Source organism: Nothobranchius furzeri, chromosome 11 (genome assembly GCF_043380555.1).
Source record: "Nothobranchius furzeri strain GRZ-AD chromosome 11, NfurGRZ-RIMD1, whole genome shotgun sequence".
Lineage (NCBI taxonomy): Eukaryota > Metazoa > Chordata > Actinopteri > Cyprinodontiformes > Nothobranchiidae > Nothobranchius > Nothobranchius furzeri.
Genome location: NC_091751.1, coordinates 47409830 through 47537440, shown reverse-complemented (window position 1 = coordinate 47537440; position 127611 = coordinate 47409830). Strand labels below are relative to the sequence as shown.

The window sequence follows — 127611 nt, the reverse complement described above, 5'->3', positions numbered from 1 at the left end:
GCTCAACCAAACGGTTGAGTTATCAATTGATGGTAAGGTTAGCAACACTAAGCTAATGTTTAGAATTTTTGTTTTGACATGTTAAATTGACTATTTTCCATGAAATAAAATGGTTTAACGATCTATACATTTAAGTATTAAGTGTTTTAATTGTTTTACAGGACAAAGTAAAAAAGATTTACTCTGTCATTGTTTTCAAAATGTTGTTTTAAATGATAGGTAAAAAAAAACATAAAACCATTGCAGTTATTTGAATTTTACAAAACCATCTACAACACCTACAATTTCCTTTTCTTTTACATTTAATAGATGGATTGCAAATCCTTTTATGGAACAAGGCAACGCACTTCTCTGGCCCTTGTACCTGAAAATTCTCAGGACTCTGATGATGAACTGAGTGATGATGACCCTAGAGGATCCAGATTTTCAACCCAATTTTGCAGATGATAGTAATGAAAGCTGTTTTGATGTTTCCATGGAAGAAGATGCTCCTTCAACAGGCAGATCAACACAATTGTCTCATAAAAAGAGCAAAAAAAACAGAAACACATCCTAAAAACTGTTCCCTTGGAAGAAACAGAGGATACATTATACCCATATTCCTTCTCAGTCCCCAAAAAAGATGCAAGAAGAATCTGGAAGTATGAAGACATTGAAGAATTGCAAGTTCCAGCAGCAAGTTTTGAGCCCCCTGAGGCTCTACAGTCCCCATTCCAGTACTTCAAAATGCTCTTCACTGATGAAATGATTGATCATAATGCTTATCATACCAATCTGTATTCTGCTCAAGAATTGGAAGACACAATCAAGACTAGCCCTAAGGAAATAGAAGATTTTCTGTCAATCCTCCTATTTATGGGTGTTTTCAACTTTCCATCGCTGGAAGATTACTGGCACCATGAGTCACGTTTCAGTGTGATAGCCGATATCATGCCAAAGAAGAGATTCCAGCTGTTGCGCCGGTTCATTCATTTCAACGATAATCAGCAGTGTAATCACAGTGGAGACCGATTTAACAAAATCAGACCTCTCTTTGATATGCTTCATGAGCAATGCCTCCAGATACCATCAACATATAAGCACAGCGTGGATGAGGTCATGGTAGCCTATAAAGGTACAAGGGCTGGCAATCTCCGTCAGTATATTGCCAACAAGCCACACAAGTGGGGCTTTAAATTGTTTTGCCGAGCCAGTTGATCTGGCATCATTCATGACCTGCTGCTTTATCAGGGAGCTTCCACATTCTTCAACACTACCCTCAGTAAAGAGGAGCAGATGTTACCTTTGGGAGCCAAGGTGGTGACAACACTTTGTAAAACCATAACACAGCCAAGGCTTTCTGTTGTGTTTTGTGACAACTATTTTACCAGTTTTAAACTGGTGGAGTACCTGGACACCTCGTTGGGTGTCAAGTGCATTGGCACCGTTCGACCAAATCGCACAGGTGGAGCAAGCCCCCACAATGCCGCTCAGAAAATGGTCCCAACCCGGAAGTAAGAAAAATTGCAGTTCCACCCTCATCCGCTGGGGGCTGGTACCAGAAGCGAGCAAATCCTCATTGACTCCCATGTTAAAAATGCCATTTTCACAGCAGAAATAAACATGTTTACAGCCTGGTTCAAAAAATGGTTTTTTGTCTAAATTATCTAGTTTATACTCATGACAACTCTGAGGGGGGTGAATTTTTTTCTCACTCTTCTGTTTAAGTGTATTGAAAGCCTAAAATTCTGTATAATTAATGAGCATCCAACACACGTGACCGCCGCCTCAGACCCACGTGACCACAGAGCTAGCTCCGTGGAAAGGCCTCAGTACAGCCTCGGTCTCTCCTGGAAACTGTGTCGGGATTTTGAGTCTCTGTGCTTGTGAATTCTGTTTTGGATAATATTGGTGCAATTGTTGGACAAAATGACTTGCAGTGGTATTAATTGCACTAATAGAGCGTCCAAGGAGTCTCCACTTCATTTTTTTCGGTAAGTTAAAATCTATATTTGTATTTTATGTCACTGCTGCCTTTAAACTAGCTGAGTTTACCGAAGTAGCTAGCTAACTATCAGTTTAACATGTAGCATGTACTGTTTAACCATGAAATTTAAATGTAAAATACGGTAAAATAATTAATAGGGCATATTTAAATGGGTAATAGGGTAAAACCCAGTGCATTTAAGATAAAAATGGGTTGAAATATGACGGGGCGCGCCGCTTGGGGGGACACTTCTGTGCTCTATTCTTTCATCCGGTAATCCCCAGCGGTCAGGCCGGGCAGGCTGATCGATGCGGCGCCTCGCTGCTGCGGGCTGACCGCTCGTGGAACTCGGAGACAGATCTGACCGGAGAAATACTGCAGCTCGTTGAGAAGTCTATAGGGCATACAGCGTTTCCCTTAAATCCCACTGCCACGCCGACAAGATCCCAAGTTTCTTTGTTTTTGTTGGCGCTGTTTACCGAAGAAGCAGCGGGAATACCAGCAACTTTCATCAGACTCATAAAGTTAGTTTTTGCAGGGGACCCCCTGTATTTTACTGCTCCCTCCTGCAGTCTTCCCCTATTAAAATTTAAAATGTGTAACTTCATGTATTGGGATGAATGACTAATATTCATGTTAACTAAAACGTTAGGTATTTAGGGGGAAAAAACAAAATAATAAACATTATACAGATGTCAAATAAATCCAACTGTAATTAAACTATATATTTTCAAAGTCTAGATTCTGGATAAAATCCAACAACATATGCTTTATAAATAAACACTACGCATGGCTTTTACACACACACACACACACACACACGTTACATTGTGATTTCTTAGTAAATATTCTATTTGGCGAGAGATAAACTTTATTGTATTTATCCTAGTGAATCTATAATTAAACGGGTAAACTAGCAGTAGTACATCCAACATCAAAGAAAGTAAAATGTTATTATCAGGAGAGGGAGAATGATTAAGTGGTTAGCAGCAGTGTGCTAGACGATGGCCCCCTCCATGAGGCCACCACAGCTCAGCAAAGCATCATTGTTGCTTCTTCTGGGGAGAAAAACACTTACAGAAAAAATAAAGTTAACAGCTGAAATAGCAGGAAATAATACAGTTAAAGAGCAGATTGTAGAAGAAAGAAACCCCTGGGTTAAACTGGTCTGTCTACTGCATAATGCTGAACTCTAACATGTGTCCTCAGGGAAGGACCTGATTGGTGTCCAGAACCTGCTGAAGAAGCACCAGGCTCTGCAGGCTGAGATCACAGGTCATGAACCTCGCATCAAGGCTGTCACCCAGAAAGGAGAGACCATAATGGAGGAAGGTAGAGCAGGTCTGGTCCTGACATGTTTCTGAGGTGTCTGCAGGTTCTGGCTCACTTTGTTTGGGTCCAGGTCACTTCGCTGGTTCAGAACCCTCGGCCCGTCAGAACATTCTTATCCACCACGTTCTAACACCAGACCTGTTAACCCGACAGCAACAAGTGGCTCCAACTGACGATGAGACCGGGAAGGAGCTGGTTCTGGCTCTGTACGACTACCAGGAGAAGAGTCCTGGAGAGGTCACCATGAAGAAGGGCGACATCCTCACGCTGCTCAACAGCACCAACAAGGTTCGTGTGCCCTTCACAGCCGAGGAACGACCTCCAGCTCAGAGCGAACATCTCCACACCTGCTTTGTGTTTGTGTGACTTTAGGTTGTTGTACTTGAACTCGCGTCTTTAGCTGAATGAGGATGGAGAGACGGGTCGGACCTGGAGCAGGTCGAGGTCTTGCAGAAGAAGTTTGACGACTTCCAGAAGGTCGGACTTTTCCTCCTCTCTGTCTTCCAGCAGCAGCTGTCAGATCAGCTCAGGTGATAATCAGCAGGTGCTTTTGTCCTGCAGGACCTGAAGGCCAACGAGTCCCGCCTGAGGGACATCAACAAGGTGGCATCTGAACTGGAGTCAGAAGGTCTGATGGCTGAGGAGGCTCCTATGGTTCAGGCTCAGGTGAGCGTCACCTGTCTGCAGCAGCTGGTCCCTCTCACTTCCTGGTTTGTTAACTCTGCTCGTCTCTGTTTGTAGCAACAAGAACATCTGGGTTCTGCTCCTGGAAAGGTGCGTGTTGTCCTCCGCCTCCACCAGAACCAGACGTGGTGTTTTTGTTACCACTCATTTGTTTGTTTACAGGATGAAGCAGACTCTAACCCCGGCTTTCCACAGGAGTCGTCAGCAGCACGTTTACTGCAGCAGCACGTCATAGCTGCTGATAGGAACCGCTGTGGTCAACAGAACCTTTTCCACCGGAGCCGTCAGCAGCGCGAGTCGGCCGCGTCTCAGGAGCAGCATGTCGCGGCCTTTACGCGCCGGTTCTATTTTCTACGCGCGACGCCTCTGAAACGGGTCAAGTTCGACATTTTTGGGGAAGGAAAGACAGGAAATCGGACGCGGAAATTGAGAGAAGCTACCGAGATTTTCAGAATAAAGAACGTACTGCCTTCCGGTTGCTTTACTTTTAAAAAAGGTTACTAACTGAGCTGCCCCGTGAGAAGTTATCACCTAGTTAGCGGTCTCCTTTGTTTTTCAGGTCCGTATTGGCGATTATAAAACGGACAGAACATAAAACACAAACCATGTTGTAGTTTTCTCCTGCTTGTTGTTGTGTTTACTGACGAAGTCACTCGAGTGACTTCGTGCTCGGTCGGTGACAGCTGCTCCCCTGCTGCTTCGCGTCTCGTGGGAAGGGCCAAGCAGCAGCTTACGCGAGCAAGACGTGCTGCTGCAGTAACGTGCTGCTGACGGCTCCCGTGGAAACCCGGGGTAACACGGCGTCACCCTAGAAGGTGAGTTCATTCAGCTGATCAGAGGTCACCTCTGATGGCCGCAGTCACGGCCGACCGTGCTGACATCACATAGGAATTCAGGTGACCCGGCAGGCACCAGGTGCTGGTGAAAGTGGGGACATGTCAGCTGGTTGCCATGGCTACAGTTATCTTTATGCATCTGTATGACTGCTGACTGGTGTGTGTTTCCTGTGACCTTTGACCTCAGACCGTACGGTTGGGCGTTCAGACGACGGCTAACTTTAATTCCATCAAGGTAAGAGGAAGCTCTTCCCTTCCTGTCTGAGCGATCCGTCTCCAGGTTTCCTCGTCCGGCGTCCAGCCCGCTGGCGTCCACCTTCATCTCACTGGGTTTGGTTTCTCTCCAGGAGCTGAACAACCGCTGGCGCTCGCTGCAACATGCTGGGCAGCGCCCATGAGGTGCAGCGCTTCCACAGGTACCCCACACACTTATGCGCCGCTTACGGGTCAGTAGAGTTTGGACCCACACTCAGACGGAGTTCTGATGTCTTCTCAGAGACGCTGATGAGACCAAAGAGTGGATCGAGGAGAAGAACCAGGCCCTGAACACAGACAACTACGGCCACCACCTGGCCAGCGTTCAGGCTCTGCAGCGTGAACATGAAGGCTTTGAGCGTGACCTGGCAGCTCTGGGTGATAAGGTCCGCATTCCTGATCGGTACCAGGACCCGAGTTGTCTCTGGAGACACGTTCTTCATGGTTCTGGTGACTCCACCCCAGCCGTTCCTGATCAGCGATCAGCGGGGTGCTTTCCTATTTAAGGTGGATGGAGGACACAATTTGACGCCAGAAGATTGCCTCAGTTTTGGTAGTAACCAGCCACTCGTGTTACCTCTAGTGTTCCTAGGATTAATGTTATTTCGTAGTGTTTTTGCTCTTATATTGGATTTACCATTCTTCAGGATTCCTGTCGACCTCATTGGATACTGACCTCTACTCCAGGATTTGGATATTCAACACACGGACCTTATCACCACCCTCCATAACCCACCTCTCATCTCACCCAGTGCCCCATCCACCAGGACGCCCCGCTTCTCTCCACCTCTGCTCCCTCTCCTGCGCTTCCTCTCTACCTCTCTCTCCTCCAGCCAACACGTACACCCACCACTGTAAGTCTGCTGAACACCTCTGCCTGCCTACAATGGATTTTGAAACCAGAACCTAAGCTCACCTGTGTTCTCCCTCCTCCAGATGCTGAGCTGTTGTTGCAGTTCCAACCACAGACTTATCTGTGCACCTTAAGTTCCTCCTTATAAATAAATCATTTTTTTCCATCAGTTTTTGGTCAGTGTTGTATTCTGCATGTCTTGGGTTAAGTACCTTCCTCCAAACATGACACTCCTCCTCAAAGAGCAAATCTGTTCAGCACATTCTGACAGACAGACCACCATTCTTCTGTCATGATGCTGTACAGGACATTTTTAGAGTTTTCCTTTTTAAAGATAAATAGGATTACATTTAAATAGCAATACTTTCACATTATCATTTTCCCACACTTCTGTATAACTGTATTTTGTTGTTTTTCAATAAAGAATGACAAACTAAGTTTGGTTTTTGTTGCACACAAATATATATCTGTAAAAAATATCTACAAAGCTAATGTTTACATAACAAGTATGATTGGGTTTTGCAATACGGCACTCAAGTTTATTTTAGTAAGATTTTTAAACCAAGTAAAGTTAGTAAAGAACACATTTCTATTGTCTGCTAAGAAACTGTTGGGATTTAAAATGGGCCTGTTGTACAAATAACTTGTAAATGATTATTCCTCACTTTTGTCTTAACCAAAGAAATTCCAGTAATTGAGCAAAAACATTTATTTTTAACACTACATTTTATAAAACAGGGCGCAAAGTGTCGGCACATGTATGTATGTATGTCGATGGTCCGCCCCAACCGAACCAGGAGACACAGACGTCAGGGAGGCCAAGGTTGTCTCTGCAGCTCTCTGGGCACCACGCCTCACTCAGCTGTCTCCAATGATCCAAATGGCTATGGAGAAAAAAATAACAGGTTTGTCATAATTGTTTAAAGTACAAAACCATACATGAAGTGGTGAGACAGGTATGTGGAACTTACACTTGCTTTGTGTAGCTGATGTTGGAGACACACAGGCTGCCATGGTGACATTTAAACAGATCTAACAAAAAAATAAAAATGAAAATTAAAAACTCCCAGACCTCATGTCATATTTACTAATCAGCTATGGCTGATTTATTGTTTGGATCACAGTGAGTTACACTAATTCTAATATGTTTTTATTTCTATTATACATACATACTTTTTAACTGTTATTTTCACGACTGTTATCAGGCTCTCTTGTTCTGGTTCTGATGATAATTCCGTGTCTTCCAGTAAGTTATCTTGTGCTTACTTCATCTGTAGAATGTCTCTTTACTTTTGGTAAATTGTACTGAGTCCAGAATAAAGACTAGTTGGCTGTACAAGATACAAACAAGTATCACATTTTGGAAATATATGAAATGTATTTAGGCTGCTAATTTAGCTCGAATACTAATAACTGCAATATTTTCCGGACTATAACTCGCACTTTTTTACATATTCTGGCTGGTCCTGCTACTTATACTCCAGAGCAACTTATATAACAAAATATGTAGGCTACACCGCGCTGCTGCGGGCCGACTCCGACCCACACAAGAATGAGTTCCCCTGTCCCGCTGGGAGGGTTTCAAACACCGCCAGCATCTGTTAGAGCCTGTGGCGGGGTGCTGAGGGCCGGCTCCAGCCCAGGAATGAGCTGTCCTCGCCGGCCGGGAGGGTTTGAAACACCGCCATCCTCTCCTCTGCTGGCTGTTGTTCATTCTGTTATGGTTACCGGTGCTTGTGTTGCTATGTGAAACGCTTGGTCTCAGATTTTGTAAGAAAGATAATAAAATGTCCCCCCAAAATACGACTTAAATATATTTTCTCTTATTCATGATACATTTAATGGCTGGTGCGACTCAGGAGTGATAGCGCCGAAAAAAACTGTACTGAAAACTTGCTCAAAGCAAAATGTTTTCATTACGGAAATAAATTATAAACTTACCGATTTAAAACTTTTTTAATACTGGTACTTCTCACGAACAGGCGCAGAAAACCTCCACCTAAACTCCGTGTAAGGTTCAGGTCGATGGGTGTTCCAGTTAGCTCCGGTTGGGTTGAAGCTAGGTGGCTACATCCGTTAGCTCGGCTCCCACCTCCGCTTTAGCTTTGGGTTAGCCAGGGTTAGCTTCAGGTTAGCTCGTAGCTAGTTCGCCTGGGTGTCGTCACTCGAGCCCAGCCTTACAGCCACACCCTCAGCGCCTCCTCTCTTCCCTTTTATGGAATTGTCTGGGCTGGACGGAACCTGTGACACGGTCAAAATGGCGGTGGTGGACACCTCCCATTATGGACAGATAACGTGTTATTGAAGCCTATGGAATCGAATTGTCCAGTATATGTACAGTCTATGAGGTGGAGCCACTTTGATGACAGACAAAGAGCTGACAAAGAAAGGGTGTGGAGCTTTTGACTACAAGGCTGCTGAAGGGGTGATCGCAGTAAAATGGTTCGACAACAAATGTGTGAATCTGCTGAGTAATGCCGTTGGGGTCATGCCATTGTCAACTGTCAAACGCTGGAGCAAAGAGTCCAAGACAAAGATTTCCATCCCATGCCCATCACTCATCCATGCCTACAACGAGCATATGGGAGGGATTGATCTCTCTTGACATGCTGGTACACCTGTACAAGACCCCAGCCAAGTCTCCAAGATGGTACCTACCACTCTTTGGGTACGTGCTTCATCTATGCATTACAAATTCCTGGCTGGTCTACAAAAGGGAGTGTGGACAATAGGGATGCACCGATGGATCGGCATTTGATCGTAATCTGCCGATAGCGCCCCTATCAGTTTTGATCAGAATTTTCAAAATAGATCAAAGCAGACTGATCAGGTGGGGTTGTCACGGTAACCGGTGTAGCGGTAAACCCCGGTAAAAAATAGTTGACAATAATAATAACCATCTTGTTTTTAAAAAAAACTATATTATCTCGGTGGATTACCGTGGCTGCGGTGTAGGCTTGGTGACCCTTATCAGCCACCGTATCATCGGCTGAAGTTGCCGGCGGCACATGCACGCTTTGTTGTTTACGACCAAAACTTTCTTGAAGCTAAAGCTGAAATAATGGCCAAAGGAGGAGACGGCAGCGCTCAGGAGGACATTTATTATCCCTCAAAGAAGACAAAGTGGTAAGTACGGGCATATTTTAGATATTTGAAGAATGCCGAGGGACAGTTTATAGAAGACGGCTGTCCTGTTTGCAGCACGTGCAGAAAAAGTGTCTGTGAAAGGCAGCAACGCTTCAAATCTCATGACACATCTGCGTGACCATTACCCACAACTCTACAGTCAACGCAAGGCAAGTTAGCGTTAGCGTTTTAGCTAAAATGTGTGTTCCGAGGATTTGGGTTGAGGGAGAATGCAACGAGTCGCTATATAAAGCAGCCGCAGCGCCGCTACCTGCATACAAACAGTGTCGCGGACACCGCCATGTTGAAATGACGCTATGCATTACGGCAGGGGCGGATTTAGGACTGAAGAAGATCCGGGGCTTAACACACACGCGCGCGCACACACACGCGCGCGCACGCGCACACACACGCATGCGCGCACACACGTGACACGCACTAGTCAACATCATATATATATATATATATATCTTGTACCACATAATGTTTAATCTGAAGCTACATATTCAGCATATTCAGGGCAGAGTATTGTTCCTGTTAGTGTTTAGTGTGAGATGATAGTGAATATTCCCTTTCTTTCTCCAACAACTTTACCTGATAGTAAGCTAACTTTAGGCAAACCAGCAGCACAACAAATATTTTCAAATAAGACTCACAAACCTGAGTCAACACCAGTCTCATCAGAGCTGGGGTTCTGTCGTTGTACTTTTGGTCTAAAAAAACGTCCTTATATCCATCTTCACTCATGCGTTTCAGACAGAGACTGCAGAAGTCAGCTGCTGAAGGGCTTCTCTTCAGTCTCAGGTAAACTGTATACTGACTAGGTAGCCTAGTGGTAGAGTGTCTGCCCTGAGATCGGGAGATCAGGGGTTCGACTCCTGGTCGGGTCATACCAAAGATTTTGAGAAAAATGGGACCCAATGCCTCCCTGCTTGACACTCAGCATTGGATTGGGGTTGGATTGGGGGGTTAAACCACCAAATAGTTCCCGAGCGCGGCGTGTCTGCAACTCAGGGGATGGGTCAAAATCGGAGAATAAATTTCACCACACACCTGTGTGTGTGACGACTAAATGGGACTTTACAAACTACTGCCAGCTGCGCCCTGTCTGTGTGACTTTGGTACTGCATGTTACTTCCGCGATTTAGATCCGGGGCTTATCATGAAAGATCCGGGGCTTCAGCCCAAGTAGCCGGGCCTAACGCCGCCCCTGCATTACGGTGCTCCCAGGGGCAGATAAGAGTTGGTCTCTCTCTGAGAATAATTATGAATTTAACAATGATTACTGCCTGATGACATTTCCCCAAATCTGCAAAGCTCACTGGAAGGACACAAACCGAGGACAATATTTTCCTGATATAGGGTTTATTACTCAAGTAAGGGTAAAAAAAGTATCTGATTAGAAGGCTACTTGAGTACTGAGTATCATCTGATCTAATATTTTTAAATGATGACATAAAACAGACATAAAATAAGAAGTTATGGGCAAATATTGGTATTTTAAAGACTAAAGGGAAAAATGTAAACAAATAAACAACATAATTACAAAATAACACATTTAGGCAAAATTTAGACACAAACTGAGGACAATATTTCCTGACATACAGGGTTTATTTAATTCAGTGAAAATGTAGCATGTTTAAAAAAAAGACTGCGATAATACCGAAAACCGTGGTAATTTTGGTCACAATAACCGTGAGGTTAAATTTTCACAACGTGACAACCCTAATACAGACCATTTTAGATTAGGTTACATTTCCTTTATTCCCAGATTATGTAGTTTGTACCACTCATTATAATGTTGTAGAAAATTTCTGGCCAATCCACGTGATCGGTATCGGTGATCGGTATCTGTGATCAGCATTCTTTGATATCGGTATCGGTGATTGGCAGCAAAAAACCTGATCGGTGCATCCCTAGTGGACAACTGAATCAGAAACCAATCTCCTTGAAAAGATTCCACCTTGCAGTTGCCCATAGCTTGAAACAAGTCAACAAGCCAGCATCCAAAGTTGGCCGACCATCATCCAGCTCTCCACCCCCATCAAAGAAACGCCACATCACAAGACCCTCACAACCACAACCAGATGTGCGATACGACAGCTGTGGGCATTGGCCACTTCACTGTGAAAAGCGAGGCCGATGCAGTTATTGTCCAAAGGGTGTGTCAAGATGGAAATGCCAGAAACGCAATGTTTTTCTGTGCTTGAATGCAAATCAGGAATGCTTTGCAGTGTACCACCAGAGGTTCTAATGATCAGGAGGTATTGGTGCAGTTGCATCATAAATGAGAAAAGAAAAGAACCAGAAAAATTCAGTGTGTTCTCTAATTTCCAGTGCAAAGTGGAAATGGTGAATAGGATACTTTCGGAATCTTATGGAAAATAAAAAATGTTTATGTTTATGTTATGTTTATGTTTCAACACTACGATGAAAGGTCAGAAGTAAACTTGCATGTTCTGAGCATCTTTTACAGTATTTATATAAAATCTTTCTGATCATTATTTGTGTTTTTTTTTTACACTTTGTTAGAATAACTTCCAAAGTTGAAATGGAATCTGTTTGGTGTCTTACTACCAAAATAAAGTGGGTAAAAATTTTGAGTAGTTATTTTTTTTTTCAAAATGAGTATAATGCTGACTTTTTTTCCCTCGTTGTTATGTCTATTTTACTTTATTTACTTTTACCATAGAGACACATCTCAACTATTTGGTAGAAGGTAGTAATTAAAAAACTATGAAGTGTGTATAAAAATATATATATTGATTGTGATCATTATTCACTAGAGGGAATAGAAAATACAAACAAAAATTTTTTTCACTAGGTTTTTCTTGGTGGGGCAGTCAAAGGGTTTTAAAAACACTGTTCATTTATTGGTCGGATAAAATATGCAAATTTTTTGAGATAGGAATTTTGGGTTTTCATGAGCTGTATGCCAAAATCATCAATATTAGAAACAATGAAAGGCTTGAGCTACTTCAGTTGTGTGTAATGAATCTAATATATATGAAAGTCTAATGTGTATCAGTACATTACAGACAATAATGAATTTTATCACAATATGCAAATTTTTTCAGAAGGACCTGTATTTTGAGGTGTAGTTCTAATTAATTAATTATAGTTAGAATCTATGAAATGAAAGGTTTTATCGCACTTTGTTAAATTAGCTTATTTTTGAGTGAATAATAGCTGTTAGTTGTTATTATCACATGAGGAGATACCCCGTTTAGACACCGTGTAGATTTTCATAGGTGCATTTAAAGTTAATTGGCATTCAAGCAAAATCTCTCAGTAGTTAACTCACACCTCAAAATCATTTTGGATCACACAGTTTTGGTATTCAAGCTGTGAAAGTCTGTTTTGTCGTTCCAGACCACCTGTTTGGATGATTAAAAGTCTTTGTGTCGCTTTCATCCCAAATGCTATTGGTATGCTTTACGGCGCTCAGCTTTCTGAATGAGTTTCTTGCAGTAAACTGGCACATTTGCAGCTTGCATATTTTCACCTGGCATGAATGTTCCATTCCTCTACTCTGTAATTGTGATTTATTTCCTTTTCTCAGGTGTAACATTCTTCCTGTGGGTCGGTGTTGGCCTCCTGACTGCAGAACATTGTAAATGTCAGCGTAGACAGAGTAGAAGCATATAGACAAATGATTTGCATTTTCTTTTTCAGAGCGGCCTTGCTGGGATAAAAAAGTGACTTTTAGAAACTTTAGATTGAGTTGATCCAAACCCAAGCAGATCAGAAACAACTGTGACTCATTCCTACAGGAAAGTTCTCAAAGTTTTGCACAAAGAATAAAATCCTCTCATCTAAAAACGTCATTGTGAAAAGCTCTCAGGATGAGTCGCTGAAAGGCCATCACCTGTTTCTGAGCAGCTCTCCTGCAGAGTTTTTATTTCCCTTTTACATTATTTCAGATCCATACTTTTGTGACCAGCTGGCATATATTTTTTTAAAATCCTCCTGGACCAGAAAATGCTTTTTTACTGCTGCTGGCATCTATAATGGAGCGCGGATGAGAGATATGCTCAGAGCTTAGAGACGGAAATTAAATCAATCAGTTCTTTGGGTGCACTGATGAAGCTGTCAGCTGTCATTATAAAAATGTCTACATTGTTTACTCATCTGTTTGTCAAGGTGCAAGCGAACTAGCGAGCTCTTAAAGGTTCTGTAGAAGATTCTTGTTTTGATTGCGAGAAAATCAAAGGAAACGCACTCACCTACAAATCCAAAGAGATCAATGGTGGGGAAATATTTGTGCCGTGATGATGTGTTTTATTAACCAGAGTGAAAACCCTCTTACTAATTTTCAGCTGATTAGCTTGTCCCTTTGTGGAGAACAGTGACATCGGTGACTGTCACACTGATGAACAAAATGTTGTCCAGATTATCTGCAGACTTTGTCCCAAAAGGTGAGTTGTTTTTCAGTCACGTGGAGTTTTTCTTTGAATAAATCACAATGACAAAGCATCCGTGGCATAATGGAGGAGGAAAAAAACAGGACTAGGCTGGAGAATAGAAATGGCTTCAAATCAGGTTGGTTTCCAAGGTTGCAGAAATACAAACATAATATCCTACTCCGTCAAACGTACCTTCCTCACGATCTGATTAACAAACATACTTTTTTGTATTCTTTTTTTCAACAAAGTCTTCAGTATGTTTTAATTACATTTCCTCTGATTTTATGTTTTATTTTCTTTGCAGCATTAGCAGGAAAACGTACCAACTTACTTACCTGTAGTTTAGAGCTGCATACCTTTATGATGACATAAATATTACAAAAACACCAATCTGGTCCTGTTGCAAAGTAACAATTATTCTAAAATGATTTTATTATTTGTATTTTTACATAAATAGATAATTAGATATTTGTTCTTCAACATACTTAATTGCAACGTTCACATTTTAAACGGTTGGCCCTGATTGTTAAAGAAGGGGTTTTGAATTTTATTGTTTTTGATAATTAGTGAAAAGATCAATCTACCTATAAATATTAAATGTGGATTGTTGGTGTGTTACCAACTGCAGCCCTGGTTATTAAAGGTGTGGAACACTAAAAATCCATTTTTAATGGTAATTTTGGATTATAATCGGTCACACTGAGTTTTTCATGCACATGAAAATAGTCTCCTACACCTATCTGCTGCATTAGCTTTGGATAGAAAATAGACAGTTAGACATTAGGATTTGAAAATCCTGACATATCTACGCCACACTTAACATTTGTGGACTCACCCATCTTGTGTCCATGAATGTTTGCACTGAACTGGGCAAAAGTTTGTTCACTCTGCGTCTTTTGCATGGAACAGGCTGCAGGAAATCTGGAAATTAACCGAGTTGATCTCCTTGAATACATTTAAAACCAGACTGGGAGTCCTTGGAATAAATACTCTGAGTTTTAACTGCCTTCTGTAATTTTGTACATACCATGTCTGTGTAACTGAAAAATTGTAACTGTAACTTTTGCTGCCACTTGACCAGGACTCCCTTGAAAATGAGGTTGTTAGATAGGTCCACAGCTACAGTGGTCTGGTCCAGTCCTTTTCTTCAATGGTAGTCTGCAACCCTTATGCAGGCAGCCTGGAAATTGACTTTTTTTTTCTTTTCAGAACTTTATTGAACAAACTAACAGTGTACAAAAATCACAAAATGGATACAAAGTTAAACACAAAACATGTGCAGGGGTACAAAAATATCAAATACGTTATATGTAGTACAAATATGAATTGTTTTTAAAGCCTTTTTGTTAAAAGATCCATTAATCAATGTTGTATAAGGCTTGAGTGGGAACTGAGAAACTGACTGTTGTTTAGTTTCTGCTTTCACTTTTCTCTCTTCAAACCTCCAACACACACACACACACACACACACACACACACACACACACACACACACACACACACACACTGGTGAAGTGGGTGGGGAAAATTTATTTTCATAATGAGCCTTTTTATGCATGTTTTAGTTAACCATTTCTTGGGGCTCCTGGACATTTTAAGCTCCATATGCTTTATAGAGCCTCAAATATCAGTTTTAGATTACTGATTAACTGCATTCTAGGTCCTCTATAAAAGTCTCTCATGATCATTTTATGACAGTCTACATTAAAGTAGACTCCATTTGCTGGGTAATGCATCATTGTGACTTTTTATGTGATTCACGTTACATGGTAAACATACAAGTTGTCACACATGGACCAAAAACCTTTATCACTCTTTCTCACATTTTTACACTTTTAATAGTAAAAGCAAAATCCAGATGTGTTATCTCTGTTAGAACATTTTATTTTAAACTTGGAACCAAAACAACTCCGAGCATTTTATTTGTTTCGTTATTTTAGAACAATTTCTCTTCTGCAAAACCTGCACTGTCATCATTCTGGCTTTTAGTTTTATTCTCAGTTTCTTGTTGACATTTATGTCTGGGTTCTGGCCATTTTATCTGTGTTTCACATTTGTCTTTTGCACTCGCCAAAGCTACCTTTTGCTGCAGGTTGCTGATATTTTCACGAAACCACCTTGTTGAATTTGTGCAGGTCTCCATGGGCACCCACCAATATGGCAAATTGAATTGTTTGAACATGGATTGTGTTTGGTGAAAGAAAGGGTGCTCTGCATTAAGCTGAAAGAGAACTACATTAAAATTCTGGAAGGAAAACACAGAGGGATCGCCTTGAATGGAGTTGTGCAGATGCACACGAACCTTATTCAGAAGACAAATTAAAACTCAAGGTAGAATCAAAACTTTCTTACCTCAAGTGCATGGAGAATGTTGCAGAAGATTGGTAATTTAAATTCCAAGGGGGGAAAAACAAACAAATACAAACTGGTAACAGGATATATTTATAATGAAAACAAAATTCTAAGAAGAATTTTTACTTTCAGTATGTAATGTTTGGTTGTTTAAATGAATCAAATGCATCAATGTTCAAATAAAGCATCAGAGGTTTAGCAGAGGTTTATTTACCACAGAAACTGTATTATAAAATAGGACTCAGTACAATAAATCTGGGGGGTGATGTGTTGTAAATTATGTAATCCGTCACTGTTGATGTGCATGAAAGGAGCCAGATTATTCCAGATTAGAGCGTTGATTTTAATGGCTGCTCCTCTGTAGAGGAGGACCAACAAAGACGTGATAAATTATGTCTGATGGGACAAAAGGTTTCCTCTGAGCCGTGCACTACCTCTGCTCACCACTAGAGGTCAGTAGCGTATCACGTCTCTTATTGGTCACGTCCGCTCCCACGAGCCAATCACAGCCTTTTGCGTAAGAACAGTTGCTTCCGGGTGACTAAATCCTTTTTTATTTGATGCTTTCTGTATAATTAACGGAAAGTTGTGAGCTCTGAGGCGTTAAAACGAGTAGAAAATGAACCGAATATTCGGACGTGGGAAGCCGAAAGCGCCTCCTCCGAACCTGTCGGACTGTATCGGCACTGTGAGTATGTTAGCCTGGGTTTTTGTTGTTAATCATGAGACCTAACGGTGCTATTACCAAGCTAACATGGCCACATAAATGTAGTCGTTGTTGTAATAAAGTTCACACATTATTGTTAATTATTAGCACTGAAAGCAGCCTCAAACAAGGCGTACCTCTAATGATGTAACGTATTTATCATTATTTGACAAGCTTCTACCTTTCTGTTTCATACACACACACACACACACACACACACACACACACACACACATACAATAACACCAACAGAATGTTGGAAATCATTCGCTGTAATTGATCTGCTTCTCTCTCAGGTAGATGCCAGGGCAGAGTCCATAGAGAAGAAAATAGGCAGGCTAGATGCTGAGCTTTTGAAGTATAAAGATCAGCTGAAAAAGATGAGAGATGGGCCCTCAAAGGTAAGAACAGGTCATGTTAGAAAAGCTCAAAAGTCAGAAGACTGATTCAGCCAGCATCATGTGTTTTGTTTTGAATGCAGAATACGGTGAAACAGAAGGCGATGAGAGTACTGAAGCAGAAAAGAATGTGAGTAGATCTCAACTCATTACTGAATGGCTGCATGGAAGATGTTATTATTTACCGCAGCTTTATTTTCCTAATATTGTCCAGATATGTGGGAACCGTTGAGTGGTTTTAGCAGCAGAATTGTCCTTAAGTGTAACTGCATAAATAACCATTTATGATAAAAACAGACTTTAATTCATAAAGTCACATCCAAAAACATCAAGTTTCTTGTTTTTCCATAATTGTGTTTGACAGTAAGCCAAATCTGCATGTCAGATAAAGTAATAGCAATTCAAAACAAAATTACACATCAAAATTATCTGATCTTGGACAGTGAGTACCACTGATCTTTAACCGTTTGGGCCCTAGGCCTTTTTTCTTTGGGCCCTGGCGCCTCCCAATCGGAGGCCTTTGGAGTTTCATGTCCCAAGTGTCAGTGATTGTATGCATTCCCCGAGCACAGCTACAGCTACAATCCAAACAGTTTAGATTGTAAACAAAGCAATTTTTGGTTTTTGATACATTAAGATAAAATAATACTTGAATTTTATTTTATAAGAGCAGCCCTGTGTGAAAGTGCTGACAGGATGGAGGCTGTGAGTTCAAATTCCATTTAGGAAATTTAGTCAGTTGTTTTATTTATTCCAGGGGTCCTCAACTAAATTTGTTCAAGAGGTTTTTTTTTTTTCCAGCAGGCATCAGTGAAGGCCAGATGCAATTCTAAAATAAAGTTAAAGTATCATTGTATCTTAATTTATTACAATTTAAAATGGCCTTGTTTCCCATCTGGGCTGTTTGATTGTGGTTTTAGTTGTGTTTGGAGAATGTGGACAGTTGTAGATGTTTGGGACATGAAACTGTAGAGGCCCCCAATTGGGGGGCGTTAGGGTTAAATGGGTTAAACAATTCATTATGTGTCTCTAAAAGCTTCTCCGATGTGTTTCACAGGTATGAGGGTCAGAGGGAGCAGCTGGCTCAACAGTCGTTCAACATGGAGCAGGCAAACTACACAATTCAGACCCTGAAGGACACCAAAACGACTGTAAGAACCACACTGCTTGGATAAGTGTTTGTTATATGCACTTTATAGATTATCACTCCCAGACATGAATAAAATCCAGGCTCTAAACCACAAAGATGGCATATTCAAGACGCCAGGTTATCTTGAATTTACCTGGTTTAGCAGATATTTCAGTGTAAATCCTCTAGGTGATGTTATTGTAGATATTGATAGATTCATTGATGTGGGCACCATCTGATCATGAAGCTAAAAATTCTGAATGTCTTATGAGAAGAAAAAATGAAAATGGTGCGCTCAAACAAATTATGGAGATTAGCAAAGATGCATCATCTTAAAATTAGGATTCTATTGACACATCTTGCTGTATTTTATTGTTTCTACGGGTGCTGAATTAACGTGTCGTGCTCTGATGTCATGAGCCTTTAAACTGCTTGCAAACAATTGTTTTCATCCATTTTGAGTTGCCTTGGTGATGTATCCAGCTGTGGTTTAAATCCCAAATGTAACGCTGACTGTCTGTCACAGCAAAGTTCTTGTCTCTGGAAAGTGAAATGACACTAGCAGTGACTTATTTCTTCTACCTGTTTACAGGTGGAGGCCATGAAGATCGGTGCAAAGGAGATGAAGAAGGCGTACAAAGACGTGAAAGTCGATCAGATTGACGTACGTTACTTTAAAACTGTTTCTTCTGTCCGTCACTATTAATACAGCCTTTTTGTGCTAAAATTAACAAATGTAAAAACTGGCTCGTTTTCTCCTTTTTCCACCACTGCAGAAAAAAAAGAAGTTAAAAGGGAAACAAAGTTCTGCATATTCATATTTCTCTGCTTTTTAGCTCCATTTTACATATTTTTATTAAATGGTCATTCTAAAGTAGGTTTTCAGTAACTCAGTCAGGAAGTCACACAGTTGGAGAGCTCAGCAAACAGACAATAGCAACCCAGCTAGCAGCCAAAATAGAAAACAGGTGGTTAAAAAAGTTGCTGTGTGTCGCTGCTTGAAGTTTGTTGTGTGTCTTTTGGTGTGTGTTTTTTTTTTTTTTTTTTTTTTTTTTTTTTGCATCACAGTGATTAGATGTTTCTTCTTGTCACATAATTTCATTCATTAAACTTTTGGGTTTGAACTTACAGGATTTGCAGGATCAGCTGGAGGACATGATGGAAGACGCCAACGAGGTTCAGGAATCCCTGAGTCGCAGCTACGGCACTCCAGACATCGACGAGGAGGATCTTGAAGCAGGTAAAGCTGTCTCCTTGTAGACTTCATCACTTATTTCTCAAGTTCTCTAAGATCAATGCAGGGATGAGGGTTTCATTCACTTTTGAATGAAAATCCTAGGGCAGCCCACTCAAGTTGATTGGTCCCAGTCACGTGACCCGATGCTGTGCTTGAAACATTCAAAAAACACTCAGATTAATACCTACACGGAGTAAATATCTGCTTCTCAAATTCTTGCCACTTTTTACATTAATAATTGTATCATGACTGTTTTATTAGTTCTTATATTTGCTTATCTCTTAATTAACTTTTTTTCTATCTTACCTTCTGCACCAAAATACCGCAGCAATTTCCTAATGTTGTGACTTGGCACACATATGGCAATAAAAACTTCTGATTCGGATTCGGATTGTTAATCACAGTTAATTACTAAAAAGTTTCAGCAGGCAGATTACACGGCTAGTTTTATTGTCATGGCCAATGAAAAAAGAGATTCAGAGCATCAATCGTGTTTGAATTATCAGTAATGTTATCCATCAGACATATTTTGCCAAGTGACAGTGTGACTGTTTCAGAGTTGGATGCACTGGGTGATGAGCTGCTGCTGGACGATGACAGCTCCTACTTGGATGAAGCCTCAGCTGCACCGTCGATCCCTGAAGGAATCCCCAGTGACAGCAAGACGAACAAGGTAGCAATTGGTTCACAGATCAGATCTGAGTTTCCTCTAGATCTTATTCTGTGTTTTCCTTTTTCCTCTCAGGATGGTGTTTTGGTGGACGAGTTCGGCCTGCCGCAGATCCCCGCCACATAAACAAGAACAAACATAAACAACTGCACTTTTTCTACATAGAGTAACATTTATACCATTTGACCTGAAAACACTAAAACTTTTGAAGCTGTCTTGGTGTTGTTACTACTACCATGCTAGCATGTGGCCTTGTGACACTTCTTTTAAAACATCATTCACCCTAGCTGCTGCCCTCACCATCTCCTGTATGTGGTTCATCAGTGTTGATATTAATTTATTTTTTATTTATGTTTTATTAGTTTTTATGTGTTGTTTTGTCATTATTTTTGTTTCAAAGTGGAGCTCATTTCTACTAAACCTGTTTAAAATATCTGCAGGGAAACATGCAAAATAAATGATGTGTTCTAACTTTACCTTGACTTAATTATTTATTGATTACTATCATTTTCCCTGGTTTAGTTGTGGGTTATGTTTCTTCCACTCGAGTTGTGGCTCTCTGATGAGATCCAATTCTGTTCTCTCTCTCTCTCTCTCTCTCTCTCTCTCTCTCTCTCTCTCTCTCTATGTATATATATATATATATATATATATATATATATATATATATATATATTTTTTTTTTTTTTATATAGAACCAGTTAACAAAACAAGTCTTCTCAAAGAACAAAAAAAAAAGATCTGTTTCCATCATTCCTAAAGTCCATCCATCCATTTTCATCTGCCTATCTGGAGTCGGGTCAAGGGGACAGCAGCCTAAGCAGGGAGGCCCAGACTTCTCTCTCCCCAGCCACTTGGGTTAGCTCCTCTGGGGGAATCCCAAGGCGTTCCCTGGCCAGCCAGGAAACATAGTCTTTTCCAGCGTGTCCTGGGTCTTCCTTTGGGTCTCCTGTTTGGACATGCCCAGAAAACCTCACCAGGGAAGCATCCAGGAGGCATCCTAACCAGATGCCCGAGCCACCTCAGCTGGCTTCTCTCATTGTGGAGGAGCAACTGCCTCTCTAAGGGAGAGCCCAGAAACCGAGAAACCCGGCGCAGAAAACTCATCTCCTAAGGTCTCCAGGAAATTAAATTATTCTACCAGTTTTTATTCTAAATAACACTGATGTGGCAAAATCTGGTTTTCATTAGGTTTTAATATATTTAGAAAAGCTGTACATTTATATTATTGACCTATGTGATTATTAAACAGACTTTGACTTTAATAAGCCCAAATTGACCAGTAATAATATTAGTTAAAATAATTAAGAATGTGACATTGCGTTCAGACCAATCACAACTTCAGACACATTTTCATGAATTAGCTTCATGTATTTGTTCAGTAATTGCTGGATTGTTCATAATCGATATATAGAAATGGGTGGTGAGAAGAGCTTCGACACCATCGCAGACACTTGGAAGTACACAACTGCAGCTCAAAATTCCGACTCTGGTGGGACTCGAACCCACAACCTTTGAATCTCTTCTCTAGAGGTCAGCTAGAAGTCCAATGCGCTATCCATTGCGCCACAGAGCCAGTTAACAAATGGTCAGAATAAATACAAACAGTTCCTACAACCTGTTTTGGGGGGTTTAATTCAACGTTTAATGTAGATTAGAAATTATGCTTAAAATATTGAGAATGCTCATATTTAAATAGTTTAATAAAATAAATATTAGAAAAGTAATGTTTCCGGTTTGCACCGGAAGTAGTTAGCAGTCAGCAATAGATAGCTGGTTAGCTGCAACATTTAGGCTGTAAATTGAAACAAATCAAAAATGTCAGCTCAAACGATTACAGTGACCGTCGCTTACGGTAATAAAATGTTCACTTTATGTTTCGCGTTCATATAGCAGGAGGACTGTTAGTTTACTGACCGTAGGCTATAGCTGCTATATGTAATGCTCTGTTAATACGTAGCATGAACTAACTGCAATTCACACTTAAGCGTTGATGATGTACTTTTTCAGCGCACTAGTTTTTAAACCTAACGAGTACTTTCACAACCAAATGTACGACTGTTTTAACGCCTGCGTTTGTAAAATGGCCGTATTGTTTAGTATATAAGCGAAAATACTCCTTCTCCTCCCACAACATCGATTTTTTTTAAAGAAAAAAGTATTAGTGGTTGCAGAATTTTATTCACGAAACAACAATATAATAAACAAATCTGTTTTGTTACATGCTAAATGTTCAATCACACATGAAAGCTATTTTTATATAACTCACCTATTATTTCCTGTTTCCTCCCCAAGGATCAACTAAGCACAGCATCACAGTAACGAGCCAAGATGAGGGGAAAGGACTCACTGTTAAAGACCTTGCAGAAGCTCTTAATCAAGCCACTGGTGTTCCTCCTGCTTCACAAAAACTTATCTTCAAAGGTGGACAGTACATCTTTTATTTCTTGCTCAGGTGAGCTGGTTGTCTTCAGTCCATGTCTTAACATTTTGCTGTCCTTCCAGGAAAGTCCCTTAAAGACTTGGAGGAAAGTCTGTCGAGCTATGGAATAAAAGAAGGCTGCAAGCTCATGATGATTGGAAAGCGGGTAAGATGATGTATCTCGTAAACAAAAATATGCATACATACATTTATGTCATTGATAATGAACCTGAAACAGAACAGTCCAGAAGAAGAAGCTGAACTGAGGAAGCTGAAGGAGATTGAAAAATCTGTGGAGCAGATGGTGAAGAAGCTGGAGAATGTAGACGGGGAGTTAACCGGATTAAAGAACGTATGGAGTCGCTTATGTTAATGATTTGATTATCATATTTCCAAATGTGCTACATGGATAACCCCCTTATCTTTTATCTCTCAGGGCTTCCTGGCCAAAGACCTCCAAGCAGAGGCGTTGAGTAAACTGGACCACAGAGTAAAAATAGCAGCAGAGCAGTTCATGAAGATCCTGGAGCAGATCGATGCCATGGTGATCTACTTTGGATTTGTATTCATTTCATTCGTGTATCTTTTTGAAACTAAAACAGTTTCCATTTTAACAGAGTCTCCCAGAAAATTTTATCGATTGTAGAATGAAGAAAAAGGGACTTGTTAAAACAGTGCAGGTAAGACCGTTTTTCTTTTTCTTACAACAAAAAATGATGAAAACAGTAGAGAAAAATAAATGACATAATTTGTGTGTCCTTAGGACTTCCTTGCCCGGTGTGACAGGATCGAAGCCTGCATTTCAGACCACCTATCAAAGATTCAGACAAAAAACCTGGCCCTGGCATAACAGCTAACTCTCCCACACCGTGTGCCGTATGTTGCTCCGTGAGCGACCCCAAAGTGTACAGAGAGCTTCTACTGAGAAGCAGGTCCTGCTTTATTTATTGTGGGTGTGATGTGTAGGAGAGAATCATCATAACCAAGAATCTGGTGCAAACAATGTTGCTAGGTATAAAAACAAACCAATTCCCCTGGTGGAAGAGCGAGGGGCTCAGATTCGCTTTGAAATTCTGTTGATCCCATCAGAAACTCAACAAAATGTTCAAGAAAACTTCAGTCATGAAGATTTCACTTTTTAGTGTAGTTAAATTTTCATTGTATATTAACTGGTGTGTACCGTGTGGCTTATATGAACACCTCAGCATCACCCCCGTGTTCTGTAATTATTGTCTATACCAGCAGTTTACTTGTTTTTGATTTTTCTATCGGAAAATATAATAAGAGCCTCGACTAGTTTATCATATTCCATTATTGGCTGAAAATCTGGAAGTTAAGTGGATCAGGTCATGTGGGAGGAAACTACTATCCATCTAAAGTAGATTGTTTTATAAGCTTGGGGATTATTTTTATTTTTTTGTTAAGCAAACATTGTGAAATTTGTTGTCATGACTTCGAAATGGTTAAGAAAGCAGCTTAGGTCCATATTAAAACCTTCAGAAAATGCTGAAATATTAACCAGAATCAACAATTGACTGAAATAAATCTGGCTCCAAATCCATTTAGCTATTTCTGTGTTTACCAAAAATAAAAGGCTGCTTCTTCAGCAGTTGCATCTAGCGTCTTGTAACTGTCCCAATCAGGTTTTGAAACTTTGTGTGAAGTTATAGTATTCCAAGCAATCCCACAGACTCATATATCATATCCATTGGCTTTTGTTTGAAAATAAATGCTTTTGAAACAGAACGAGAATTTATGACTTCAGTTTCATCTCAAAACTTGACATTTTTCAAACAAAACATGATTCAATCAGACCAAAACCTCTTGTGTTGGTTTATTTCCAGCTTTATCAATGGGGTCTTCTCATGCCTTTACTTGCCAGGACAGACCCCGTAGTGATGTCATAAATGTGCAAATAAGCAAAAAAAAAAAAAAAAATTAAAAAACAAGTCTGGAGGAGGGAAGGGAGACCCAGAGGTCCACAGAGCAGCTTAAACAAATGACCTTCAAAAGGCTATAAACAACAGTGCTGCTTTTCAGAAGCCAAACTACAGAATATAGCTGATTCAGATGAAGTAGAAACGCATTAAAAGAAGCACATGAAGTATGAACAGAGCCTTGTGCAGCACATCACTAATCGTCCTTGTCCTTCGCACCGTGTTTTAGAATACGTGTGAATGCTACGTAGTTGAAGTTGCCTTTCTTGTCGATTGGTGCCTCTCGATAAAGCTCGTCCACGTCTTCGTCTGTGAAGCGGTCGCCCATGGTAGTGAGCAGCTCCCGCAGGTACTCCTCCTGAATCATACCTGGGGAGAAAATAGTTTTATCTTGAGAAAAAAGTGTGACTAAAACATTTATTATTACAGAAAGGCAAGGCATTATCTGTAAGTGGAAAGTTAACGCAAATTAATGTGAAGTCTAATGTTTTGGACAAAATGAAAGAGAATGTTTCCAAAGCAATGATGAACACACTGATGACAATTTAAAAAATGAGATGCGGTGGAGGATTTGATGGTTAAGATCATCACCTGTGCCCTCTTCATCAAAACACGCAAAAGCGTTACGGATCACATCCTCTGGATCGGTGCCATTTAGCTTTTCTCCAAACATGGTCAGAAACATGGTGAAGTTGATTGGGCCAGGAGCTTCATTCATCATAGCCTCCAGGTAGTCATCAGTGGGGTTTTTACCTGCAAAACACAAAATAGGTTCCAAGTTCTAACCTCATTGCCCAGGTTTCAGATCAGATTATGCAAAAACAATACCAGAAGATTTTTCATGTAGCCTTGAGGGGTTTGAATGACTGCTACTTGTTTATTGCTCCCACAGCCGTTACATATTATCAGAATGTAAAAGTCATACCTAGTGAGGCGAGCATATCATGAAGGTCTTCTTTGTCAATAAATCCATCTCTGTTTTGGTCAATCATATTGAACGCCTCTTTGAACTCCTGGATCTGGGACTGATCAAACATAGCAAACACATTGGAGGTAGCACGCTGGGGTCGCTTCTTGGTGTTCTTTCCCTTGGCCCTTTTACTTGACATTTTGCAGACTGGTAGGTTCCCTCTCCTAGAATCATGATGACATTGAGGATTTGTGATCAGCAGATGGAATAACCCGGAAGTAGTAAATAATTTACCTCAAAGGCAAATTTTTTATGTTTAAGCTGTGCTAATTTAACAATCTTGGGCGCATCATTATTTGTCCTTTCTTGATGCTATGATAATTTATTTTGTATGGAATCTAGTCTAAACTTAGGGAAGGACATATCTGACTGAAAAATTATGTACTGCGTATGTTAGGAGGCATTCAAGGCCGCTTGGAAATTTGACTATCATTTGCATAAATTACACTAGCTCATATATTGAAGAAGTATTTGTTCTACCCACCGTCTAAATGATCTTTAGAATTATTATTTCTGTATTTTGTTTGTTTGTTTTTTGATTTTGTCAGTAAATTTGCCAAAGGATAATTAAAACGCCGAACATGTATGTTATTGTTAATTACACATATATCTAGTAACGGTGACTTACTAAATCTAACAGGAATGTGGCGTACTATCCAGTTTACATTTCAGTTACAAATATATTATTATAATGCATGATTACCCTCTAATACACCATTTAACTCCATGGGAAGTGAATGTAATCATTATTTATCACCGACAGCTATCGCTACTGACCTACATAACGGGCTAGCTTTAGCACATTAGCTGAGACGAATTCAAATAAAATAAAATAAATATCTGGCACGTTTTTTAATTATATAGATTTATCATGTGTTGATTAAAATAAACAATAATCACGTACCTGAGAAAAAATGTAAAAGTTCTAACCAAAAAGGCGTTAAAGGAAGCTACCAAGACAACAGAATGACGAAGAAGAAACCGACCAATCGGAGTCGGAGAAGAACTGGAAGAAACCAACACAGTGGAATGTTCCATATACTGCAGGGGTTTTATAGCATTCGTATTGATTTTTTTCAATAGTTGATACAAATCTGTTTTTTATAATACACACTATACATTTTTCCTCTATGTTTTGTTTTATATTTAGGCGTTTGAAATTCTCAACCGAAAGTTGTAGTTTATGTTTTTAACCACGAGATGGCAGCAACAACGTAGGTTTATAGTAAGCATTTTCCAAAAATAGATCGTTTCGGTATATGAAACTCCATCTGAAAATTAAATTAGCCAAACTTTGTACTTCGATACAGTATAATTGCTTCATTTTAACTATACGGAATTAAGATGGAACACTTAGTTTAAAGTTGATTAATAGAATAGAACTGAGGTCACATGGTGCTGATTTTCACCTGTGGGTTTTGCCAGGATTTTAGTCGCTGCTTGAGCTCTCCTCTGCACAGCTGAGGGACAGGCCCAGCAGCTCCTGTGGCCCATCTCGTGTTCTAAATTTAAAACTGCCCTGGCCTTAAAAGGTCCTGACGGTGTCTTGTGCGTTCTGCCGAGTGGCAGCATTATTTTTGTTCTGTGGACTGCTGTCCTGTCCACTGCCCTCACCCTGCTGCTTTGCCTGAATCTAAACTTGCTTTAGCTACTTTTGGATTAACGCACCTTTTTTCCTTGTTGAGGATTGTTTAGTTCAAATTTGTGGTGAGTTATGCACGATGTAATTTTTAAAATCATCATAAATTAGGTTTGCCTTGTTAAATAATTTTAGATCTTTAATTAGGCTTATTCATCTTTTATTTATGTTTATTTGATATTTTTATGTTTATTTGATACTGTTCTTGTGGATCAAACTAGTCTATATATAAACTAATAATAATAATAATACTCATCAATTAATGTCTTACATAGAATTGGGGAAAAGGTTTTATTAACTAGATTGATCATTTTAGCTCATACTGATCAGTGGTTTGGTTGAATTTGCATTTCCTAACAGCTTAAACTGCTTGCAGCGGATGTTGAAGCATTTAACAAGCAGCATATTTGTCTCTTGTAAATTATTAGGCTACACATAGCAGCTAAACTTGCAAAACAATGTGGTTCTCTGCCCCTGAGACAGATGCACATTTTTCTGTCCTGTCTGTCATCACAGTATTATAGATTTACTGAATTACCGGTGATCAGAATTAGGACTAATTCAAATATATGTGTATTTTGCTGTAATTAAAGCCAGAAACATGGTCAACTCCATCTTTAGGGTGATGCATTGATTATTAGAAGCGTCAGGCCCTGGGACACAGATGTGTAAAAGGCTCAAGCACTTGTCCTCTTGTCCTACCGCCAGTAAAACCTTCGAATGAAAGAGACAGAAGAATTCTCTCTAACATCATTGCTTCTCTTTGTGTTTTTATAGTGTTTTGAATAGTTTGGTGGTTTACATATAACTCTGCAACTCTGCTCATGTGATTATTTCCCTGTTTAGTCATGTTTTTGTCAAATTTTTTTATCTTTTTTGTCAAATTTTTTATTATTTATGTATTTTGTGTTTTATGACATAGTATTTTTGTCCACTGTGTGTCATTTTTGATGTGTTCAAAGCATCTTTCTCCCTCATTTTCATCAGTTAGCATTTCATGTGGGCTTATATATTTTTTTTCTTTCTTCAATTACATTTTCCAATCAATATTAGTGTCTCTGTGATCATTTTTAACTTCTTTTTGGCAAGTAAGACAGACCAGTAGCCCTCTGAGACTTTTGACCCTTCTGGGCTTTTGGTTTTGTAGGCCCTTCAGGGATCTTTCTAAAATTTGGATCTGTTTCAGTTTTTGTATCATTACACCAAAAAAATACACATTTTTTTCTAATGAATTTCAATATTTTGCATTTAGTACTATTTTCATAGCTATTTAAATCCATATAATAATTTTAATAGCACAATATTTCAATAAAAATCCATATTTTTTATTTTTAAGAAGAAAAATAAAAGGTTTAGGTGTTTTTATTATTATTTATGTTTAGTGTTCTAATCCAAATGTTATCTGAATATCAATGACTTTCTATCACAAAATAAAAACCACTGCTGCCTCAAGTTACTCATCAGCTGCTGCTTAATTTTACACTGTAGAGGTAGAACTTAAGCAAAACTAATGCTTTATGAGCAAAAATAATAAAAACTAATAACAAGCAGAACTAAATAAAACAACATTTTAAGCAGTCACTAATTTTCTAAGCTATCCCTCCTAATATCTAATTTCCACCCGCTTCTTGCAACTAACCCACAATTAGGGAAATCCACCTGCTAATAACAGCGAGGTTGATTTACAGGGCTGGTAAGGCAGTCGCTTTAAAGTTGGCGGAGTGGCCCTCAGGATGTCAGGATCAGTGCAAGTGGAGCAGAAGCAGCAGCAGCTGTGTCAACTGCTGGAGAAGCAGGAGCTGCATCAACAGCTGGAGACGCAGCAGCACTTTGAGAGCAGCTATTATCTGAGCACCAGGTCATCTGCTAGCAGGCAGGCATTCTCCACCCACCAGACTCACAAGACCAGCAGCCATCGGTAAGGCAAGGTGTCAAAATGACGGCAGAAATTAATGAATAAATTCAAGATTTCATGTAAATGCAATTAAAATGTGTTGGATTTGACATTTTGGGTGAAAACATGAAGTTTGAAGAATATTTTTAGTAGACGTATAGGTACTTTGGTAGAATTTAGCCACTCTTGTCTTTCTCTGTTTCAGTTTCTTAAATTAATGTCATAAAATCTACATGTAGAAGGTCTTGTAATTAAACAGTCGTGTGATTTTGCTGAAATTTAAAATTGAATATCTATGGCAGCATGCTGATTGATTCTGCAGACTGAGATTTTACAAAAATGAATCAATAACATTCATGAGATATTCCAATGCTTTTGCACTGCAACAACTTCCAATTTTTGTAAAGGAATATTATGCAACATATTTTCAAATCATTTTCGTGAGCCAGTATGTGCTAAAATGACCCTTTACACGGTTAACAGAATGTGACTCAGAGCCCCAAACCCCCAGTGGCCAGAAAACCGCACTTGCAATTTCAGAGTTGGCGGGTGCTCCCTACTGTTGGGGGGACCTGTGGAGTGGAGTCCTCTTCCAGCACACTTCCTACCGTGAACTGAGATGATTTGTTTGATTTAGTGAACAACCGCTCCTCTAGAAACTCATGAAAGCTGGGGAGACATTTCAGCTGTTAGATTAAGTTGTTAAAAAGACGATTGCACAACGAGGAGATAAGTTTCCTTTTTGGTTTAACCACAGTGAATTAATAACGGACACCAGGGGGTGCTAAAACAAGCAACACTGCCTCGTATCCCTTTAAGATGTCAAATAAAATTTGATGATTAATAATTTGTTGCCAACATCTCTTTGTAATGATGAAAATTATAGTGAATATTCTACAATATTCCTCAATTTTTGTTGGCGTAGTTTCATTTAAGAGACAAACAACACAAAATCTAAAATTTTCATGCCTGATGGATTTTTCGACCAGTGTTTTTCTGATTACCCCATTAGGACTTGGGTTGAACATTTTTATTCCCATATTTAAAAAGTTCTGTACGTGTTCAGTAAATCAAGATATCTGTTTTTGCGTTCTCCTGGTTGTTCTTTTGTCAGTAATGAAGATGGATTTGAGATGTAGCTGTCAGGCATCACCTGAGATTCATTGAGAATTTTTTTAAAAGAGGTCCTTGACTCATATTTTTAAAACATTTGAAGTGATCTCTAGTAGGAATGAATGCCTTGTAAGTTGTTTTTTGGGGGAAAAAAGCTCCGGTACGTGCGCATGTTTGTAGTCCGCTGGAGGAGAGAGTAACGTCAGACGACAGGATTCTGAGTCCTATTTCCTGATATTTAGACATCTTGCCTTGTTTGCTTTGCAATGTTGATGTTTTGTCTCCTGACACACGCCTGAAGGAGTTCTGTTGTGTAAGGGAGTCGCTAATGCTAACGGTTAGCGTATGCTAGCCCAGTTGGTCTCTGCTGTTTCCTGGATGCTAAATAAACACCAGCCTTCCCCGTCGTGAGTCAAGATGGATGAGTCCATGAATGTTAAGTGACAGTGTGATGCAGATCTGTCTGGATTTTCGAATCTTAGCGTTTCGCTGTCTATTTCCCATCAGCTAATGCAGGAGATATGGGTAAGAGACCATTTTCATGTTCAGCCTGCATGAAAAACTCAGAATGACTTTGATTTAAAAAAATAACAATTAAAAATGTTTTTTCAGTGAAGGACCTCTTTAAACTGTTGGGTTTTGTGTACATGTTGGATGGACACAGTGGAAAGGCACAAGGCACTGCCTGTTATATTCACAGACAACATCACTATTTCTGCACACCTAACGTGAGACGTTTCTATTGCAACAACTAAATCTAGAAATCCTCTCTGGCTTCTATAACGAATCTTGAATCCGTTTCCAAACGAGAAGCAGGAGTGCACATCTGTTCTGCGGTAACGTCTTATATCTAAATTTGTGTGTGCATGAAAATATTCAGTCTGACTCACACATACAGGAACTCGTCTTTTTATTCTCCTGATGCACCTGGTGAGTCAGCAGGGGAAGTAACTTCTCAGCGGTGCAGAAACCTTTCAAGACAGCCTTCCTAAATTCATGTCTCTGCTGTGCACTGAGTCTGGACCCTGAAGCAGAGCTCACCAATGACATGATGTCCCACTTCTCCACCAGGCCACATAGACACGGAAGGGTGGCCTTGTTAAGTGAGAGCAGGGCTTTAAAATAAACTTTTCCCTGCACAGCCATGGATCCATGTTCCATATATAAACACTGGTGACAAACAGAAGGTTAGAGTGAGTCAGGGAGTAGTATCTGTCAGAGGTGGACTCGAATGCATCGTCGTCTGCTACAGAGTCAGATGAATATGGGTTTATGTAACTGGTGTTTATTTAAAGGGTCATGCTTTTAATGCTATTTTAGGAATGCACTGCAGCCTTGTTGTTTGAAAGTGATGTGAAGGTAGGAGTCTTCGCAGAAAAAAAAGTTGACTTCTTCAAATAGCTCATAGCTGGAGTACAGGGTGCCTTAAGTCTCCTCCTCATGGGTCTCCGGAACACCAAAAAAATGATTGCAAGTGATCGGAGCTACAGTATAAAAGCTTTTTTTCTAATCTGCCTTATGCCCTGAATCACACATATGTTGGAATTTAAACAAAAAGAAATCATGTGAGTTTTGACTATATCTGTCTAATACTTTGAGATTTCTTAGCTTGTAAAAATTCGTAAATGTCATGATTACAAATCAGATGCAGAATCTCACTTACCACATCGTGGCCAGATTGTTTACTTTGGTTTCCTCCATGTTTAATGCTCCTTCTGTCATCGTAGAAGAAAGATTCAAGGCTCGCTAAACTTACAGCCGTTTCGTTCTCCGTTTTTGATTGGCTGACACCATTATGGTGAGACGAGCATTTAGGGCTGGGCAAAAAATCTAAAATGTTATCGTGATCAAAATTTCTGACTCTTATCGTGATAAATTTTCCCTTGTAAATAAATTTGATAATACAAAAATGAAAAGATGTGTCTAGGTTGGCAACGTTCACGTCCCTTTAAGAAGCTGTACCACCTGGAGTCAGGTAAAAATGTTACTCAAGGTATTACACGTGACAGCCCCATCTAGTGGACAACTTTTGTTTCTGCACATACCTGTAGTTATCGTCCATTTATCGTTATCGAGGAGAAATCCTCGATATATTGTGATATTAATTGTAGGCCATATCGCCAAGCCCTTCGAGCGTTTGTTCTACACGTCTGTTTGCACAAAACCTAAAATAAAATTTGCCACTGTTCAAAACTAAGCGGTTTCTTGGCATCAGGATGCGTGTTTAAAATTCACGGACATCGATTGTGAAACCCATGGCACGTATCAAACAGCATTAGAAAATAGCTTATGCCCCATTCACTTACGTTTATTTTTTCTTATTTCCGGAGACCAGCGGTCTGGAAGAACATGGGCGTGAATTAGGCTCCCTTTTGAGTTTTTGGGGGGAATTTTTTTTTATTTTTTGCAGATATTGACAAACAATAAATAATAAAAAAGCAGATATTAAGACACAGAGAAACTTTTTGGTATATATTTTTTTATTTTTGAACCCGTTTTGGATTGAGCTGTTGGCTAAATGCATGAATGAAAGTGTTAATATCTGCACAGGTATGTTTTGGAACAACTTATTCTGACTTCTATGTTTTCTCTCAAAGCCTGAAGACCTCTGTGAAAACAAAGAAGGGTCAGGAGGTCAAACTGAGCCCGTTACCCAAAAGAGCCAAACGCACCTACCTGGCGATGGACAAGGATAAGGAAGTCATTGGCTACGTCGTTCCTGTATTCAGAGCCAAGTGAGTTTTTGTTTTTATTGATACTGAATGCATTTAGAGGATATTTATCATTTCTCACGTCATGTTGGTGTTGGTTTATTTAAGTCATGATGTGGTTCGGGGTCTGATGGAGACCCAAGAGGAAGATGCCACGGAGGAGGGGATTAACTATGTGGCCATGAGGAACCTGTTCGTCAGGGACGCCAAAGAGGCTCTGCAGGTCCGAGTGGAGAAGAAAACCAGGACAAAGCACGTCAGGGAATCTGCAGAACGCCTGCAGTTTGACAGGACGGTCAGTCCGCTTTTGTGAATTTGCAGTGACAAAAAACCTATTTTAGCAAAAAATTTACACTTATATCAAAAGTTGGGTTTGTTCTCATCCTCCAGATGGAGGAATGGATGGAGTTTCGTAAGAAAATGAACCCAGACAAGCTGACGCACCGTCCAGAGTTTATTGTCAAGCCTCGTGGACAGACTGTCTGGGAGGGGAGGACGGTCCGACTGCACTGCACCGTGGCCGGATGGCCCAAACCGAGGATCGCCTGGTGAGTCTCCTTTCAAGCTCATAGTCTGATGAGACTTTTGCACAAATTTATAAACAGTCTTTGTGCTTTTTTCAAGGTACAAAAACAATGTGCTCATTGATGCCAAGGCCCACCCTGAGAAGTACACAGTTGAAAGCAACTACAACATGCACTCCCTGGAGATCAAGAAGTAGGTAATCATTCACCTCACACATGTTGCCTGCATGGCCTCAGCTGGGATTGATCAGCGTTCAACCTTCTTCAGTGCAAAAAGGGGCAGCGACTTCTTATTTGTGCACGTTTTACTTGTAGCTGTGATTTCCTGGACACTGCTCAGTACTATGCCTCTGCCCTCAATGTGAAAGGAGAAGCGTCCTCAGCAGCCACTGTTGTTGTCAAAAGTAGGTATAGCTATTTTGCTTTTTTTTTCCACATAATTCAGCAGAAGTTTGTTTCTCCTTCAGCCAAAAAGCTAATTTAAGTGAAATAGTCATTTCATGTCATTAGGGTCCCACAGTTTTTTTCAGTCAAATGAACTGTTTATCATTTAGTATGTGCTCATCATTTACTGAAGGTCTTTGTGTCCAGTAAGATTGCTGACTGGAATATTTCTCCATAGGGTATAAGGAGGGCGAGGAAGAAGGGCTATTTGATCCTAAACCACGTGAGAATATGTATTTTAATATCATTTTTAATATGTTTTATTATCATTAGGCAAAAACAACAGCTAAATATCCTGTTTTGTAGCAACATTTAACATTCATAAAGGGCCACTCACTATGATCTTAAGTTATTTTATTTATATTTTGCTGTTTCTTTTTGTTAGAACATATTTTAAACCTGTAGTTAGTGCTAACAACAAGCTAACACCAACATGAACCAACTAATACTAAATCCACACTGTTGGACATAAAATATTATTACTTAAAAGTCTAGTAGCAACAAAGCCAGGTCACCATCAGTCCGTGATTTGTAGCCTCCTTTCACTTCTTCAAACTAGGCCCCATCAAGTTCACTCTGGTTTTAGCTCTTTGTTTTGCCTCCAAAAACATTACTCTCTTACTTTTATTTCTAGGCTCCACCATGATACCAACAAAAGCGCAAATGACTTATTTTTCTTCTTTTTGTGCTTTTTATTCATGATTGGCAAACTGAAAAGGCTAAGTGCTAGCATAACCATAGATATGTATATAAACACTAGATGCCTTGTCCCCGCTGTTCGCCAATGGGATGCGACGTAGGAACGTGGAGGCCATCTTACCTCAGACAGCTGCCCCCTGTCTTGACATTGGGGTGTATGGTGCATGTACTATTTAAATAACTCTAACTTGCTCAATTTACAACTGATTTTCAAAAGGTTTGATTTGTTATAAACACCAGAGATGCGTCTATGAAATAGGATGGGTTTGGCCCAGAAATTCCTGTTGTTTCACTCCACAAAGCATTTAATCTTTCATAGATAACACATTTAATTGTAAGCTATAGTAATTTAAAGTATGCATAGCCTATTATATTATATAGATATATCTATCTATCTATCTATCATCTATTATCTATCTATCTATCTATCTATCTATCTATCTATCTATCTATCTATCTATCTATCTATCTATCTATCTATCTATCTATCTATCTATCTATCTATCTATCTATCTATCTATCTATCTATCTATCTATCTATCTATCTATCTATCTATTTATTTATTTATTTATTTATTTATTCCTGGTTTGTGAAATAGGATTTGTGTAGAGATGAGATTTCAAGGTTCCTTTGAGGTAAAGCCCACATTAACAGAACACAGATACAAATTGTGCACCCCAACAAATAAGACAACTGACACCCAAATCACATCTGTCAGCCAGAACCGGCCCGCCAGCAATAAAATTTCACCCAGCAAATTATTTTGTATTTTCACTGTTTCTTAACTTTTGTTTTCTTATTTATTGACTTTCATTTATTAATTATAAGCTCTTTGGAAATGCTTTCTGAAAAAGTTAGGAAATAATCAAAAGATAGATTAGGTTAATAAACAAGATGGATTACAGTAATAAATAAGATAGATGGATAATGGATTTATCTTGTGAAGGAGATTTTCAACAATCATAAAACCAGATAAATGTATAGAAGGAGGTAGCAGCAGCTATGGAACAACAGTTTCAAATTATTTTATTGACATAAAAACAATGAACAGACTGAAAACTGTACAAGTATAGGTTTTCTTTGCAACAGTTACAGATGACAGGTGATCCCACGTTGTCTCAGTTTGTCACAGCGGCGGTTCAAGCATCCGTAGGCTGCACGAAAGTCAGGCATGTTGACCCTCGAGCTTCACAATTAATAAAAGTGTATTTCTGCAAACAGAAATCCAGAAACATCCTGTTTTAATAGATCTCAGTATAAGTTTTGTGTAACAAACCAAGATGCTTAAAAGTCACGGGCAATTTAGCATTGACTGATTTTAAATAAAACTAGCGACTCCCATTTAGGTAAATAGTCAACTTTGTTTTGCTAAGCAGTGCACCCACCGTAGCCTCGTCATCTATAAGCCAAGTTAGACACAAAATTGCTCATTGCTTTAATGACAACAGGTGAATAAACAACATGTTTAATGCTTATTCTTTAGTGTGGACCTTTGGCAAAGATTATAATAATTAAAGAGTCCAAAAGTTGACGTCTCTTTTCTGTGTGCAGATGGTTTCTGCCCTGAGCACGGTGTGACCTTTCAAACATCGATCATTGATCAATTTGAGGTGGCTTTTGGCCGCGAAGGGGAAACGTTGAGTCTGGGCTGCACCATCATCATCTTTCCCACTGTGAAGAAATACCAACCTGAAGTTGTGTGGTACAGAAACTGTAAGGAGAAAACCCAGAAAATAAGAAAAATGTAAATGTGATTCTGTACTTAAACCTGATTGTGATTTATATTCTCAGCGGTCCCTCTGAAGCCGTCTAAATGGGTGCACACCCACTGGTCCGGGGAGCGGGCCGTGCTCACCCTCACCCACCTCAACAAGGAGGACGAGGGCATGTACACCGTGCGCGTCAACACCAAATCAGGCTTTGACACCTACTCGGCCTACGTGTTTGTCAGAGGTAAAGTGCATAAAGTTAACGGTTCGTTTTTCTCCGAGTTGTTTTCTTATCTGTCTGCATTTAGTTAAAGCAACCGCCGAATGAGTTCAACCCTTTGAACTGTCTGGTTAGAGTTTAATGTAATCTAGCTACAGTGAGGCCAGCTGAAGCAGCACTTCTAAGTTCATGCATCTCCCTCTTCCTGTGCCAGATGCTGATGTGGAGGTGGAGGGGGTTCCTGTGGCCCCGCTGGATGTGCGTTGCCATGACGTTAATAAGGATTATGTGGTGGTAACCTGGAAGCAGCCAGCGGTGGAGGGCAGCAGTCCCATTCTGGGATACTACATTGATAGGTTAGTCAAGAAACAAACGTCACATTAAAAACTAATTCTGAAGCATCATCTAAGGGAGGTAAAATGTATTTTACGCTGACAGGTGTGAGGTGGGTGCCCATCACTGGACTCAATGTAACGATAACCCAGTGAAGTACGCCCGCTTCCCAGTAACGGGACTGGTGGAAGGACGTTCTTACGTCTTCAGGGTGAGGGCCTTGAACAAGGAGGGAGTGAGTCGTCCATCCCGCGTCTCTGAGGCTGTTGTTGCCATGGATCCATCTGACAGGGCCAGACTGAGAGGTTGGACCTGCAAAAGCAAACTCAATGAGAGACTTAAAAAAGGAAAAGCGTAAAACCTCTTATCTTTTTTTTTTTATCCAACAGCCGGGCCTTCAGCACCATGGACCGGGGTGATCAGGTTCACAGAGGAGGATCCCACCGGTTTGACAACTATTTTATTACAAATAATGGGCAAAAGGACTGAAATTATCTTGTCAGATCTCATGAAGTGGATCAAAATTAAATCTCTTAGCACTATTTTTCAGTCTGTTCATCTTTTTTTCCATGGTGCAGTCCCACTCGATTTGACACAGAGCAGCAGGAATTCCATCCTCTAAATTTGTCCTGTTTGATACATTTGAGGATCGAAGTGCTCTACCCCCTTACCAGTATTGGTACATTCCTCAAAAATCCAGAGTCTTGTATGTGTATTCTGACCTCTGGTGGACGATCTGTGCACTGCCGAAGACATGGGCCAGTTTTATTAAATGATTTCACTGTTTTGTAAAAATTTGAATGATTATTAAATTTACCGCTATATGTAAATGAGCTAATAATGGTTATTGAAAGGATCAGGCTTTGAATTAAGGGTTCAATCAGAATATTTTGACTGGTTTTCAAAGTTCCTGATTTTAAAATGTCAGTGGGTTTGTGTATTTTTGACTAGCTAGTTTACCTGAGGCTTTTGAAGAGTTTTCCTTTTGTTTTCTGGTCCTACAGTGGGAGTTGTTCCTGGAGAACCAACCGATGTCATTGTAACCGAGGCAACCAAGAGCTACGTGGTGCTTGCCTGGAAGCCCCCAGTGCAGAGGGGTCATGAGGGGGTCATGTATTACATTGAGAAGGTGAGGAGAATAGATTGGAAGTTTTCTCCCTCTCAGATCGCATCGCTGACAGATTCGTGGCTCCCTGTTTTCTTCAGTGTGTTTCCGGGTCAGACACCTGGCAGAGGGTTAACACCGGCATGCCGGTGAAGTCTCCTCGCTTTGCCCTTTTTGACCTGGCTGAGGGTAAATCCTACAGCTTTCGTGTGCGCTGCTGCAACTCCGCCGGCGTGGGCGAGCCCTCCGAATCCACGGGAGAAATCACAGTTGGAGATAAACTCGGTGAGCTGACAGAGCATACGGGTGCGTCAGCACGAGCTCTGCCCCCAGAGACTGCTGCTGCGTCTGTCTTAGGAGAGGATTTAAAAACAGCAGCATCTTTGTTTTTATCTGGATGATTTATCCTTTTCTGATCTTACTTTTACTTCCTGTTAGAGAGTTTTTGTTCTGTCTTGATTTTCCTGCAGATCAGCCCTCCGCTCCAGGCACTCCAGTACCCACCAGGAACACCGACACCTCTGTGGTGGTCTTCTGGGGAGCCTCTAAGGATGCCAAGCAGCTGGTTGGCTATTACATTGAATGCAGTGTGGTGGGCACTGATGTCTGGACGCCTTGCAACAATAAACCTGTAAAACAAACCAGGTGTGCATCAACAAAACAACAACTCATATTCTTTCAGTTATTATTGCATCACTGCTGCTCATTCACATGGTTTATAGTCAAAGAGTAAAATTATGATATGAAAAGTAAAAGCATCTTACAAAATCCTTTAAGAAATGATTAAAACATGGATGTTCATGGTGGAAAATGTTAATGCTACAGATAATCTCATTTGTGGGTTTTATTTTCGTCTCAAAATTAATAAAATCCAAGCGTATACCTAATTCATAATTTAATCTTCCAGCAACTTCTTCCTAGATGGTGCATCTTTTAATAAATCCCAACCAGCTGAAGTGTATTCCCTCCAGGTTTGTCTGTCACGGCCTCAACACGGGGCTGAACTACGTGTTCAGGGTGAAGGCGGTGAACGCTGCAGGATACAGCCAATGTTCCTCCACTTCTGATGCTGTGGTTGTACAAGCAGCCATCTGTGAGTGCATCCAATATTCAGTCCATGCTGCCTCCTGCTACTAAATCATGAAGTTTTTATCATGCTGCGAGTACACAGGCATGGAATATTTCAACACTAACAATGTGTTTAGACGTGTTTATTTTAACCATGCCAATGGGATATTTTCAAATGCTCTGAATCTGTATTGATTTGTCTTTAACTGGATTTAGCCTGAGTTGTGTTTTGCTGTTGTACAACTCCTCAGGAGAGCCTCTTGGTGCATGGCCTAGCTTAGAGAGCATGACCTTATGGAGAGTCTCGCCGGGCCTCAGCTTTTCTTAGCATGAAACTTGCCTGGGTGTAAGTATTGTTTTCCATTGAAAACATTTTTGAAAAGTGTGGTGCTTTAAAGGTGTGGAACACTAAAAATGATTTCTGATTATAATCAGTAACTGAGATTTCATCCAGACTGAACATGAAAATAGTCTCCTACACCCATCTCCTACATCAGCTTCTGATAGAAAACAGACGGTAAAACTCTAGGATTTGAAAATCCTCAGATCTACGTCACACTTAACATTCATGGACTCACCCATCTTGACTCACGACAGGGAAGGCTGTTTATTTAGCGTCCAGGAAACAGCAGAGAATGTTCTGACTAGTCAAAGCTAACCATTAGCGTTAGCACCTCACCACACGGCAGAAGATCCTCCAAGCTTGTGTTATTTGTGGAGAAAACTCGTCAACATTGCAAGTCCGTGATAAAGCTATTATCCAATCTGAGATAGACAAAGAGACGTACATACATCAGGAAAAAAGTCTCCTAAACCTGCCGTCTGAAGCTCGGCTGTGTTGTGAGTCACTACTAGTTCCTGGAAATTGTGCACCAGTTTATCCCCTCCTACCTCCGAGTACAGCTTACAAGGCATTTATTCCTACACACCTCTGCGAATGTATTGATTAAACAAATGAGCCACACCTTTAAGTACAATAACCACGAGAGAGAGAGAGAGAGAGAGAGAGAGAGAGAGAGAGAGAGAGAGAGAGAGAGAGAGAGAGAGAGAGAGAGAGAGAGAGAGAGAGAGAGAGAGAGAGAGAGAGAGAGAGAGAGAGAGAGAGAGAGAGAGAGAGAGAGAGAGAGAGAGATTTGTACGTCATCAAATGAAGCATTTTTGCTACATATAATGCTAATGAGGCTGTGTTCTCACTCCACAGCCGTACCTGGAGAGCCCACCGGTGTGACCCAGCTGGAGGCCGTCAATGACTACATGGTCATGTCTTGGACTCCACCCCTAAACAATGGTGGAGCTGAAATCAGGGGATATTTCATAGACTACAGGACTGTGAAGGGAGATCATTTTGGAAAATGGCACGAAATGAACGAACGGGCTCTTACCACAACCTCCTATAAGGTGGGAAGGCAAAATGTTTTAGATATTAGCTCTGAATTAGCTCAATGCTCTCCTCAGTCCTTGACCCTCTCTCACACCCTCGACCAGCGGAGGCTGAGGGCGTGCTGAAAAAGCTGCGAACTCTCGGTTGAAAAGGGGAAGCCTGCCCCTCCTATCCACCAGGCGTGGTTTATGTTGTAAACCACGCCTGATCCTGTGATGTTTTTAAATTTGCTGTATGTCAAATTTTGGACGAGTTGTTCTGAAACTGTAATTTTGTTGAAACTGACTCAATGAAAGTGAATCTGATTCTGAAGAGTAAACTAGCACAATATGATGATTTGTTTCATGATCTGCATTTGTTTCATTCAGGCTGAGAACCTGAAGGAAAATCTGTTCTACCAGTTCCGGGTGCGTGCGATGAACATGGCCGGTGTGAGTAAACCCTCTGTGCCCAGTAAAGCTCTGGAATGCAAAGAGTGGACCATCACCGTTCCAGGTATGAGTTAGGACAGAAAAGGCTGCCACAAAAACAGCGTTTGTAGATTTAATACAACAATATGAACAGTTAGTTGTTGGATTTGTCATGACTAACACTAACATATCACACATCTTTAACTCAACACTGGACTCCTGCAGGAGCTGAAGGTTTTCTCTGAGGTTGAATGTCAGCGATTATCCAGTTTGGTGAGAATGACAACCGGATGGTCCAGTAGTGGCTTTCAGTCCGAAAGGTCTAATCGGCAGAGGTTCTTAGACAAAATGCAAAAGAACCGCTTCATTAATTTAATTTTTTTATATCCACAAAGTATTTATAGCTATGCTGTGTTAGAACAATGTAAAGAGGCATGAAAAATGTTTTAAGCTAGCATATTTTACAGATTTGTCATTGAAGCTTTAACACTGTTCTTTCAGAGATCATTTACCAAGCTGTCTATGAATAAAATAGTCATAACATTAAAAGAAAAACAGAAATACGCAAAAAGTGACAAATCTATCTTCAATGGATTCCAAAGAAATAACTAGATTGAAGCATCAAGCTGGGGGGAAATGACAAGGTGCTCATTGTTTAGGTGATGTCTGACTGGTAATCGATATTATTTTGTCCTCCAAGGTGCTCCTGTTGGTCTCTATGTTCTGGAGGTCCGTGACACCTCCGCCGTGGTTCTATGGGAACCTCCTGTATTCGACGGTCGTAGTTCTGTCAACGGTTACTATCTGGATATCAAGGATGCTTCTGTTGGGGAGGAAGGTTGGAAGGCGGTTCATGAGAAGACCAACAAAAGCAAGTTCATGAAGGTAGAGAACGTTGATGCATGCGTGAAGGAAACTTAGGTGGTGTTTCCTACTCACCCACTTCTCTGCTTCTGACATGCTGATTCAGGTGACCGAGCTGAATGCTGGAACTTTTTACGTCTTCCGTGTCCGTGCTCAAAATATTGTCGGAGTTGGAAAACCTTCAGCTGTTTTAGGGCCAATCCTGGCCCAGACTCGTCCTGGTGGGTGACCCACGTGTTCCTGGAAAGTGTACGTAGGAAAACAATTGGACGTTCATCATCATGAAGTCTCATTGTCTACTTCCATTTTTTTTCAGGCACCAAAGAGATTTATGTGGATGTGGACGACGAGGGTGTGATTTCTATGTTCTTTGAGTGCTCTGAGATGAAAGCTGGCTCAGAGTTTGTTTGGTACAAGAATTACCAGGAAATAGTAGACACGTCTCGCCTGACTATTATCAACAAAGAGGGCAAGTAAGTATAGCTGTAATGGCTCCAAAAACATCCCGATTTGAATGAACCAAATCTTGCAAAAGACCTCCTCCTTCCCTTCAGATCCAGAGCCATCTTCAACAGTCCATCTCTGGAAGATCTGGGCACCTTCTCCTGTGTGGTCACCAACACCGATGGCATTTCCTCCAGCTACACTCTCACTGAGGAGGGTGAGTCGGCCCACTCTTCTTAATAAGGCGTCCGTTTTTCTGTTTGAACAGCTGGTTCACGTTATCTCAGTACACTTGGGTGTTGTTGACCCAAATCACTCAGCGCCAGTTATCAAGGTGCCAATCAAGGACATTCATCTGCTTTGTTTGCAAGTTGTGTCTTTTTGTTTTCGACAGGACTTCTGCGCCTTCTGGATCTTAGCCATGAGCACAAGTTTCCAGGTGACTACCTTTTGGAAATCGTCAATATGCTGAGTAGTTTCAAAGTTTCATGGTTTAAGTCTTTATCTAATAGTTACTTTGAGTCTCGTGGGCGTGGCAAAACTAAGAATTGTGTCTTTAGCTTCATAAGCTGAATAAATGTGGTGCTTTTCCAGTTATTCCCTTCAAGGGTGAAATGGCTATGGAGCTGCTTGAAAAGGGTCGTGTTCGATTCTGGACTCAGCTGGAGAAATTCACTCCCGCCTGCCAAGTGGAGTACGTCTTCAACGATGCCATCATAGAGGAAGGAAAGGTAGGAACCAAAAAAAAAAAAAACAATGGAAGAGATGTCCAAATTTATCGATCCACCATTAATAACTGCCAATAACTGTATTAAAATTTAATATTGGAAAATATCAGATTTCGGTCTTTTAATGACACAACCTTTACATACTATACACATATTATACATCAAACTCTTCAGCTACTTCCCCTCTATGACAGATCTGAACTAAAGTATTTGAGATATTTTAGTTTGTTTGGCACAACTTGTGAAACAGAAATTTGCCCTACGTAGTGAACGTATGCTGTCCTCACAGCACAGAGCTACGCGTAGCTAGCTAGCTAACAAATCATTCAAATAAAAACAAGAAATGTTCTCGTTAAAACGTGAAAAATTCTCATTACAACATGATTTAAATCTCATTTCAACGTGATATTGATCTCGTTTTAACCCTCTGGAGGCAGGCGTTGCAGATTTTCAACGTTAAAACCTGCCTACCTGGTTACTCCACATACGTACTTCATGAGCAATTTTTTACTCAGAAGTACCCCTGAAGGACTTAGTTGTTCGTCCTTTAATCAAAACTTATTTTGAGCCTGAGAGGGTTAAAGAAAGCTTCTCGAAATAACATGTTTCATAACTCAATGAGAAAGCTGTAAAAGGCGAAACCCCGACGTCTCGCGGATGCTTGAATCCCATCCAGAAGAAACAAAATGAGAAGATGGAGTCAGAAAGAGCTTCTTTGTGTCTTTTTAAGAAGTAATAAGTCAGAAGAACAAATCCCTCCTTATTTTGTCAGATCTTCCTCCACTTTGAAAACAACAGTGAAAACTGCCCTCACTTGGATATTTTGTCCAAGCAGAACTTGTAGTTGAGGTGCAGTTGTAAAAGTTGACTTCCTTTTTGTGATTTTTCACAATAAAAATGATGTCCTGATATTACACGAGCATATTCACTGTGGGAAATCTGTGGGTGTTTTTATGTTGTGTGCCTACAATTAAACGCGACCTCTCAGGATGAAGATCTGTAACTCTGTTGCCTTAGTAACGGGGTGTGCATGGCAGAGCCGGCAGAAAAGAGAGCGATCGTAATTTGTTGATTCAAGCACTGTTGTTTGGCGCGTTTACATCGGTTGTTGCGGCGCTGCTGCTGCTGTACCTCCTAAAGGTTTAACATCAAGAACTGGAATAGCTGCTTCATTCGTTCTGAGTAGAACGCTACGTAAAAGCCATTTTACCGTTACAACCCTTCTCATTATCACGAGTTATTAAACGCCATATTTTGAGAAACGTTCTTGTTAAAACGACTTTTATTTGCCGTTATTACGATAAAGTTTCTTGTTAAAATTAGATTCATATCTCATTAAAATGATAAACTTTCTCTTTATTACGAGATATCGACCCTTAATTTTTTCCCCACACTGACAGTAATACGCTGCCGTGCACTTTTCCATCACTTAATTAAATTGAAGTTGTCATTTTACACAAACAATGTTTCAAATGTAAGCATGCGTGATAGGAGATATGTAACGTTAGTAACCTACAATGTTACGTTTTTCTTATTTAATGAGGTATCGGTTTATACCGTATTGGAAATCAATAGTTCGACACTATCGGAATGTCAGTTTAAAAGCCAATATCCAGCATCCCTAAAAAAATGGAGCTTTAATTCTCCAATTTTTCTTTTGACCTTGCTTCCAATAGACGTGTGTTATTTTTTTCTGCTTCGTTACTTTCAGAAATACACAATGAAGTTTGATAAATCCACTGGCATCATCGAAATGTTCATGGACTCCCTAGAAGTCACAGACGAGGGAACGTTTACCTTTAACCTGGTGGATGGAAAAGCTAAGGGCACAACCAGTCTGGTGCTAATTGGAGAAGGTAAGATTAGATATTTTAAGAAACACCCGTTTGAAGACAGATGAGGAGTGAGCATCTGAACCAGATAAAGCTGCACTGCAGTTCAGTTAGATCCACTGAGGGGCAGAAGTAAACTTTTATTTTCCTGTCACATTTCTCAGTTTATTATTTTTCATGCACTTTGCAGAGATATAAATGTACGCTGCAATTGTCTTATTCTCTGGGGTAAATAAGCAGTTTGTCTTTTTTTCAGAATTCAGGGAGCTTCAAAGGAAATCCGAGTTCGAGCGTGCAGAATGGGTCAGGAAACAAGGCAAGGAGGCACCTCTTTTACATTAAATGCTAACAACATAAATAAGTGGCTCTGATAATGCTCTGATTGTTGTTCACAGGTCCTCACTTTGTCGAGTACCTTGACTTCACTGTGACTGAAGAATGTGATGTGCTGTTGAAATGCAAGGTAAAACAAACAGGACCGTAAATATTTCTTTAATCACATTCAGGCGACTCGACATAATCGGTTTCTTTTCTGATAGATCGGAAATGTCAAAGCCGAGACTGAGATCATTTGGTCCAAGGACTCCATTGAGATTGCAGAGGATGATGAAGATTCTAAGAAAATCGAAAGAAAGGACGGCGAGCTGACCTTTAACATTGGAAAGGTCAGTTTATTAGATGGAGGCCGCAATTTGTGAGGATGCTCCTGAATAAATTTGATTGTAATGCAGCTATTGTGAAGCTTGGTGAGACGTTTCCCTAACAACTAAAGATCTCTAACACAAAAAAATCATAAATTCTGACATGTTAAACTAAAAATATAGCAAAATACACCCTCCTGAGTTCAACAGAAATGCTGCTGGAGTGAGGATGTTTGTGTGTTGTATGCAGAAATTCAAATTTCATTATTTCTCTGTCATTTGTAAGCCCGTATATTGTTATTCAGCATGTTGAAATGTGAGATTAATTCATTCATTTCATCTCTAACTTTGTTTTGAATGTCTGCGTCGTTCCATGAGCTCCTGTCAGCTGCATTTCCAATAACCGGCTTATTTGTCTAATTCACAGTGGATTATTAAGCAAGAATTAAAAGAGAAAGGAAGGAAAAAACCATCTGCAAAGGACGTTCCCCTGCCACCAAGACCTAAAGTCTGGACATAATCTTTCTGCCATAAGTTGACGCCTTATGCCTCCATGTGTCCTCTTTGTCTTCCCTTTTCCATGTTCTCCACTTTTTCATGTTTTAACGCCTGCAGCATCACGGGCGGGAGAAAAGCTTGACTTTTCGGTTTAATTGGTCTCCGTTTGGCTATTCTGTTGTCTGTTGAATGATCTTGTGTCTTCGTCGTTTAATGAAGAGGGGAATTTATAATTTGCCTCAAGGATACTTATGTGACTTTTTGCTTTGCGCCCTAGATCTCCAAGCAAGACACGGGCATTTACGAGGTCTTCCTTAGAGACGAGAGAGGAAAAGATAAGAGCTCCTTCAGTCTGACTGACACGGGTAAAGTTTCATTTGTGGATTTCACGAGCAGAAAATTAGAAATAATTGGTGTTAAAACTACATTTGTTTTGTAAATATCACTATATTTGCTTTTATTCCTGTTCACAGGATACCAGGCTGTAATGAACGAGCTGTTCAGAGTTATTGGTGAGGAAAACACTAATTATTTTCATACTTTTTGGTGAAGTTTTACCAACTTTCCATCAATTATCCAAATATTTGTCCATATTATTGAACTTGATGCTTTCTAGCGATTGTACGCTAAAGCCTGTTGTTGTGTTTTTGTTACAGCCAACTCATCTACTCAAATCCAGGTTGTTAGTACTGAAAGTGGCATCATCCTTTACTCCATGGTCACATATTATGATGAAAACCTGCGTGTCGGCTGGCTTCACAAGTGTGTAAAACTCAAACCGCACATGTTTGTCTGACACAGTGAATACAGTTTTTGAATTTTGTGGTTATAAAATACTCTGCATTTTACTTTCAGATTATTTTTTGTTAGATTCAAATAACTTGAGTTGTCATTCAACAACATCACACAAAGATGCACCGTTTTCACAAACCAAATTTGTTCACATGTAGACTTTCAATATATTAGGGATGCACGATTTATCGACATCAATATCGGTATCGGGCGATGTCATTTGGTTGGTCATTTGACAGTGATAGTAATCATCTCAGAAGCTTAAATGTGTGTAGTGTGTGTGTGTGTCTATAATAATATAAAATACTTATATATAATTCTTAAATTTGGGGTGTTTATTGGCAAGAATCTGGCAATATATATATATATATATATATATATATATATATATATATATATATATATATATATATATATATATATATATATGTGTGTGTGTGTGTGTGTGTGTGTGTGTGTGTGTGTGTGTGTGTGTGTGTGTGTGTGTGTAATATGGGGAGATGATATATTTTGCAATACTAAAACAAAAACGGTATTTGTGATTTTTTTTTTTACTGAACTTAATTGAAAAACGTACACCAAATGCCTCCAAGTCTGTCAAATGTTATCGCAAGATTTTGTTGCTCTGTCAGAAGGCGGAAAACACTGCTGCCACCTACCAGTCCCGGTTTGAATTGCACCGCATAAAAGAAATTTAGTAAACATTTGTGTGAAAATTCTCAATAAAAAACTGATACAGTGCTTTTAAGTATCGATTCAGTATTGTTACACACACACAAAAAAATCACAATATTTCAGCTTATTGATATCTTCCAAGTAAGGTAATATTGGTAAATACTGGCCATTGGGTATAACAGCAATATTAGTATCTGATATCGATATCTGCTCATATTTTCTTATTGATGGATCCCCATTAAAAAGTTTCAAGTATCATCTGCAATCACTCCTCCTTATTGCAAACTTATTTTAAGATGGGAGTCAGATTCTCTGTGATTTATCTGTGATTTCTTCATCAGAGACGCTAAGCTTGCTGCTTCAGAGAGAGTTAAGTCCGGTGTCACCGGAGAGCAGCTTTGGCTTAAGATCAATGAACCCACCGAGAAGGACAAGGGCAAATACACCATGGATATCTTTGACGGCAAGGATGGTGTGAAGAGAGTCCTGGAACTGGGTGGCAAGAGTGAGTGAAAGTCTTTGCGTCAAAGACAAACCTTTAAAAATAATTAAATTCTCTGACCTTTGCGTAACTTAGCGCTTATTTACACAAACGATAATCAATGATTTGTTTTGTTTCAGTATGGGAGGAGGCCTTCGAAGAGTTCCAGAGGCTCAAGTAAGTAAACAAGCTTGCCTGGCTCTATTGTTCTTTTGCGTAATCCTGCGATTCTGTGTTAGAGGATGTTTGCACCAGATGTAGCAAGAGTTTTCAGAGAACTAAAATAAAACTTTATGTACTTTGGGAGGTCTCTCAGAAGCACTCAAGTTATGCTTCCTGGTATTGTACAACTTATAAATAACCGAGATACCGTTTTTAGATGCCTCTGACAATCTCTTGTCTTTTCTTTTCACAGAGCGGCAGCGATCGCAGAGAGAAGTAAGTGGTTATTTCAGAGTTTCCCCATGGAGGCGACGCTTTATTAAAACAATTGATATTTGCAGAGATCTGTTTATTCGAAGGGGTTTTAGTGGCTTTGAACAGGTCTAGATCTCTGTAAATAGGGAATAATTAATTACAGAAAAGAAATACAGCTACAGTATACACTCACCCTGTTAAAAGTGCCAGGTACGTGACAAGATAACACCCACAGCCTTGGCTCACCCATGTGTTTCTTACTTAGATCGTGCTCGTGTTGTTGGCGGCTTGCCAGATGTGGTTGCAATCCAAGAGGGCAAGGTAAATGGATGAGATGTTCCCCCGCCACTGAACCATGCAGATGTCTCCACCTCCACTGTTCTTGTCATCCTGGCTGTGTCTCATTTCTTTGAAGGCTGATACAATATTTGGGATGAATGTTTGTGTGACACACATCAACCACCTCTTCTCTAACCCCCCTCCAGTCCCTGAACCTGACCGGCAACGTGTGGGGTGAGCCTTTACCCGAGGTGTGCTGGGTAAAGAACGAAAAGGAGCTGACGTCCGACGATCACTACAAACTCAAGTTCGAGCACGGCAAATTCGCCAGCATCACGATCGCCACCGTCACCACGGCCGACTCCGGGAAGTACGCTCTCGTGGTTAAGAACAAGTACGGCACAGAGGCTGGAGAGTTCACCGTCAGCGTGTACAATCCGGAGGAAGAGGAAGGCAAAGAGAAGAAAGACTAAAACACGTGTAGATAAAGTAACCACTGAGTTATATCCGAATAGTTTCCCTCTGCAATAAAGGAGTTCAATAAATCTTAAATACAGGTGAATTCTCCTGCTTCTTTAATGCTAAATGACTTTTGTAATGTTTGATGAGGAAGCTAATAAGATGCTTGGCACATGTATGCAGTCTCTTGTGTCCTCTCAGTAGTTCATTTATGGGAGTTGAACATTCATCTTTGCTTGGTTAACAGCCTGAAGGCCAATAACTGCTCAATATCAGCTCCTCATCGCAATAAAGTATTATATTTAGCTAATGTTTGACTTTTGGACTGATTGCCACAAAAAAAGAATAAATAAATAGTATTAAAGAAAGAAAGGAATGCTGCATTCTGAATTTTTAAGAATACCTGAAATATCAGATATTTTCCAGGTTCAGTTCATTCCCTTTCAATTTTTCAAACGTGTTTGGATGTAATGCACTGAGGCTGTAAGCTGCGGCTGTCGTTTGTAAAAGACACACACGAGCGTTTTGAAAAGGAGGGGTAATGTAGCATGCAATGAGCGGAAAAATGGGGTTATTTAAGTTCTCCCAGCTAAAGCTGTTAGGAAAGTAGCATGACTCGAATTAGCGGGAGCCTTTCTTTTGTTCCTGTCCTGTGCTTCACTCCGAAATTTCCATTGAAAGAATGGAGAATGTTGTCTTTCAGGAATAATAAGGCTACACGTTATAATTTGCCCTAGAGCTTTTGGTTTTGGGTGTAGCAGAAATGAGCATGAAAACATATTTTCTTTTAAATTATCACTTTATATTAAACTGCAGGTGAGGGTTAGGGTTAGAGAGATTTAAAGTAAATATCCTTCCCTGAAAACAAACTATTAAAGGACAGTGTAAGAAAAAAAAACTTCCTTGCATCTCATTTACTGATACCTTCATTGCAGGTGTCATTTTTTTGCCATTCAAAGAAAAGACCTCAAAGGGGAATGAATCCATAGTTTTTCTGTAAAATATGTTTTTGGTACTGATTGTCTTTTACTTAAAGAGCAAGTCACTCCCCAAATAAACTTTTTTGCTCATAAACTATGTAAATGAGTGTCTGATCATGCTGTAGACTTGTGTAGTCAATAATTTGGCACTTAAGTGCATCTTAGTTAAAATTAAATTATTCTGCCTAAAATTATCAGAATTATTATTTAAATTATTATTTGAATTTAAATCTGCCATCGCCATTGGCTAAGAGGTACACTATGACATTAGCTGGTACATTATAATGTCACAGTGTCGTTGTGAGCCTGTGTGTGTGTGTGTATTTGTTAGCAGCTCTGTCCTCTTGGTCTGCCAGGCAACAGCATTTGTTGCATTTTTCAAACAGGAAATGGAAGTGGAGGAAGACTCTAGGGGGTGACTTGCTCTACTACTTGTGAACAATAAAATGTCACAAAATGGGATTTTGAAAATTTAAGACCTCAAAAGTAAAATAAAGACATATTTTACACTCAGAACTCTCCTGAAAGAGAATTATTAAACACCATGTACAAGATCAAGACACTGGGTATGAAGTTCATATTGGTAACAGGCTCAGCATTATTGTAAGTAGAAACTGCATGTTTGAGAAAAAACATTATGGTATGTATTGTCAAAAGAAATAAAACAAAATGTCATCCACGTCTGCAGTGATTTGGGCGTTGTACCAATGTGTCGTGGTGAAGAGAGAGCTGAGCCAGAAGGCAAAGCTCTCGATTTACCGGTTGATCTACGTTCCTACCCTCACCTATGGTCACGAGCTTTGGGCAGTGACCAAAATGAGTTTTCTCCGCAGGGTGGCTGGGCTCTCCCTTAGTGATAGGGTGAGAAGCTCATTCATCCGGGAGGAGATCAGAGTAGATCCGCTCCTCCTCCACATCGAGAGGAGCCAGTTCTCGGGCATCTGGTTAGGATGCATCCTGGACGCCTCCCTGGTGAAGTTTTCCGGGCAAGTCCAACCGGGAGGAGGCTTAAAGGCAGACCCAGGACATGTTGGAGGGACCATGTCTCTCATTTGGCCAGGGAATGCCTTGGGATTCCCTCGGAAGAGCTGGTCCAAATGGCTGGGGAGAGGGAAGTCTGGGCCTCTCAACTTAGGGTGCTGACCCCGCGACCTGACTCCGGATAAGCAGAAGAAAATGGATGGATGGATGGATGGATGGATGGATGGATATCTTAGGTGTGTTCTTGCTGTGTCTTGTTTCTAATCCCATGCTATCGTTCTTTTTTAAAACACAGAAACGGTTTCGTTACCTGTTTTTTCGCTATGTGTCGTCTGCGGCTGCAGACTTCCTCAGAGCTGATGCTGATGGTGGCGTCACTTCCTTCTCCGTTTATCTGCGGGCAGCAGAGGACGTTGTTGCCCTCTGCTGCCCGCTCTCCCCTCTCCGACGATGCAGTCCCATGCGCGGTCCAACGTGTACATTCCGTCGTCCCTGTTCATGGTCCCACATCCACGTCTCCTTATCTCGATTGCTTCTTTAATCCATCTTTTGTATTTTTGTTGTTCGGTGTTTATGATCCTTGTGCTGTCCCAGTCCATTATATGGTTTTCTCGTATGCAGTGATCTGTTACGGCTGACTTCTTTATTATACTTTCTGCTTCTTCTTTTGCTGCTCTCGTGTGTTTTCGACTTGCCTCTTTCTCGCACTCCTTTCTATGTTCTATTGTTCGTGTGTTGAGTTGGCGTCCGGTTTCTCCTATGTATGTTTTTTTGCAAAGTTTGCATACGAGAAAACCATAGAATGGACTGGGACAGCACAAGGATCATAAACACAGAACAACAAAAATACAAAAGATGGATTAAAGAAGAAGAAGAAGAAAATATCATTTCTATAGCGCCTCTCAAGATAAAAAATCACGAGGCGCTTCACAAAAACAAAAAATATAAAAAAAATGTAAAAATATAAAAAAGCATTTTGAAAATGTTTGAAAATATATTTAAAAAGAGCAAAAATGAGCAATTGCGATTTAAAAGAAAAAATGTTAAGAAAGAGAGAGAGTGAATTGGAAAGAGGGAAATCTGTGGATCCTGAGGAAGGTGGAATAGGTGGGGAAAGCAGAATAAAGAGAGAGTGGTGAAGAAGGTCATACAATAGCCAGCTTGAACAAGTGAGTCTTCAGCTGCTTTTTGAAGGAGACCACTGAGTCCACTCATCTCAGGCTAGGGGGAGAGAGTTCCAGAGTCTGGGGGCCACAGCAGCAAATGATCTGTCACCTTTGGTCTTTAGCCTGGTGCGCTGCACAACCAGTAGGCTTTGGTCACTGGACCTCAGGGACCTGCTGGGGGTGTAGGGACTAACCCCAAAATTCCACTCCCTCCGCCCTCGCCTTCTGCAGCCGCTCGCTTCCGAACTCAATTTTTACTGGTAACCGCTCTACAACAGCTCTGCTCCGGTGCGGAGACCTGAGGTGCGCAAACAGGCATGCGCGGGACTTTCGAGATCTTGCGATACAGTCCAAGCAATAAACACAGAAGTTAGATCCAAACACCCGTTGTGTGGGAGAAGCATTGAAATGAACTGTTTAATCTGCCCATCATTTGTGTTGAGAGATCAGCAGTGTTTGGATCAACAAAGTGTGACTACTTTGATAGTGGAAACTGTATCTATGGCTTACTTTTGTGCATTTAAACTTCAGCCGCCACTGATAGTTGTTAAAAGTTGTTAAACCTGTGCATATGAAACAAAAAACGCCTTTTGTTTATCGATTTATTGTGAAATAATGGAAGCTGTGCTTGCTCCCTTTCCTGTTGGGCGGTTGTGATTTCTGTCCATTGACTGCGGAGGTGCTCCGGCGTCCGGCAAAAATAGAATCGATCCTATTTTTGCTGGACGGCGGAACGGCGGGCGGCACACTGCGCCGCACGGCCGCAGTAGTGGAACAGCTCTGACTGACTACAACGGGACCGATTTTGCTGCGGAGTTCGTGCCGGAGTGGAGCACAGCGGAGCGGAGGTAGTGGAATTTTGGGGTTAGAAGATCACCAATGTAAGATGGTGCTTGTCCATGTAAGGCCCTAAAGACCAGAACCAGGATCTTGAAATGAACCCTGAAGTTGACTGGCAGCCAGTTAAGCTGGAGGAGAAGCGGGGTGATGTGGGTGTGTTTGGAGGACTTGGTCAGAAGCCGAGCACAGGCATTCTGAACCACCTGTAGACGGTTCAGGGAGGTTCTGCTCAGACACGTGAAAAGAGAGTTACAGTAGTCTAAGTGTGAGGAGATGAAGGTGTGGATAACTGTCTCAAGTTCAGAGCGAGACAGAATGGGACTCAGCTTAGCAATGTTCCTGAGATGGAAGAAGGAAGAGCGAACAAGAGAACTGACATGAGAATCCAGGGTGAGAGCTGGGTCAAAGGTCGCACCAAGATTCCTGACAGAAGGTTTGGTGTGGGAAGCAAGCTGACCAAGAGAGTCTCTGACTTTGGGAACCAGCTTGTCTGGGGCACAGATGAGGATCTCAGTCTTATCTTCATTCAGCTGAAGAAAGCTCCCAGCATCCAGGTTTTGATAGAGTTTAAGCAGGTGTGTAACAGCTGCAGCTTAGACATCTCATGGGGCTTAAAGGAGATGTACGGTTGGATGTCATCTGCATAAAGATGGTAGGAGATTCCTTTGAAGGAGCTCAGGATGTGCTGAAGAGGAAGCAGATAGAGGAGGAAGAGCAGAGGCCCCAGCACAGAACCTTGTGGGACACCATGGGTAAGAGAGGTGGTGGAGGACCTAAACTTGGAGACGGCCACAGAAAAGGAGCGCTCAGAGAGATAAGAGGAGAACCACTCCAGAGCAGATCCTGATAGGCCTACCCAGCCTCTCAGCCTCTCCAGTAGCAGGTGATGGTCAACAGTGTCAAAGGCTGCAGTCAGGTCCAGCAGGACCAGAACAGAACAGTCCCCTGCATCACTGTGAGTCAGAAGGTCATTAGAGACCCTAAGAAGAGCTGTTTCAGTAGAATGAGCTCTACGAAAACCTGACTGGATCATAGATGTTATGTTCATCAAGAGCAGCTGTGAGTTGTTTAGCCACAACCTTTTCCAAGATCTTGGAGATGAACGGAAGTTTAGAGATGGGTCTGAAGCTGCTATGGAGAGAGGGGTCGAGACTCGGTTTTTAAGAAGCGGGTGGATTACAGCATTCTTAAACTAAGCAGGGACCTGACCAGAGACCAGAGAAGCATTAATTATAGAGAGCACGCTGGGACCGATGGACTGAAAAGCACTTTTAAACAAAGATGAGGGTAAGATGTCGAGGGGGCATGCAGAGGTCTTCATAGAGTTAACTAGTTTGGTTAACTCAGGCAAAGAAACAGGAGCAAAGCTATCTAGGATGATGGGCCTGGTTGGAGTTGGGAGAGGCGGCGATAAGGCTGAAGGAGAGATGCTAGATCTAACCTTATTGACTTTGTCCACAAAGAAAGACAGAAAGTTCTCACAGTCTGCAACAGAGTGGATGGAGGCTGTAGGAGTGGCAGGAAAGACGATGCTGCTGATGGTGTTAAACAGCTCCTTGGGGTTCCCTTTGCTCTGGGACACCAGGTTGGAGAAATAGGAAACCCTAGCGTCTCTGACTGCAGAGTTAAAGGATGACAGAAGATCCTTTAGGTGCAGCAGATGAACATGGAGATGGGTTTTCTTCCACAAACGCTCAATATTTCTGCATTGGCGCTTAAGGCTGTGAAGACTGTCATTAAACCAGAGAGTAGGGTTCACTGCAGGAACTGATCTGGTTCTGACAGGACAGATGTTGTCCAGAATGGAGAGGCAGTGCTCGTTGAACTGAGAAGTTAAGCAGTCTGGGTCGTTATCAGAAGAACAGGGTGGATCAAAAGCAGCAGAAAAATTGCTAGCTGTGCTCTCATTAAGAAAACGAGAACTAACCATACGGCAAGCAGGAGGTGGGGAAGCAGAAACTGACAAATGAAAGAAAATGCAATGGTGATCTGAAATATAAACATCCTCAGGACAAACACTGTCAGCATTTAGACTCAGGGTAAAAACAAGGTCTAGAGTGTGCCCCTTGGTGTGTGTGGGGCCAGAAACATGCTAGGTAAAGCCAAAGGTGTCCATAAGGCTGGAGAAATTCATGGCAAAGAGATTGGAGGGATCATCAACGTGGATGTTAAAGTCACCAACAATCACCAGTCTGGACAGCTTCTCAGTGGAGGATAGAAAGTCACTAAACTCCTGAAGGAAAGAACTGTTTGGACCAGGTGGACGATAGACCACAGCACAGTAGAACGGGTCCTTACGCCCGACTTTAATCAGCTGCAGTTCAAAGGAAGCAAAGTGACCAGAGGTTGTAGAGCTACATGGAAGATGGACTCTGAAAACAACAGCTAGGCCTCCACCATGACCAGAACCCCGGGACTGGCTAAGAAAAGAATAACCACTCGGGCAGAGTTCAATCAGACCAGAATAATCAGATGTTTGCTGCCAAACTTCAGTCAGAAACAGAAAATCCAGGTTTTTAGAGGGAATTAGATCATTGAGCAGGAAGGACTTATTGTTAACAGAGAGGGAATTTAATAGAGCCATACTGAGTGAGATGGAGGAATCAGAAACTACAGTAACAGCTGGAGTTAGTGGACGTAAATTAGCAGGGTTAGATCCACATTGTTTATAAAAACCACTTATGGAGGGAACAGGAGGAGAAACCACTGAGGAATGAGGATAAACCGACCTTAAAAAACTTGGACGGATGAACCGCGTCACCACGTGGCCTGGCGGGAATGCGGAAGTGGCGCTCAGGTCACCAAACAAAGGACAAGAAGCTAGAAGATGGCGCCGATGTTTACCAGATAAACCACGCTTTAAGAGAAGTCTTATTCTCACCTGGATTCCTGCTCGTTTACCTCTTTTCCTCCGATTTTTTCCCGGGACTGGACAAACATCGCTAGAGGTGCGCAGCTCTGGATCGTCGTTTGGTTCCGGGCCAGCACGCCGCTCAGGTAAACAAACAGGATGGCAAATCATCGGTGCATCTTGGGCGATCGTGAACGAATGGAAGGACAAAAGAGTCTAGCGATCATAGGAGATGGTAGCAGGGACACTACTGAAGAGGATCGCAGACAGGAGCAAGGTGGAAAAGAGGAGGTTAGTGGAGAAAAGTTTGAAAAAGTGGCCGGTGACCGCGGCTAAGCCAAGCACAGTTGTTGCCGACTGGAAGCGAAGTCGAAGATAGAAGAAGCAATCGAGATAAGGAGATGTGGATGTGGGACCATGAACAGGGACGATGGAGTTTACACGTTGGACCGCGCATTTGACTGCATCGTCGGAGAGGGGAGAGCGGGCAGCAGAGGGCGACAACGTCCTCTGCTGCCCGCAGATAAACGGAGAAGGAAGTGACGCACCACCATCAGCGTCAGCCTGAGGAAGTCTGCAGCCGCAGGCGAAACGTAGCGAAAAAACAGGTAACGAAATTGTTTCTGTGTTTTAAAAAAGAACGACAGCATGGATGGATGATCCACATTTAAAGAAGCCGTGTAAAATGACCACCACAACTGGAAAATAACTACCAAAAGAAAGAATGATCTTGCATAAAAAGCAAAAAATAAGCAACACAAGGCCACAAACACGTGAAACAAAGACCAGGTTGGGTAAAATAATCCAAATGTGTCTTAAAAACAAGTTAAAAAAATGCAAAATGGCAACAGGAACTTAGAAAAACATTAAAACTGTTACTGACTGTACAAATATGTATTTAAACTAAAACAAAACACAAAACCATACAACTTAAAATGAGCAAAAAATGAAGTGGCTAGAAACCTAAAACCACAAATGTGAAGTGTCTTGTAGTGATGTGTCGGTTGCGAATGAACCGGCTCTAAGAGCCGGCTCTTTGAAGTGAACGACGGGAGCCGGCTCGTCATTGGGAGCCGTCCCCTCCCCTCCCCCTCTCCTCCTGCCTTGGTGGACGCTACAGGCGATTGGTCAACATGTGTAACTGTGTGTCCAGACTGTCCACACACAGAGCAGTAGGGGCGGGGAAGAGGGAGGATCAGACTCAGACACACAGCAGAGCACATGAGGGTGGAGGGAGACGAGAGGGAATGAGGAGGAGGAAAAAGGAGAGCGAGAGAGGAGAGTACGACGAAGACGGTGAGAAAATGAGCGCCAGCAGTCGGAAAGTGTAGATTTCTTAAAGTGTTCAGTTATTAAATCCATATAAATGATAAATATTTGATATATTGCATTTTTTATATTAGTAAATCATTTTACACATAGTTTAGCATTATTTTAGTTATAAATGTACTCTACGCAACAGAAAATCTGAGGAGCCACTAGGGAGCCGAAAGAGCCGGTGTTCTGTCCAGTCGCCATACCTTGTCAGACTGGCATACCCGGATTACACAGTATGCCTGTCTGACAGATGTTGTCAGTCAGACAGGCATACTCTGTCAGATCGTCATACCTTTTTTTTTTTACAACGGTATGACATCCTGATGGGTGGTTTTACCTGTCAGATCGTCATACCTTTTTTTTTACAACGGTATGACATCCTGATGGGTGGTTTTACCTGTCAGATCGTCATACCTTTTTTTTTTACAACGGTATGACATCCTGATGGGTGGTTTTACCTGTCAGATCGTCATACCTTTTTTTTTTTTTACATTGGTATGACATCCTGATGGGTGGTTTTACCTGTCAGATCGTCATACTTTCTGTTTTTGACAACGGTATGACATCCTGATGGGTGGTTTTACCTGTCAGATCGTCATACTTTCTGTTTTTGACAAAGGTATGACATCCTGATGGGTGGTTTAACAGTCGGATCGTCATACTTTCTGTTTTTGACAACGGTATGACATCCTGATGGGTGGTTTTACCTGTCAGATCGTCATACTTTCTGTTTTTGACAACGGTATGACATCCTGATGGGTGGTTTTACCTGTCAGATCGTCATACCTTTTTTTTTTTACAACGGTATGACATCCTGATGGGTGGTTTTACCTGTCAGATCGTCATACCTTTTTTTTTTTACAACGGTATGACATCCTGATGGGTGGTTTTACTCGTCGGATCATCATACTTTGTTTTTGACAACGGTATGACATCCTGATGGGTGGTTTTACCTGTCAGATCGTCATACTTTCTGTTTTTGACAAAGGTATGACATCCTGATGGGTGGTTTTACCTGTCAGATCGTCATACTTTCTGTTTTTGACAACGGTATGGCACCCTGATGGGTGGGTTGTTCAGTCAGATGTCATACCTTTTGTTTTTGACAACAGTATGACATCCTCGATGCTCAATGCATTTTTTTTAGAATTAGGTGAAAATAAATTTGCGATACACATTCATCAGTACATTTTTTTTTCCAATGAAGCTCACCAAGTTGGTGCAATGGCAAAAGAAAGCAGAATAGTTGATTCACTGATTCCTGTTATAAAGAGCAGTCTCCATTTGAATAAAAAACTGAACACGAAGAACTTAAGTTATAAGAAAGGGAATACAAACTTTATTTCCAAGTAAAACACACACACACACACACACACACACACACACACACACTTATTGCAATTCACACTTTTTACATTTGAAAAGGTCAACAAAATGGGTGGCACACTCTTTGTGAGTCCATCTTGGACAGAAGTCGCACTGTATCTATGAGGCAGAATGGAAAAAAATTAGTTATAAGTTCATGTTTAAAGCATTGGAAGTATAAAATTCTATGGCTGTGTTTTTACCATTTCAATGACGTCTTTGCATGTGTCATAGTGCAACATGTTGCATGAAACACAGTAGTCTTCCACCTTATCTGTAATATAAAGATAGACAAATGAGAATTTCTTTGAACACAATCAGACTAAATATAGCTAGGTAAATGTAGCAGGATGGTCTCACCCACACCTGATTTCAATGAATTGTCTAATTATCAGCAAAGGGTATTGTGTTTGCCCCTTGGCACATGCTCCTTCTTGCTGCCACTGCTTCCAGGTCACCCATGACTGTGCTGAGTCTTCATGTCTGTTTTCACTGACTACATGAAGGGCAAGTTGTTCATGCCTCTGGTAGGCTAGGGTTTTCCCCCCATTACCAGGGCTTCATGATTTAAAAGTGCCAAACTGTTCTGCTTCAACCCAACTGTCTAGCTTGAATTTTAACTAAAAAAATTGCTCGTTTTGAATAATGTGTAGTAATCGTGACACTTACCATGTCCTCATTTAACACATCCATATACCATACCTGTAATCCAATATTCTATTACATCTCAAAATGTATCCTTTGTGCATGCACAAACTAAGTCTTGTCTGCCATACACCATGTCCAAACATCTTAGCTTAATCCCAGAGGGTTAAAGAGACAATATTAAAAAATAAGAATGTGTAAATGACAGAAAATGTATGCTATATGTATTTTTCACCTTTGCATTGCAGCAGTTTTGTTGCAATGTCCATCCTGTCCTGGAACATTTGAGCAGGTGCAGTGCTAACAGACTGCAGATCTCCCACCTGCAAGAAGCTTTCTGCAAACTACACAAAAATTTTATCTTAAATTTCAAATCTTATTTACAAAAATTATTGCATTTGTATTCTTGGTACCCTCAAAATCAAGACCCCGCAACTGCTGGCATCGGGCTGCAGGCCATGCGGCAGAGTTTTGACCTTCCAGTTGCCCTGTCTGGCATCTTTGGCTCTCAAGAAATTCCTATGTAGTAGCATAAAAACTTGAATTAGTGACATTGTTAGCACAATAAAAGCAACTTAGGAACCGACTTATGGTGACCCGATTCACACTACCTCCAATTACGGAGAATTCTTCTTTGGTAAATCCTCTCATGGCCAAGGGGGTCAATCACAATAACCTCCTTGTGATCCATCCTGACAAGCTGTTCATTAAGTATGACATCTGTTACTTTTTAAAAGTATCCACATGAATATTGATTGATGTAGTTCTGGGAACAAAGATAACATACCACTAAAATCCAATGACCACCGACATTTACAGGGCACAACCAAATCGAGGCTTCTGGGAACGCCATCTTTATAAATGACAAAAAACATTGTTAGTTTTGATTAATTTTTACTTAGACAGGAGTATAGCATAGCAAATACTTACCTTTCGAAAAACCCTGTGCTGCCCTAGATGAAATAAAGATGATCCAATTACTGCATCCATGCGGTATATTGGTATCTGAAATAAAACATAATTGTGTATGATTTAATCATTACGAAATGCAAATAATGGATATATATTTTATGAACAAAATATCTATACCTTGCCTTTTTCCACAATGAGGTGGAGATAAGCATCTAGGATCTTTTTAAAAAAATAGCAGCTTTAAATTATTTTCTAGATCCACAGCATTGGAAAAATGTGTATTTCCAAGAGAAAGTAGTCTTACTTCATCTGACAGCCACCCATGTCCACATAGTGTACGAAAAGATGTATCATACAGTTTGTATGGACCAACCAGGGCTTCTATTTGGCCAGAGTCTTTCAAAGACCAAAGTTTAAGTACTGCAAAAAAAAGGTAAATATATTATATATATATATTATATATACATACATATATACATACATATATATATATATATACATACATATATACATACATATATATATATATATATATATATATATATATATATATACACACACACACACACATTTTTTAGGAACAATGTGAATTTGTGCATACATGAGCAGTAGCAGGCAGTAAACACACATGCAGTGAACGAACTTGCAAATAACTGACTAACCGGTCTGAACCAATGGCCAACAGGGCCAAAAACTTTTTTTGGTTTGCAGTACTACTGCACCTTGCCGCTGCAATGTTTTCTGGGACATCATGGGAGGGGGCGAAGGAGATGTCTTGAAAGGGAGTGAGGGCAGAGTCTTGGGACGGGGTGAGGGAGATGTGCAATGAGGGGGTGAGGGAGTTGTCTTGGGAGGGGGTGAAGGAACCCTCCAGGGAGAGAGCGAGGGAGACATGTTTGAAGGGGGTGAGGGTGATGTCTCAGGAGGGGGCGAGGGAGATATTATGTGAGGGTGTGAAGGAGACATCCTGGGAGGGGGCGAGGGAGACATCATGTGAGCGTGTGAGGGAGACATCCTGGGGGGGGCGAGGGAGATATTATGTGAGGGTGTGAGGGAGACATCCTGGGAGGGGGCGAGGGAGATATTATGTGAGGGTGTGAGGGAGACATCCTGGGAGGGGGCGAGGGAGATATTATGTGAGGGTGTGAGGGAGACATCCTGGGGGGGGCGAGGGAGACATCATGTGAGGGTGTGAGGGAGACATCCTGGGAGGGGGCGAGGGAGACATCCAGGGAGAGAGCGAGGGAGACATGTTTGAAGGGGGTGAGGGTGATGTCTCAGGGGGGGCGAGGGAGATATTGTGTGAGGGTGTGAGGGAGACATCCTGGGAGGGGGCGAGGGAGACAACTTGGAAAAGGGAGGGATCACCTTGTCGGAGTCCTGATTTTGAGTTTTCCCCACCAGATGTGTTTTGCCCACGTACTTAATAACTGACTCCCTCTCTTGCTTCTCACTTGATTCAAGTTTTTGAATTTTTGTTGGTGGTTCATCTGGCCCAGCTTCCTTGTGTCCCACATTGCCTCTTTTGTAGGGCTTTATGTGAGTGATGCTGTGCTTTGTTTTCAAGTGTTTCCCTGTCATAGTTGTCAGCATAGCAGTCTTGCCCAAGAGTTGCTGGATTGTGTATGGGCCAGAATAGTCACACTCCATCCTGGCTCCTTTTCTACTTCTTTTTCTTACATTGTACAACAGCACCTCATCCCCTTCTTTGAATGTAAAATGTTTGTATTTTTTGTTTGCCCTATTTGCATATGCTTCCTTCATTTTCTGTTGAGCCACTTCCACATTTTCTTTTACCTTCTCATCTCGGTCCTTTTGTACTTTTTCTTACTCATTTACATATTCGCTGTATTCCGTTGGAAGGATAATAGATGACAGCTACATTGCAAAAACAGATCATGTTTTTGCAATACAAATGTTACACATTTAGACACTGTTATAAAAACATTACTGTTAAAAGATTCTATGTCTGAAAACGATTACAAGTATTTACAAAATCAGCATGTATATTAATATGTTAGTACAAAGGAAGATTCCAACATAACTCATGACAGGCAGACTCTTACCGGCATTTCAACGGGAAGTTCACATGGGAACCTTGCCTCTCTTCCATACATTAGGTAGAATGGTGAGAATTTTGTTGTGGTGTGCATTTTGGACCTCAGTGAAAACAAAGTGGCATCTAGATACAGATCCCAATCATCCTGCCTTTCATTAACAACTTTTCTGAGGGCCCTAGAAAAAAAGAGTTTCATGCTTCAATAAGAAATACTTGAATTTCAATACATCTTTGGAATATTTATTCTCATTTTCTAGTCACAAAGCCATAGATGAATGAATACATGCAAATTATTTTAACTCAGTGAAGTCTGAGACCTAACTTTACAAAGTACAAATACAGGACATGTTAAGCTGTGGCAAGGTGGTGAAACAAAGGCCCGGGCGGTATTCGATCCCCAGTCTCCCGGGTGAGAGTCATGCGTGCTAACCAGTCAGCCAAAGGGAGATCCGTTTGGCTGACTGGTTAGCATGCATGACTCTCACCCGGGAGACTGGGGATCGAATACCGCCCGGGCCCTCGTTTCTCAACCTTGCTTCAAAGCAGTTGTCAAAAGAAGTTAAAACAAGACACTGCTGTAATTGTTTTCTCACCGTTTAATGTTGTCATTTGTTTTTTCATCCAATCCATTAGTCTGCGGGTGATATGCTGCTGTCACACTCCTCTCAATTGAAAGGAGCTCACATAGTTTGCTGTTGATCTAAAAAAAAACAATGAGGCACATTATAATTAGTTATTTTACAGATTTGACTTTTAGGCCAATTAAAAATTTATATTAAACATAACTTACTTGATTCACAAACTCTCGCCCTTGGTCTGTAAGAATGCGCAGAGGACAGCCATGCCGATAAAAAATCGTGCATAAATTTTGGGAGACTTCCTCTGCAGACTTGGTTTTCAGAGGGAAAGCCTCCACCCACTTTGAAAAATAATCCGTGGCTGTCAATATGTACTTGTAGCCAGAAGGGGTCTGGGGAAGCGGACCTGTCAGATCCATTCCGACCAGCTCCCACACACCAGATACCTGTTGGTGATAGATTAAATGTTTATGAACAGAAGTAACATAGAAGTAATAAACTAACAGAATTACAATGGACAGTCACCTTGATGCAATCCAGTGTTTCGACTACCTTCAGTGGAGGTCCAACTCTTTGGCAATGGTCACATTCAGACAGCTAGAAAATGTATTTTGTTTTATGAAATTTATAAATATTGTATATTAGAGATTGCTAACAATGAGGTAACATACCCATTTCTCAATGTCTGCAGTCATACCATGCCAATAAAATTTCGAACACAATGATTTGCGAGTTTTCACAATGCCACTGTGTCCTCCCATTTTTGAAGAATGGATTTCCCTAAAGTTGGTCCAAGCCTCCTCTTTTGATTTAATGGCTTTTCGCCTAGGCAAGGGTCCAAAGAATAGACCCCCAGCTTTATTGAAAGAATTTACACATTAGTCACATGGCGTATTATCAGAAAATGTGATGTATGCTTAAATCTTAACAACTTACCATGAATGCTGAATTTAGAGGCATATTTCCTTAGGCTTTGCCTTTGTCCTTTGGTGTAGTGCAGCAGATAGGAACCCTTGGTAAGGAGATTAAATATCTCATCCCATCTGCCTTCCATTTTACTGTAAAAAATGAAAACAAGGAAGTAATTTGAAAATTAAAACTTCTGATTTAAAAAAATAATTATACAGTCAATTATGTTCATATACACTGAAAACAACCGCATGTTGAGGAAGTAAATTATTATAAATATGACGAGGCAGCATTCAAACAATTTTTTACTTCTAAAATGTTTCTTATCTCAAGACTGAAGACATTTATTTGCCATTTGCACACGGATCAACAGTCCCTGCACATTGGAATTCAGTGTTGTATGTGCACATAGTCCATGGAAGGAAGTGTTATTCCTATGATCCTCTCTGCAGACTTTATGACTCTTTGTAGAGCTTTCCTCTCTGTCTGTGTGGTATTTCCATACTTATACCATTCTTATCTGTGTGCTTCCTTACAAAATTATGATTTACGGGTAGATACATAAAAGAAATATGGTTTTTAACATGTTTCACTTTAACAGAGACAAATCTTTTTATGTGTTGGTTTATATCTAGATATTTTTCTGCTTCCTGGTTTGTAGTTTTGAATCACATTCCTGCGTTTTTAAACAAGTAGCAAAATAGTTTAAGCAAGCAGAAATAAAGTATAAAAAACTCACTAACATAGTAGTCAGACATGTTATTTAATCATATTTCTAGTCAAAAACAAAACTTTTTCAGGAGGAACACGGAATTAGAAACATGTTCATATTATATGAATCTATTAAAATAGCCCCTTTCGTCTTTAAAATGCTGACTTTAATTTCCTCACGGACTGTATAATTGTTGGTCTTGTATTGTTTTTTTTTTACTTCTTGTTACTATTTATATGTTTCATAGCCGTTACATGACGTTCAGGCATCAAAGTTTAGTTGTTTCATCAGCGATTAAATTACGTGCAGAAATTGGCAGTCAAAAAATGCACTGCACACTGAAAACTGTGACTAAAGTACAAAATATATCAAATAATGTGTTAACATTAAAGAATATAAATGAATTACTTACATTTTAGTCGTAGTTTCACTTTTTCGCCGATCTTTTCTAGTCCGTATGCTCATCTGACGCCTCTGTAGAACGTACCGGAGTTGTCGAGTAATGCGCATGCGCGCACATGCGCATTATCTGCAAGTATGCTCCTCTGACAGGTATGCTGTTCTGACACAACACCGGCTCTTTTTGGTGAGCTGAGCCAAAAGAACCGGCTCTCTTAAAAGAGCCGGAATTCCCATCACTAGTCTTGGCTAATATTGGAGAGAAAAATGAACAACGTGCGTCTAAATGAAAGGAATCTATTGTAAATGTAGATAAGTCTGTAGGATGAACGGAGCCACCGAACGTCCCACCAGCTGAGCGCGTGCCGTGCGTCGCCTCTGTGGGTCACTGTCCCGTTCGCTTTAGCTACAGCCAGCTTCACACCAGTCGATCACGGTGGTCCAACAAGGGACACGTCAAGAGGCTTCAGAGGTGTTCCGCTGGCTGAATTATGGGGAGTCGTTGAAGATTAACATCCTTCACTTTAAGCACCTTTCTGCTGAAGTAACCGAACAGTAAGTAGATACATTTGAGTGCAGCTGTCTGTTAATGACTATCACTGCATTTACCTGCAGCTAACGTTAGCTAGCATGCTAACATTTATTTTAGCCCCAGTGGAATTATTTGAATGGGGGACATAATAAAAGCGGGTTGGATACTCATTTTTGGCGATGTCAAAATGAACGTAACGAGTTTTCACCGACACCAGCTGCCGAGTGAGTGTGCTAAACCGTTTAATCGTTAACGGGAACGTCAGGAGCGATTACATAAGCTAGCTGGTGGTTAGACTGGCAGAGTGCTAACTGAGCTTCGGCTCCATTCATTTTGTTCCCACTCAGGTTAACGGTTTTTTATTTTATGACCCGAAATAAAAACTAACACTGCAGCAGTTTTAGACAGACACGACACTAGTTTTCATTTTCTCTTTAAAGTTATTTCAGTAGCTTCCCCATCTAGGGTTTTGAACCAGAGACGTTATTTTTTAAATGTGACTTTATTTTTAGCTGTGATTTCTGAAGTTTCTCGCTATATTAGCTAAGTTACACATTAGAACATATTAGATACAATAGTGTTGTTTATGTCTGATTAAACATCTTAAAGCAAAGATGTCGAGGCTTGTAGGCAGAGCTAACAGCTTAGCAAACACAACACCTGCACAATAATGGGACTGTTGGCTTAATCTTTGACTAAATCATAATAGGCTGCATTTACACCAAGTTAACCTTTTTTTAATTGCAATCTTAATGCTTAGATTGAAACCCAAGACTCAGATTCAGCATTTTTCAAACAGTTTTAGAAATAAACTACTTAATTTACCCAGTCTGAAGTTTGTGATTTTGCATTTGCAGTTTTTATGTTTTGTATGACAAGTTTCTGCTGAATACAAAGTCAACTGTTTTGTTAAACTCTGAATATAATCACATGACGGGGAATCGCTTGAGCAAGATTGGAACACTTTCTGTTCTTTTTTGCTACCTCAACAAACTTTTTGGTTTTATATACACATCAGTAAACATTGGCTGTGGTTGACAGGCATATCATCAACACTTTTTCTATAAGCACACTTCATTGAAAAGAATGAATTAACTTATAAACTTGCCACCAGGTTCTGCAGAAGTACGGTAAACAGATGTGTTCAAAGAGAGAAATGTCTAAAATGTGCACATGTGCCTTGTGGAGCAAGATAAACACTGATCTGTTGTATGAAACTCTGCTTCTTGAATAACAAACGATGAGGCAGATTTAGGGGGTCACTGCTTCTGCCCTTGGTTACTTTTCTTGTCAATCATTGAGCTTCCTGGAGTAGTGCTGTCAACAATAACTCGGTGGGTTTAGATATGTAAAGTGAGCAACACAATGTGCAGTAGGGCTGCAGCTATCGAATATTTTTGTAATCGAGTACTCTATTGAATCTTTTATCGATTAATTGAGTACTCTAATAAATTACTCTTTTGCGTTTTTAAACCATTAAATCAAATAGCATGTTATAAAATATGAAAGACCTCTTGAAATGAGCACGCAATTGCCAGTTATTCAAGTTTTATTCAAAATTACTTTTCAAAACTTCAGCACTTCGACTTTACTTCACAATAAACAAATGCGAGCGGCTGCGGCCCAAACAGTGCCAGAACCGCTCACGGCGCATGTGCAAACATGGCTCGCCAGCTGTTTCCCTATTAACACACGTTCGTTTTAATTTCTACACTTTTTTTTTGTCTCACACTAACAAGGATTGTCGAAAGCATGTTTGCCGTGGTTATGTCAAATTACACTGATCACAAAACATTTATGTACTTTCTTTCGTTTTCCTCTGTCACACTCATAAATACCTGTGTCCTCCTGCAGCAATCCTGAGGGACAACGGACATCAATAACAACACAGTAAAAAGTCTGACGTGTTGTGTAAAAACTGCTATTTTTAGCACATTTTAAGTCCGACGTGTTGCTACCAGACGTACGGTGTGAGCTGAAACTGAGTGCTACAAATGAAAAAGTCGCACAGTGTCTGCAGAATATATAGAAATACAGGCTAAAATGCATTATCTTGTAGAGGCTCCGAGTCCGCTTGCAGAAGTGACGTTTACATGTGGATGTTTCCTGGTCAGGTTGCAGCATCGAGGATGTGGTGTTGTGGTAGGCTAAATCCATTTTACAGTATTTACACTGGAGTACGTTTTCCGCCTCACGACATGAAAAATGGTCCCACACCGTTGACATTTTGTGTCTTTTTCGCACTCCACCGGGGTCCACATTGTCCGCCATGGCTTAAGAGAAAGTTAAGTTGCGTTCGCTACTCGCGTGTGCATTCAGTGCAGTGTGTATTTGCGTCACTTATTTCGGTCCGGGTGAAACATGACAATGGGCGATTGCAAAGCCATGAATTAATTAAACATGAATTAAACGAAGCTTCGAGGCAGAGAATTTTACTCGAGGATTTTTTGTACTCGAATTATTCGAGGTACTCGAGGGATCGTTTCAGCCCTAATGTGCAGCATTTTATGCTGCTTTGGTTTGAGACAGGTGAGATGTACATATTTTAATAACACTGTTAGATATTTCCTTTTAGATTTTAATAAACTCAAATGAGGTTAGTGTTGTACTACTTTGTGAATTGGACCTTAGAGTTTTGAAGTTAAATTGCCTTACTGATGAACAGTCAAGGTTTTATTTAGCGCCCCACAATATGGAAAAACAAAATGCAAGCCAACACTGTGTCTGAGGTTATTGAGGTTTGTGTTACCCACATAATGAGCTGACAGTTTTTTTTTTTTTTTGTAACCTACTTCTAGATGTAGTGTAATATGAACCTGGGGTGGTCTTGTTTTCACCTCAGACACATACTGATTCTTTTGTTACAGAGTCAATTGAAGCAGCTGTGTTTTAGATAACCTCAAATACAGTTGTATAAAGCTCATAATACACGAGGACTGTCTTAATTTATTAATGTAATTCATTCATGTTTAGTTGTTAAATGTCCTTGTGTTGACTGTTAAATAGTTGGCTCATTCATGCCTGTGTGAGTACAGTTTTTAGGCAGGGGAACTCTTCTTTCTTGTCCCATTTTCTTTCTAAATGGAAAGAATTTGTCTGCTTGGTGTGCAGTGTCTGTTACAATCCAAAATGATTTAACATGGGGAAAACAAGCCGCAGTTTTCATCTCGGGGTGCTTTCTTTGGTTGTGTTTACACAAGACTGAGCAGATGGGACAGCAGGGCTCAGGCCCTTTCTGGAAAAGCCTCATGCATTATGTTTTTACTTAGGCCATCAAGAGTCTAAAACAGTCAGAGGGAGACCGGGGGCCAGAATAAGAAGAATGTTTGGGTGGCAATAACATATTTCAGCATTGCTGCTGTTGGTCTGCAATTTCATAAGTTTACCCAAGTCATCGGCTAACTAGTGGAGTTGAATTTGTTTGTTTAGTCAACCTATAATGATTTAAGATCTCTTCTAATCCTTATGGAGATCATGCTTTTGGCTTATCTAGTTTCCATACTGTTTTGTAATCACATGCTCAGGATGACGGGAGTTCGTTGGTAATAAGTAACAGAAAACAAGTCCAGTACAGTAAACACCCCATAGGCTGACTTCAGCAGTTTAGTGTCATTAACCTCCCTCCACCTCTTTTCACCTCCTCCATTTGATAGTTCTCACACAATAACAAGCACATAAGATTGTAATATATATTAGACTAAATGTACAAGAATGCCATGGTGCCGCATATTTTTTTTGTAACTAAAGCTTTTGGTCTTATCAAGAAAAAACACTGCAAAGCTCTTCAGAGGAAATAGCTTTCCCTTATCAGCAATGCACTGCCACTGCAAAGGTGTCTTCCCATTGGCTGACATTGTTGTGCTCTGTCAGCTGACTGGATGAGCACACGTTCACATCTGAAAAGAGAAACTCAGAAGAAGGATGGCAAAGTTTATGACTGTTTCACAATCACCGTTCGTTCCAGATATGATAACTGAATGTACCCCCTGGGACGGTTATTCCACTGTGATTAGGTGAGTTTGAAATTTGAATCCACACGGCAGGAAAATGTTCTGAACAAAATCCAAGAGCAGTAATCATCGGTCCCAAAAGAGGGACCTAAGGGGTTAAAGTAAGGCCCAGTTCTCCACTTGCTGTGATGAAGAGGCAGAGATCCTGGGGGAATTGGGACCTTCTTGGAAGCAACACAGAGGACAACACAGATAGCAGTGAACAAGATGAATCTTCTTCTTTGAAGTCTTCTTGGTCACTGGTGAGTCAACAAATTGGCTTTCCAGATGGTGAAAGTCAAATGCTGTCCAGTTATGGCTTAGTTTACCAGGTTTGTTTATTTCTTGTATTGGTACTTTTACTTTTTTTTAATTAATTTATTTTTTTTACCTAATCTCACTGGAATTAAAATACAATAGACTTTATTGATCCCACAGTGGGGAAATTCACTTGTCATAGCAGCATAAACGCTTAAAACAATAATTTGAAGAAAAATAACAAAAGTGCATGTATATACACATAGAATTAGCGAATTATGCTTTTTTAAGCTTCAATAAATACATTTTGGGCATTCCAGCTATGCCAAAGTATGTAGTAGTATTGCTATCACTTTTTTAATGGATCTGTTGGAAGTATGACAAATGGACGAATCTAAGAATCTGGCTGACCTACACTGGCTCCCTGTTATCTACCAGGTTCAGTTTAAGGTTCTAATGTTTGTCTACAAAGCCTTTAAGAATTTGGCCCCATCTAATCTTTCTGAGCTGCTCTACTCATACATCCCATACATACAGGTCCTTCTAAAAAAATTAGCATATTGTGATAAAGTTAATCATTTTCTGTAATGTACTGATAAACATTAGACTTTCATATATATTAGATTCATTATACACAACTGAAGTAGTTCAAGCCTTTTATTGTTTCTAATATTGATGATTTGTTATTTTGTTGTATAATTTTAAAACAAGATATAAGATGACTTTTTATCTTTAAATCGCTATAACTGGTCAAACTGCTATGCTAGCGATTAGCCGCTATGCTAGTGACATGTTGCTCCGTCTCTAAGCGGCTATTACGTGTATTCTCACAAGTTTGCTCAATCTGAGAGCCTCTGGGTAAATGTGCTGCTCTAAACTTTGCATTTGGTGTCATGGTTTTTAATTATTTGGGGACGTTCAATGCCAACAGAGTTCTGTTTTTCCATCCTGCTTGTGCGAAGAGATGAGTCGAATCTCTCTCTCCCCAATGAGGAAACAACTGTGGAAAGCCGGAGTGGCCAACAATCAAAACATTTTTATGCATTTCATCTACTGATTTATGTATCTAATTTCTCAAGACAGCTTGAAGTGAGTTAACTTGTGAATATTTTACTGGAGGAAAAATATCAAGATATATATCATATATCCGAATTCAGCTAAAAATATCGAGATATAAGTTTTTGTCCATATCGCCCATTCCTATTGGTGGGTAGCTACATCTGAGAGCTTTTTCCTTGCACCACATTTTAGAACAACACTTAGATCGGGGTCGGCAACCCGCGGCTCTGGAGCCGCATGCGGCGCTTCCATCCATCTGACGCCGGGGACACACCGGCCGCTGAAGCGCCGGGAGGCGAAGCGCTCACGAAATTCGGCCGCTGCTCCTCAGTTCAGTCCAGATGCTTGTTTCTCCGCTCCGGTCGAGGCGCGCCTCGTAGTTTCTTTAAAAGACTTGGTGTCCTCCATTTCCTTTCCACCTTTTCTCTGCTCTTTTCCTCGACACCCTCCTCCCCCTTGCTGTTTGTGTGTGTGTGGGTTTGTACGTGTGTGTGTGTGTGTGTGTGTGTGTGTGTGTGTGTGTGAACCAAGCCCCCACAATGCGGCTCTAAAATTGGTCTCAACCCGGAAGTACCAAAAATTGCAGTTCCCCCCTCATCTGCTGGGGGCTGGTGTCAGAAGCGAGCAAATCCTCATGGACTCCCATGTTAAAATACCAATTTCACAGCAGAAATTAACATGTTTACAGCCTGGTACCAAAACATGTTTTTTGTTTAAATGATCTAGTTTGCACTCATGACAACTCTGAGGGGGGTGAATTTTTTTCTCACTCTTCTGTTAAGTGTATTAAAAGCCTAAAATTCTGTATAATGAGCCTCAGACCCACGTGACCACAGAGCTAGCTCCGTGGAAAGGCCTCAGTAGAGCCTCGGTCTGGCTTGGAAACTGTTTCGGGATTTTGAGTCTCTGCTTGTGTATTCTTTTTTGGATATTTTTTGTGCAATTGTTGGACAAAATTACTTGCTGTGGCATTAATTGCACTAATAGAGCGTCCAAGGAGTCTCCACTTCATTTTTTTTCAGTAAGTAAAATTATATTTATGTATTTTAGGTCACTGCCGAGCTGAGCTTAGATTTTAACATGTACTGTTTAACCATGAAATTTAAATATAATAGGGTAAAACCCAGTGCATTTAACATAATGCTGCACTTTAGAAAATGGGTTGAAATATAACATGTTGGTGGAGCTGGGTTCCTACTATCGGCTTGTGGAGCTCTCGGGGACCGATGTTTTCCACCCATTTCTCCCCTCCCCGCAGCCCGGCGCATCTTTGTCTGATTGCGGCTTCGGTGTGCTGCACGGGCTGACGGCTTGTGGAGCTCTGGGATGGAAACCTTTCCACCTGGTTCTCCCCAGCGGCAGCTCTGCGCATCTCAGATTGCTGCAGCGCTTGTCTGCTGTGCGGCTGCCGGCTTGTGGAGGTCTCGGAGACCTCTATGTTCCACCCGGTTTTACCCAGCGGTCAGCCTGGCGTATCTCTGACTCAGAAGCTCTGGTGTTGTGCAGTTAACTCCGGTTGTAGCTAGGTTGCTACCTCCATTAGCTTAGCTCCCACCTCCACATTAGCTTTGGGTTAGCTTCAGGTTAGCTTGTAGCTAGTTCGACCGGGTGTCGTCAGTTGATCCCAGCCTTAAAGCCCCACTCTCAGCTCCACCTCTCTTCCCTTTTATGGAATTGTCTGGGCTTGACGGAACCTGTGACACGGTCAAAATGGCGGTGGTGGCCACCTCCCATTTTAGTACAAAAACTTATTATTGGAGTCTATGAAACCCATTGTCCATATATGTATGTTGATGGTGTGAACCTATGGTGTGAATCAGTTGTTAATAGCTGGCCTACGACTTTCTGCTTCTCTGTCCTGTTTGCTCTGGTTGAAAGACACCCAAAACCACACCCCCTTCATGTGGTCTCACACACACACACAAGTTCGCTGTGTGTGTGTGTGTGTGTGTGTGTGTTCGTGTGGTTTTTATGCAGTGTCTGTTTACGAAGACATTTGACTATCGCGGAGTTTTATTTTGAAATGCTTTTTTTTTGTTCAGTTTACCGGCCTGCCTCTTATGTCTAGGTTTGACTTCCTGCCAGAATTGATGCGGTTCACCCGCGGCTTGCGAAAAAAAATAGAGCAGACGCCAAAATGAGTGGGCCGGAGTGCCGGTGCGCGGCGCTTCGGCGGCCCATGTGGTCTATAGAATAGGATAACAAGGGCGCCGAATGAAGGCGGTCCCAATTTCGCGTCGCTTTGGCGGACGCTGTGTCCCCGGCATCATGCGGCTCTCTGTGCTTGTAAAATAAAGAATGGAAATTTAAATTAAAAGCTTTATATTTTACTGCATTAATTTTACATCTGTATGCCAATTCTAAATGTAAAGATTGTCTGCGTAAACCTGAATAGGTCCAACCCAGTCTTACTGTGAGACAGGGTTGACGGGTCACGCTTGTGCGTAATCAGGCGCTTTCTGAGCTGGAGAGTCTATGAGATTCTGGGCTTCTCAGACAGGCTCCTGGATGCATCCCCACATTGGAGATAGGAACAAGCGCTATTCAGCCAATGTTTCATTATCAGGGAGCATTTTCTAAGTGACAAGTCTCTCTGAGACACAGGGTTTGGAAAACACTCGCTTCAGTGGGATGAATCTTCCCGCATGCGCTCTGGTTCTGCAACACGCTCCAAGCCCCTCTCCACATCTTCAGCTCACTGTGCACCTTACATATGCGCTGACAGCGAGCTGCGCTGAGCGGTGTCCAGCTCAGATGTTCAGATGGGAATCATTTCTTGAGTGATTTAGCTACATCTGTGATGTGCGTAACAAATAAAATGTCAGTTCGTCTGCATGCGTCGGGGTATTTCTTTCTATTCTTTCTCCGTCAAAATAAAAAGTCAAATACGGGAACTATCCTTTCAACCAGGGTCCGAAATTAAATTTTTTACTCACCGGCCAAGTTGGCCGGTAGATGATGAAAATCTACCGGCCAAGCATATTTTTTACCGGCCAAAATTCTAAATGATTTAGATCTACCTAAAGCATGTAATTCTATATTATGTTGATTCCAAACAGAGTGACAAAATAATTAAAACATCAATTAATAAGGAAAACAACTCTTTTGTCATTTTTACTATTTATTTATTTATTTTTAGAGATGTTTTTATGAACTCTTTCATTGAAATCTAGTCAGACTCCTTGTTTTCTCTGTCCATGCTTCTGACACCGTCTTTGTGCCAAAGCATTACAGCCTCATTTGGGTCATAGTCCTTGATCTCTGGAGAACACAGCTGCAGCATGAGAATATCTGAAAGTGTGTCAGGATTAGGGTTGTCACGGTAACCGGTGTAGCGGTAAACCCCGGTAAAAAAGTTCACAATAATAATAACCGTCTTGTTTAAAAAAAATATCTCGGTGGATTACCGTGGCTGCGGTGTAGGCGCGGTGACCCTTACCAGCCACCGTATCATCTGTTGGAAGTTGCCGGCGGCACATGCGCACTTTGTTGTTTACGACCAAAACTTTCTTTAAGCTAAAGCTGAAATAATGGCAGGAGGAGACGGCAGCACTTGGGACATTTGTTATCCCTCAAAGAAGACAAAGTTGGAAGTACGGGCATCTTTTGGATATTTGAAGAATGCCGAGGGACAGTTGTCTGTGAAAGGCAGCAACGCTACGTGGCCATCATAATGCAGGCATTGTCTCACGACTCCGCCGTCTCCAGTTCGCCTCTTTTCACAAAATCTTCTGGTTGCCACTGGTCCTGGTGGTTTTTCTTCCAGTTCGACGAGTTTTCCTTTGGAAGGCTGGCTGACTCCAGTTAAAAACCACCACATTTCACCGCTAGTTTTAACACGAAGCTAACTGCTAACTTGGTAAATTGAATGGGATAGGTGGAAATGACGTTGGATGCGGCGTTCACGTTTCACGTACGTTTGTGTACGTTGCATGCAGGCGGGAGGAGCATCAGACATCCATGGAAGATGACTGATAAACATAACTAATTTGGTGCAAACATTTACTCGCCAGGTGACAGGTAGAGCTCAAAAATTTACTCGCCAAATGGAGCAATTTACTCGCATTTGGCGAGTGGCGAGTGTTAATTTCGGACCCTGCTTTCAACACAAGCCCTGCTTTTAACTGTTTTGTTTTCTTGTGAAAATTGTTGCAAAGAGATAAAATTAAACTCGATTAACACCAGAGCCAGGCGCACTGTGCCGTTATAACCGTCACTGTAAATGAGGGAAAAAACACATTGATCGGATCCTTTTCTTACCTTCCCCACCTACAAAGTTTAATTACAAGAATGAAACAAGACAGAGCCTGGATTTGTATTCTGAACAGTTTAAACATGTTTTAAAAAGAAACGTCTGACAAAAGTGGCACCTGCTCAGTAAAACCACTAACAAGATGAAAAATATAATAATTTTGTGACAGAGACGGGCTACAACTTCTGGATTCATTTTATACAAATCATTTTATTGATTGTCTTCTGTTGAAAGATAACTTTGACGTACACGAGCAACCGGTATTGGCTGCCATCACCTGTTGTGATTGGTTAAAGCAGCTCTCTGCTGTGGCTCCCAGTGTTTTCTTTACTGTGGGAAACGGGTAATAATGGCTCTTTGATGGAAACAGGTTGCCAACCCCTAGCTTAGATCTTTCCTGTCTGAGGAAATATAACATGTCTAAACTTTGGTGCAGAACCACAGTCCACCTGTCCAATCTTTCCTTTTTGCACTACAAACTGTTTGTGGAGGTCTGGTTGTCTTTATCATTTAAAAAAATAATAAATTTTTATTGCCTGTGAAATGGGTAAATAACTTTTCTATTCATCAGCTTAACTGTTGGGGAGATAATATCATGCCAGTTTTCTGTATTTGATTATGCCAACTGTGAACAAATGTACTAATCTCTTCACCCCCATCATGAGTCCCGTTTGTGCTCTCATGATGGGTTCTGAACAAAAGGTCATTGTGAGATAGGAGCGATTCAGGTTACATAAGTGCGATGAAGTCAGCTGTAGAATGTGTTTACTGACCCTGCTGAGTTCGACCCTGACCCCAACAAGCCAGAATCTTGTTTGTGAAGTTAAAGGTTGCTTGAGGTTTTGTTCAATGTGATCCAATGACTTCACAATATTTACTTCAGTGATTCTGTAGATGGTTGTTTATTTTTTTATTATTAGCAATGGGGAGCTGCTTAAATCATCTAAAAGGCCTAATTTTGTTTTAAGAAAATGTTTGAACGTATCTTTAGTTAAATGAGCCAAGGGAATATGGCTTATTGTTCTTTTTGATGTAGTTAGCTGAGAGTTGATAATGTAGCTGAGAGTTGATAATGTAAACAGATTGTCAGCTGCTTTCGTTGTAGTGAAACTGTGTGATCTCTGAATCAGGTCTTTTCATCTTTAGCTCCAGTCATTTGTTCTTTTCTCTATCGCTCATTTGGTTCAGTGGTCTGTGACAAGACAGCAGCAGCTCTCAGGTAGTCTGTTTGGAGATAACCTTCTTCAGGGAACCTAAGGCATAAACACAAGACCAATCTAAAAACAGAAAGAAACCCTCGTTGAAGACAATTACTGACAGAAGCTTAAGGGGGGAAAGAAGGCCAAGACGTGGCCATTTTCTTAGCTACTCTGATAAGAAATTGCTCTTTTCTCTTTTCAGACGGACACCATGAACTACGTGGGCCAGCTGGCGGGTCAGGTTCTGGTTACCGTCAAAGAGCTGTACAAGGGCATCAATCAGGCCACTTTGTCAGGCTGTATTGATGTTGTTGTTGTCCGTCAAAGAGATGGCACCTACCAGTGCTCCCCGTTCCACGTGCGTTTCGGCAAGCTGGGTGTGCTACGCTCCAAAGAAAAAGTGGTAGGTTCAATTTTGTCTATTTTATCAGCTTATTTGAGATTATATATAGTAGATTGCAGATTTCAGTTATTTTTCAATGAGTAATTATAAACTATTGAAGACAGAAGTCATGAGTCATGATTCTCACATTTTTTTCTGTACTTGCAGAAGATGTTTTTGTTATATGAATATATAATTACCTAGAGATGCAGTCCATTTAATCATGGCTCTGAAACTGTTGTAGTATTTTTAGTCCTCGCTTTTTACTTGAGGGTAATTCCATTTGTGTGGTGTCTTGTCTGGCCTGATTATTGAGAAGGGACAGCAGGATGGGCCAAGTTTAGATGCCAAAGTACCAGCACAGAAAAGTAGAGCTGCATGTTGGGTATAGAAGAGAGGAACTGGCTTTAGTAAAACATTCCAAGCTTTTACTTGAATCAGAAATGGAGTACACAGTGACTACGTTTACATGCAGCCAATATCCGGGTTATGATCGGGTTAAGGTCGGTATTCGGGTTTCTGAGTTGATCAGAATAACCCGTTTACAAGCATAAATAGAAAGAGTTACCCCTAACTTGCATAACCTGATTTAAATGCGGACGTTGGGGTAGCGTCAGGACGTATGTACTACGTCAAGACGCAATATGCGTCATATTTCGCTGTCTCTGTACTTTCGTCCATCAACAAAAGACATAATGTTCATACTTTTCACCAGACCGATGAAGACAGAGGTTTCCTCGTCACTCCAAAAGTGTGCTGCTGTGCCGCGACTCGCCATGTTGCTCCCAACTTGTTGTTGGGGCGACGGTAGCACAGGAGTTAAGTGCTCGCCCCGTAATCGGAAGGTTGCGGGTTCGAGCCCCGCTCAGTCTGTCGCTGTTGTTGTGTCCTTGGGCAAGACACTTAACCCACGTTGCCTGCTGGTGGTGGTCGGAGGGACCGGTGGCGCCAGTGCGCGGCAGCCTCGCCTCTGTCAGTGCGCCCCAGGGCAGCTGTGGCTACATCGTAGCTCATCCCCACCAGTGTGTGAATGGGTGAATCACTGATTGTGTTGTAAAGCGCCTTGGGGGGGTTCCAGGACTCTAGAAGGCGCTATATTAAATGCAGGCCATTTACCATTTTACCATTTGTTTACTTCCGGTGTTCTGGCGCATACAAGACGTCTCGCTACTCAAAAAACCAAGATACCTTGCAAACAGAGCATGCGCAGAACACACGCTTTGATGGGGATATCCCGATATGCGTTTACACGACCAAACATTCGGGATAGAAAAGGGTTACCCCAGGTGTAGTAACCGGGTTTTTAAAAACCCGGTTATGAGCATATCCGGGGTTTTGGCGGTGTTTACAAGGACCTGCGGAACCGGGTTATTGTGAATATTCGGGTTTTAAAAGGGTTACTGGCTGCATGTAAACGCATTCAGTGTTTTGTGGGGCACTGACGCACTGTCTTAACACCTTCCTAGAATGCTGATTGGCTTGGGGGGAGGGATGAATGAGCTGTTTCTATGGAAACGGCTTTACAACTTGAATGTGTGGGGGAAGAGGGAGAAAAAACTGAGAAGGCTAAAAAAACGAGCTGTTCTGTAGCAGTTTTGACAATCTCCAAAAAAGCAACCCTCAGACCTGAGAGCTGCTTCTTCTTATTTCTAGTTATCGGTCCATAGTATACAAAAAAGTGGTTTCTAACTTGTTTAGAGGTAAACAAATACATTATTTTAGTCAAGGATTAATGTAGATTACAAAAGTAAAAAAGGTGAGATTTGTCTAGGCTGCATGTCAGATCTTTTCTTTTTTCACCTACCCATTGCTTGTAGTAAATAATCCAGTAATCAGACATGTCATCAATGTGCAAATCAACCACTTAAATGAATGTGACCTCTTACTGCAAATGGGTCAAGAGGACTCATTTGTTCTGTGTCATTAATCAGGCCTTGACATTCTCAACCACCACCATCAAACAGGTTCCCCATACCTCTCCTGAAAGGGTTGGAGTTGCATTTTAAGCCTGGGGCACACCGGAGGCGGACGCGCCGCGTTGCGTCCGAGATTTTGAGAAGTCAAGTGGTCACACAGGATGCGCCACGTCGCTGCGTACTTTTTGGAAAGTTGCGCGATAGTCAACATCACGCAGGACTTGAGAACAGAAAGCAGGAAGTGACTATTGTTTAGACGTGATCAGACTTGCCGTCGTGTTTTGTGAGACTGAAATTCATTAACAGTGGGTAAGTACGCTATTTATTAGAATATTTTAAGATCATTAGTACTTAAAAGTTATCAAAACTGCGCCTCCACCTCCGGTGTGCCCCCGCACCAGTTTCACACTGGAAGCATCAGCGGCGCGAAACGGCAGTGGAACGGTTTACTCACGAACTTCAAAGCTGTCTTTTTCACACCGGGAGAGTCTTGGCAGTGGCTCGGCTTCCTCACTGCTCTTCGCTGGACTCACGAGATCACAATGTCCCTCGATACTTCTCTGTTTGTTTTTGCAATCCACCATTAAACGAAAAAGAAAGAAATCATGTTTGATTTTGCTGTTTGATGTCATATATGATGTTGTTCCCCTCCACTGCCAGGATTAAATCCATGAAAACACACCGCTGCACTTCTGGAACAATGCTGTGAGGGAATGAGCCATTGGGTCTCACTTAAGCATCATATATATGAAATTGCATGGCTGCAGTACTTTTATTTTGAAATTCACCACTGATTTTACACTGAAACCGCGTGTGATTTCCTGTCTAGCCCTATGTTGTGAAATTGACCCATCCCAGAAGGGGTGCGTGGCAAAAATGCAACCCGATCCTATCTTTAGTAGTGCTGCGGGCCGCTTCTGTGATACGCCTGGAAATTGCCGCATTGCTGCTGGTTTGAAACTCTCCTTAGACTATAATGGATTCTATTTGAAGCAGTGACGTTCCTCTGTCGTTCCGCGCTGCCGATGCTTTCAGTGTGAAACCGGGGCCAGGCTTTTATTCTCCAGAGAAACTGGACCTACAGCAAAGTAGAACAAGCAGAAAATATGGCATAAATCATACGACCGGGTAAAACCAGATTATTCTTGTGGTTACTGGGGACTAAATGGGGCAGCAGTAGCTCAACAGGTTAAGTGGGTTCTCCTGTAATCGGAAGGTTGCAGGTTCAATCCCGGCTCCGGACAGAGAATGCTGCTGTTGTGTCCTTGGGCAAGACACTTAACCTGCCTTGCCTGCTGGTGGTGGTCGGAGGGACCGGTGGCGCCTGTGCTTGGCAGCCTCACCTCTGTCAGTGCGCCCCAGGGCAGCTGTGGCTAAGTCATAGCTCATCCCCACCAGTGTGTGAATGGATGAATGATACACTGTAGTGTAAAGCGCTTTGGAGTCCTTACTCTGAGAGGCGCTATACAAGTGCGGGTCATTTATCATTTAATATCATTGACTTGAATTGCAAAGCAATTGTGATTCAAAGACAGCCTTTTCTGTATTGTGGACCAGATAGTAGCCTCTCCTTTGTTTCTCTGTGGTGTCGAGTTTCTGAATGGAGTCCAGTCCTCTGGGTTTGCCTGGCAGATTTGAGAGGCCTTGTTTAGTTTCTAGCTGTACGAAATGGAACTTCAGAAGATTCAAATGCTGATTAGGATTAAGCTTCTGTCAGATCGGGGGGCTACAAAAGATTTCATTTTAAGCATGGATTTAGTCGTCCAATAAAACAACAAAATATGAGGTTTAATTTATATTAAAGTCCCATTAGTCATCACACACTGGTGAAATTCATCTCCACATTTGACCCGTCCCCTGGGGGAGCGGTGAACTGCAGCCGCGCTCGGGAACCATTTGGTGGTTTAACCCCCAATCCAACCCCTTAAAGCGGAGTGTAAAGCAGGGAGGCATTGGGTCCCATTGTTAGTCTGGTATGACCTGATTTGAACCCTGATCTCCTCAGGGCAGACACTCTACCACAAGTCACTGAGAAGGTCTCTGTAGTGAGTAAATTATTGTTGATCTTAGTTTTTGTCAGAAATTTGCAGAAATAAGAGAGAGCATGAATTTGTGGCTTCAAACCTTTGGACCATTGATAATCTGCTTTAATCTTTTTCACCTTGCCTTTTTCTCATTTTCACAACCCTGTTCTGATGTAGCAGTTTAGGCTTGATCATATTTGTTTCTATGTAAACTGAGATTAAGAATCTGTGCTAATTCTTCAGATTGACATTGAAGTGAACGGAGAGCCTGTAGAACTACACATGAAGCTTGGTGACAATGGAGAGGCCTTTTTTGTCCAGGAAGCTGAAGAACTGAACGTAAGCATAACAACTACAGATGAAACCTCCATTTTAACAATAACCATATTTAAATTTGCTTAAGGACTATAGGAGTGTTGGTGTTAGAGACAAACGTTGGCTCCTGCTTAACCATGCTTTCATTTTTTATGTCCCTCCCTTTTTGTTTTAGCAGATTGTCCCTGCCCATCTGGCCACCTCCCCAATTCCTACAGAAAGTCATTTGTTCTGGATCTCAGAGGTGGAGCAAAGGACATCCAAAGATCTAAACGATGACCCTGCTGACCCTGAGGACCCACCTGAGCCTCCAGCTCCCAGTAATACAGCAACAAAAAAGAAGAAAAGACGAAGGAAAAAGCACAAAGGAGACCCTCGCAGGGAAGAGCCAACCCCACCGATGTCGGTTACTTCCAGTAATATTGCTGCTACAGCTGCTGCTATCTCCAGTAATGGACAGAACGACGAGATCTTTGAGATGGACTTGAGCTCAGACGAAGAAGCTGTTGCGCACGTCTCAAGGTAATTTCAGTTGCTGTTTCAGTTTCTTTTTGATTATGAATGCATTTAAGTTTTTTTTAATTGTTATTTTTTTTTGTTTCTGGATTTAGATCACCTTCAGTCACCACAATTCGTGACATTGACCCCAAATTACCCGCAGCCAGACCTAACCTCGAAGGTTATCCTCTGTCTGATGGTGAATGGCCGTTGGGTGATGGGTATGTAGATGAACATGGAGCTGTCAGCCGTGGTAAAGAACCAACACAGGGAAATGTATATATCTGTCTGTGTTTCTCTGTGTTCCTTTAGTCATGGCTTGTCTCAGGCTTTCTCCCCGAAGAGTGACTCTGAACTGGTGATGAGACCTTCAGAGAGTTTGCTCAGAGCTGAGTCCCACATGCAGTGGACATGGGGGGAATTTCCAGAAACAACCAGGGTGAGCACATTTTCTTAGCCACATTGTTTTTTTCAGTAAGCTAGTCCTAATAATCACTGCTGTTCCCTAACCAGATCACTAAGAAAGAGAGACCAGAACCACTGAGAACTGTGACCATCACCCCATCAGAGAGCACTCACTTCCGTGTCATCCTCAGCTCAGAGGCCATGGAGAAAGAAGGAGAAACTGAAAAGGAGGATAGCACTCCCTCAGTGTGTACCATAGTCAAACCCGAGCCACGCAGCCCTATCCCCACCCTACCTCCTGATAATTCTCTATCATCTGTCAGCACCATAACCTCTGTGAGCCCCATAGCCCCTACAGAGCCCCTTGATGCTCTTCCATCTAACGTGAACACCTCTACCCCTTCAAATAGTCACCTGACGGATTCTCCCTCTAAGAAGAAAGGTATGTCAGGATGACTGCTGCTGACGTGGTTAGAACTCATTAAAATGTGCCTAAATAGTAAATAAATACATTTCTTTTTTAATTAAAGGAGTCCCAAAAAGGAGTCAGCATCAGGGCCCTGAGGACATCTACTTAGATGACCTGAATGTACTTGAACCTGATGTAGCTGCTAGATATTTTCCTAAGAGGTTTGTTTTTACGCAGAGCACTGAAATACCTGACCCATTTCAGATTAAAAAGAAGCTGTACTTTAAAATGGAACTATTAGGTAGAAATGGATCCTCCTCTAAAATCACTAATTAGTGTATCAAATAAAAATAAAAATGACACGTTTTTCTTGTTTTTCCTGTTCCAGTGAGTCTGAGGCAACGACGAAACACTGGGTGGACTCTGAGATCCACTCTGGCTCACAGTCTCCTCAGTCTGTGGGCAGCGCAGCAGCGGACAGCGGGACAGAATGTCTGTCTGACTCAGCCAGTGACCTCCCTGATGTCACTCTTTCTCTGTGTGGAGGTCTCACAGAAAATGCAGAAATATCCAAAGGTACATAAAAGTCAGCCTAAAAGGCATTTTTTATTGAATGAAGCTACTTATGTGACCCATTTATCATCCGTGGAGGCTCTTGTTCAAACACCCATTTTCTTTATATCTTCTTTAAGTGTCATAAAGTCTCAAACTGTTGGGTTTTAATTTATTCAACCTTTTTTGTGTTGTAAAGTCTTATATTGTGATGATACTATCGAGGGATGTTCCGATCACGTTAATTTTGCTTCCAACTCCGAGTCATTTGATTTTAAGAATCTGCTGGGTCCCGTTCCTATACTTGAGAAATGCATTAAGAAAAAAGGAGAACACACTAGAGTTGTCCTTTAATTTATGTTTAATCATGAATGCATTTCTTTCTGTATTTGTCATTTCTTTAGTTTATTTGTCATAAACATCACTTGTTTAGGAAGTACATTAATAGGAAACATGTTAAAATTATAAATAAATGTAAAAGTAGCCTTATTGCTCATATTTTAACTTGTTTACTCGGTGTGCAGCGATTTTCAGCGACAGGTATAGCATGGCACATGACTGTCTGCAGCAGAGTAACTTTTTTCTATAAAACACCTGTGGAGCTGCCGTGTTTGTAAAAGTAGGAAGAGAAAGCCGATCATACCGCGACACGAGGAGACTGCAGAACCTGATGCCTGCATCCACAGACGCTCACCCAGTGTGATAAATGTGCTGCTATCTTCACATTTATGCTGTCCGTAGACTATTTCTCGGTTTCTTAATGTATCTTGTAGTGTTGACGGGCTTAGCTGTATTGCTGCAGTGAACTGAGCAGGGTCGGTTATATTGTTTTTAAGGTGGCGTATCGGTGTTGAACGCAGCACTACCTTTTCCTCCTCATTAACTGCCCAGTTTGCACACATTACACATGCTTAATACACTCCCTTTGCTGTAAAAATACATCTAAAAAACAGACATTTTCCCTCTATTAAGGGTGACAAGTATGCTCTGTGTTAGCTAACTGCTACATGTTGTGCATGAATTCCCAGACTACCTTAAATTGTGGGACTTACAGCATTGATGTCTGTGAAACAAAGAGTACTGATGTAGAGGAACTTGTTGAATTTAAAACTAATCCATTGTTTTTTCATTAGAAAATCTCTTTTGGGATGAATTTAAAAAGTAATGGTTGTTGTTTTATTTGGTTAAATCTGATTTATCCCACTGATTCAGATTTCCTGAAACTCGTGATTGGATCGGAGCATCCCTACTACTAACCATTTTATCTGCTGTCTGTTTGCAGAAAGATTTATGGAACACATCATCACATATCACGAGTTTGCTGAAAATCCAGCAATTATCGATAACCCCAACTTAGTGGTAAAGATAGGAAATAGGTTTGTAAGCTGTTTTATTTCATGTGCATTTTAAATGTGCGTTGTTATTGTGAGTAAACAGTTTTTTAAGACTTTTTATTTTTATTTTTTGCAGGTATTACAACTGGACGTTAGCTGCTCCTTTGATTTTAAGTCTGCAAGCATTTCAAAAGAATTTACCAAAGGTGATTTATTAAACAGTCATTTTTGCTTTATATTAATTTAAATTGTCAACAAGCTCATTCTGTTTGTACTTTTGTCTATTAAAGGCTACAGAGGAGGCCTGGGTGAAGGAAAAAATGCCAAAGAAGTCTGGTCGTTGGTGGTTCTGGCGAAAGAGGGCGGATAGTACAATCAAGCAGGTATGCCGTGTTATCAGAATTGAAAGCAAATAGTGCATTGTATAATGTTTTTGCCTTTGTAACATAGTTTATTTGACCATGCTAACGTTGTACAAATTTCTTCCTCCCTCCACAGTCTGAGACTAAGCCTGAAGCCAAGGAGGAGTCTCAGTTAGAGGAAGGACCGTCCATGTCTCAGGAAAGCTTGGTTTTATCGTACGTGTTAAACATTTCAGATATCAGGTCGTTTTGAGAATCAAGCTGAATGGATGGAGTTGGTAAACAAATGTTTTCAGTTTAAAAGGAACAGGAATGAAAGATGGAAACAGTTTCTGGAATAGGATAGAAAATTCATTCATTCATTCAAATTAATGTCTCAGAATAAACAAACACTGTACCTCCCTTGCCCTGCAGACCTAAAGCAGGAGACACCTCCAGTGACGAGGAGGCCAAGGAGGTCAGTGCTGCGTCCTGTCAGGAGAGGCTGCAGCCAGGAGATGCTCCACACCATTCCAACACACACACTTACAGGAAGTCCTTGCGTCTTTCCTCTGATCAAATAGTAAGTTCAGTTCTGCAGATTTAATTTCCTTTAAACAATTTTACAGACTTCACAGGTCACTTTACTCATCAAGTTGATTTTTTATGGTAAGAAATAATAATAGAAACTGAAATATAGCATTCATTAACGTTGGTACTTTGAAGTTGGTTTATTTGGTGTTTCAGAGCTCCATCTGCTGGTTGCTTCTAAAGTCCAGAGTGTTTGTCCCACATTCTGTCAGTAGGGGGCACTAAAGACTTGTAGAATATTGGTGGTAATGAAGCAGAGCCATTAATGTGTAAAGTAATGCCCATGTTGTTGGACTGTTTTGTTGTTTAGGAATTATTTTGTTTCTCATGCTTTGATCTTCTGTGCTTTCAGGCCAGTCTGAAACTGAAAGAGGGACCAAACGATGTGACTTTTAGCATCACCACCCAATACCAGGGCACATGCCGCTGTGAGGGCACCATCTACCTGTGGAACTGGGATGACAAAGTCATCATCTCTGACATCGATGGCACCATCACCAAGTGTGTGCTTTTAAATAATAATTCCTCTGAAATGTTCGTACAGCTTTTTATATTATTATTTTTTTAAGGTGGACGCACATTTGTGTGGGAACTTCTACTTAATTATCTGCTCACAACATTGCCTATAATTATCAACTGTTATTTGTACTCTTGTTAGTGCCTCTTTCAACTTTCCTCTTACATGTAGATCTACTTAAAATGACTTAAAGGCCAGACTGCACACATCCATTCAAGAGGAATGAAAGCTACTCTAGCATTAGCAAAAACTGCATCTGACACATTTATCTGATCAGTCCTCGAGTTATGAGGCAGACAACAGTGGCTTAACTCATTCACTGCCAGCCGTTTACTGATCAGAAAAGCCCTTCGCTGCCAACGTTTTCAGCGTTTTCAATGTTTTTTAAGATTCCCAGAACTTTGTGCTCTATGATGATGTTGACGCCAAAACAACCAAAACAAAGTAGACTCACCTCTTACATCAGGAAGAATCTGCGTGTTTCGAGCGTTATCCATTCTTTCATAATCCGTTGTCAAATTGTGATTGACAGAAGCTTTTCCAGTTCGCACCTCGCGTTTGTTTTGGGCCGCTGCTGTAAAAAAAAAAAATCTCCTAACGCCTGGATTTTCTGCTTCTTGGTCATGTGGCGTGTGACATACGCGGATGAAGATCAGCCTTAGAGCTGTGGTGTTTGTTCTCACGGTGCGGTGGCTCGTTCCGATGCCCACACAGTAAAAAAATGCAAATGACGACTTTAGTCGTCCATGGCAGTGAATGAGTTAATGTAATGTTTGCCTGTTACAATCCTATATTTGAATGTAAACACCTACAAATTAAACAGAATTGTTGAATTTATTGAATAGTTAACATTAAATCTGTTCTGCACTTAAATAATCATTTGTGAGGATCAAACTGATCCAGGCGGACTGCAGCTTATTATCTCTATGGCCCTTCAGGCCAACCTGTGACGCGTCACACTTTGAAGGAGAGGTTGAAAAGCAAAGGAACTATAATGAGCCCATTTACATTTTAGTCTAAACGCACATAGCCATAAGCTGAGGCTGAGACTGTCTCCTCTATGAGCCAGTGATCCTCATTAGCAGGGAACATCCCATAATGTTCTGTATTCCTGATTAAATGTTAAAGCAGTCAAGGTGCTTTATTTGACCCCTTCTGAACAGTTTATACGCCTCATCTGTCCATTTTTTTCCTTTTCTCTGCACAAATAATCTCCGGCTGTATGTTTCGTGTTCACGAGGATTCTTATCATGCTAATATTTGTGTGTTTTAGGTCAGATGTGTTTGGACAGATTCTTCCACAGTTGGGAAAAGACTGGACTCACCAGGGCATTGCTAAGCTGTACCACTCTGTAGCCGAGTAAGTGCACAACAACCCGGAATAATCGGGGGAAGAATGACTCGCTGGGCTGTTTAGGAGCGCCATTTCCTCCCAGTGTTTTTGTGGGGAGCATTCATTAAAGTCAGACCTGAGTTAATGTGATTAGCTAAAAGCATCATTAACAAGATTCTCTCATTAGTTTTCTTTTGAACTTTTTGCAGCTTTAGTTATGTAAGCAGCAGAAAATGACCTACACCTGTAGGACCTGTGGTGACTGGACAGTGTTAATGAAGTGCATCTTTATTCTGTGTAATTGACTTGTTTTCCATTTACAGCACGTTATAGCAACACTTTATGGCAGGAATCAAATTTAATTGGCCCAGTGAAACGGTGTTAGTGTTAGAAATGGCTATGTTCATAATAATAGTGCTTATAGAGCAGTTACTATTAACCCTGCACTTCTCATTGACAGGAATGGATATAAATTTTTATATTGCTCAGCTCGGGCTATTGGCATGGCAGACATGACACGAGGTTACCTGCAGTGGGTCAACGATGGCGGGATCATCCTGCCAAGAGGACCACTCATGTTGTCTCCCAGCAGCCTGTTCTCAGCGTTCCACAGGTACAGTACCACGTGCTAATGTCCACTGCTTTTATTGTATCCAAGATACTTTTAAATAATAAATAGTCTTAATTTACATTAGAATAATTTTACATATATGGTTGTGTTGCCAACTAGAGTAATTCGTTTGCTCTTTGTTAGAATAGGGTATCCGTGGGGTCTTGAAAAATTTGGAGATCCCTGTTTATACCCTGTAGAATGTCTTGTTCATTCATTTTTATCCCAAGCATGATTTTAAAAAATTTGTTTGCAAATAGATGCTAAAATAGAAAAATTATTTGAATCCGCTAGATTTATTCCTGCTTTCCATCTGATTTATTAGTATTTCTATTTGGAGCTCTGCAACTATAGTACATTCTACTAATTCCCAATAATTTTATCCCTGTTATGAATATTAGCATTTGCTCTGAAAATCACAATAAAATGTTGTTGTTTTTGTTTTGTTAAACACTTAACAGAATTTAAAGAGCAGTTCACTGAGAAACCATTTTTGATTTAATATTTCTGAAAATGAGCAGTAACTCTTGAGTGCAGGCTCTAACGCGCGGCCTGAATGTGAAAATGGTCTCCTACACCTATCTCCTGCATTAGCTTCTTATGAAAACCCGACACGTCTGTGTCACATTGTCGCTTAACATTGATGGACTCACCCAGTCTGACTCATGGCGGGCAAGGCTGTTGTTGTTTTAGTGTCCAGGAAACGGCTGGGAGCGTTTTAGCTAGTAGAAGTTAACCATTACATTAGCACTTCCACAGCAAGGCGGAACTCCTTCAGGCTTGTGTTAGTTGTGGAGATACAACGTCAACGTTGCAAAGCAAATAAAGTCACTGGTAGAGTCACGTTGCTGTTAGCCAATCAGAGGAGAGATGTCCAAATATCAGGAACTAAGAATTTAGATCCTGTCGTCTGAAGCTACTTTCTCCTCCGGCTGACTTCTGTGTCCTCAAACAGCATCTGTGTTTTTTTCCCCAGAGTACGACTTACAAGGCACCGTTTATATTAGAGACCACTGCAAATGTAATAAAAATAAGAGTAAGCTTGATCTTCAAATATGTAGACAACAGTAGGGATACTATTTTATTACATCTTTGCTTCATAAACAGTCTTTATTTTATTTTATAGTTTAACATCAACTCCTCTCTAATAGAAAAGTATTTAGACACTTGGCTGTCTTTTTGAAGTGAAACCTGTTAAATATAATCTGAACAGAAAAATGTTTGTTCAGTTAATGTCGAACCTTGCCTGGATACACATCCAGGTCATGAAAATGAGTTTCTCTAACATAGTTGTTTATTTCAGGGAGGTCATTGAGAAGAAGCCAGAGATCTTCAAAATTGAATGCCTCACAGACATCAAGAACCTGTTTCAGCATAACAAGAGGCCGTTCTACGCCGCCTTTGGGAATAGAGCTAATGTAAGTTAATGCACGACCGAAGACATCAAACAGTAAAGTACCCGATTCTTACATGTTGGTGAGCTTTTCTTTTCCTTTTCTGTAGAAATCGATGCATTTTGCAATGTCACCACAGCACTTTAACTATCGTTTAGCAGGCACAAACATGTGAAATCGATATGGGCTTGAACCTGAGCTGAGGTCACTGATGAAGTGTAAGCCCATGTGACTTCATCTGTGGAAAGGAGTGAGCACAGCATCCCATCTTCAGCTGTGTAAACAACAAAATCCCACATGAAGCAGACACAGAAATTCTGTCTGTCTCTGTCACTCACCAAAGAAAGCAAAATGAGACCAAGAGTGAACACAGTCTTTGTCTTGTCCATCAAAACAATCACTTTAGAAATGTTGCCATTAAATGATTTGGGTGTAAAAGAAGCTGTAAATGTGTCGCTGTTACAGAGTCATTTATTTTAGTTTACACCAGTGTTGGAGGCTTTCGTCAGCCTTCCATCAGTCAGATGTTTGTAAAGACCTCACATATCATTCTGTGTGCAACAGGAAGTCTAATCCCTAAACAGTTTCCCTTCATCTGGATTTATCCCTGCTTGTTTTACTGGCTCCAGTAAACCTTACATCACTGTCTCTGTTTAGGATGTTTTTGCCTATAAGGAGGTGGGAGTCCCACTGTGTCGGATCTTTACTGTTAACCCCAAGGGAGAGCTGATCCAGGAGCAGACGAAGGGCAACAAGTCCTCGTAAGTACCTATTGAAAATCTGTGCACCCATCATTGACATGCAATACACATCTCACTGGGATCATTTGGTTCTGATTGCTTTGTTTTCAACTAAATATTTTACATTTTCCTTACAATTTCAGCCCTCCTGAATTCATTAGTGGGAACGTTAAAAAGCCTGAGTTACAGCCATATAAGATTATACAAATGATTTGAATACGTCAGTTTTTCTGTTCAGGGTTGCACTTCTTACTCTCTCCTCTAGCCTACTCTGAAAACGTTAGGGTAATATCGGTTCTCAAAGCTACTCAAAATGTGGTTTTCAAACAGGTCTTATAATTTGTTGCTCAGAAACAACCTACTTAAGGGTGTATAACACAGAAAAAGCATTTTTATGGTCATTTCTGTTTATAATTTGTCATGGTGAGTTTTTCATGCAGGCTGAACATAAATAGTCTCCTACACCTATCTCCTGCATTAAGGTTGGTTTATGCTTGACGCGTCCGCGCGGCTTCGCGCGGAAAAGTTGCGTCATTTTGCGTCATTTTAACAACCACGCCCCTCCACCGCGCCTCCGCACGGCCCAGAATTTCCGCAAAGCGCACCTCGGAAAATTTCTAACCACGCGGACGGACGGACGCGGAAAAACATGGCGGACCGGCAAGAACTAGTATGGCAGAGGTTCGTAAATACAGACATTTTTATGATTCAGCTCTCAGAGATCACCGTGATCAACATGTTGTTAATAATTCTTGGAGAGAAATAGCTCGCACTGTCGGAAAAGACGAGAACGCTGTTAAAAAATGCTGGAATGCCATGTTGTAAACATTAATTTCTACTTCTACTATGGTGTAGTGTTGGGTGCATGCCATAGAGCTCCATGCTGCCCCCTACAGTTTGGGAGAATATTGGCTCACCGCAGAGACAAGCTGCACGAACCATAAAAGCTGCGAGTTGTGAAGCGCGTTCCATCCGCGAGCCGCATCACCGCGCGGAAAGTGAATGCGTCAAGCATAAACCAAGCTTTAGCTTCTGAAAGAAAATAGACGGTGATACTCTAGGATTAGAAAGCCTGACAGATCTACGTCTTCATGGACTCACCCATTTTGACTCGGGACGTAGAAGGCTGTTGTTGGTTTAGCGTCCAGGAAACAGCAGATAACGTCTTGGCTAGTAGAAGCTAACCGTTCGAATTAGCAACTCCACCACATGGCACAAGCTCGTCCAGGCTTGTGTTATTTGTGAAGATAAAACATCAAAGTTGCAAAGCAAACTGTGCTAAGTGATAGTCATGTTGCTGCTATCCAATCAGAGGAGAGATGTCCAAATATCAGGAACTAAGACTCCAAATCCTGCTGTGTTCCGCCTCTCTCTCCCAGCTGACTCCTCTGTGGTGATACAGATGCATCTGGGCTCTTTGAAGTGCCACAAGGCTCTTGAAGTTTATTGTCCCGTTACCCAATTTAACATTTAGCCTTGAGAAGCCATTTGACTCAAATTGACTCAAAATGTACAAATATGTGACAGAAGACACTTAAAATATGCCTAAAACAGACCTGTTAGTGTTTTTTTCCACTCAGGATTATTTGGGTAGTTATGTTTAAAAGCCTTTTCGACTATCATCCCCACAAAGCGGGAGAGAGAGACATCAGTTTTAGAATTAATGACCAGTTTGAAATCTTTCGCCGTGTCATAGCTGTCTGAGTCATGCTGCAACAGATTTTAAAAGCTTGATGGGTTATTGCTCCAGATGACTCTGGTTTCCTGGACGTATTATGTAAAGAACTTAGGGATGACTCAGAACCTTTGTGTGTTTCTGTAAGCCATACGAGTCTCCTTGATTGCTGCTTTCCTCGCAGGAATGTCGTCTTTTACTGAAGATCGAGGAGTTCTCTTATAGCGGCTACTCCAAACGCACCTAACCTGCCCTTACTTTATCTACCTGTTTCACCGACATGGCAGCCTAACTATAATTAGCACCAGCCTTGTCTTTTATCGGACAGAAACTTGAATGTTGTCCCTGCCTTCTACGCTACTTTGTGTAAAAGCACTTAAGTGTAGGATCTGTTGTGATCTGTGTGTCCACAGTTACGGCAGACTGAGTGAGCTGGTGGAGCACGTGTTCCCTTTGTTGAGTAAAGAGCAGAACGAGGCCTTTGTGATGCCAGAGTACAGCTCCTTCTGTTACTGGAGACAGCCGCTACCACAGATCAACCCTGATGAGCTGCTCTGATGCTGCTCCCAGGGTCACCCAGGTATACATCGTCATGGGAATGGACTGAGCACCTATGGACCCATAGCACTTACACACACACACACACACAGACACACACACACACACACACACACACACGCACACACACACACACACACACACACACACACCGCTCTGCACTGAGTCTGACACAGAAAGTTATTAAAACAAACTTGAAAACTGTTAAAGTAAAAGATTAATAATAATCTGTAACAAAAACAAAAGTGCAGCTGTGGGACACAAGAAACAAATACCGACTCGTTCCAGGCTGCCAGTGCAATGACTACTCTTTAGTCCACAGGTCACAGCACTAACATAACTGTTTTTCTATACCATTGATCTGAAGGATGATTGTATCAGCCGTCGCACCAGGCGCTAGATTCTGGGTTCAACAGAAGATTTCTTGAGTTTTATTTGACACAAATGGATGAAACCTAATGCTCAGATCACCCTGGCAGCCATTTTTATTGTCTGATTTTCCTGTTAGGACCAGGTAACAGTAAAGTGACTTGTATGTTTGCCAGAATACACGTATTCACCATTTTAGGAAGAATAAAACTGGTAATCGTGACCTGCACGTATCACATTACACCACTTATGAAGCTAACTGTAGCAAAGCAGCTTTAGGAGTGCAGCTGTCCTCCCCCTCCTGTTTAGGAGACTCTCTTTGGTGGGTTTTGGTCCGTGTTCTCGTCTTTGGTTTTGTTTCTATTAAAGATACTATTTAAAATATGCCAAGTATGTGAACATGTCACTTAAGGACAAAATGAAGCAGCTTCATGATATGTTGTTGGTTTAAGATGTTTATTCTGTTATACGACCTCTGCCGAGCAAGTGTGTTCTGTTAACAATGCAGTAATTATTTATGATAGAGATGTTAAGTTATTCATTTATATCATCATTTTGCTTCTCTAAGAGTGATCAGTCGTCAAAGTGAAGGAGAAGTACTTCAGAATGGTATTTTGTGTAGTTGGACTTAATAATGTGCACTTAATTCTAACCGCTGGGCACTAAGTTTTTCATGTGTAAGGCAGATACAGCTTTCTGATTTAAATCCACAGCTTTAGTGTTAAAGTGTAAATGTAAAGAGAGAACACTTGAGTTGCATGGATCTGGAAGGCGTTTCCATTAGGAAGTTCCTGCTTTAAAAGATAAAAGGATGGCGTGTGTGCGTACCTAATCGCTGAGCGCTGCTGCTGGAGTGGTCTCTGTCCCCTCGGTGTCTTTAGAGACTCGTCTTACGCACTTTGTGTAAGCTGCACCCTCATAGGCAGCCTTAAAACGCACACCTTTGGCCTCAAGCCAGTGGATTATAAAAATGTGGGTCTATATCACCGAAAGAAGAGAATGATTGTGTGTCTGATAAATTAGTTTTTGTTTAAACGTAAACAGGAAATGCTTGACTCTGTCTAGGAAGCTAATTGATGCACTTCCTTGGCATGTATGTATGATTTCAGAAACCATTATCCTTTATTACAGTATATCTTCCTCCAGAGTATAACGTGTTTGACTGAAACAGTAAAACAAAACCTTTTTTTTTTTTTGGTTTAAAAAGAAAAAGCACAACGTATAAGACATCTAGATCTGATTTGTCCTTTAGTTCTTTGATGTTGATGCATTAGCTATGTCACTCTGATGCTTTTTGGAATAAAATGTGCTTTTTTGCTTGATTTCATTTGCTTGTTCAGTTTAAAAGTTTGAAGTCCGATAGATTTATCTTCTAATTAACAAAAGAATTTCATTCTTTCTATGAAAGTAAAACATCTCGTGTGAAAGAATCACACTCATCCTCTATGATCCTTGCATTTTTGTTACATAATGTGTTCTCACTTGATTGCTGTGGAAAATGATTTGATATAAATGCTGATCATCACTTTTTTCCATCTTGCTGCCTTTATTTTTGTTTTGTTATAAACGTATACGATCTGTTGTGGGACTGTTCTGTTTGGATGTAAAACGCTTGCTCTTTGATTGTGTCTGACAAGTAGAAATACCTTACATGTACGCTGTGTTTTAGTTGAATAGAGATGTGGTTTAATGTATGTTTAAAATATTCCCCTGTGAGAAGAGAAAAGAAAGCAGGCCTAATGATGCTAACAATATGTGGCTTGTGGTTCTATTTGTATAAAATTTCTAATTCAAAACATTCGTGTCTGCGTCACTTTTCAGCTCGAGTCAAAGACAAAAAGTTCAACAGTAACCACGGGCTCGTGGAGTAACTTTACCCTGGTGCTCGATTTCAAGGGACGGTGCATTAATGAGGTTGTTGCAGAAGGGAAAGAAAACCCTGGGGTTGTTTCAGATGTCTCTTACCGATCATCACAAACACAGTTTACAAGTTATTCAGAGCAGTTTTGTGTTTCACTTTAAGCTCTTTTTTTTTACTGAAAGCTAAACTGAGAAGCAAACTATTTCTGTAGTTTGCCTTTGGATATATATATATTTTATCTTTGAAGTGAGAAGAGATCTTTTGTTTTAACCACGCCCACTTTACGTAATGACCTAAAAGGGTTTATTCTATGCCGCTTCTGATGCTTGTTTTCATACATGTAAGAATCGATGCCTTGTGAGTCATTCTCTTCGGGGGGAAAGGCTCTCGTGCTCCTGGTTCAGTAGTTCAAGAGTAAATTAGCTGGAGGAGATGATTCTCATTAGTATTCATGAGATACAAACATCTCACTTCTGAGTGGCTAACGGCAACGCGACTCTACCACCAACTCTGAAACAATGTTTTATCTCCATAACATAAGCCTAAAGGTAAGAGTTCTGCCAATTTGTTGATTTGCTAATGCTAATGCTTCTGGCTACAAAAATAAACAGCTTTTCCCAGCCATGAGTCCACAAAGTGTGACATAGATCTATGGAGCTTTTTCCAGTCAAAGCGTTTTTGCATCTATTTCCTTTTAGTGTCTAAAGCCTAGTTTATGTTTCTGTGTCTGTATGGAGACACGCAACGCTATTATTAGTCGTTGCAAGGGCTCGCCAACAGACTCTTGAGGACTGATGGAGTCGAGGCCACTTTTCTAAACATCTGTCAAAGAAGACGGAGAACGCAAACTTGTGATTGGTCAGGATGCCACTTCCTTTACATTTGGTAACAGCACCTCCATTGCGCCCTCCAAAAAAAAAAAAACTGCACCGCTGATATCTAGTGGCAAACATGAAGCAGCTTGAAGAATATTTTGTGAAAAATATGAAGGCTTTATTCACCCGTGACTGCAATAGCAAAGATATACTCGGCAAGCGTTTTATTTGTGGATTAAAATGATAGGAAACGTGGTTTTAAGAGGTGCAAGGGAATGATGGACAAATTAGTCGGTGTTAAAAAGTCTCTTAAATACAAAAACAATACAAACGCAATAGTAACGATCTTGGACTGGATACATAACAAGAAACCTCAGAAAAGTGCTACGCCCTCTGTTGTCCTGGCAGGAAATTGCTTTGTAACACTCCCTAGGTGACCAAGTCTGAAGGCAAATGTTTCCGTCAATGCGTGTGCATGTCTCCCTCGTGGAGCTGACGCAGAAGCATGAACTAGGCTTAATTCAGGATGTAGAGGTAGACTATTTTAATGTTCAGCCTGCAGGTGAAGCTCCAAATGACTGATTATATTTCAAAATGAAGTAAAATACATTTCTCAGTGAACCCTATTCCAGGGATGGTTGAACATGTATATTTTGGAATCACGTTTGTTAAAAGACAATGAAAATGGTGGATTTTATTGTTAATTTACCAAAAAAATGACAACAGATACAAAAATCAGTTTAATGATCAAATATATTAGATACAACCCCCTGCCTGTAGCATTTAGCCTTCTCGCTAAAGGCTGGTAAAACTTCTTAGATGAACCCTTAACTGTGAATCTTCAGTGTGACATTGCACCTTCAATAGCTGCATCACATTAAATCAGTGAAAAATATGCTTCAACATCTCATTCAGTCAGAAACTCTTAACATTTAGTCCTCTCTACTGAGCTCCAGCTAGCTTTTGGCCTGCGATGCATACAGGAAGACGGCGTTATATGTGGAGAGGATTTCTCCAGACTCTGTTGTGGCCAGCTGGCCTTTGATCCTCCACAGGCTGACCCGGTCTCCTTTCCTCAGCGGGAGAATCAGACTAAAGGACACTGTTCCTCCAAAGCAGCAGGTTCCACCAGCTGAGGCCTTCTGTTGGCAATCCCCAGGTCCAGATGAGCTCCGAAGCCTGTGTATGCTGCGATTAGACACGGACAGCACAGCCTCTATGTGGTGCCCCAGCTTCGCAGTCAGCAGGCCTGATATCAAGTATCGGCCATTGTGTGGTACGGTAAAGGTTCCTGTGGACGAGAAGGGAAAAATGTTAAACATCTCAGGATTCTACTCCTGGGTGGTACTGTGTATCACACAAACACTTTATTGTCCATGTAAGTGCAAAAAAAAAAAAAAAAAAAACATTTAACTTAGCCACACTGTTAAATCAGGTAATCAAAGATTTTGCATCCATGATCCAGATGCAAGTAATAGCCAGTAAACATGCCAATTAGAAACATGCCATGTGTTTATAAATTATTAGCATCGCTACAGAATGCAGCATAATACACCCAAAGTGCCTGTCTGTGGTCCTAATGTAATGGCCTACTGATCGGAGCTCCATACAGAGATAAAAAGAATGATAGTAGACTAATACTTGTTTGATGGATGTGTAGCTAGGCAACCGACTGCTTAGTGTGGGTATATATAAACTTACATCCAGTAACTGATTATTATTATTTACTCTCTGTTTATCAGTTAATATCCACAAATGTCTGAGGAAATGTTTTTTAGATATTTAATATTCAAATGCTTTGTTCTAAGCTCCAAATGCTCTCATCATTACGTTTTTACTTATAGCAGCTCCTTATGGAACAACTGAAGTACCACAATAGAAAAAAAAACATCTACATGACACTGAGGAAATAAATGATAGAGTAAACTTGAACATAAATACTGTAGTGACTAAAGGTTCCTATGCTTTTTCTGAGTGCTCATGCATTTATTTCTAAAATAACGAGGAATTTTCCAGTTACTTTTGCTTTATTAGCTACGCCTAAAAAAAGAACAAAAATCGATACGATTGACAGGTCCTGAGGTTGCTCTAGCAAATATTACTCTTACAAGTCAACATCTCATACCTTTGCACCATATCTCAACTGTAAATCACTCACTCAAATGGTGTAATGTATGTATGAATCCTTCCTTCCCATGGCAACAATGCTGTAGCATGGACAGCACATGGAAAGCAGATTATTACATTCAAATCCCGCTACAAACTAAAACGAAGCACTTCGAGACCCTTGATAGTTACAAAGCTACATTAGATGTTTTTTATCTCTTTTATTTAAGAACTACAAAATAAATAGAAAATGAGGAAATCTGTAAAAAGACTGGGCAGCTCAGAATCCTGATGCTTTGTCTAATCCCATGTTTAGTCATATAACATGTATTTTGATTGGTTATGGGTGTACCTGTGTGGGGACTGTAGTGTCCTCCGTCATTGACCAGGACTTTATTAAAGCGAATGACGCCAAACTCTCTCATGAAGGCTGGCTGCTGAGTGAGGCCAGCAGAGAAGGAGAACGGGTCTGCAGGTCTACCATCGTCCACTGAAACTAGACAAGGATTATTCAGATTATTCGCTTTACATGCATTATTGTAACAGAGCACACATCCGTACTTTAACGTAAAGCTCTCAAAGCAGACGGGGTGGGAGACAGCCTAAACAAAAGAAACATTGATGTTATGTTAACATTATTTCACAGTACAGGGTAAGTATATCACTTTATGCATTTCTAAAAACAATCCTATATAAATCTAGCCTAGAAATCTATACCAACTGTAGCAGTAGCAAAAGATTTAGCTCTGCAGGTCAGTCTAGACAATATCCACTGTAGGTCTACCATTGGCCTGAACAAATTCAGGTTAGGTCAATCACAGCGCTCCATGTTTTGCAGTGTTGGGAAAGTTCGTTTTAAAAACAAAGTAGTTCAAAGTTCAGTTCATAAATTTTAAAGCGAACTAGTTCATTTTTAGTTCATCATTAAATGTAAGTTCACTGTTCTAAAAATGAACTAGTTCATAGTTCTTTTTTTAATATAATATATATAAAGGTGAATTGTTAATCAACCACAGGGAGGAACTAGGCTGAGATAGGAGACAAGGATGTTCCTCAAATTGCAATATTCAGAGTGCAAAACATTTAATTACCTTTAAATTAAGGAACTTCTCAAATTCAGTGAATTTTCTGACTTGTTTGCCAAAAGAAAAAGAAAAAGTTAAAGAGCTTGGGTCATAAAGAGCAGCAATCCGCCCCAAATGATGTTGTAAAAAGAAGTAAATAAATGAGTAGTTAAATATTAACGGTGCGACTCTGACTAGTGTTTTCAGATAATTTTTTCCCCAGTTCATTCCAGTTCCTTCCATACTGTGTTTGTTTATGTTTATGTATTTAGCAGACGCTTTTGTCCAAAGCTACTTACAAGTGATAATCGGCATGTTGCTCTTGAGGCTAACAACAACAATAACAACAACAACAACCAATTTCCAGTCAGTCGTAGGTGGCAGTGAGGCAGCATGATGAATCATGGAGACGAGGGAACGAGGAGTGGACAGTAGAGAGGGGGGACGGGTGCAGGGTGGTGCTAGTTTAGAAGATGCTTTCTGAAGAGCAGGGTCTTCAGGAGTTTCTTGAAAGTCATAAAGGAAGCCCCTGTTCTTGTAGTGCTTGGTAGGTCATTCCACATTTGTGGAATGATGCATGAGAAGAGTCTGGATTGTCCTGAGCGTGGTGTAGGCACTGCTAGCCGACGATCCTGTGATGACCGGAGCGGCTGGGCCTAGACGCAAGCCTTTGCAAGAGGATTCAGGTAGATGGGAGCCGTACCATCTTGGACTTTGAATGCTAGTGTTAGCAATTTGAATTTGATGCGTGCTGCTAGCGGTAGCCAGTGGAGCTCAATGAACAGAGGGGTGACGTGTGCTCTTTTTGGCTGATTGAAGACGAGACGTGCTGCTGTGTTCTGGACCATTTGAAGAGGTCTCACAGTACAGCTTGGAAGACCTGTTAGATGGGCATTGCAGTAATCGAGGTGGGAGATGACAGTAGATTGCACCAGGAGCTGGGTGGCATGTTGTGTTAGGTATGGTCTGATTTTTCGTATGTTCTACAACGCAAAGCGGCATGAACGAGCAACAGAGGCAACATGATCTTTAAAGGTCAGGTGTTCATCAATCACAACACCCAGATTTCGAACTGCCTTTGAAGGAGCCAGAGATAGGAAGTCATTTTGGATTGAGATATTGTGCTGTGTGGATGGTTTTGCTGGGATGACAAGTAGTTCAGTTTTAGAGAGGTTGACTTGGAGATGGTGGAATTTCATCCATTTTGATTTGTCAGAGAGACAGTTTGATATTCGTGCAGAGACAGTGTGGTCATCCGGTGGAAATGACAGATAGAGCTGGGTGTTGTCTGCATAGCAGTGGTAGGAGAAGCCATGTGATCGAATGATCTCACCCAGTGAGGTGGTGTACATGGCAAAGAGGTCCTAGTACAGAGCCCTGGAGGACTCCTGTGGCAAGATGGTGCACGGTAGAGGATTGTCCAAGCCAAGATACACTGAATGATCGTCCTGTGAGGTACGGTTCAAACCAGGCGTGTGCTTTCTCTGTGATGCCCATGCTAGAGAGTGTGGACAAAAGGAAGCCATGGGTGACAGTCAAATGCAGCCGATAAGTCGAGCCGGATAAGCACTGAGGATTTGCCTGTTGCACTAGCTTCTTTTAAGGATTCCGTCACTGCTAACAGAGCAGTCTCAGTGGAGTGGCCCTTTTTGAACCCAGACTGGTAAGGGTCAAGCAGACAGTTTTGAGAGAGGTATTCTGTGATCTGCTTGAAAGGCACCCTTTCAATGATTTTTGACAGAAAAGGGAGGAGAGAGATAGGTCGGTAGTTCTCCACATGATTTGGAGGAAGAGATGGTTTTTTTTTTAGCAGCAGTACCTGAACATGCTTGAGAGAGGTGGGAAATGTACCGGATGTCAGTGAAGCATTGATCACATGTGTGACTGCTGCAGCTACTGTAGGAGCAATAACTTGGAACAGCTTAGTCAGAATGGGGTCAAGTGGGCATGCAGTAGGGCGGCTGCTCGTGAGAAGCTTGGACACACAGTTCTCAGTGAGAGGGGGAAAAGAGGAAAATGAAGCAGTAGGGCTTGAGAAGGTTGGGCTAGAAGAAGTCTGTGGTAGCGAATGTTCAGGAGTGGCCAGTTGAGTAAACTTTGCTTATAGCTGCCACTTTGTCAGTGAAGAATGAGGCAAAGGTGTCAGCTGATAGATTGTTGGTAGGAGGTGGAGACGGAGGGTTGAGCAATTTCATCTTCCGAGTAGAAATAACGAACTGGAACAACCCCCAAAGTCAGAATGTTTTTTAAGTTCAGCTTTGAGGTTTAATTTGGCAGCTCCTTATAATAACAACAGTAGCTTTGGCGGAAACATGTTTATTTTACAAGATAAACTTTTAAGGCTGCATCTAAAATCGATGTTAAGTACAGTTGTATTATTTCCGAGGTTAACACACCGCAACGTCCGTCCTCCACACAGCAAAGGCATAGAAGAGTAGACGCCGCGCTGACTGCTACTGCCTATGGTGGCCGTATTTACGGATTCTACTTTTTATAAACTCTATGGCATACAGGATGTTTCAGCTAGGCATTAGCCGCATGGAGATCTGGAGCTGGAACGGTGAAAGAACGCGTTCATAAACCCGTTCACACAAGCCAAAACGAACGCACTCACTTTAACGTTCGTCAGACAAAATACGAACAAGTTCACGAATGATCGTTCAATGAACGCATTCGGGCACAACACTGATGGTTTGTATAGATGGAGGGTTTAGTGCCAGAGCTGCAACGGGGTAAAAACTACATAAATGGTGTCGGCTCAGGAACAGTGCTCGAAACGGCTTTGGCTTCAACTTTGGGCGGTTTATACTTTGACTTTTCTTTGAGACATGAGCAGATAGGAGGAACTTCAGTTCTCTTTTGAAAAGGGTGTGTGTACTTCTTAAACGGTGTAATGCGGACTGCCCAACTGACTGCTTTCTGTAGCGATTATTATGTTTGTTCCTCTAATTGCTCCCACTGCTGTGTGAAGACGGTTTGAAAGGGTGAAAACTCCAGATTGCTGCTTTAATTCTAAACTTCACCATTTTAAAGTATTTCTTACCAGGTGAGTCAGCTGAAGCTTGATACATCTGGTTCCAGGGCACCTTTGGTGTTAGAGGAGCTACAAGATGAAGCACGTTTCAACTTGTTATATACTGTATCTGTACTGTTGCAGCCAGAGAGGAAACATTCTTGTAGACCGTTAAAAATTATCATATAGTATATTGCATTTAATTTGCTGACCATATTTCTATCTTCTTATTTTAACAAATGAGACTAACTAACGACTGACATGCAAGCCTGTAAAAGTTTCTGCAACGAGTGCGCCTGCAGTGAGTAAAGTCCCTCAACAATCTGCCCACACTTCCTCGAACAGAACACATCCAGTTCCCACTCCTTCGCACTCCCAGGCTACAAATTATTCACAGCTTTTTCTCTTTTTACCCTGATATAAAAGCAATGACTGGAGAATCGTGTAATGCTAACAGCTACAGTACCTCTTTGGCTGGCTGGCTGAGGTTTCAAAGACACAGGCTGCAGAGGAGGATAGCCTGGAAGAGAAGGATTGCAAACACATTATGTTTTATTGTCATCTTATGAAAAAGGTTAGAACGGTTTGGCTGTCCATCAGAATATCACAGCAGAAGTAAAACAAAACTCATTTCAGCCTCGACTCAAAAACCATTTCAAACTTGTTTCTTTTCAAATCCAGCTGTTTCCTTTGAGACTTGAAATGGTTTTATCATATAAACTGCAGGGGGTGAGTTTAAATAAATGCATGTGATTTTCTAATCCGCTATTTCTGCAGACCTTGTTTAAAAAAAACACGTTTCATGATTGGCTCTTTTCATTGCTAATAATTAACTGGGATTCAGAATGTTAAAAGAAATCCTGGCAAAACAAGCCAATGGCTCGACTTTAAGCCTAACTTTTACTCTCTGTTTTAACTTTTTAAGCTAACTGGCATTAACACTACTTAATCCCCTTCACTGTCAGGGAACAAAATAACAAACGTAGGCTGCTCTCTGCTCTTTTACTGCCAAACAAGATGAAGGCTAGAACAAAGCCCTTGTTTTGTTGTTTGATATTTTATTTAAGCGTCCTGCACAGTCCAGCTAATTCAATCCAGAGCTGTCTAAATCTGTGTTTAGTTGCTCTCTCCCATCTCTTTGAATGTGGCATCCATTATAAAAAGGCCTGAGGTAGAAACAATTAATGTGGATCAAACAAAACATCTAATGCACATGTACAAATAAAGCCTTATTATGAGTTTCATGTGTCGGATAGGATAAAAAGAGAGGAACAGATTTGTGTTTGGTTGTGAATCTAAGTGGTGTCAGGATGTGTTCGTGGTTGTAAACTCATGAGGAGGTGGGTAGCAGTTGTTTTTTCACATCCAGCTGACAATTTTAATCAAATATCAGTAACTTGCTCTCTTCTTTTTACACAACTTAGGCAGTGATTTACCACATGCACAATTATTTGGTTTTTCTACACATTTTCCAAATCCAATGAACTTGTGCCAGAAAAGTCTACATTACTGTACATTTGTCTACACAGCCTTGAAATAGCACTCAAAAGCCAACAGTTGTAAATTTCATTATTCAAACATCTTTTTATTTCACATTCTTTGCTTCCAAAATGCCAGACGTACATGTAATCCTTTAAAAATGGGTTGCTTTGTAACCAAAATGACTCTTTAATGTGAGATATTTGGAAACAATAAACTTTTCTGAACAGCATTCAGTTTTGATTTCAGCCCCACCAAATGTGGACCAAGTTTTAAATAAATCCCTGATGAAGAGTCACAGATGTGTAGTTTTACTCATGTTGTAGAGTACCTGCAGGACTCACCTGGCGCCCTGGCAAACCCATTGACAGGTTTGCTCGACGAGTCCTCAGATCCTCTACGCACGGTGACCCTGCGCATGTATCCTGGAGGCCCCGCCTCTCCCGTCTCCAACACAGGTCTAACGGGCATCAGAGTGGAGAGGCGTGGCTGCTGGGGCACCGAGGGCTGGTTTGGTGGAGTGATTCTGATCGTGTGGATGTTGGGCTGTGCAGGTGTGTTGGGGCTGGACGGCAGAGGTGGGAGGATTACAGGGATGTGAATTTCTTTGATTCTGGTTCTGCTCCCAGATGAATCAGGCACAGAGGAAGGACTTTCTGCTCTTAAGGTAATTCCTTGGAGATGAAAAGAAAAAAAAAGGAAGATTTGAATTTATTTAAGTAGTACGGAAGAGGATTAGGGCCACTGGGAAAAACCCCCAAAGAATCCTGACTTTTTTTTCTCAGAAGTCTGACTTTCATAATCCTGAGAATAAAAGTCAGGACTATGGCAAAAAAGCCAGAATTCTGAGAATAAAGTCAGAATTCTGAGAATAAAGTCAGAATTCTGAGAATAAAGTCAGAATTCTGAGATTAAAGTCAGAATTCTGAGAATAAAGTCATAATTCTGAGATTAAAGTCAGAATTCTGAGATTAACTGAATTCTGAGAATAAAGTCAGAATTCTGAGATTAACTGAATTCTGAGATTAAAGTCAGAATTCTGAGAATAAAGTCAGAATTCTGAGATTAAAAGAATTCCTAGATAAAAGTCAGAATTCTGAGAATAAAGTTAGCATTCTAAGATTAAAGTCAGAATTCTAAGATTAACAGAATTCTGAGAATATGTTTATGTTTAGTAAGAATTCTGAGAATAAAGTCAGAATTCTGAGAATAAAGTCAGAATTCTGAGATTAAAGTTAGAATTCTGAGAATAAAGTTAGCATTCTAAGATTAAAGTCAGAATTCTAAGATTAACAGAATTCTGAGAATATGTTTATGTTTAGTCAGAATTCTGAGAATAAAGTCAGAATTCTGAGAATAAAGTCGGAATTCTGAGATTAAAGTTAGAATTCTGAGATTAAAGTCAGAATTCCGAGAACACAGTCAGAATTCTGAGATTAAAAGAATTCTGAGAATAACCTCAGAATTTGCTTTCTTTTTTTTTCTTTTTTCTTTTTTATCAGGGGCCCTAATCCTTTTCCATAAATTAGAATACAAATTTGTGGAAAATCAGATCAAAATACAAATAACGTTTGAACTTCTTCTGCATGCAGACAGCTCATGGTTTCTTCAGAAACCTTGATTTGAAACCTTGCTTTCAGTTGAAGAGCCCAATCAAAACAAAGGAGAGAGTAGTCGGTGAAATGAGTTTCAGGCAAGATGGAATGCACATTACTGCTCTCCAGGATCCCAGAGGGAACAGACATCAGCTGGACCTCTGGACAGTCACATAGTTGATTATCTGGTGCTAAATGAATGTATTTTAATCAGCACACAGTTAAAAATAAACAAAAATACGTCTTACACAGAAGTTTAGGGAGAATCCGAGTTTATGTTGTGCTTCATTATTGTCCTTCATTGGGACATATTACGGCTACCAGCCTGGCCATTGGGATGCAGGAGCCAGGATCACCCAGCCCCAGTGATAAGCCTGACACCACCCCTCCTCCTCCTCTCTTCCAGGCTGCTGAGGAGCACAGCTGATCTGAATCCTGCTGATGATCAACACCTGGAATAAAAAGGCTGTGCCTTCAGCAGTCTGGGAGGCAGCAGTGCAGGGGCTCTGCTGTCCTCCAGGCCTCATTTTGTTCTCAACCCCTTTGAGAAGAAGAGTTTTAATTTTTATAGTTTTAACTCTGAGTGATCCAGAAGGATCGTTTTAAAGGTTAACTTGGTGATAGTTTTATTTACTTTGGTTTTAAAACACCTTCTGTTCCAATAAAACTCTTAACATAAGTTTGAACCAGGTGCTTTATGTCAATAGATTGTTCTAGAACTTTTATCAACTTTGTGGATTTTGAAACACCTTCTGTTTTGGTGAAACTTTTAATTAACCAGGTGTTTTTAATTTTGGTAACTGCTTTTTTAATGTTAACCTTTTTGAGAGTTTTTTTTTTGTTTTGCATTATCTTAATAATGCTCACCATCTGTTTGCATTTGTTTTTAGAACCTTTTATATTAATTAAACCCATTTTAACTCCACTGTCGCATTTCTTATGTTACCCTCTCCTTCACATTTTAACATCTCCTGTCGGGGACATAACAGGACAACATAAGTAAAACCACTTTAAGAGGTGGAATGCCACGACATTTATAATCCAAATGCAGTCTGAATTTCCCAGTGCATATTTATGTTTTCAGTCCCGTCTTTGCTGACGTCTTTTGTCTCTGTCACTCCTGAGATGGGTTCGAAACTGGCTTAGTGCAGATTTTCAATGGCTTCACCCCATCTCTAACCTGTGACCACAACAGAAACTAAAATACCATCATGTCCTGCTCCCTCACCGCTTCAAAATCATGGATATGATGGTTGCTTCTAGTTGCAGGTTCAGAACTTTGAGTAAAAGATCTATTTAAGAAGCTTCGGTTTCAAAAACAAATTTCCTTCTCACATGAGTTGCTGCACTTTCCTCCTCGCATCCAGTATGGAAAATGAGTTCAAACTCCTGCAGTACCCAATAAAGGAAAGTAAAGGTTTGTTTAATTGCATTTATGTGAAAAGATTACAACCTGTTAGCTCATTGAACAACCTCATTTCGGAGAACTAGAGATTATCTGAACTAACAAGTAATAATGGGGATGCTTACAAAGTGTCTTAAAGTGACAATGTGTAGTTTTTACCATTAATCTCTGGAAATATCCATCAAATTGTTGTTGTAAATGAATTAAAAGATGCCCAGTTGTTGAAAAATATTGACTGTTTCCTAACATATAACCATAAAAATCAGTTCTAAATACATGGGAGCGGGTCTAAGTAGCTCGGCGACGCCATATTGGATGCCATGTTTCCTTCTACGGAAACCCATGAGGACAAAACACATTTGATGATTAGTAATAAATGGTTACAAAACTTCCACCAATAATAAACATTTTGTTTTACACATTTACCTCTTCCCTCATTGCCAGTGAGTTTGATATACTTGTTATTGTCAAGGATTTTTGACCCTAATGGCCAACTGTTGGTAAGATCTTATTCGAACACAAAAATAATGCTTGCTTGCAATGATTTAGGTATCTACTGCCCCCTATTGCCAGAGAAAATACAAGCTGTCACTTTAAAACAATTCCAGTCTCTAAAATATCCTAGCAGTTTATACTAATGTCATTTTAGAACCCCTACTTATATACATTTCATGTTTCATGGTTGTTCTAGCAGAATTCTTAGAAATTACAGCTAAAAGTGCGGCAGAGGCTAGCTCTGCAGCTATAGTGTCTGCAGCAAATAACCCCAAAATTTAGTTAGGCTATATATTTACTTGTATATGATAGCTTGCCAGCCTTGAAAAATACCTTAAAGTTCTCGAAAAATCCATCAAGAAGTAATTAAATTACAAATCCAGCCAGCGATCCATTCTCAAATACCTGAAAGCAACTGTAAGATATTACAGTCTACCAGTCTCAGATTTGTGATCAAATAAACATCATTAGCCATCACATAATTCTTCTTTCCTACCACAAGATATACCACAAACTACTCAGAAGCCGCATGTATAATCAAAAACAAATTAAGCTCAGCAATCATGTTGCACTGAGATAATCAGGAATCTCTTCTTCATTTCCTTCCTATGCCTCTTTCAGAATGTCGGTTGCCAGAGTGCATATTTCCCATGAGCTCTCTGCCTGTGTCTCGCTGAGGGGGCAACCATAGACTTGAAAAACATCAACACATTCAAGTGCATGCAAAAAATAAATAAAAACATCACCAAAACCAGCTGTTACAGCCACCAAGCAGGGAGAGATGCTGCAGAGGGAGACGGTTTCATCACTAACGCCTCCCCAGAATTAGGTGACAGCTTGTGAGTGTGCAGAAGTGTGTGAAAGCATTATGGAGTACTGCAGTAGACAGGAACGTCACGCAATGGAAAGCAGCGTCAGGGGGCACAGAGTAGGGCGTGCTGGTTACAGATGTACAGAAATGCATCACCCGCTGTCGGGAATACATTTTTCTGGTCTTGCTAGGCACATGGCATCATTTTATCCTCCACCCCCGTTTTCTTCCAATATTATTGATGATGGTAGGCTTTGATTGTACAGTGTATGGCAGCCATTGAGGTTTATCACTTCTGAATATTTCCAGATGGACTCCTGGGTCGGACATAGAAACACATCCACTCCCAGCCTTTAGCTATCTCACTGGGGAATCGCTCTCTGCCTGAGCACTCCTCAAATCTCACAGTGCTTAGATATATACAGTGTGCGAGTTAGCCTGCATGTGTCAAATACAATTTTCCCTTCTTTCCCAGCAGACACCCTTTGACTTCAAAAAGCCTTTCATGTCTTGTTTGTGTTGTACTTCCTCATCACAGCAGACGTGTAATCTTCTCAGCCGTCTCTTTAATACAAACGCCAGAGTGATCAATTGCAAACCATTGATCCATGAAATCAAAGCCTTTACTTTACCCCTGCTTTAAAACAGCTGTTTTTTTCTTCTTATGGCGCTTTCTATCAATATACACTTAAAGCACGGGACATATGGAGGAAGAAGGGAAGGCCTCTAGCACTATTTGAAGGACAATTGAATGAGATGACAAGGTTGCCAGCTTTTGGAAGTTGAAAGAAGGAATGATGTCTGGGAAGAGCAAAGGTGGGATGGTTACTTTTTTATCTAGATAACATGTCAAGAGAATATTTTACACTTAAAATTTAAAATGACAGCACAGACAAAAAGGCATTCCTTATAAATTTGGCTTCCCTTAATGATGAGTTCAAATGTAAACAAAGAGCTAACAGATGTGAGTTGAGATACAGCCATGGTGAAAGTTTTGAAAATGGTACAAATAGGAACTGTCAAAGTTTTTCTACCTCAGTAGATTATATCTTTCTAACAGAAGTTACCAAATCATGTCAGTTTTAAATGATCTGTTCTGTGGGATACCGCAAGGCAGTTTTGGAAACACTCTTTTTTTCTACTCTATATACACCCTCTTGGCCAGATAATCAATTCTTTCCATAATGTCTCCTATCATCTATATGCAGATAAATGAATGAATGAATGAATGAATGAATCAATCAATCAATCAATCAAACTTTATTTGTATAGCACTTTTCATTAAAAAATGCAGCTCAAAGTGCTTAACAGATTAAAAAGACCCAATATAAACCACATTCCCATCCCTTCCCCACAAATATAAAATCAATTGTGACAGTTACACCCCCCATCCCACAACCCATTTGCCAAGCACACACACACACACACACACACACACACACACACACACACACACACACACACACACACACACACACACACACACACACACACACACACACACACACACACACCTGATAGTGATTAATGAACTAATCACACCCCCTCTATTAGGATGGGTAAAAACTACAAGAAAATAAAAATATACAGCTATCAAGTATAAAACATCACAAGACCCTCTTTTCTAAGATTTTCACTTTAACTTGTCAGTCTTTAGCTAGGTATCTTCCAGTGTTTTCTGGTACTTTTTGAACTTTTCTCCTTAATGAATGGAGGTGATCAGCTTAGTTACTAACAGGTGTATGTGTGTATGGGTGTTGGTCTTTATAAGATGCTCTGCACTGATGAGTCCCTGGGTCACTAAACATGCAGGAAAAATATCATTGTGCTCTCTTTATGCAACCTCTTAATTCTTTTATTGCACCTTATTGGATGTGTCATGAAAAAAAAGAGAAAACTCAAAATGTTGTTTATTAAGCAATGTGCTCATTCATATTTGGAGTTGCAGAGTGCTGCAAATGTTTTTTTTTAATGTTTTTACCCTCAATAACGAGCATCTCTGAAGTAATTGATTTGCTATATTTTTTATCAATCTACTAGTTTGCAGCCATAAGTCATAAAATCTCACATAACTTAAAATAAAAACACTGGAAGATTTGTGTTTGACAATTTTGGTTAGCCTCTCCCTGGGCTGCCACCTTACTGTGGTGGAGGGGTTTGAGTGTCTTAATGATCGTAGGAGCAAAGTTGTCTGAGGCTTTCTGCCTCTGGAAGGGTCACCCATGGCAAACAGGTCCTAGGTGAGGGATCAGACAAAGAGCAGCCCGAAGGCCTCTTATGATGAATTATATAAATGGAAACCGTGTTCCCTCGTCTGGACGTGGGTCACCGGGGCCCCCCTCTGGAGCTAGGCCTGGAGGTGGGGCACGTTGGCGAGTGCCTGGTGGCCGGGCTTTCACCCATGGAGCCCAGCCGGGCACAGCCCGAAGAGGAAACGTGGGTCCCCCTTCCCATGGGCTCACCACTCGTGGGGGGGCCAAAGGGGTCGGGTGCAGTGTGTGACGGGTGGTAGTCGAGGGCGGGGACCTTGGCGGTCTGATCCTCGGCTACAGAAGCTGGCTCTTGGCACATGGAATGTCACCTCTCTGGTGGGGAAGGAGCCTGAGTTGGTGTGTGAGGTTGAGAGGTTCCGACTAGATATAGTCGGACTCACCTCAACGCATGGCTCTGGCTCTGGAACCAGTTTCCTTGAGAGGGGTTGGACTTTCTACCACTCTGGAGTTACTCCCTCTGAGAGGCGCCGAGCAGGCGTGGACATACTAGTTCCCCCCATCTTGGTGCCTGTACGTTGGGGTTTACCCCAGTGAACGAGAGGGTAGCCTCCCTCTGCCTAAGTGTGGGGGGACGGGTTCTGACTGTGGTCTGTGCTTATGCACCAATCTAAAGTTCAGACTACCCACCCTTTTTGGAGACCTTGGAGGGGGTGCTGGAAAGCACTCCTTCCGGTGACTCCCTCATTCTGCTGGGGGACTTTAACGCTCTTGTGGGCAATGACAGTGAGACCTGGAGAGGTGTGGTTTGGAGGAACGGCCCTCCTGATCTGGTCCACCATCTGGCGCCTCGGGGGGGAAAGCAGTGCGCTACCAACACTATCTATAGTGGGGACGGTGTGCTGCTGACCTCTACTCAGGACGTTGTGGATCGGTGGGCAGAATACTTCGAAGACCTCCTCAATCTCACCGACAAGTCTTCCAGTGAGGAAGCAGTCTGGGGATTTTGGGTTGGCCTCTCAAATCTCTGGTTCTGAGGTCACTGAGGTGATTAAAAAGCTCCTCTGTGGCAAGGCTCCAGGGGTGGATGAGATCCGCCCGGAGTTCCTTAAGGCTCTGGATGTTGTGGGGCTTTGTTGGCTGATGCGGCTCTGCAATATCGCGTGGACATCAGGGGCGGTCCCACTGGACTGGCAGACCGGCGTGGTGGTCCCCTTATTTAAAAAGGTGGGCTGCAGGGTGTGTTCCAACTACAGGGGCATCACACTCCTGAGCCTTCTTGGTAAGGTCTATTCAGGGGTTCTGGAGAGGAGGGTCCGTCGGATTGTTGAACCTCAGATTAAGGAGGACCAATGTGGTTTTCGTCCTGGCCGTGGAACACTGGACCAGCTCTATACCCTTAGGGGGATCCTGGAGGGTGTGTGGGAATTTTCCCAACCAGTCTACATGTGTTTTGTGGATTTGAAGAAGGCGTTTGACAGCGTCCCTCGGGGGGCCCTGTGGGGGGTAGTCCGGGAGCATGGGGTACCAGGCCCTCTGATACGAGCTGTTAGGTCCCTGTATGGCCGGTGTCTGAGCTTGGTCTGCATTGCCGGCAGTAAGTCGGGCTCATTCCCAGTGAGACTTGGACTCCGCCAAGGCTGCCCTTTGTCACAGATTCTGTTCATAACCTTTACGGACAGGATTTCTAGGTGCATCCAAGGTATGGAAGGCATCCGTTTTGGTGGCCTGAGGATCAAGTCTCTGCTTTTTGCAGATGATGTGGTCCTGTTGGCTTCATCAGAACGTGATCTTCAGCTTTCGCTGGAGCGGTTCGCAGCCGCGTGTGAAGCAGCTGGGATGAGAATCAGCTCCTCTAAATCTGAGACCATAGTCTTGATTTGGAAAAGGGTAGAATGCCTTCTCCGGGTCAGGGATGAGGTCCTGCCCCAAGTGGAGGTGTTTAAGTATCTCGGGGTCTTGTTCACGAGTGAGAGAAAACTGGAGCATGAGATCGATAGGCGGATTGGTGCTGCATCTGCAGTGATGCAGGCGTTGTACTGGTCTGTCGTGGTGAAGAGAGAGCTGAGTCAGAAGGCGAAGCTCTCGATTTACCGTCGATCTATGTTCCTACCCTCACCTCTGGTCATGAGCTTTGGGTAGTGACCGAAAGAACGAGATCGCGGATACAAGCGGCTGAAATGAGTTTTCTCCGAAGAGTGGCTGGGCTCTCCCTTAGAGATAGGGTGAGCAGTTCGGTCATTCGGGAGGGGCTTGGAGTAGACCCACTGCTCCTCCACATTGAGAGGAGCCAGTTGAGGTGGCTCGGGCATCTGGTCAAGATGCCTCCTGGACGCCTCCCTGGAGAGGTTTTCCGGGCACGTCCAACCGGGAGGAGACCTAAAGGAAGACCCAGGACACGGTGGAGGGACTATGTCTCTCACCTGGCCAGGGAACACCTTGGGATTCCCCTGGAGGAGCTGACCCAAGCGGCTGGGGAGAGGGAAGTCTGGGCCTCTCGCCTTAGGCTACTGCCCCTGTGACCTGACTCTGGATAAGCGGATGAAAATGGATGGATTTTTGGCTAGACCACAATTCCTCAAGAGAGCGAAATGGGAAAAAGACAAACATGCATAAGTTGTTTGGACAGAGCTCGGCAGCTGCAGCTGCTGTGGGCGCAGCGGTGCCAACATTTTGCAACTGAAGTCACATAATTCTACTCAGCAGTCACACTGAGTTGGAACAAGGCTATTCTATTTAATCTTCCAGTTATGCATTACAACACTTCATCTGTTCTCAGCCTCCTCGAGGTCTTCATATGACTGTGTGGAGAACATGCGCTCAAATACTGAGAGGAAACATTTCAGCACCACCACACCCCAGAAGCTGGGAGATTCGGTGGGTATTTTGTCTCTGTTTAGATTCCATTTCCTTTCTAAACTCGGAGAAACTATTCAAAATCAAACCACACAACTTGGCTTGACCTCTGGTGGGATTTAGGGACATGACTTAGAAAGCAGGAATGACAATTGCATTTAAGGAAAGTGATTACAAACCTTGAAAACTTTCCCTTTTCTCAATTTGGATGTTTTATAAAGCTTTTTTTCATCAAATAGTTGCCCCATAATGGCACAAATAAAACATTTGGATGAATGGCATTCCAGAGCTGCTCCAAGCACATAGCCTACCTCTGAATTATGAATTTTTTTTGCCAAGATTGAGATCACTGGCCATAATCCAGGCCTATATCTGGCAGCCATTACAAGACCAAGTTAAACAGGTCAACACCTTTTCACTAAAAGATTATTTATTTTGATCAGAAAAAACAAAAGAACTGTGGGATTGTCACTATTTTGCAAATTTTCTTAAATGTTATGAGTAAAAACTAAAGCCCCGTGACAACGGTCTGTAAGTCATTGATGTGAGTACACCAACGCTCTCTTTAACTCTGAACCAAACTTTAACCTTTGAACCTTAGCCCCTCACCCTAAACTTAATTTAACTTGAGACAAGTGTGTGATGATTGAAAACAGCACAAATTAAACATTAAATAACAAACACAAAACACAAGGTAGGGGTAGAAAATGGGGTAAGACTAATGAACTCACACACGATTGTATCATATCCAGCTTTTTTATCCCTTTACCTATAAAGAAAGATGCACCAATATGAAAATTTGGGCCGATTTTGATATCCAATATTAATACTGATGTTATGGCCGATAACAAAAAATGTTCTAATATTATATCAGATATATTTCACTACAATTTTCGACACTGTGAAAAAAATACGTCCATTAAAGCCCCATTAGTCATCATCACACACTGGTTAAAATTACAGCTGTGCGTCTGACCCACCCCCCCGTAAGGAGCGGTGAGCTGCAGTAGCGGCTGTGTTTGGGAACTATTTGGTGGTTTAATTCCCCCCCCCCCCCCACCCCCCCACCCCCCATCCAACCCCTTACAGCTGAGTGTCAAGCAGGGAGGCATTGGATCCCAGTTTTAAAGTCTTTGGTGTGAACCAAATTAAACACCCCACACACTCCTGTGCTGCATTAGCCTAGCAAGCCATCTTTTATATGTGAATACAGTAGTCCCTATAACGCAGTCCATCGTTTGTGGCCTAGCAGGGTTTTTTTGTGCAAGGTTTGAACTTTGAGTGTTTAAACAAAAGAAAAGCACATAAAGTGTGTAGTGAGGGGTTTAACAGCCTTAAAACATTGTGGCAGTGTGCTGGGACGAGCACGTCTGCAGAGGAGAGGAGAGTCAGCGGGGTTGCGCTGTGCCATGGCTGGAGCGCATTAGTATTCAGCGCTCCTGCATCTTTATACACAAGAGGAGGAGACGTGAGTCTCTACATTGTGACAACGAGAGACTGAGGCAGCAAGAGCCTGAAACATTCGAGTGAGTGTGTGCAAATCAAACTGCTCACCCATGCACGCATGCTGGACATAAAACTGTTAAGAAACGGACATTTTGTTTTGTTTTTGTGTGTGTGACCCCAACAGTTGATGCGTACGCTACAAAGGAAGCTGACTCCTTAGCAGATTTTGCCTATTGCGGGTTATTTTTGGAACGTAACTCCCACGATTAACGAGGGACCACTGTTTATGTTCTGGCCATGGCCCATAGACAGAGCTCAGTCATGAAGCAGGATCTACAGTTGTCTTAAACTGTCTCCACAAGCTATCGGACAATGATCAACGGGACTTATTTACCATTACGGATGTTGGTTAACGGAGGTCTGCCACACACTGGTAAAGAAGACGTAACTACATCCTTTATCTAAATGAAGGACTTGAGTACCTATATCTGCTCTTGACTCAAAGAAAAGGTCAAGTCTAAAAAGTCCAAAGTTGATGCCAAAGCCATTTTAAACAAGCCAACACCATCTTGGTTGTTCCACTCCATCGCATCATCCCGCCCACCAAATTAATAAAGCGCTGTGATTGGCAAGACACAAGCCTGGTCTGGCCTGCTGAAGCACCTATGGACCATGGCCAGACCGACATGCAGAGCAAATTCATTTGGCTTCGGCTACTGTCTGTCTAGATATATAGGTTAGCACTGCATCACAGTCACACACCCAAACACACACCACATTGCCAACTCCCTTCCCCTTGAAATTAACATCTGTGGTTAATATCGGCCCAGTTTTCCTTGTCGAACCGATACGATATGTTTAAAAAAATGACTAACATAGACCAATGCTGAGGCTGATATGTTGCGCATCCCTATGTATATGATTATGGATTCTTTGAGAATCAAATGTTTAAACTGCAGACTGACGATGTCATCTCAGTTCAAAACAATTATCGGAAAATTTAAGAAATGCCACCAAAACTCTGGTTCAGAAAATAGAAAAACAGGAAGTAGACTAAATCACTAAACTATCACAACCAACAATGACTTTGTTGGGACCTACTTGCTTGTCCGTAAGCTCTGTGACATTCTACGTATTTTCTATGTATTTTCTATATTTAAGATTTAGTGAGAGAATTATAACACTAATACCTCTAATTCTTGTAGCCCTACTATTTAATGTGTAAATGACCAAACTGTCCTCCTAATTAACTCAACTCTTCCAATCAATATTCAGATAAAAGACATTGGAGGACCCGATTCCAGTCAATGATTGTTAGCAGCACTTAATATCACTTAAATATCAAGCTCAATTTGGTGGGTTTAGCCACAAAGATGCTAAGTGATCTGCATTTGTGGGCCACTATTTGTATCAACTCAGCTATGATGAAGATTCTGTGTTGATGCTGCTTTATTGGGTTTATTTGATGAGTTTATTTGTACACTATTTATAGCTGTTCTGATGCAAATGAGCGGAAAAGGTGAGCTAACTTCACTTTATATCTGGTTGAAACATTTTTTCAGTAATGATAAAAAAGAAACAGTTGGTGTGGTTTCCTTGGCGATGCATAAAAGTACAATTTCTGGTTGTATTCGACTTGTCACTTCTGCCGCCATAAGCTGAAAATAGAAACAACTAAACATCTCTAGAAGTAAATTGCATATGCCAAAAGGTGACTCTATATTTGTGTAGAGAATCTAAACTAGCACTTTTACACCTCACAATGTACGCAAGTTGTCTGACATTCTGGTGAAAATTCAGCTTATAACAAGCAGTTATGTGCAGAAATGTAGTTTTTTTTTTACTGCCCGAACCAGTTACCAGGCAACAAGTGGACAGAAAGTTGGTGTTAATTTGTGTCAAAGTTTAAGAGGTGTGGGGTTTGTTAAGTTTGCTGACTGATGTGCGGTGCGTTAGGTGTCTCCAAAGTCTAATGTGATAAAAAAGGAGGGGGGTTGGGGGTTGGGGGGGGGGGGGGGGGGGGGCAAGAAACAACTAACAAAAGTACGAAAAGAACTAGAAGTTACAAGAAATCGTTGAGAAAAGGGAAATTCAGACTGCATGGGACAAGTAATTAGGAAAAAACAACATAAATCTGCATAACCTTCCACATAATATTATCAAAAACAACAGTCCATATCTGGCAAAGACTCAGCCTGAATGTAAAATGCCTTCATGTTTCCATTTCCACCCCACAACCATTAATCCTTCCACCGCCCCTCTCTCTGCAACTCCATATCAAGTTATTGTTTTGGACGATGGCGTAAGAAAAGGGAGGCACCACTGATGGGGCCCCAGTCGTGACATCACAGATGAAGGTAGCTCATGCATCTGGTCCTGGGCGTGGAGCCCTGTTCCTCCTCATTCTGTTAAGACTGACTCCAGCAGTGAGTCAGGGTCCTTAATGAGGACCAGATTTTGCACATCATGACTGAGGTCACTCTGTGAGAATCTCTGGAGCTTGGTATGTGTGCATGTGTTGGAAGGAAAAAAGCAGGGAGGGAGGTGTGCAACGGGACCCCAGGAACTGATTTTGAGATCTGCAGCTCTGTGGTGTGAGAGAAAAAGGCATGACACAATAAAAGAGAGAAGACCTTGTAACTTAAAAAGGGTAAGGCTTGAGGGGGATGGAGGAGTCTGCTCCAGTCTTCTGACGTTAACATAAAGGAGCAACGAGCCATGAAATGGTGTAAATCGTAACAGATTTGAGATGGGTTGTAAAGCTGTACGTTTTTATTTATCTGTCTCTTTTCTTATATTAACACCCAGGAATTCAACCCAACCAAAGCCAAAGGAGGCCTTCAGTGCGGGCCTCTGCTTCTTGCTGTCGAGACATATTGAATCACATATTCAAGGCGAACACGGGAGGCCCAGTGAACTCGTGTCCTCCCACTATGGGAAATACCCTGTGGCCGTTCATTGGATCTGATCCTTTCCTCCAAGCCTGCTTTTTAAACCAAGCAAGCAGAATGCATTACATGGAGGATTATCTTCAGGAAAACGTTGTGTTTACACAGATGGTAATCAGGCCTAATAAGCTTAAATGTTGGAAGTTAAAGAGGAAGCTGAGAGAGATTGTGCATTTAGTAAATATTTATTTTAGTCCAGCTCATATCTGGCTCGACTGCAATGATGACGATATTTTCACTGCAGAGACAAAATTACTGTTGTAACATATCAACGAGCTCATTAAACAAGGCTGAACATTTCAACATACTGTGATTCGAGCACATCCCTAGTTTGCCTTGATGGCAGGTTTTATCTTTTATTTAAAAGAATCTTTTACCCTTCGAAGTGCTAGTCAGATGGTGGGAAACCCTCTCTTCCACAAGCTTTTGTCTAATGATCCCTGTTATGTTTTTAGACTGGTCATCTAAATTTCCCCCCTCTAAAGAGCCTAAGGAGTGCTTTAGCAGGTCTGCAATGTTTAGAAAGTAATCAGTCAGACTTTCTCTATCATGCTCATTTGTCAGCTACATCTGTCATCAAGCTCTGAAATCCTCCCAGGAAAGACTTCCCAAAGAATGTGCACCATAATGGGCTCGACACACGGGAGGCGACAAACGACCGCGATCAGCGAAATTTGTCGCCGTCGCTTTTACTACCTGACACACGGGAGGCGATCCGCGGCAGCGGCCAGCGGCAAAGCCGTCTACTCGTTCTGTTCCATGGCGAAATCGAAACTTCCGTTGTTTTGTTTGGCTGTGTCAGGTTGGAGGGAATTAAGGTTATTTAAGCGGTTCAGAGTTAATAAAGCGGTAGATATGATGTTTCACAAGGTGCTGCTAGAGTTCTGTTAAATCTTACTTCTGATTTTACTAAATAAAACATAATAATAATCAACTTCTCCTCCATGTTTGCTCGGAGATGTACGGAGCATCCTGTCCGCTCATTGGTCAGTGAATGAAACCTCCGTTGATTGGTCCTCGTCTGAGCGACAGCGATTAAAAGTTAAAAATGTTTCAACTTTCTGGGATCGCGTTGCTGGGTCGCCTGTGCACGACACATGCACGAGCGCAAAATTTCACACGCACGTTTTTCGCGTTTCGCTTGGTAGGAGGGAGACCCGCGATCATCGCTTTGTCGCACATGTCTCATTGAAAATGAATGGAGGAGAGGCGATGTCGCCTCCCGTGTGTAGAGCCCATGACTAGCAGCATTTGTGTTGTGTCTTGCCTTCAGTTACAGCTAATTTAAGGATGCTGCAATGCTATTTTCCTCCTCGTATTTGGGTGAAATCATGTAAAACCACTTTGCTTTTAAACATAGCAGTTGGTTCTCATTTTGGATTGAACTTGTAGTGTCTTGGGGAATTTTGACAGTACACGAATTAATCCGACTTTTTACGGACAACAATAGCTCATGAGGTAGAGCGGGTTGTTCGGCAATCGGAAGGTTGCAGGTTCAATCCTGGCTCTGACCAGAGAATGCTGCTGTTGTGTCCTTGGGCAAGACACTTAACCTGCCTTGCCTGCTGCTGGTGGTTAGAGGGGCCGGTGGCGCCAGGCCTTGCCTCTGTCAGTGCGCCCCAGGGCAGCTGTGGCTACATCCCCACCAGTGTGTGAATGGGTGAATGACTGATTGTGTTGTGAAGCGCCTTGGTGGGTTGTAGATCCCTAAGAAGGCGCTACACAAATACATACCATTTTACCCTTTCAATGAGAGCTGATTTTTGTTTGACTTTGCAGAAAAGGACTAGACTCTCCAAGGGAAACAATGTCATCAAACTGCGTGCAAGCAAGTAGCTCACCTGGTTCTTTAGCAGTGACGTCCTTCAGCACATGCTTGGCCACTGTTGACATCTGAGCATGAAGCCTCTGCATGGAATTCTGCAATGCAATGATATCTGCGCCATGATTTCCACAGGTGACATTCGTCCTGTGGACGCGGTCCCGTAACTCTCCAATTTCTGTGTCCAGCTCAGTTTTCATGCCTTTGATGTTAGCCCCGTCTGACCTCTCGCAAACCTTTTCAAGTCTGCTTATACGGCCATCCACAGCTGAGATTCCATCAGAAACGCCTTGTGTGTTCTGTTTGCAAATTTTCACTTCAGATGAAAGTTGCCTACTTAGTGAGTCAAACATGTTATTCAGCTCATTCAGTTGATGACTGGTAGAGTCAGCCGAAGCCAAGTTGACTTGTGATGGACCTCCATGACTACTCGGATCTGCTTGGCAGCAAGTTGAGTTTAATTTCTGCATGTCCTGGTCGTATTTGCTCAGGGAATCACCTAAACCTTTAACAGCACCAGCCAAGCCAAGCACATTATCTTGAAGATTAATCAGCCCCTTCTGGTAGTCCTCCATTGTGTTTACGTGCCTCCCATTTCCAGTAGACTGCCTTTGAACAATACTGTCCAACTGCTTGAGCTTGTCTTTGTTGGAACCGACGATTGTGTGAAGAACATCCAGATCATTTCTATATCGCTTCAGGTCTGTCAAAATGTTCCCTAAATGATCAGGTGTCAGTGCAGGTTTTCCTTCACCTGCAGGATTTTCTGAGCCTGAACATCCTGCAGAGCACACCTTCTCTAGGTTACTAACTCTGCTGTTCAAACCACGGATGAGGAGTTTGTTGTTATTGGCTTGAGTTTCAGTGGCATTCATCCAGGAGTCAGATATTCTTGGGGAGGAATTGTTGTTCATTTCCACAAGTATGTTGGTAAACTGGTTCTCCACGTTATTCAAACGCTCATCAAGAAGCAGTCGCAGTGCAGCCACTTCATCTGCTATTGTTTGCGATAACTTCTCTTCGATGTAGAAACAATGGGTTTCTGCGTTTTGTTCTGTAATATTTACGCGCGCCTCCATCTCTTGAATCAACAAATTTAAATCACCAATGTCCTGAACTGAAGAAAAATGAGCCAGTTCATTGTCCATGCGAACATTGAGGATTCGATGGGCCTCTGCTATGCGGTCAATCTCACGCCACAGGTCCTTATGGTCGCTGTTGTCCTCTCTGGGTGATTCCGACTGTCTTTGAGTCCGTACCGGCCCATCCGCAACTGCCATTTCCAAACGTAATGTTCGGATTTCTTTTCTCAGATCAGCCTCCTTGGCTTCCACAAGCTTTGTCACTTTACCAAAAAGTTGATTGTGACTGTCTTCACAGGTTTTCTGCACAATCTGGACCTTATCATTGCATAACCCCTGTAATTTTGCCATCTGTTCCTCCACCTGCTGGTCTAATTCCTTCTTCAGGTTCTCAAATTTTCCATCAACGTAGGTTTGTATAACATCAAACTCAGCTATGGTTGGGGTCTGAGACTGAGAGGCATCCATTAGGACACGTATTTGTCCCTCGTGACTTGTTGTGATTCCCTTTAGGTCTTCCAAAGCTTCGTCCTTGTTTTTAAGTGCATGACTGATATCATCTAAACGGGCTTCAATTTTTTCCAGGGCTTTTTCTCCAGGTATCCCACCTCTGGTGGCCTGATGGCCATCTAGCACCGCTGGATTTTCCTCTGCACCCGAACTATTGTTATTATTTTGAGGATGCATGTTGTTTAGAAGTGTCAACAGCATCTTCTTTGAGTCGTCCTGCAGGTCTGTGAGGAGGTTATTGGTTAATCCATTTAGAGTCGACTGCAGATCCACAACTGTCTGAGACAGACGCTGAACTTCACCCTCAAGAAGACGCACCTTATCTGAGACACCGTGTCGGGTTTCATGGTGCGCTGTCTCCCTCCGCTCTGGCCCTATAATCATAAAATATGTTAATACTTTAGACCTAAAAGGAAGGAAACTGTGTGATCTGTAGCCAAATAAAAACAAATGACTCTAAAAAACATATTTTCTCAGTTTTGCAGATGTAATACAGCAGCTATGTTTACATGGGCACAAGTAATTGGAGTGAATTCCCTTTCAGATAAAAAATTCTTCATGTAAACATGAAAGGTGGTTTTGTTCAATCATCATTCTGATTGAAGTCCATATACACACCTATTTGGATTATTGGAGTAAAATAATACCCACTGCGCATGTGTGCTACTTCAGCGTGATGCCTTTCCACCTTTGCGGATGCTCAGGACAAGTTGAAAACATGGCGGGAGGTAAACAGAAGTGGTGTTGCAGACACTATTTTTTTTCTGGAAACACTACGTGAACTCAATATTATTGAACGTCTCAATGGCCGAAAGGCTAGAAATGATGAGTTATACGTCTGCATCTAAAGATGCAGGAAGTAGGATTTCATCGAACCATTGACCTAATCAAAAACTGCTGGGAAAGTTTGAAAGCGGTGTATCACCAGGCAAAAGTGGGTCTGACCCCGCCAGCTTTGAGTTCTACGAGCAGATGGATGAAACGATAGGGAATAGGCCGCTATCTAACTCTTCTATAAATGGCGTGGATGTTGGTCTGGAGAATGACAATGACTCCAATTAGGAGTTTCGTGGAGAAGATGGCAACATCACCGGTAAGCGTTTATGTGAATACGTTTTCCCGGGAAAGACAACTCTGCGCATGCTCAACCTATTTAATCTGATTGAATGCTTGGTACGTGTATACTCGCGGCATGATCGGATCATTTCAGTTAGTGGCCATGTAAACAGAGAATTGGGATTTCTGATCAACCAGAATTTGAATCGGATAGGGGAAATTTGGCGCATGTAAACGTAGTTGCTGTTTAGTTTAAACTGGTAGAAACACTTTAGGATGAAATATTGGTTTCTTACTCTGTGCCTGCCTTGCTGAGACTCCAGAATTTGGTGGGGGATGAGACCGGGGTCCAAGATGTGTCTGTCCCCCTGACGGTGGGTTAAAATCTTTACAATTTGGACCACTGTAACCAGGACAGCATTTCCATTCCAACACTGTGACCAGCTTGTAGCCAGTCTTGTACGTGGGTCGAAAATGTGTTTGGTATCTGAAAAACAAAGCAGAACGATGATTGAGCTCCACATTTCAAAAACAGGATCAAACCAAAATCATTTGCAAAATGTTTTCCCTACTTTAAGGGGAAAACAAAAACTGTTGAACTGTGTGTTTTAATTAGAAACTGATGGCTTATGTAGCTTTTATATCACAAAAAATAAGTTCCCAAGAAAAACAATGGATGATATCACTTCCCTGAAGATGGGGGTCATGCCACAATGAACATCTGGAAAACCGATGTCTGAAACAATCACTTTTCCCCCAACAATTACTGATACTGCCTTTCTAGCTGAGAGGAGGGAAAAGGAAAGCGGAAATCTGTAGGACATCAATATTTAACATTTCAGCTGCAGCCAGTAGTCTGAACTTAAACATCTAGAAAGAAAATAAATTCAAGCACCTTTACTGCCAGTTTTTTTGTTTATTTTTTGCATCACACAGAAACATGCAAATATGCTCCTGTGACCCAACAGTCATCAGCTTCCAGGAATCATTTCCACAGCGCTGGGACTCACTCTATCTGGTAATATGAACCTAAAAGCTCCACCACAGACACTGTGTGTTTATGACCAAAGATGATTCACAAACACAATATGTTACATTGTGACACAATGTTTTCCAGCAAAAATTACAGCATTTCCACATGTGTGCTATAGTGCAGATGCCTTTATTTACAACCATCACTGTTTGGTAGTTAAGACCTCAGTGTTTAAATCACTTTATGTTAGTTTTAAAATATTTAAATTAACGATTTATGCTACTGTTCTGTGTTTTAGACCATACTAATAATGTAGAAGTTTCTAGCACAATTTTCACTACTCCCATGGCACACGGAGAAGAAAAACACATCTCAGTAGGTAAAAGTTCCTGCAGTACTTGTAGTGGTAGGAAAGGAAGGAAAAACACCCATTAAGTCATTCAAAACAAATGTATTGACTAATGTGTTTTGGCTTGTGACCCTGATGAGAGTTGCAATCCTCCCAGACTTCTGAGATTTAGGGTGGTGGTACTTTAAAAAATAGCATTCAAAATCAGAGCTGCTTTGCATAGAAGGAAGCTGGAACTTAAAGGTGCAGTTTGTAAGAGTGACATCCAGTGGTCAAACGCTGTTACTGCAGTCCATTTTTTAAGCAATAATATAACTGGCTCACACCCGTTTTGCGAATTTCATGGCTGTTGCCAGTTACAGATCAGCACCAGAAGATTCTAGATGACAAAGATGAGTTATACACTTTAAGTTAACTCATTCACTGCCAGTCGTTTCCTGATCAGAAAAGTCCTTCGCTGCCAGAGCTTTTCAGCGTTTTCACTGTTTTTTTAAGAGTCACAGAACGTTGCGTGCCAGGAGGATGTCGACGACAAAACTACTAAAACAAAGAGTTAGACTCACCTTTTACATCAGGAAGAATCTGCGCGTTTCGAACATTATCCGTTCTTTCATAATCCGTTGTCGAGTTGTGATCGGCAGAAGCTTTTCCGGTTTGTGCCTCACCTTTTTTACAGCAAAACGACCTCCTAACACATGGATTTTCTGCTTGCTGATCACGTGACGTACACGGATGAAGATCGGCTTTAGAGCTGGGATGTTTTTTTTCACGGCGCGGGGGCTCGTTCCGACACCCACATAGTAAAAAAAAATGTGATCGGTTGGATTTGAAATGACAACTTTTGCCGTTAATGGCAGTGAATGAGTTAATAAGTAGACAAATGCATAAATGCATTGCCATATCCGGTGTTAGCACTCTTTGGTGTTTTACGGATGGGAGCACTTATTACGCTTATTATGGTAGTTTGACTACGGCATTCCAGGGAGTGTTGTTTACTGTCTTGCTGCTAGCTTACTGCTATAGTTCTGAATGACTAATTAAAGGAAGTAAAATTATTATGAAGTATTCAGTTCACACATAAATTTCACTGTGATATCAAGTTGTTGGTAACTGAAAAACTAGTTTGAGATATTTTTAGAGCCAACAAATTTTCTTCTACTTCACTATTAGCATTGTTTGCTTAATGTTAGCCTCTATCCTGCTTCACCTGATATTAGAGTAAAACAAAAAAATGCCGTGGATTCTATGGGATAAAATAAATAACTTGTGAGTCACTCCGGTTTACTGGCTTTGGTTCATTAAACAACTCTGAAGCTTTTAGCCTGCCAGTGTCCAATTACAGATGCAGCTAACGCTGTCGATTTCGCAACCTCTCAAACTGAGAGGGTCAACAGCAACTATGTCCTGCATATTTTTTTTCAAAAGGAAAGAGAAAACTGACAACTACACAACTAGCTGAGAATGAAATCTGTTTCAGCATAACCTTGCTTCCAACATCTGAGACTAGACTGTTTTGTGATTATTTCACTGCAGAGTTCTTACAAACTGCACCTTTAAAAGTGATAGTTTGTATCTGTTTTTCTGTGAAAATGTGATCAATTAATATCTTACTTATTGCACATTCAATTCAATTCAACTCAAATTCAAATTCAAAAATACTTTATTAATCCCAGAGGGAAATTAGATTGCTTTCTGAGTGGCCTAGGTTTGGACAAACAGAGATGAGCCAACAGCTAGTCATGGTGTAGCTGCTTACGAAGCATTTTAAAACATTTTCAGTCACTAAAATTTCATAATAGTTTATGCAAATGCTACTATACAACATTTACGCTCCCCAAATTCCACATTCTGTGGTTATTCCTACTATATAATTATGAAATTCCAGCCAAAAAGACACTAGCTGGAGTTTCCCAAACCTGTTTCCCTAAACATAAACCATTTTTGCTGCAAATAACCACATAATTACATGTAAATAAGAGGGGTAGGGTGTATGCTCTATTAAATTTCTCCTTTCTGGACCAGTTTGGTAAATAAAAGAGCAAACTACAACAGGTACGGTACTATATTATAGAACCCCACTTCAAAAGACTCAAACAGTTCCTTTAAATTGACAGATTTTATAATAAATTCTGTTTTCCTCCACAAATCAGTCATTGATGAGTTCTGCTAAAGTTAGGGTTCAATGTTTATCATACAGGAAAAACTTCAGCACATTAGCTGATGCGTAAAAACCGTGCACACACACAAAAACGTGCAACCTTGAGTTGTTGAACCAAGGTTATCTGGGGTTAGAGAAGACTGGGTCAAGTATGAATAAACAGTCTGAGCACATGACAAACTTTATGATTTGTTCTTTTTTTTTTATCGGGACGGGACACGTGTCCTGTTGCCTTTAACTTGGGCTGAGTTCTGCAGCAGCTTGATGAAAATGTTACGAAGTTTTGGGGTGGACTTCATCCAGCAGCAACCCTGAGGATCTTTACATGCCACCATGGAAGAGGTGGTGACTGGCCCACTCACCAGAGAAATAAAGTGCTGTTGGGCAGAATTAGCTGGTAAAACTTTGCCTAAACTTGGATCATAGTTTTGTGCAACACTTTAGTAAGTTTGAAGCTTTATTTCCTGTGTGGCCCAGTGGAGATGCAGCTTTATTTCTGCCAATTATGAATATTTCAGCCTCCAGCTTTCACTCAAGGAAACACTGTGCATCCAATGTCCCTCCAATAAACATGCACCATCAACCCCCATTCCATGTTCCCTGGATGCTCACGTCACTTGTTGCTGGCAGTCGGGCTGGTAGGCCGGGCAGGGGGCCACCACAGGCTCCTGGAAGCTCCCTGCACTTCCCTGCACCACACAACTCACGTTCCTCTGGATCACATAGGCGCACCAGTTTCTGTGAATGGAGGTGAACAAACAAGAGCATCAAGGCTATTATTGTCAGCAAAACCGAGCACATGACAGAAAAAAAGCAGCTAAAGCATCTTAATTAGTTCCATATGACATTCCTATTACAGGCTGTCTTTTTTTAAAAAACTCATTTTCTTCATGACTTTCTCCGTTTAGACTCTGCCTAGTTTATCAGGAAACGTTTGGATGTGGCATTCCTGCGTTTATCTGGATCTTATCACCTTTGGCAAGGCTGGAAAACTCGAGCCGAAATTAGTCCCTCACAGCCCGATAAAGCAGAGTTAACCGTCTGCATGTGACCATAAGAGGCGAAGGCATCTACCTGGAGTTCACTCCGGTCACTGAGGAGTTCGGACCCCTTTTTTCTTGGCAGCTGCGCAACAAAAGCGCACGAACTTTGCGCAGGAATGAGTGAAACATTAACGAGCTGCCTTTAAATCCCATAAAACCACACCACTCACCTATTTCTGTGTCTGTGGAGCGCTCCAGTGTGCGCTGAATTTTGGAACAAGTCATAAGAAGACGGAGACCCGTAAGAGAAGTGAACGTTTAAAATCAGTGTGAAAACGGTCCACCGCCAGTCCATCCCTTTTGGTCTATTAGCTATATTTAACAAGCGCGTTAAATGAAACATTTCTAGCTTCTTTTGATTAAATTAGTGAGATCTGTTTTGTCTTTATTGTGCGCGATGTGGCCAAACACCGAAGTAGCATCGCCCCTGTTGCGGATCCAACTCCAGTAAAGTGAAGTTTTGGGGAAGTCCGCTGCAGCTCCCAGGGAGTGACGTTCAGGGACCACACCCTCCTCTTAAAAACTCAGGAGAAAACTTAACTTCATCTGAGACTTGCTCAAGTACAATGATATTATTCCTTGAAGTCCTTTTTAATGATGTGATGAACTGATTTAATTATTGCCTCCATTGAGAGGGGGTTAATAATTCACGCCTCACTGGTGCCCACTGAATGCAACCGGTTGGTGATAATGATAATCATATTCAGCAATAAAAGTAGTCATTTAAAGTCCCTTCTCCTAATGTGAGCAAACGTATCTTCAGCAGATCTTTAAACCTTTTGGAAAAACTCAACTTGAGAAGTGTTCTGATTTTGTCATCAAGAAAAGGACACACACACACACACACACACACACACACACACACACACACACACACACACACACACACACACACACACACACACAAATGATTCGATCTTGGCTGAAGTAAACACTTCTTTAACAGTTCTCTAACAAAACCGTTGAATGAAAATCAAATGTTCTATGTAAATTGAAACCAAGCATGTTTAGTATCCAATCCCATTTTTAGGACCTTCAAAGAATTGGTTATGGGCAGACAATTATTTAAGTTTTGCGCTTCATTTGGGCTGAAGGTACTAGTATTCATGAGTAAAAAAAATAGATAAGATTTAAGGTAACAGTAGATCTTTTTTTATATACTTACAGCTTTAACATTGATCTCAGTTACTACTGCGCTGGAAACGTGACTAGTTTCATATCTGACACCACTCTGTAGCCCTCTGCTGACCAAAAACCGCACTAGATAGTTTTGTGGAGCGGGTAGGTGTCCTAGGAGGTGCTCCATACCTACTTTACAGCTGTTAGCTATAATGCTAGCAGTTAGCATTTTCAGTTTGCCAATTGTCAAAAAAAAAGCACAAGAAAAATACGAAGAACAAGTTTGCTTTTTCTGTTGACGTCATGGCAGAGCCTGGAAATAAAACTAAGAGAGTAATGTCTTTAGAGCAAGAGCTAAAACCAGAGTGAACATCGGCACGGCCTACGCTAGTCTGAGCGAGCTAAAGGAGGCTACAAAATCAGACTGATGGTGACATCTTCGTTGCTACTGGACTTGTAAGTAATAATGGGTTTTGTCCAACAGTGTGGATCTTTTTACTTTGTGGTTTGTTTTAGTATTAGTTGGCTCGTGTTAGTGTTAGCTCGTTGTTAGTGCTAGCTACAGCACGGTTCTTTACAGCAGTTGTAATTTCACGTTCAACCAGTAGGGCGGAGCAGGAAACTGTCTAGAGTTACTGTAATAGTAAAACATTTACAACAGTTAAAATCAAGTCAAATAAGCATAAACATTGTAACATGTTACCTTAAAATTTGACATTTCATTGACTTTATGTAATACAATTAAACAGAAAATATTCATGTAATTAAATCACAGAAAGTCCACTCTTTTGGCCGAACCTCTTTTTCCAGGCAGAAAATCACAACTAGTGACTTAGTGCTGCCTGGAAGTGAGACTGAGGCTGTGAAGTCCTTTTTAGTGGAACAGGCCTAATCTGTTGTTTCAGATCATCTTGATCAGACAGATTTCACTAGCTGGGAAAAATCCGAAGACAAAGTTACATAAATTAAAAACAGGCAACAGACAAAACGCTGCTGCTAGATTCAACAGAAAATGGATGCAACCCATTTCAAACCAGACTTTTCATCTGAGCTGGTGTCAGATCTGAGATGGATTTCTCCAGAATAACATGACAACCAGCTGGAAGATATTAGATATTATTTAGGAGGATCACATTTGCTTTGAGTTGTTTTCTAAATTAAATAGATGAATATCTTCTGTGCATTAGCATCTAAGAACTCATATTATCTCATTTCATCTCTTGTTTTGTATTGTTTCATTCAACAGCATATGTTTATCGTATTCCTCATTTAAAAAAAAAAAAAATTTTGTATGCACCAGGAATATGGGGGAGTGCATATGCAATTTCATGTTTTCGATGGTTTGAGATAAATAAATAAATAAATAAAAATAAAAAATAAAAATTAATCCTCCCTTATGTTCCTATATTTATATATAACAACTCAGCCGGTGAGGAGAGGAAATGTGCCACATAAGTGTTTTATTTTTGACCTTGTCTCCAGAAGAGGGCAGCATAGCAGCAGTAAACACTAATTAAACCCATTCTTCTCTAAAGTGTTGGACTGAGAGCAGGACATTTCATTACAGAGGCAGCATGAGTGCCGAAGCTCCAGATTCAACACCTTTCCGCGTGACGCTAATGTGGATGAGCTCTGATTTCACCTCCCCTTGTGTTTTCCTGAGGAGTTAGTTGTGATCACTGTGCTAAATAAGCCCCAGCCTGATCCGATTTATGGTTCCATAGTAATGATTAGCTTTTAAACCGAAATGATCGTTTAGTTTTTACTGCTTCGACTGGGATCAGATCTT

At 41.2% G+C, this 127611-nt stretch overlaps 7 protein-coding genes, 1 long non-coding RNA gene and 1 other non-coding gene across 24 annotated transcripts; 5 read left to right on the top strand and 4 right to left on the bottom strand.

Annotated features, from left to right (window-relative positions):
- The first annotated feature begins 1768 nt into the window (after positions 1-1768).
- LOC139061762 (spectrin alpha chain, non-erythrocytic 1-like) lies at positions 1769-6363 on the top strand. 5 transcript variants are annotated; one of them, XM_070541634.1, is made up of 9 exons: positions 1769-1973; positions 3176-3298; positions 3369-3586; positions 3671-3775; positions 3860-3964; positions 4040-4072; positions 5006-5053; positions 5166-5234; positions 5315-5547. In XM_070541634.1, the coding sequence occupies exons 2-4, from the start codon at positions 3289-3291 to the stop codon at positions 3704-3706; spliced, it is 264 nt and encodes an 87-aa protein (XP_070397735.1). In that variant the 5' UTR covers positions 1769-1973; positions 3176-3288; the 3' UTR covers positions 3707-3775; positions 3860-3964; positions 4040-4072; positions 5006-5053; positions 5166-5234; positions 5315-5547. The 5 variants fall into 5 exon arrangements, with proteins under 5 accessions (XP_070397735.1, XP_070397734.1, XP_070397733.1 ...); XM_070541633.1 differs by lacking the exons at positions 5006-5053; positions 5166-5234; positions 5315-5547 and adding an exon at positions 4145-4715 and having other exon boundaries at positions 3452-3586; XM_070541632.1 differs by lacking the exons at positions 1769-1973; positions 3176-3298; positions 3369-3586; ... (1 more) ...; positions 3860-3964; positions 4040-4072 and adding exons at positions 4627-4797; positions 5721-5927; positions 6010-6363 and having other exon boundaries at positions 5315-5626.
- A 257-nt stretch (positions 6364-6620) lies between these two features.
- On the bottom strand, positions 6621-8087 carry LOC129163650 (uncharacterized). Its single transcript, XR_008563442.2, has 3 exons — positions 7868-8087; positions 6898-6958; positions 6621-6810 (listed from the first exon to the last, which is right to left on the bottom strand). It is a non-coding gene; the product is annotated as an uncharacterized lncRNA (long non-coding RNA).
- Positions 8088-16317: 8230 nt separating this feature from the next.
- chmp5a (charged multivesicular body protein 5a) lies at positions 16318-20163 on the top strand. Its single transcript, XM_015956587.3, has 8 exons — positions 16318-16498; positions 16813-16917; positions 16998-17044; positions 17972-18065; positions 18636-18707; positions 19175-19283; positions 19838-19953; positions 20026-20163. Exons 1-8 carry the CDS (start codon positions 16430-16432, stop codon positions 20074-20076), a joined length of 663 nt encoding a protein of 220 aa, XP_015812073.1. The 5' UTR covers positions 16318-16429; the 3' UTR covers positions 20077-20163.
- Positions 20164-21434: 1271 nt separating this feature from the next.
- On the bottom strand, positions 21435-21526 carry trnar-ucu (transfer RNA arginine (anticodon UCU)). The gene is given in 2 exon segments: positions 21435-21470; positions 21490-21526. It is a non-coding gene; the product is annotated as a tRNA-Arg (tRNA).
- Positions 21527-21663: 137 nt separating this feature from the next.
- On the top strand, positions 21664-24118 carry bag1 (BCL2 associated athanogene 1). The gene is made up of 7 exons (XM_015956586.3): positions 21664-21805; positions 22246-22374; positions 22456-22538; positions 22611-22724; positions 22809-22916; positions 22990-23052; positions 23136-24118. The coding sequence occupies exons 1-7, from the start codon at positions 21769-21771 to the stop codon at positions 23220-23222; spliced, it is 621 nt and encodes a 206-aa protein (XP_015812072.1). The 5' UTR covers positions 21664-21768; the 3' UTR covers positions 23223-24118.
- A 73-nt stretch (positions 24119-24191) lies between these two features.
- Positions 24192-26532, bottom strand: myl12.2 (myosin, light chain 12, genome duplicate 2). Its single transcript, XM_015956585.3, has 4 exons — positions 26184-26532; positions 25235-25443; positions 24901-25062; positions 24192-24678 (listed from the first exon to the last, which is right to left on the bottom strand). The coding sequence occupies exons 1-4, from the start codon at positions 26315-26317 to the stop codon at positions 24506-24508; spliced, it is 678 nt and encodes a 225-aa protein (XP_015812071.2). The 5' UTR covers positions 26318-26532; the 3' UTR covers positions 24192-24505.
- A 286-nt stretch (positions 26533-26818) lies between these two features.
- myom1a (myomesin 1a (skelemin)) lies at positions 26819-48737 on the top strand. 4 transcript variants are annotated; one of them, XM_015956582.3, is made up of 38 exons: positions 26819-26986; positions 28607-28836; positions 32523-32660; positions 32745-32931; positions 33027-33184; positions 33261-33353; positions 33476-33564; positions 33783-33827; positions 35856-36017; positions 36096-36257; positions 36448-36589; positions 36672-36871; positions 36956-37012; positions 37571-37695; positions 37773-37956; positions 38142-38316; positions 38643-38764; positions 39941-40137; positions 40489-40615; positions 41231-41415; positions 41501-41615; positions 41711-41867; positions 41949-42055; positions 42233-42277; positions 42433-42569; positions 44278-44422; positions 44655-44714; positions 44794-44861; positions 44938-45063; positions 45467-45547; positions 45815-45902; positions 46011-46049; positions 46194-46299; positions 47346-47509; positions 47626-47662; positions 47901-47923; positions 48168-48223; positions 48388-48737. In XM_015956582.3, exons 2-38 carry the CDS (start codon positions 28652-28654, stop codon positions 48652-48654), a joined length of 4554 nt encoding a protein of 1517 aa, XP_015812068.1. In that variant the 5' UTR covers positions 26819-26986; positions 28607-28651; the 3' UTR covers positions 48655-48737. The 4 variants fall into 4 exon arrangements, with proteins under 4 accessions (XP_015812068.1, XP_015812070.1, XP_054597665.1 ...); XM_015956584.3 differs by lacking the exon at positions 45467-45547; XM_054741690.2 differs by lacking the exon at positions 28607-28836 and having other exon boundaries at positions 26851-26986.
- Positions 48738-64767: 16030 nt separating this feature from the next.
- lpin2 (lipin 2) lies at positions 64768-93404 on the top strand. Of its 7 annotated transcripts, none has more exons than XM_070541627.1 (20): positions 64768-64909; positions 75846-76046; positions 80209-80304; positions 80459-80802; positions 80892-80999; positions 81091-81217; positions 81292-81625; positions 81714-81813; positions 81981-82168; positions 83427-83520; positions 83615-83684; positions 83769-83861; positions 83977-84056; positions 84255-84402; positions 84763-84911; positions 86201-86287; positions 86721-86873; positions 88174-88288; positions 88922-89025; positions 91093-93404. In XM_070541627.1, exons 2-20 carry the CDS (start codon positions 75855-75857, stop codon positions 91235-91237), a joined length of 2727 nt encoding a protein of 908 aa, XP_070397728.1. In that variant the 5' UTR covers positions 64768-64909; positions 75846-75854; the 3' UTR covers positions 91238-93404. The 7 variants fall into 7 exon arrangements, with proteins under 7 accessions (XP_070397728.1, XP_054597675.1, XP_015812065.1 ...); XM_054741700.2 differs by having other exon boundaries at positions 80456-80802; XM_015956579.3 differs by lacking the exon at positions 64768-64909 and adding an exon at positions 64962-68899 and having other exon boundaries at positions 80456-80802.
- Positions 93405-95009: 1605 nt separating this feature from the next.
- emilin2a (elastin microfibril interfacer 2a) lies at positions 95010-125169 on the bottom strand. Of its 3 annotated transcripts, none has more exons than XM_015956574.3 (9): positions 124874-125169; positions 124273-124398; positions 120477-120667; positions 117552-119498; positions 102289-102618; positions 100932-100985; positions 100496-100555; positions 96741-96884; positions 95010-95573 (listed from the first exon to the last, which is right to left on the bottom strand). In XM_015956574.3, the coding sequence occupies exons 1-9, from the start codon at positions 125044-125046 to the stop codon at positions 95239-95241; spliced, it is 3360 nt and encodes a 1119-aa protein (XP_015812060.1). In that variant the 5' UTR covers positions 125047-125169; the 3' UTR covers positions 95010-95238. The 3 variants fall into 3 exon arrangements, with proteins under 3 accessions (XP_015812060.1, XP_070397727.1, XP_015812061.1); XM_070541626.1 differs by lacking the exon at positions 124874-125169 and adding an exon at positions 124634-124760; XM_015956575.3 differs by lacking the exon at positions 100496-100555.
- Positions 125170-127611: the final 2442 nt, after the last annotated feature.

Bases quoted from the DNA above. Each gene is read 5' to 3' on its own strand.
- emilin2a (XM_015956574.3), bottom strand. From the start codon at position 125,046: ATGTTTCATTTAACGCGCTTGTTAAATATAGCTAATAGACCAAAAGGG. The intron at 120,668-124,272 runs GTGAGCATCCAG...TTTGTTTTTCAG, and splicing joins GACTGCCAGCAACAAGTGAC to ATACCAAACACATTTTCGAC. The intron at 102,619-117,551 runs GTGAGCTACTTG...TTCATCTCCAAG, and splicing joins CGTCACTGCTAAAGAACCAG to GAATTACCTTAAGAGCAGAA.
- chmp5a (XM_015956587.3), top strand. From the start codon at position 16,430: ATGAACCGAATATTCGGACGTGGGAAGCCGAAAGCGCCTCCTCCGAAC. The intron at 16,499-16,812 runs GTGAGTATGTTA...CTTCTCTCTCAG, and splicing joins TGTCGGACTGTATCGGCACT to GTAGATGCCAGGGCAGAGTC. The intron at 19,954-20,025 runs GTAGCAATTGGT...TTTTCCTCTCAG, and splicing joins GTGACAGCAAGACGAACAAG to GATGGTGTTTTGGTGGACGA.
- LOC139061762 (XM_070541632.1), top strand. From the start codon at position 5,419: ATGAAGGCTTTGAGCGTGACCTGGCAGCTCTGGGTGATAAGGTCCGCA. The intron at 5,627-5,720 runs GTAGTAACCAGC...ACCATTCTTCAG, and splicing joins AGAAGATTGCCTCAGTTTTG to GATTCCTGTCGACCTCATTG. The intron at 5,928-6,009 runs GTAAGTCTGCTG...TCCCTCCTCCAG, and splicing joins CAACACGTACACCCACCACT to ATGCTGAGCTGTTGTTGCAG.
- bag1 (XM_015956586.3), top strand. From the start codon at position 21,769: ATGTCAGCTCAAACGATTACAGTGACCGTCGCTTACG. The intron at 22,375-22,455 runs GTGGACAGTACA...CTGTCCTTCCAG, and splicing joins ACAAAAACTTATCTTCAAAG to GAAAGTCCCTTAAAGACTTG. The intron at 22,917-22,989 runs GTGATCTACTTT...CCATTTTAACAG, and splicing joins TGGAGCAGATCGATGCCATG to AGTCTCCCAGAAAATTTTAT.
- lpin2 (XM_015956578.2), top strand. From the start codon at position 69,025: ATGAAGAGGCAGAGATCCTGGGGGAATTGGGACCTTCTTGGAAGCAAC. The intron at 81,626-81,713 runs GTATGTCAGGAT...TTTTAATTAAAG, and splicing joins TTCTCCCTCTAAGAAGAAAG to GAGTCCCAAAAAGGAGTCAG. The intron at 88,289-88,921 runs GTAAGTTAATGC...GTCTCTGTTTAG, and splicing joins CCTTTGGGAATAGAGCTAAT to GATGTTTTTGCCTATAAGGA.
- myl12.2 (XM_015956585.3), bottom strand. From the start codon at position 26,317: ATGGAACATTCCACTGTGTTGGTTTCTTCCAGTTCTTCTCCGACTCCG. The intron at 25,444-26,183 runs GTACGTGATTAT...TCATGATTCTAG, and splicing joins ACTTTTACATTTTTTCTCAG to GAGAGGGAACCTACCAGTCT. The intron at 25,063-25,234 runs GTATGACTTTTA...TGTGTTTTGCAG, and splicing joins TGATATGCTCGCCTCACTAG to GTAAAAACCCCACTGATGAC.
- myom1a (XM_015956582.3), top strand. From the start codon at position 28,652: ATGTCAGGATCAGTGCAAGTGGAGCAGAAGCAGCAGCAGCTGTGTCAA. The intron at 42,056-42,232 runs GTGAGTCGGCCC...TGTTTTCGACAG, and splicing joins CTACACTCTCACTGAGGAGG to GACTTCTGCGCCTTCTGGAT. The intron at 45,903-46,010 runs GTAAAGTTTCAT...TCCTGTTCACAG, and splicing joins CTTCAGTCTGACTGACACGG to GATACCAGGCTGTAATGAAC.